Source organism: Pleurodeles waltl, chromosome 3_1 (genome assembly GCF_031143425.1).
Source record: "Pleurodeles waltl isolate 20211129_DDA chromosome 3_1, aPleWal1.hap1.20221129, whole genome shotgun sequence".
Classification (NCBI taxonomy): Eukaryota; Metazoa; Chordata; class Amphibia; order Caudata; family Salamandridae; genus Pleurodeles; species Pleurodeles waltl.
The window spans coordinates 1,357,970,492-1,358,114,670 of NC_090440.1; positions in this window are offsets into that span (position 1 = coordinate 1,357,970,492).

Below are 144,179 nucleotides of genomic sequence, written 5' to 3' on the forward strand. Positions count from 1 at the left end.
TGGCAGTCGGACTGCCATAATCCTGGTGGTCGGACCACCAGAATACGATCCTGGCAGTTGGACCGCGAGGAGACCGCCGCCTCCGGCAGGATCAGGGATCCTGACAGGCTGGCGGCAGTCAAAGTTGTGGACAGCAATGGAAGTGCTGTGTTTGGCACAGCCGTGCTGATCACAAATTCCCTTTCTGCCTGCCTTTCCATGGTGGTTTCCCCGGCATGAAAAGGCTGGCTCAAAGGCAAAGTTATGGACTGCCCAGACAGCATCCTCGAAATGCGCACTGTTTGGTATGGAAGACAGTGCGCATTCCGGGGGTGCTTTGTGCGTGCAATGGAATTGCCAATGCTGCCGCACTATTTCCACTGTGCTGACCGGCGGAAATGTCGTAATTTGACATTTCCGGCGATCAGCCCAGTGGAAACACCGTAATACGATGTTGGTTAGGCTGCTACCTTGATGGCCGCCTCACCACCTCCGCATTGGAGTTGTGGTGGTTCAACCGTCCAACTCGTAATAAGGCCCTTAGCATATCAGCCAGGTGTTCACTTTGCTTTAACATAGCTGGCAAGTTTTGAGATTGTGTGACATTTCACATTTGTTATGATTTTATATGACACTTCAATGACTTTGAGTGACACTTTATCTTATGCAGAGTCATTTTATGAAGTATAAAGAGATTATTTGTAAAAATAACACCCTTTTGTAAAGCATAATGGTCTAGAAGGGCTTTGAAAGAGGTGCAACCTTAGGCACAGATGATGCATAGATCCGCATGTCAGAGCTTCTGGACTCAATGGATTGGATCATCCTATGGGAAATTATCAGGCAGAGGAAAGCTGCAGCAGGGAGCCTGTCACCAGTACTACAGCTGCCCCACTGCTCTTTACTGCTGCATTTGGGTCTGGTAAGAGTCAGACAGTGGTGGGGAAGACAGTGACAGTTTGGAGCAGCAATGCTAAACAGCTGGCTACTGACACTACAGAAAGAGAAAAACGGACAGTGTAAAGTCGAGATTTCAAAAGTGATATTTCCTCCACCATGCTATATCTATGGTGAAAGTAGTTCCATCTGTGAAATTATTCCTGGATTTACCACTTTTGTAATGAGTCAGAAATGTCTCTATTTCCATTTATTCATAAAACAAACCCTGAACTAGTGAATCACAAGAAAAAAGTCCCTGATCATCCTTTTGTTTTTACAGACTAGAACATTCCTGGTACACTCCTCTCCCTTTCTCTCCAGTTGTCATTTACTCCTACCTTTCTACCTCCAGCTTGCTCTTCTCTGCTATTTTCCTTTCTGACCCCTTATCTGACTCGCTTCCCCATCCCTCAAGTTAATTAATTCACATTCTCGTCCTATCTTGCTAGTCCTTTTCATTTTCTTTGTCTTTATGTATTTTCTCATGCCTTCATTTTCTCCCTCTCGTCTTCCACCCTTTATCCCCTGATCTTCACCCCCTTTTGCTTTAATATTTCAACTTCTCTATCTCATCCTTCCAAACTTCACTAGCTCTCCTGTGCTCTCTTGTAAATATTGCTTCTCACTCCTCCGTTAGTTCCTGTATCCTTCCATAGCACCCTTTCCTTCATCCTCCCTATGCACCATTCATTCACATATATTCTTTGTGTTGTTATTTCACATACTGTAAAAAGCTCACTGCTATACATGGGTTGGTTGCAAGTGTCTCCTTACCGTGTGTGACATTACCAGCTAGTGATAGCTTGTAAGCCAATATCACATTGCACTCCAGGATTTGTAGTTTTACGTTTTTTTATTAATAATTTGCATCTGAATGCGCAGTGTGCAAAGTGGTGCTGGGTAGAAGCACATGGCAGCAACCTGATATTGTGATTGGCCCACTGAGCTACTTGCCCTGTCTTGTCATCACTGTGTTCCTGCAGTCGCTGTGCTTATCTCAGATACTGAAAGTCACAGCTCAATCATTTGATGACATAACCATAGTTACACAGGCTGTCATTCAACTTTTTTATAGCAGAGATTTGAGTCTCTGGTGGTGTTAAGCTGAAAATGGTCTCACAGCATTTCATTTAAGCACTGATTTCTTAATCGTGCTTTTATGTTCACTATCTCAGACGTGATTTAGCCTTTCTCTACAAAGAAAAACGGAAGTCACTCCACAGCCACAGACGGGGTGAAGCAGCCAGGTGAGGTTTCTCAGCGAGCTGATGCTGCTAATCATGCAGTCAGATGAGCCTAAGCTCAGACCGAGCAAAGCCCATGGCACGAGTACGACTTGAGTCGAACGCCCATATTTATACTCAGTTTGCGCCGGATTTGCCTAATTTCTTTTTTGCAAATCCAGTGCAAACTTAACTCCATATTTATATTTTGACGCTAGACCGGTATAGCATCAAAAATATGGAGTTTGTGTCATTTCAGGGATGCGTGAAACTGCCTTGCGTCAATGAGATGCAAGGTAGGCATTCCTGTCCAAAAAATGAATCAAACACCTTAGTGCCATATTTATCCAACAGGGCAAAAATGATGCACGGGTGGGAGGCAGACCCGAAAAATTATGCTAAGCCTGATTGGCGTCAAATTTTAACGCCTGGGTCAAGGCAGGCGTTAAAATGAGGCAAACACTCCACTACTTAAGGAAAACACACACAAGCAACATCATAGCTCAACAGGACAATATGGAGGTGCTACTGATGCAGCATGCTAGACGACGAAGAGCACAGGCCCAACAGAAGCAGCTACCACCACCCACAATGTGGCCCTCAAAGGCGATGTAGAAGGCAGGAGAGGGTCTTCAGGACCAGGACAACCCTCCAGGGTCTCAGGGACAAGGACATCATCCGGAGGTATAGACTCAACCGGCAAGCCATCCAGCAGCTGCTGTGCCAAATTGAGCCACATATTACAGCCAGCCTGCAGACACCACATAACATACCACCGGTGACCAAGCTGTCCTGCATATGTTGGCAAGTGGCTCCTTCCAAACAACGGGTGCCATGGTCGCTGGGGTTTCACTGCCCTCATTCTCCACCTTTCTTCCCAAGGTCCTAGATGCCATCATCTCCCTCACACCCGCCACATCAGCTTACCCAACACCCAGCAGAAGCAGCCGGAGATCAAACAGGGATTACAACAAATACATGGCTTCCAGCATGTGCTTGGTGCAGTTGACTGCAACCATGTCTGGATCGTACCACCTGCAGCAACAGAGCATCTATTCTGGAACAGAAAGCACACCCACTCCATAAACGTGCAGGCCATAGTTGACCACCAGGGATTGTTTACCAACATCTTGGCCAAGTATCCTGGGAGTGTACATGATTCCTTCATCTTTCGCCACAGCACAATCAATCAGCACTTTCAGGACGGACGATATGACAATGGCCTTCTTGTCGGCAAGTCCATTAACCTAGTAATATACACACAGCACAGCAACCCTGTAGGACACACAATACATACATCACTACATTGACGTGGTCAGGAAGACACTGAGGTGTGACACAGGTAGTTATGTTGTACACCCTGGCACAATGGGGTACACACCTATGGACAAATGACGGCTGCCAATAACATTAGCTGCCACTCTATAGCTACAAGGAACCAATGTCAAAGCACACAGTGACAAAGACATGACCTGCACTGAAAGTACAACTTGGAAGATGAACCATTTACTATTACATTAGGTCACATAGTCAATCTGACATCCTTCCCAAGCAATATGTAGCATGGAAGGGGTGTGCAATGTGTGTTGCTGCAGGTCTAACACCATGAGACACATAGCATAATGATGCACACTCACATGTAGGTGACATGGAAATGCTGAGGCATTCCCAACATCATACGTCACTCCTGGGGTGTCATTGCCAGGTAGCAATAAGGAAGTGGACTGTGCTATGAACATATAATGATGTGCCACTAATGCAAACTGTACACTGCTGCACACACTGAAAGAGACAGTTGTCCATCAAAATAACAGATGTACAGGGAGATGGCCCTTCCTGCACAGACACATCCACCTCCACAAGGCAGTTAGCCAGGTTACCTGGAGCAAGTTTAGATGTGTAGGTGCATGGTTGCACATGAGCCACTGGCAGAGGGAACTACAAAGGTTTGCCCAGAACCAAGTCACACATGGGACAATTGTGCATTGTCAATTCTGAACACCTCAGTGCTGCCAACGTATGGAGATGTGTTGTGCATTGTCACCAAGCCAAATCAAAGGGCCTCACTGTTGCATTTCATCTGCAATGACATTTTTCAAATTGGATGGGATGTCTATACAATGTAGTGCAACCATGTTACCACCACATCGGAATCTATTGTGTGTGTGGAAGTATCATGTCCCCTCCAGTAAAAGCACACTAAAACATGTTGCTCACTACACATCGCATAGTACATACATACTGACCAGTAGTTCGGAAACAAACTCGTAGATACCAGGTCAATGAGCCAAACACAAGTGGTCAGGTCAAACAACCCACTGCAGTAAAAACATCACAAGAAGCCCAGGATCTCACACAATACCACAATCACATATGAGTCACAGACGACACAAGAAATCAAGTGCCATGCTAGATGACATTCCTGTTGCAAGCCCTAACAAAATACTCACTCCTATTTTTTTTCCAGCTGATTAGGGTTATGTGATCCAGCCATGGATCATGACCCCATTCCCCAACCCAAGCACAGCAGCAGAGCATGCCTATAACGAGGCACATCCGAGGGGACACACCATTGAGGAAAGGACCTTTGGCATCCTGAAGTCCAGATTCAGGTGCCTGGACATCACAGGAGGCAGCCTCCTATATGCCCCACACATTGTGTGTAGAATAATACTTACATGTGCTATCCTGCACAACATTTGTGTAAGGACAAACATCTCCCTATATCGACGTGAGCAAGAACTGCTTGAGGAGGTGGAGGAGGAGGATGGCGCAAGGGAAAATAAGGGGGAACATCAAAACACAGCTGCAGGAATGCACCGCAGACTGTTCAAAACTTTTTTAACCAATAGTTACTCTAAACACCTTATTAGGATATGTAATTAAACACCTTACTTTATCTCACAATCCTGCTCTGGTTACTTATTTCTCCATCACATGTTCTTTAGGAATGTGAGTATTACCTCAGTGAGCATGTCACAAAGACAGATCTGACTACTTCCGATGCAACATCACATGTGATGCGTATGATTGTACAGCAAACATCTCACACACATATAAAAATACTCATCTTTTGAATTTCACATATGAAGGACAAAATCATAGGACCACAGTATATGACACACATCCACGTTGCCAACATGGTCAACTGTAGCACATGACACACAACTATGACATCTCCAACCATGAGGTAAATAAGCGCACCATACATGAGGCAGTGGATGTGAAATATCAGAGGTAACAGGAATGTAAGAACAGACCCCTGACATAAGTAAGTGTGAAATGAGCCATCTCTGCAAGGAGCTTGTGTGACAAGAGGTGCATAATTTCAAAAAAGGCATAGCATGAGTGTCCCAGGTATGACAAGCAATGTTCACAACACATGCCCTGCATGCCCTGCACAGTCCATCCCTGAAAATAAGTCCTGCCACTGCCAAGTGTTAAGTCTCTACCCTCCCATCTCTAGAGGGTGCTATAAATGAACTATCTGTACCCTGGGAATTATCATTAACACTCAGACTCCCTTTCTGACTTCTGTTTGCTTCCCTTTTCCATATTGCATGCTATAGAAGTACTACATTAGTCTGCATGGACTTCAGGTCCCATAATGCACTGCCTGGTAGTTGATAAGACCTGTAATCTTTTGTCCATTGCTTCCTATGGGAAAAGTCTGGTTGTCCCTTTATACTGGATTCTCTCCTCCAGGACTTGTGAGAGACTGAAGCTGCACACACCTGTGACCTCTCTTGTGCAGCCAAGCCATGTGGCTCTGCTCTGGCCTTGCTGATGCCTGGAACTGCTTAGGAGCTGTCATTCCCTGAAGCTCCTCTTCGTGCATTGGAGTATGATTCCATTGCGTTCCATACCCCTTGTTGGATTGTGTTACAGTCCTGATTACGTCTGAACCTGCTCTCTGTTTACCCAGTGATGTTTCTGCTTGTTCCAGTCAGACACTGCTCCCTGTTTCTCAGCCTTGTTCATGTTTGTTTCTGCCAGGGCCTCCTTTCTGTTACTCAGACCTGTTCCAGCCTTTGCGTCAACCAGAGCCTGTTTTCTGTGCCTGGCTTTGCCTCCTCGTTGGTTCCCTTGCTTTCTGTTTCCTCTTGAGCTATCGTGTCTGGTAAGTGTCCTACCAGTCCTCTCCTGGTTTCCAGGAGGCTAATCCAGACCCCATCCTTTGTCTAGTGTTTAATGTAGTCCTTAGTGCCTAACAGTGACAGCGTGCTATGGATGTATTCCAGGAATTGTTGCTGTGTCTCCAGCCCGACCAACAAGGGCTAGTCTTGTGTATGTAAGTACAATCCTTGTATGTGCCCTAAGAGTCCAGGCACAGATTCACTTCCGATGCCACCTTTATATGGGACATGCGTGGTGACTAGCTGTGAGATTAATCTGCACAGAGGCACTGACGTTAATAATGGAACGGGTGTAAATTGAGGAGATGTGGCGCTCAGGATGCCAATCCACCCTATGTATATACCGGGGAACCTCACTAGGGAAACACCCTACCCTTAGAGGTGAAAACAACCTCAAAACTAAGAAATGCACAATGAGGAACCCCTCTAGTAAAAAAAAGAGAATTTAAATACACAATTCACATGGAAAAATAATTACATATATCAGTCCATATTGCACCAAACAGGTCCTAGAGTCAACCAAAATGAACGAGTTGCTGCTGTAGGCTTATATTTATTTATTGGTTACGGGTGTTTTATTGAAGGTCTTCTAGTGGGTGTTAACCTTTGACTTACTTTCCTCTCACTAAGCTTAGTTGGTTTTATTGTCTTAATTTCACCTCCCTTGGGCTTTGACACACACTTATCACGAACTTGACGGTTGAGCATATTGGTCTTAACTCGTTCATTTTGTTTATGATTTCTAGCCCTGAAGAAGTCGTAAGGGATGTAAACATTTCCCAAGACGAAACACGTGTTGGCTGGAAGCACAAATCTCTTTGGATTTCAGACTGTTTAATGTGAAATCATATTCTGAATAAACTTTGGACTCATCGATTATCTCTATTGGTTGACTCTAGGACCTGTTTGGTGCAATATGGACTGATATATGTAATTATTTTTCCATGTGAATTGTGTATTTAAATTCTCTTTTTTTTACTAGAGGGGTTCCTCATTGTGCATTTCAGAGGCACTGACGTTCCCTGTTGCTGTGGAAGTTCTGAGCTCTACCCTGTGTACAATCTTAGTGATAAGCTCTGCGTGTTTGTCCATTACTGACCTTCCCCATATTTGTCCACACTAAGGTCGCTCTGTATTCACTTTTCTGTTTTTTCTGCCTTACCATAGCTGCCCTATCCCCTTGTATGCCTTTAGCTGCTCTTCTGCTTTGGTACACCTCTTTCTTGCAAGATACTCTGTGAACACAAGGGTTGCCCCTAACAGACTCCTGACTAGACCTGCATGAAACCGTAACACCATGAAGCCCAGTCCTGACACAGGGTACACATGCCCACACACTTGAACTGGACACCTCTGTGGAATGCACATCTGAAAATATGTGAACACATGCAGCCAGGGTAATTTTCATGAGTCAAACTGACGTGTACATAACATTTTTATGGGTGGAATTAAGGCACAGTGTCTCAAACAATGTACGTATCAAACATTTACACATAGCCGATGTATGAGTAATTCACACACAAGTCACCATGAACTCATAGCCAACAAATAATGACATATGAGGGGTAACATATCCGACCTAGCACTCATCAGCCATCCTCAATCATCCCTGAGTTTTGTTTGTCGTGTGAAATGTAATGTCCCCAAAGTCAAACAACATCACACATCAAATGAGTCAACACATATTACAAACACATATCATGACCGTAGTATATCACTGATTGCCATCTGATGTAGAAACCCATCTGTAACACATTCATACATGAGCATTACATCGAATGTATTGCATGCCGTTCCTTCAGAAGCACACATATTGTTGTTACAGATCATTCATACACAAAACACACAGGCCATGATTCATACTTTTGCTGCGCCACATTGCCGTCATTTATTGACGCAAAAACGGCGCAAACTTACAAAATACAATTATATTTTGTAAGTTTGCGCCGCTTTTTTGCCAGAAAATGAAGGAAATGCGGCACATAGATAGTATAAATCTGGGCCACAGTTGCATGCTCTACAATCTTATCTCCATCTTGATACAGGGTGCATGCAAGTTAAATATTTGAAAATCACACAAACACAGTTCGAGTTAAAGATTTTGATGCAAATGCATCGAAAAACAATGCAAACACTAACTAAACATACATGGGCCCTTAGCGTTCCTTCCATCAGTACACCACACGCACGCGGATATCCCTTAAAATAGAAGTTTCCCGTTAAAGCGTGGTATTTTGCTGCACGTATAGGTTATGCGTCGAAAATATTCACGCAGACATCGTATACGTAAAAAAAAAATACACGCAAGACGGAAGGGGACAGGAAGTGATGTACTAGGAAATCCTGTTTACATGACATGGTACTGTGGGTGTACTTTCACTTTACAGTCTGTGCTTTTTCTTGACTGTGTGGCTGTGTCTTGCTGGTGTTGTGTCTGGATTGCATTTCTTGTATCTTATGGTGTCTCTCTTGTGTCTTTTTGTGTATTCTATTTGTACATTGTACCAGTTTAAGTGCTTTTGTGTTGTTTACTGTTTTTTGGATTGTATTTGTACTGTCTGGTGTCTGTTTGGGGGTTACATTAGTTGGTTTAGTTGGGGTTCGTAGTTTGGGTTGTAAGTTTCCTTTTTTCACATTTATTTTTCTTCCTTTTTCCCTTTTTCTGTTTAAATTGTTGTGTACTGACATGTGGGGAAGAACGAAGCTGACCCGCATGGGTGAGGAGGAGCTTGGGGCCTTTGTGTGGCTTGTGTGCCACTTTCTGCCGTTAATGCTGGAGATGGGTGGTTGTGTGATACATGGGTATCACACAGAGGCAAGGCGGCTGCGGTGGTGCAAGGTGCTTTACCACCTCAAACGTGTATTCAACACAACAAGGAATGAGCACCAGCTGAAGCATCGCTGAGCTGACCTGGTGGCCCAACAACAGGACCTGCTGGACCACCTGGATGTGGTGATCAGTGGCCCTGTTGGTTAGTATCACATTGACAAATGTGTACAGTTGAATGCTGCTGAGTGACAGTAGCAGATGTCTTGACGTGCTGCATGCAATGTTTGTGGCCATGTTGAATGCAAGTAGAACAAACTGTTAGTTACCTATTTTTAAATCTCACAGACGGCCTAGTGTTCAGATTTATATGTTTACCTCAGGAAAAATGTTCTTTCAAATGCACACCCCCAATTTTGCCATTCTGCTATCACATTGCCCAATCACAAAACAGGGTTTGCTAGTGGCATTTAGGAAGGGGCATTCTTTCCTATTAGCAAGTTGCAGTCCGCTGATTGATTCTTTGTTGACTGCAAATGCTGGCACTAAACAATTGTAGTTACCATCCGTTTCAAGCTGGTGCTAACCCATTTGTAAAAGGGGAGGGGTCCCCATGGGTTCCCTTTCCCTTTGTGAATGCATGTCCAAAAATTGTTTCTGAGCAGGAAGTTGTCCCACGGACCACTGGCTGCTTCAAAAAAATTATTTGAGTCATAATATTGTTTTTTTAAATGCTTTCTGTTTACCCCTGATGAAATAAGGCTGCATTTAAACAAAAATATATATCTCTATTTGAAAGCAGTCACAGACATGGTGGTCTGCTGAGCCCAGCAGGCCAGCATTCCTGTGAGTGCCGCCATTCCCAAGGGGTTTGCAAAATTAGACATACCTCATCAAAATTCATGAGGTAGGTCATTAGCTACCCCATTTGTGATTTTCAAACAGTGTCATTGACAGTGTTGTACCTCAGATCATCCTACTTGCAAATTGCAAGTTGCTAAGTATCGCAATGTGTGACTCACAAAACATGATCTTGGCACACGTGGCCCTGAGTAACACATTTCAGGTGCAATGACAACACCTGTGCCCATGCATACTGTCAATGATGATCAGGTAAGACACTATCAGCATACCACATTTCACTGTATTGGGACAGCAAAGTGGGCTATCCATGTTTAGCCCTACATTGTCATCATTACACACACATGATCCCTGCCATCATATTGGCAAAGGGGGCATATACGGCCTAGGGAACACTGGCAATGGGGCATTTGAAACCTACATACAACTGTGCCACATTTGTTATGGACTACTGAATGCATGATAATTACTGACTGAAAATTGAGCCACATGTCCATCACACAGTAACTCAGTGTCCCTTGATGCACAAACCACAATAGTTGAGTTACTTGTATTGGAGTGCACCAGGGAAGTGCTATTTAAATTGTCACCCAATTACAAATCATGACATGGAGTAGCATCTGACATGGATTAGCCACAAATGTTTGTAGTCAGTTTCAGCAGCACATGATTGTTAGGCCCAGTGCATGTGTGCAGATGTGTGTCTATCATTCACTGGCGTGTCAGTGTCAATGTGAGTTTGCAGTGGTATGTCTTTTGGAGTGTCTACATGCAGGGACAGCAACTCACTCACATAAAATGTTGCACACTGTGATATGTTGTCCACACGTTTGTACAGTAATCTGACATTGAGCATATATTTCCTTTCCCTGTTTTACTGGTGGACTGGCCCCCCATACCATCGGGGAAGTGGCACGATTTCAGGACCCAGACATATCCAGTAAGTGTGATAATGTCTGTCCTGTGTAGTGATTGCAGCTGTTGTGTGAGTGACTCTTGTGTGCTGTACTCATTGCAAGATATGGTGAGCTGGCACGTTATCTGATATTATTTGACTGGATGTTGACGTAGTGTTCCATGCAAGGGTTCAACATTCACAGGCAGCGAGTCATATTTTGGGAGTCTTGTGCTGCGCTATAGGCAGCAGCATGTGAACAAGGTGATTAGTAGCCACATGTAGGCCCACATTTGACTTGGAAGTGCTCCAGTGTCAGAATATTGTCACCGAGTCATACCCTCATTTTCACAAGACAGTGATGCATCAGTTTTCTGCACGAAATTGCGCATCCCTGTATTGTAATGTACATGTAGGACGCTTTGGGTAACTGTCCCCCAGCATCTAGCCCCATTAGTTGTACTCTATTTACGTCACACTTATGTGGTATGTAATAGGCGTGCATGCAGGTCAAGGCCAGACGTGTGCTGGCATCAATGTGGGTGATTTTGGAATTGTTTTGGCAGGTCAGGTATTGATGGTCGTCCACAACTGGACACATGAATGTGGATGTGATTGACCTATGGATACCTCATTCCTAAGTGGCATCCCTTCTCACATCGTTCAACTCACTAAATCGATGTACAAGTGGACATGGCTTTGTGGTTGTCCTCAACAGTTGTGATGATGTATTGCATGCCCATCCTCCCTGAGGCACAGGGGTAGGGGAACAACATATATGTAGGTAGATGTGATAGTCACAGTGTAGATGACAGACATCTCATTCAAGCATGCATGTGTTCCAAACAAAAAAATACAAAAAAATGTATATTTGTTTAGTATTAGTTAGTATCTGTTTAGGTTAGTATATGTTGCCCTACATGTGTCTCGTCATATAAGAGGGTTAGGGGGCAAATGTTTAGAGTGTATTGTTAAATGTGGTAAGTAAGCTTAGCATAGGGCAGTTAGGGCCAGTTGTGGGTAACGTATAGTTAGGATAGATTAGGTCAGTATAGGTGTGTTACATTGTTTTAAGTTCTGTTTTGTACATAGTCATTAAAGATTTAGGTACTCCCTTACTGCATGTGTTATATGCTTGGGGCTCTGGGTCTTTGCATGAGTGTACAGTGCCAATTGTCTGTTGACCTGTGTATTCCATCCTGCATCCACATCCCTCTATTGACATGTTAAATCCCACTTCCTACTGAGCTGTCACATTGGCAGCTACAACAAATCTAAATCTCTGTGCATCTGCCATCCATTGTACCCACCATTCAACATGACTATGGTTCCCATGTATTGGACAGGTAGGTGTGGTTTTAAAGCTGTCACCGTTTGTGTCCTGTGTCAGAATGTTGCGCACTGTGGGATGACTGCCTGCAACCTGATGTTCGAGTGAACACGGCTAAACTGAGTAGTGTCAAATTCAGATGAGGTCAAGAATACAAATTTCACACCTATGTTTTTAATTGTACTCCCAGCTGACATTATTGGCCAAACACTCTTAAACAGCCATTCCTGCTGTATGTTGTGGGTGAGGCATGTATGTTTTAAAGCAAATTTCACATACACAATGACTTTCTTGTAGGGGATGTAGCCAGCATTGAGTTTCATCTTGTAGATACCTTGGGCCAGAAATATACTATTATTGCACTGCGTGTGCCTCATTTTTTGACGCAAAAGCAGCGCAAACCTACAAAATACAACGATATTTTGTAAGTTTGTGCTGCTTTTGCTTCAAAAATGACGCAAATGTAGTGCTGAGGAATTAGAATTCATGGCTCTTGTGCGTAAATATCTTCCCACATTATTTCTGCATTCTGGTATTTACACTCTGTGACCATAGACATGTTACATGCATCACAAAAATCCAGCAAAGTAGATGTGTCACATTATACAGTGTTAGACTTTTCATCATTGGCGTGGTCTCCCTTAACCTTTTGCATCTGTTTCCCAGGTTGTTGATGTGTGCTGGACTCTGCTTTTGCTGTTTTTGTTACTCTGGGCACTTTACCACTGCTAACCAGTGCTAAATTGCAAGTGTTCTTTTACAAAATGTGTATGTAATTGGTTTATCCATGATTGGCATGTTGGAATTATTAGTAAGTCCCTAGTACAGTGCACTAGAGGTGCCCAGGGCCTGTAAATCAAATGCTACTAGTGGGCCTGCAGCACTGGTTGTGCCACCCACATAAGTAGCTCTGTAATCATGTCTCAGACCTGCCACTATAGTGTCTGTGTGTGCAGTTGTTAACTGTAAATTCGACTTGGCAAGTGTACCCACTTGCCAGGCCTAAACCTTCCCTTTTCTTACATGTAGACCCTAGGTAGCCACAAGGGCAGGGTGCAGTGTATGGTTAAGGTAGGACATATAGTAATGTGTTTTATGTGCTGAAGAGCTGAGGAAGAAGAGCTGCCCTGCCTGTGACTGTGCTTTGTGGAGCTATCCTGCAGTTGCTGCTTCTGCTAGAGTAAGAGGGCAAAGGCTGAACTTTGTGTGCCTTCCTTCTTGTGAAGATCTTCAAGGGCTTGATTTAGAGCTTGCCTCCTTTTGTTTGAAGTCTCAGGGACAGCAAAGACTTCTCTCTGCCAGCACCAGGAGTCTCAGGAGAGACTCCTACCCTGCCAAGTGATGCCCAGTTCCTGGGACCATGAAAGGAGAAGCTGGCAGCCTAAGAGGAAGAAATCCACACACAGAAAGCCGTGTGGGTAAAAGATCGACGCAACTCCGATCTGCGGCTGAAAATCGACGCTTACCTGCAACGCGACCCAAGGATTGACGCACGGAGTTGGAGAAATGATGCACAGCATCGCTGATGGAGGCTGGTGAGATTCCAACCCGTGCTGCATGGTTTTCGGATCATCGTGCGGTTGGGTTTCCGATGCAAACACAGCTGGGCTTGTGAAAACGATGCAAGATCTGCCCGGACCCGAGAGTGCTGACCGGATGGACGCTTCGCTCTTCTGTGGAGAGAAGAAACGACGCGCCCGAAGCGACGAAAGGAGAAACGACGCAAGGTCTCACTCGTGTGTGGAATCGACGAATCGCAAGCCCTTTCTGACGCACACTCTCCTGTGCGGGGTTATTTTTAATGCACCCAAGGTACATTTTCACGCTAACAGCGTTAGGGTGTGTTTATAACTACATGAAGACTCCTTTTACTTTTTAATTGATAACTTGACATGTGTATTGTGGATTTTTGTCGTTTTGGCCTTGTTTTGTTTAGATAAATAGCCTCTATTTTTCTAAACCTGTGTTGTGTCATTCTGTAGTGTTTTAATTAAGTTACTGTGTGTGTTGGTACAAATACTTTACACCTAGCACTCTGAAGTTAAACCTACTGCTCATGCCAAGCTACCAAGGGGGTAAGTAGGGGTTATCTGAGGGTGATTCTCGTTTACCCTGACTAGAGTGAGGGTCCTTGCTTGGACAGGTGGTAGCCTGACTGCCAACCAAAGACCCCATTTCTAACACACAGAGACAAAGTGGTTGTGTAAGTGCTGTTTATTTTAAAGTGCTGTAGTGCAATATTTACATAGCACAGGTTTGTGACCCATTAGTGTAAAGCATTCTATTGTGATGCAACACAAGTGCATGGTTGAGGGACATGTAACTGGACATGCTGAGTTGAAGTTCTATTCAGTGCAGAGGAACATGAATTGCCAATTGAGTACTGAGAGACAATTGCAATTCATGGTGGTAAGGTTAACAGTGTGTCGGTGAAGAGTGCATGTCACCAATTGTAGCAACACTGGCATGTTGTCAAGCACAGGACAAAGGAAAATCAATGCCCATGTGGCATCGGCTGGTGTTACCAGGTACTCCTACGGGTGAATATGATCTGTTCCACATCTTCATCCTCTGATATGTGTGTCATCTCCTCTGCTTTTGATGGTGATGGTGGTGGGTTTGGGGAGGCAACACACACTTCAGTGGCTGGAGAAGTGGACTCCAAATTCCCGACAGCTGCCATCTTTGGAACTACATATGGCATAACTGCAGCAAGGAGGAGATGCTGATTATTGAGTATGGCAGCAATATCCCTGTGGTAGGCAGCCATGTCTACCCCGAGGGAGTCCAGCTTGTTGTCATGCATGCAGCTGCACGATTAGGAGGGCAGGTGTTGTGGCAACTCCCTCACAGCAGTGGTGAGGTCCCTCACACACTGTTGGACTCCTTACAGTAGGGATTGCGTGACTTATATGGCTGCTGACTGTTCTGCGGACGTCATCATGCACATGCGCATCCCCTCATGGCTGTCTGCCATAGTTTGCACCCCCACCCGCACCTCCGTGGCCAGCTCCCGCTGTGCTCCCGCTACTGTCCTCTCAAAGGTGGCCCCTGTTTCATCAGAGTCCTCAGCTGTGTTTAAGCTGGCAGGTAATACTATTGGGGTGGTCCTCTGGGATGGCTGCTATATGTGTGCTCCTCCTTGCGACTAGAGGTGGTGTCTGGAGGGTTCCTGTGGGAGGCTGGCCTGGCTTATAGTGGGTACCTGATGGTACTTACACCTTGTGCCAGGTCCAGTTATCCCTTATTAGTAGATTAGTAGTGTTCTAGCAACTTAGGCGGATAGAGGTAGCTATAGCAGAGCAGCTTAGGCTGAACTAGGAGACATGCAAAGCTCCTACTATACCACTTATATAATATAGCACTATATCATAAGAAGCACAATACTCAGAGTTACTAAAAATAAAGGTACTTTATTTTAGTGACAATGTGCCAAAAATATCTCAGAGCATATACTCCCTTAGGAGGTAAGTTAAATACACAAAATATACACACAAACCAAAATCAGGTAAGTAAACAGTTAGAAACGTAGTGCAAACACTGTAGAATACAATAGGATGCAATAAGCCTAGGGGCAACACAAACCATATACTCTGAAAGTGGAATGCAAACCCTGAATGTCCCCCTAGGCTAGTGTAGTGTGTAGAGGGTTGCTGGGAGTGTAAGAAAACACTAAGGGTGTCCAAGATACCCCACCCCAAGACCCTGAAAAGTAGGAGCAAAGTGACACTACTTCCCCAGAAACACTCTAAAGGTGTGATAGGAGATTCTGCAAAGACCACACCAGACTGCAAAGCACTGAAGACGGATTCCTGGGCCTGAGGACCTGTAAAGGAAGGGGACCAACTCCAGGAGTCAAGAAAGTGTCCAGGGGGGGCAGGAGCCCACTAAACCCCAGATGAAGGTACAAAATGGCTGCCTCTGGATGGAAGAAGCTGAAGATTCTGCAACAACGAAAGGTGCCAGGAACTTTTCCTTTGTGCAGAAGATGTCTCACGGAGTGCTGGAGGATGCAGCATTGTTTATTTGGAGAAAGATCTCAAACAAGCCTTGCTAGCTGCAAAAGTGGTGGTTGAAGAAAAAGGGTGCTGCCTGGGCCCGAGAAGGACCAGGAGGTCACCAATTGGAAGAGGAAACAGAGGGACCCTCAACAATACAGAGAACCCATGCACAAGAAGGTAGCACCCGCAGAAGTACTTGAACACGGGTTCAAGAAAACTGAGCACGCTGGTCATCTCAACACTACAAAAGAGGGTCCCACAAAGCCGGTGGTCAACTCAGCGAGTTGAGCAATGCAGGACAGAGTGCTGGGGACCCGGGCAAGGCTGTGCATGAAGGATTCCTTGCAAAAGTGCACAGAAGCTCTAGCTGCTGCAGTTCACGCAGTACACAGGATTACTGTCTGGATAGGAGAGGAAAGGACTGACCTCCTCCAAATTTGGACAGTTGGACCATTGGACAGTCTGGGTCACTTGGGTCCACCACCTGTGTTCCAGGGGCCACGCTCGTCAGGGTGAGAGGGGTCCCAGAGTACTGGTGACTCTGAAGTGTGGTGCTTGCTGGAGCAGGAGGAAGATTCTGTCGACCCACAGGATATTTCTTCTTGGCTTCCAGTGCAGGGTGAAGGCAGACAGCCCCCAGAGCATACACCACCAGGAAACAGTTGAGAAAGCTGACAGGATTAGGCACTACAATGTCACTGGTAGTCTTCTTGCTACTTTGTTGCAGTTTTGCAGGTGTCCTGGAGCAGTCAGCCATCAAACCTTGGCAGAGGTTAAAGAGGGAGATGAAGAGGAACTCTGGTGAATTCTTGCACATCGTTATCTGAGGAAAAGCCAACTGGAGAGATCCTAAATAGCCCTCAGAGGAGGATTGGCCACCTCGTCAGGTAAGCACCTATCAGGAGGGGTCTCTGATGCCACCTGCTGGCACTGGCCACTCAGAGGCCTCCATTGTGCCCTCACACCTCTGGATTCAAGATGGCAGAGGTCTGGGACACACTGGAGGAGCTCTGGGCACCACCTCTGGGGTGGTGATTGACAGGGGAGTGGTCACTCCCCTTTCCTTTGTCCAGTTTTGCAGCAGGGATTGGGGGTTCCCTGAACCGGTGTAGACTGGCTTATGCAAAGAAGGCACCATCTGTGCCCTTCAAAGCATTTCCCAGAGGCTGGGGGAGGCTACTCCTCCCCAGCTCTTAACACCTATTTCCAAAGGGAGAGGGTATAACACCCTCTCTCAGAGGAAATTATTTGTTCTGCCTTCCTGGGACTGGGCTGCCCAGACCACAGGAGGGCAGAAGGCTGTCTGTGGTTTGGCAGCAGCGGGCTTGGCAGTACCCGGGTTGCATGGTGGAGCCCCAGGGATGCATGGGATTTGCACCCCAATACTAGATTTGGCATGGGGGGACAATTCCATGATCTTAGACATGTTACATGGCCATATTCGGAGTTACCATTGTGAAGCTACATATAGGTATTGACCTATATGTAATGCACACGTGTAATGGTGTCCCCGCACTCACAAAGTCTGGGGAAATTGCCCTGAACTATGTGGGGGCACCTTGGCTAGTACCAGGGTGCCCTCACACTTAGTAACTTGGAACCTAACCTTCACTAAGTGAGGGTTAGACATATAGGTGACTAATAAGTTACTTAAGTGCAGTGTAAAATGGCTGTAAAATAACGTGTGCGTTATTTCACTCAGGCTGCAGTGGCAGTCCTGTGTAAGATTTGTCTGAGCTCCCTATGGGTGGCAAAAGAAATGCTACAGCCTATTGGGATCTCCTGGAACCCCAATACCCTGGGTACCTAGGCACCATATACAAGGGAATTATAAGGGTGTTCCAGTGTGCCAATTAGAATTGGTGAAAATGGTCACTAGCATATAGTGACAATTGTAAAGGCAGAAAGAGCATAAGCACTGAGGTTCTGGTTAGCAGAGCCTCAGTGACACAGTTAGTCACTACACAGATACACACATTCAGGCCACAAACTATGAGCACTGGGGTCCTGGCTAGCAGGATCCCAGTGAGACAGGCAAAAACAAACTTCCATACATGTGAAAAATGGGGGTAACATGCCAGGCAAGATGGTACTTTCCTACATTTCCCAGGACATCTTGGAGGGTGTCCTGGCTGATGGTTGTCAGCTGGTCATCCAGGTCATCAGGGTAGTCCAGGAGAGACAGATCCACAGGAGAGCCATCGTCCTCTGCAATGGAATATTGTACAATTAGTGTGTCTGTGTGTCTGTGTTGTGCCAGCTGTGATGTGATGTCATTGACTTCCTATTGGTGGTACATTGTTATATTGGTTCCCATGCATTGTTCCTGTCATCAATGTTTGCGGTCTCTCAGCCCTACGCCCTACACCCCATCTGCATGTCACATGTAGTGTGGGCAGTTTGGGGAATTGTCTGCATCACATCTTCTAGGTGTGGGTTCTGTCCAAAATTGTGGCTTGCCACCTTCTAGTCCTAATCAACCCTCCCTCTGCTTCGATTAGCATGGTGAAGCTGTGCAATGATTGTTGGTGTGCTGCTGCCACATGCACCACACATAACAATATGGCCCTGTCCCAGTCTATCATTTTTCACATACACCTCTGCAGTTCTGAGACCTAGCACCATACCATGTATTGCATGTCCATGAAATGATACAGGGGTCACAATTGGTAGTTGATGTTTGCGTATGTGTGCTACATTGCATTGCACTGATGGGCCTGTCAGAGTTCCACTTCCTCCCCCTCAATGCTGTTTTCTTAGCACTATGACACCAGAGATTTTGGATGGTGGCATTGCAGCTATTGTGGCACAGGCATAGGGGTAAACCCAGTAATGAGCAGCATGGGTATGAGATTACTGCTGTGTACATCACAATGTATGTGACTCTGCCTGATGGTTATTGAGTCTATGTACATGAGTAGTTGACAGGAGTTGCACTTGGATAAGGATTGATGGGGATTGATCACATAGTCATACTGAACCCTCATTTTGAGTGTGTTTGTGCCATGGGCACCTAACTGGCATTTCCCAATTGACCAGCACACACAGCACAGGTAGTAATGGCAAGTGCTGTCAATGGTAAATTCCACTTGAGCCAATGGCCTGAGCATTGTCATCTAGTTTACATTCTGACAATACCAGCTGTTTTGTGACAGCAGACCAGTTTTACATTCTACCCTACCCTCCTGGTGTGCTTCAGCAGTTCCAGCATCCTTGACATGGCGGTGTACCCCCATGCAAAGGTTGTTGGTGTTGTGTTGTGCTGTGCCCCTGGATGCCCCTGCACAGCCCATGTGCCTGGCATGGGCAGTGCAGGGAGTCCCGTGCCGTGCCCCTTTGCCCTTTCCACTGCCTGATTTTCAGGGCTGACATGCATTGTGTAGTAGGTATGTGCCTCCCCCTTCTTGCACTTGACATTTAGGCATTTTGGTCTCCTATGCAACTTACCCTACATATGTCTTGTTTCCTGGTAGTCTGCGCTCTCCTGTCCTGTGATACCAATGATGATTTCCTCCGGGATGACGGCTGCAACCATCACCTCCATCTCGTCCAGGTCCTCTTGCTGTGCTGGACTCCCACCTCCGGTCTGCAGTGTTCCCTTTCTATTCCTTGCCATTTTCTCCTTTGTCCTGCGCTTGCAGTCCTGCCAGTGTTTCTTGCACTCCGTGACAGTTCTCCTGACCTCTGCCACAGTGTTAATCTTGTCCACAATCTATTGCCAAATTACCTCTCTCCTCCCAATTCGCAATTTAGAGGTGATGAAGAGTTGATGCTGGTTCTCAGTCACCTCTCTGACCAGGATTTCATGCTCCTCTGCGCTGAAGCGACACTTCATTTTCTTCTTGTCTCTCCCCTGGGTCTTGTCTGTGTCCTCCTGGCTGGTTCCTGGTTGTGTGGGGTCTCCCTGGTGTCTCTCCTGGCTTCTGGGATCCATTTTGGGGCTCTTTAACACTGTTTGCTGTGTTTAAGTCTCTTTTTGACGCTATTGCGGTGAAAAATCAAGCATATTCATTTTGCAACATTTTTCCATGTCGCAAACCGGATTAGAGTCATTTTTCCTGTGTTAATTTCATTTTGCCTTACGACAAGGCGCAATGGTTAGCGTTAGGAAAAATGACTCTAACCTGTTCTTAGCGCCACCCAGAATCAAAGTATAAATTTGACTCCTGGGTGGCGTTAAGAAATGACTCTAGCCAGCACAAAAATGTTGACGCAAAACTGTGTTAGCGCAGTTTTATGTCAAAAAGTATAAATCTGTCTTAATAAATCGTCTAAATGACGATCTGCACTGCACACAATAGTGTGAAATGTAACTTTCTGCTGACCTCACTTGCTGTCCTCCCCTTCCAAGCAACAAGTCGACAATCCTTAAAAAGTGTAGAGGTCCTGTTTAATACACTCAGTTATCTCTGCAACTCAAATAAATTACTAGTGTTTACAGTATACCCACTTGGCTTTAATAACTGTTGAATAAGGTGAGTGACGACCACATGACGTCTGATACTCACCTGCCCATTATAAATTCTGATTAATCTCCATTGCTGAGCTTTAAAGATGCGGATAACATTGTAAATGCTTCACAGTCTCTCCCATGTTGACACTGATTTTTGCTAAGAAATATTCATATATTCTGAATGTTGAACCTGCATAGAAAATGAATTAATATAGAAAATAATACGCAACTTTGAAAATGTGCCTATTTGAGTGGCCGTCAGCATCACAAAGTTTCCTTATTAACTGCCCATTAATATGAATGTTTATGTATTATGTATTTGCTTTATAAATTGTAGATCTTGAGTTAGCAAGGTCTTGGGCCTAGCTGCACAGCCTCATGTTAAGTTGCACTGCTTAATTAAATCACATAAAATGGCTGCGCAGAGAAATAGATTTGTAGTTTTCCACTGTGTTGACCAAATGCTAGTAAATGATTTTCTTTCCCATCAGAACTGCTTGCTAGAAAATGCTGTATTAGCTATTGATAAATTGTAGAGTTTTGTGTGTGTGAAAGCAATCCTACCTTTAACTTTATTGCTTAGACTTTGATGCTGAAGGCTGATCCTTAGACAATGCCTTACAAATGGTTCGGATAGCTTAGAGTCCCCTGTTCTGAACCATTTCCTTTCATGGTCCGAAGCTGATGCTGACCGAACAGATGTCCAATTGATGAAGACAGTCGCAGCTTGCTGATCCATGACGAGTAGAGGTACTAGCCAAATGTTATTGATGATTGTTGGACTTTTGCTTTTGCAGGGTCATCCCCAGACTTTTTTGCCTCCTGCCTCCTATATTTTTCTGACATGTTGCTGTTGGCTTTTCAACTCTGAGCACTTTACCACTGCTAACCAGTGCTAAAGTGCATATGCTCTCCTGTTTAAATTGTATGTAAGTGGTTTATCCATGATTGGCATATTTGATTTACTAGTAAATCCCTAGTAAGGTGCACTAGAGGTGCCAGGGCCTGTAAATCAAATGCTACTAGTGGGCCTGCAGCACTGGTTGTGCCACCCACATAAGTAGCTCTGTAATCATGTCTCAGACCTGCCACTGCAGTGTCTGTATGTGTATTTTTACACTGTAAATTCGACTTGGCAAGTGTACCCACTTGCCAGGCCTAAACCTTCCCTTTCCTTACATGTAAGGCACCCCTAAGGTAGGCCCTAGGTAGCCCCAAGGGCAGGGTGCAGTGTATGGATAAGGTAGGACATATAGTAATGTGGTTTATATGTCCTGACAGTGAAATACTGCCAATTTCGTTTTCACTGTTGCAAGGTCTGTCTCTCTCTCATAGGATAATATGGGGGCTACCTTTAAATATGATTAAAGTGTAGATTCCCCTAGAGAGTAGATGGACAGGTGGAGTTTGGGATCCCTGAACTCACAATTTAAAAATACATCTTTTAGTAAAGTTGATTTTGAGATTGTGCGTTTGAAAATGCCACTTTTAGAAAGTGAGCATTTTCTTGCTTAAACCATTCTGTGACTCTGCCTTGTTTGTGGATTCCCTGTCTGGGTCAGTTTGACAGTTGGGTTGTTTTTCACCTCACACCAGACAGTGACACAAAGGGAGCTGGGGTGTGATCTGCATTTCCTGATTAGCCATCTCTGCTAGGAGGGAGGGGTGGAGTGGTCACTCTCATCTGAAAGGACTGTGCCTGCCTCTGACAATGCTGTCTCCAGCCCCCTGGTGTGTGTCTGAGGCCTTGCCTGGGCAAGGCAGGATTTCACAAGAAGGTGTGAGTCCCCTTTGAAGGAAGGTGACTTCAAAGACTAAAATGGGTATAAGAAGGGCACCCAAACTTACAAACTTTAGAAACACTTCTGGAATCAAGGGGAACCTCTGCCTGGAGAAGAGCTGATCGCTGAGGAACAAGTGCTGCCCTGCCTGTGACTGTGCTTTGTGGAGCTTTCCTGCAGTGCTGCTTCTGCCAGAGTAAGAGGGCAAAGACTGGACTTTGTGTGCCTTCCATCTTGAAGAAGAAATCTCCAAGGGCTTGATGTAGAGCTTGCCTCCTGTTATTGAAGTCTCAGGGATAGCAAAGACTTCTTCCTGCCAGCACCTGGAGTCTCTGGAGAGACCCCTACTCTGCTCTGTGGTGCCCTTCCAGTTCCTGGGACCCTGAAAGGAGAGGCTGGCAGCCTAAGGACAAAAATACACGCACCGAGCACCGTGCGGAGAAAAGATCGACGCGAATCCGATCGCGGCTGAGAAAACGACGCGACGCCGGCTCCGCAGCTGAGAAACGACGCCGCTGGAAACGCGACCGGAGAATCGACGCCCGGAGCAGGAGAAACGACGCGCAGCATCGCTGACGAAGGCTGAGAGATCGCAACCAGCGCCGCGGGACTTCGGACCGTCGCGTGGCTGGCTTTTTCGACGCGCCTCGCCGAGCCGAGCGGTTTTCGACGCATATACCCGTGCCGGGTTATTTTCGACGCACACCGCCCGTGCGGGGTTATTTTTGCCGCAAACCAGGTACATTTTCACGCTAGCAGCGCTAGTGTGGTGTTACAACTACCTAAAGACTCTTTTTATTTTAAACCTTTAAAAAATCATAACTTGACTTGTGTATGTTGGATTTTTGTCGTTTTGGTCTTGTTTTGTCTAGATAAATATTTCCTATTTTTCTAAACTGGTGTTGTGTCATTTTGTAGTGTTTTCATTAAGTTACTGTGTGTGTTGGTACAAATACTTTACGCCCAGCACTCTGAGGTTAAGCCTACTGCTCTGCCAAGCTACCAAGGGGGTAAGCAGGGGTTAGCTGAGGGTGATTCTCTTTTATCCTAACTAGAGTGAGGGTCCTTGCTTGAACAGGGGGTAACCTGACTGTCAACCAAAGACCCCATTTCTAACATTGGTGACCAGCGGTCGGGATTGGACTTGTATTTGTACTTGACATACAGTAATTAAGTGTACACTACTGTTTTGATCTCAGACCACTACGTGACCACATACTACTTGTCTTGTGATTCTGCTTTTTGTTCTCTGATGTCCTCCTGGAAGTATTGATGATATTTTTGGACTTTGTTTTTTGGTTGTGAAGCCTTTGCAGAAATGGAAGTCAATTTCTGGCACCTATCTATGTATAAAAAGTGGCAGCTTAAAGCATTCTGCATGGAAAGGGGACTGGCTGTGAACAAGGAATCCAGAAGGGAGGATCTTGAGTCAGCCCTGCTTCAGGATGAATTGAAACGTTGTCAGGCAACACCACCAAATGAGTCTGAGGAGGATAACTACTCTGAGGAGGAGGATTACTCCAAAGAGGAGGGCAGTGGCCCTGAGGAGGGAACAGAAAGAGAGGATAGGCTCCTAGCTCGAATCCGGAGTCTGGAAGAGTTTAAGAGGGCCGAGGAGAAGAGAGCCTTAGCCCTGGCAGAAAGGAGGAGGGACTTAGAGATTAAAAAAATGATTTATGCTTACGAGCTTAAATTGAAAGAGCTGGAAGTCATGAGGGCTGAGTCCAGCTGGAATGGTGGCAGCAACAATTGTATATCCAGTGATGCTGCAGAAGTGCACATGCCCAGAGAGGTGGTGCCCTACTTGAAGGAGGGAGTTAACACACGCCAGGAGGTTCAGGGGTATGAGGTAGCTCCAGTGATGCACAGGGTCTCTGAGGTAGATTGGGGAACTGGCATGAGGAGTCATATTCCTACTGGTGGGAGGGACACTCTACTGACTCTAGGTGAGAGTGACAGGGAGAGGGGTTCCCCCCAAGTAGAAGTCCTGGTTATGGAGTGTGAAGACATCCCAGAAGAGTGTGGGTTGAGTGTCAGGGACAGTCAGGTACTGTCTCACCAGTCTCAGGAGGGTGATGTGGGGTGCTTTGTCAAAGCAGAGTCACTGGATGGTTGGGTGAAGGGTACTTTGGTTAATTCATGTGAGGGGCTGAGTGATGTAATTGCTGGAGAGCATATGTCTAGTCCTTATTTTCCAGAGCTATGCCAACACCAGGTGGAGTGTGAGTTCTCTGACCCCAGGGAGCTTACAATGGAGGCAGACTTCTGGGTGAGTACCAGAGAGTCTGAAGAGGCATTTGGGGGTGCTCCTGAGAGGAGTGGTCTAGGTAGTTCCCAACCAGGTGAGGTAGGGAAGGATTGTAGTGTCCCAGGTAGGTCCCAGTGTAGTGGGATGGGTGAGGGACCCCATGTCCAGTCTCAGAGGAGAGGGAATGGGGATGGGTTGAGGCCCAAGGTGCCCGAGATCCGGTCCCAGGTCCTGGAGGGTTCCCTGCGGGAACCCCAGGAGGGGAGCCTAGCCTGTACCATAGGGCCATCTGTTGAGGGAGACCCCACAGTGTCAGGAGAACTTGGGGGGGCGGCTGTAGCCAGCGTCCCACCAGTTCTGGTGTCTGGCAGTACCACTCCTAGTGAGGGGTTGCAGAAGTCCAGACAGAGGGTTGAGAGGGGGTTGCGGACCCCAGTGGAGAACCTGGAGGGTCAGGGGTCAGCTCTGAGTGCAGAGCCCCCCAGGAATGACCTTGGTGAGACCATTTCTGGGCTGGGGGGAATCCAGACTCTGTCAGATGGGCAGAGGTCAGGAGACCTGCGCCAGCCAGACTCTTGTATGGCCCTTGGGGAAAGTGTTTCCCTTGTGGGGGGTAGGTGTGCCCCCCAGGAAGTCCTGGTGCGCCAGGCAATGATTCAACCGCAGGATGGTGACTCTGGGTTGAATGATCAGGTTCAGGGGGTAAACTCTGACCTGATGGGGGGTAAATGTGCTCCCAAGGAAGTCCTGGTGTGCCAGGCAGTGGTTCAACCGCAGGGTGGTGACCCTGGGTTGGATGACCAGGTTCAGAGGGTAAACTCTGACCTGGTAGGGGGTAGGTATGCCCCCCAAGAAGTCCTGGTTTGCCAGGCAGTGATCCAGTCTGTGGGTACAGACCCTGGATTGGGAGGCCAGGTTAAGGGTGTCCCCCCTGACCTGGAGGAAGGGGCTACTGCTAACAGTGCCCCTACCATGTTGTCTTCTGGGGGGGCCGCTCCTAGTTGGGTGGTTCAGGACCCCAGAAGAGAGGGCAGGGGGAGGGAAGCCTCACCCCTGGCCCTGGTCCAACCTGAAGGTACAGACCCCAGGTTGGAGGATCAGTTGCAGGTTAACATCCCTGCACTGATGGAAGCATTGTGCAGGACTGCTTCTACAAGCACCCTGACAGTTTTTGACTCTGGGGGTGCCGCTTCTGCAGGGAGGGTACAGAGCCCCAGAGGGGAGGACCAGGGTCAGGTTAACATCCCTGACCTGGTGGAAGAGAGAGTGGTCAAAGGGTGCCAGGCACCTGGGGCTACCACCCCCCACTCTCCACAGTCACAGTGGTTAGAGAGGCCTGAGGTCGGGCTCTCATCCCTGACAGTTGTCTGGGGCCACTGTGGCTTGCTGTCCTGGTGGACAGAGTTGCCCCTGGGGGGGGAAGGACGAGAGTCACACCCCAGGGGTGGAGTGGGCAACACCATTGTGTTGGCCCTGGTGGTACTATCTGCCCATTGCAATACATCTGTGAGCAAAGTAAAGTTAGGTGTTGCACAGATGGTGTCTGTAGATGTGGAGAAGGGTTCCCCATGGGTTAGCTTAGTGGGCCCTGAGAGTATGGACAGAGGGATCCAACTGGAGTCAGGAAGGCGTAGAACTGGAGCATGCCCCTGCTGTTGTGGGCCTGGGTCCCTGTTCTATCGCCCCAATCAGGGAAGTACATCAAGGTATTGATTGTTCTCCCCTGGCTTTAGGCTGGTAGGGGGTCGTGTTGGACTTTTGCTTTTGCAGGGTCATCCCCAGACTTTTTTGCCTCCTGCCTCCTATATTTTTCTGACATGTTGCTGTTGGCTTTTCAACTCTGAGCACTTTACCACTGCTAACCAGTGCTAAAGTGCATATGCTCTCCTGTTTAAATTGTATGTAAGTGGTTTATCCATGATTGGCATATTTGATTTACTAGTAAATCCCTAGTAAGGTGCACTAGAGGTGCCAGGGCCTGTAAATCAAATGCTACTAGTGGGCCTGCAGCACTGGTTGTGCCACCCACATAAGTAGCTCTGTAATCATGTCTCAGACCTGCCACTGCAGTGTCTGTATGTGTATTTTTACACTGTAAATTCGACTTGGCAAGTGTACCCACTTGCCAGGCCTAAACCTTCCCTTTCCTTACATGTAAGGCACCCCTAAGGTAGGCCCTAGGTAGCCCCAAGGGCAGGGTGCAGTGTATGGATAAGGTAGGACATATAGTAATGTGGTTTATATGTCCTGACAGTGAAATACTGCCAATTTCGTTTTCACTGTTGCAAGGTCTGTCTCTCTCTCATAGGATAATATGGGGGCTACCTTTAAATATGATTAAAGTGTAGATTCCCCTAGAGAGTAGATGGACAGGTGGAGTTTGGGATCCCTGAACTCACAATTTAAAAATACATCTTTTAGTAAAGTTGATTTTGAGATTGTGCGTTTGAAAATGCCACTTTTAGAAAGTGAGCATTTTCTTGCTTAAACCATTCTGTGACTCTGCCTTGTTTGTGGATTCCCTGTCTGGGTCAGTTTGACAGTTGGGTTGTTTTTCACCTCACACCAGACAGTGACACAAAGGGAGCTGGGGTGTGATCTGCATTTCCTGATTAGCCATCTCTGCTAGGAGGGAGGGGTGGAGTGGTCACTCTCATCTGAAAGGACTGTGCCTGCCTCTGACAATGCTGTCTCCAGCCCCCTGGTGTGTGTCTGAGGCCTTGCCTGGGCAAGGCAGGATTTCACAAGAAGGTGTGAGTCCCCTTTGAAGGAAGGTGACTTCAAAGACTAAAATGGGTATAAGAAGGGCACCCAAACTTACAAACTTTAGAAACACTTCTGGAATCAAGGGGAACCTCTGCCTGGAGAAGAGCTGATCGCTGAGGAACAAGTGCTGCCCTGCCTGTGACTGTGCTTTGTGGAGCTTTCCTGCAGTGCTGCTTCTGCCAGAGTAAGAGGGCAAAGACTGGACTTTGTGTGCCTTCCATCTTGAAGAAGAAATCTCCAAGGGCTTGATGTAGAGCTTGCCTCCTGTTATTGAAGTCTCAGGGATAGCAAAGACTTCTTCCTGCCAGCACCTGGAGTCTCTGGAGAGACCCCTACTCTGCTCTGTGGTGCCCTTCCAGTTCCTGGGACCCTGAAAGGAGAGGCTGGCAGCCTAAGGACAAAAATACACGCACCGAGCACCGTGCGGAGAAAAGATCGACGCAAATCCGATCGCGGCTGAGAAAACGACGCGACGCCGGCTCCGCAGCTGAGAAACGACGCCGCTGGAAACGCGACCGGAGAATCGACGCCCGGAGCAGGAGAAACGACGCGCAGCATCGCTGACGAAGGCTGAGAGATCGCAACCAGCGCCGCGGGACTTCGGACCGTCGCGTGGCTGGCTTTTTCGACGCGCCTCGCCGAGCCGAGCTGTTTTCGACGCATATACCCGTGCCGGGTTATTTTCGACGCACACCGCCCGTGCGGGGTTATTTTTGCCGCAAACCAGGTACATTTTCACGCTAGCAGCGCTAGTGTGGTGTTACAACTACCTAAAGACTCTTTTTATTTTAAACCTTTAAAAAATCATAACTTGACTTGTGTATGTTGGATTTTTGTCGTTTTGGTCTTGTTTTGTCTAGATAAATATTTCCTATTTTTCTAAACTGGTGTTGTGTCATTTTGTAGTGTTTTCATTAAGTTACTGTGTGTGTTGGTACAAATACTTTACGCCCAGCACTCTGAGGTTAAGCCTACTGCTCTGCCAAGCTACCAAGGGGGTAAGCAGGGGTTAGCTGAGGGTTATTCTCTTTTATCCTAACTAGAGTGAGGGTCCTTGCTTGAACAGGGGGTAACCTGACTGTCAACCAAAGACCCCATTTCTAACAATGATGAAATTTGTCTTTTGTTTCTTGGTACCAACCTCACATTTTGATACAGCCATAGCTAGATGTTTTTCCAAATTTGTGTTGACTAAATTGTTTTGCATCAAGTCCAAACTTGCTGTTCTAATCAGAAGGTTAGTTAGAAGACTCACAGGAGATGTTTGCTAATTATTAGCAACAGTTGATGTCTGTTCTTTGCTGTATCTAAATGTATGCTATTTCTATTGTACAGTTATTCCTGCTATTGATTTGTACTGCCATTTTAGAGTGTGTAACCATACATGCTTTGATTAAATCGAGATTATTTCGAAGATTTGGTCAAGCAGTATTGTTTCTGTATGTTTATCATTTGATTTTGAGACTAAGGCCTTCATTACAACCTTGGCGGTAAATGCCGCCTACCGCCGTGCTGATGGGCGCCAACATACCGTGACTGCGGTGGTATACCGCTACGGGTATTATGACCCACACAGAGAAATCCTCCACTATACAGACACCCACACAAGTCCGCCAGCCCAAAGATCAGTAATAAAATGGCGGTACCAAAACCCACACCGTTACGCCAACAGAAATAAGCCCACAGTATCAGGACCCACGAATCACCGCGGCGGTCTTTCAACCGCGGTAAACCATTGGAGGTACACACCGCCGCGCTCAACATACACATACACTAAGAAAACTACACCACATTGGACAATTCAAAATACACATACCTGACACACATACACACACCACACCCATACAACCAATCCAATTTAAAACACACACCCACATTACCCACAACCCTTTCAACAAAAAAAAAAGATTGCTAACTGAGAGAGAGACAAGCCAGGAGCACCCACTCAATCTGAGCTACAGAACATCATCACCCATACACCATCCATGCACCTCACAACACACACCCCAACACATCACTCCACACACCCTCACACATACCACTCACAACGCATCCATGGCATCCCAAAGACACCCCAGGTTGGGAGCTAAGGGTCATGGTGGAGGAAATCTTCCTGGTAGAGCCACAGCTATTTGGATCACAGGTGCACCAGACGTCCATTGCTAGGAAGATGGCGCTTTGGCGGAGAGTCGTGTACAGGGTCAACGCTGTGGGACAGCACCCCAGAACAAGGAATGACATCAGGAAGAGGTAGAACGACCTATGGGGGAAAGTGCATTCCGTGGTTGCAAGACACCAGGTAGCCGTACAGAGGACTGGCGGTGGACCCCCACCTCCTTCCCCACAACTAACAACATGGGAGGAGCAAGTCTTGGCAAAAATGCATCCTGAGTGCCTCGCAGGAGTAGCAGGAGGACTGGACTCTGGTAAGTCAAATATTTACTGTTATATCCCCCACCCTACCTGTATGCCATCACAAACTCCCACCCCTACCCTCACCGCTATCACTCCACCACCTCACATATACCCCACTATCACAACCCACCCATCCCAAAACCAAGCCCTGCATGCCACACCAATGCATGGAAACCCTTCAAAGACCTGCATGGACACCCATCACTAAAGCATGCACATTAGAGAGAATCACCTAGCCCACAAAATCACTACTCACACATGGCAAAGCTGACAAGGCAATCACAAACATACAAGGAAACACACCCATGCACAAGATGGCGCATGCAGATGTAATAACACTGCATTTACATCCCCAAAGGACCCCCACTCAACGTCACTGGAGAGGAGGTGCCACCAACATCCAGCCCCCCCAGAAGAGGCCCACAGTGATGACAGCAGCTCTGCAAGCCTGGATCACGATGATCACCCTGGCCATCAGGGACCTCTGGACAGTCGGTTACCCTGCTACAGTCCCATACCACCACAGAGCCTCCACCCTCAGGAAACACCAGCACAGCACCCACCCAGCGGGCCCATACCTCTGTCCCCAGGACATGTCAATCAGCAGTGTGTCCACCACTACAGGGACCCCAGGCAACCCCACAAACACAGGATGATCAGGGACCTGGGGTCAGTGGCAGTGGGCACACGGTTCAGGGGACAGAGGCACAGGAAAACAGGGACACTGGGAGGACTGCTGTGCGACAGGGGGAGGACAGGCCCAGGGAACCCACTCTTCACGAGGCACTTGCAGGGATCCTGGGAGCATACCAACATTCCCAGGAGACCTTGGGCCAGATACTGTACAAGTTGCAGGAAACCCAGCAGATGCAGGAGGTACAGTACCTGGGGATCAGGGAGAACCTCAAACACATCCACACCATCCTGGTCACCATTGCAGGGGTGCTGGCTGACATGGCCTACACCATGAAGGAGGCAGTGGCACACCAACGGGCCCCTGATACCAGCCACACCGTTGAACAGCCCTCCACCTCCGCCGGCGCTAGTAGACAGGAGGCCCTGCCACAGGACCAACAGGCCACCAGCACCCCACCCCCTGAAGAAGGAGAACCACCCTGCAAATGGTCCCTGCAATCCAGCCAGAAGCCAGAGAGCATTGCCAAGACCCCCCCCCCCCCCAGGAAATAAGACTCGCCTGATTGTCACCCTTCTGTCCCACTCTGTTACCCTGTTCACCTTCAACTGCTATTGCTCCCCTTCTTATGCCCCATTGGACAATGCATCTGTGATACCAATAGACTGAACTCTACCCTGGACTTTCCTCCATCTTCAACCCAGCCCATTGCAATACCCCCTCCACTTATTTGCACATAAATAAACACCCTTGGAACTAATACAAGTATGGAGTCTGTCAATTGAATCAAATATGTATTTTTTTAACAAGCTGTAAACATTGCAATTCAACTGTACAGTCATGTATACATAGGTATGACCTGTAGTGGGCGGTAGGGAACACACCAGGCGCCAGAGTGGGGCACAGAGATCTGAAAATAGAGATGCCAAAGGGTACAGTGAGTGGCCATACAATATGGAAAATTAGGCTGACATGTACAATGCCCCACACTAATCAGCAATGGAAAGTGAAGTTACAGTGTCTTACCTGTGTGTCACTGGAAGTACTGTTGTATGAGTGATCTTCTGATGTCCACATCTTCTTCCTCTGCCTCCTCTTCCTCACTGTCCACAGGCTCCACCGCTGCCACAAGACCATCTCCCGTTTCATCTTCCTGCAGAAAAGGCACCTGGTGTCTCAAGGCCAGTTTGTGCAACATGCAACATCAACAATGATCTGGCACACCTTCTTGGGTGAGTAGTACAGGGATCCACCTGTCAGATGGAGGCACCGGAACCTGGCCTTCAGGAGGCCAAAGGTTCTTTCAATGATCCTCCTTGTTCGCCCATGTGCCTCATTGTAACGTTCCTCTGCCCTTGTCCTGGCATTCCTCACTGGGCTCAGGAGCCATGAGAGAATGGGGTAACCAGAGTCACCTGCAAATATTCGAGGGATACCTGTTAGACATACACTCGCCCTTAGGGACAACCCACACCCATATACCTACATCGCTGGGTGGGGACTATGGGCTCACCTATTAGCGACACCCTGTGCCTCTGTAGTTGAGATCACATATGGAATGCTGCTATTCCTCAAGATGAAGGCATCATGAACAGAGCCAGGATACTTGGCCTTCACATGGGAGATGTACTGGTCCGCCAAACACACCATCTGCACATTAAGAGAGTGATAGCTTTTTCTACACCTTTTTTGTTCATTCCTCCGGGAGGGGGACAAATGCTACATGTGTACCATCAATGGCACCTATGATGTTGGGTATATGTCGCAGGGTATAGAAGTCAGCTTTTACTGTTGCCAAATCCTCCACCTGTGGGAATACGATGTAGCTCTGCATGTGTTTCAGCAAGGCAGACAACACTCTGGTCAACATGTTTGAGAACATAGGCTGTGACATCCCTGATGCCACGGCCACTGTTGCTTGGAAGGAACCACTTGCCAGGAAATGGAGCACTGACAGGACCTGCACTAGAGGGGGGATACCTGTGGGGTGGCGGATAGCTGAAATCAGGTCTGGCTCCAATTGGGCATACAGTTCTTAGATTATGGCCCTATCAAGTCTGTAGGTTAGGATAATGTGACTGTCCTCCATTGTCGCCAGATTCACCAGGGGTCTGTACACTGGGGGATGTCTTCCTCTCGTATTCATCCTCAGTGGTTGAAGTCTAGGGAGAAAAACGGTGAGCAGAGGGTCATATTCACACATCTATTGAATTAATGATGCATCTCTTCCTTTTCAGAACCAATATGTGAAGTGAAGAGTCAGTTGATGTGGCAATGTGTGCTGTGACGCAGTTAGGTGCCATGGCCTGTGCCCCCCTGAAATGGTGGCTGCCTGACCTCTCAGGAGAGACAAGTGGAAATGAGGTAATTCCGCGGGCGTTGTGTGCCAAAGCGGTCAGTGGTCGATGACCGCCGTGCAACTTCGCATTGGTTAACATTAGGCCCTATGGGTTCCAGGAGCCAATGGCGATGTACGCCTGTGGTGACGGTACGCACCGCCACAGACGTGACCGCCATTTTCTATCTGCTCACTTACTTGCTACCTACCTTCAACAGGAGAGGACCTTCACTGCAAGTGCTGTTGGGACCTGTGTCTGGAAGCGACAATGGCTCATGTGTCTGGGGAAAGGGCCCCTGCCTTCTCTTCGGAGGAGTTGGAGAGACTGGTGGATGGGGTCCTACTCCAGTACACTTTACTCTATGGTCATTGTAGGAAGTTGGCTCTGTATGTGCTATTTCAAAGTAAGGAATAGCATGCACAGAGTCCAAGGGTTCCCCTTAGAGGTAAAATAGTGGTAAAAATAGATAATACTAATGCTCTATTTTGTGGTAGTGTGGTCGAGCAGTAGGCTTATCCAAGGAGTAGTGTTAAGCATTTGTTGTACATACACAAGACAATAAATGAGGTACACACACTCAGAGACAAATCCAGCCAATAGGTTTTTATATAGAAAAATATCTTTTCTTAGTTTATTTTAAGAACCACAGGTTCAAATTCTACATGTAATATCTCATTCGAAAGGTATTGCAGGTAAGTACTTTAGGAACTTCAAATCATCAAAATTGCATGTATACTTTTCAAGTTATTGACAAATAGCTGTTTTAAAAGTGGACACAGTGCAATTTTCACAGTTCCTAGGGGAGGTAAGTTTTGATTAGTTTTACCAGGTAAGTAAGACACTTACAGGGTTCAGTTCTTGGTCCAAGGTAGCCCACCGTTGGGGGTTCAGAGCAACCCCAAAGTCACCACACCAGCAGCTCAGGGCCGGTCAGGTGCAGAGTCCAAAGTGGTGCCCAAAACACATAGGCTAGAATGGAGAGAAGGGGGTGCCCCGGTTCCGGTCTGCTTGCAGGTAAGTACCCGCGTCTTCGGAGGGCAGACCAGGGGGGTTTTGTAGGGCACCGGGGGGGACACAAGTCCACACAGAAATTTCACCCTCAGCGGCGCGGGGGCGGCCGGGTGCAGTGTAAAAACAAGCGTCGGGTTTGCAATGTTAGTCTATGAGAGATCTCGGGATCTCTTCAGCGCTGCAGGCAGGCAAGGGGGGGGTTCCTCGGGGAAACCTCCACTTGGGCAAGGGAGAGGGACTCCTGGGGGTCACTTCTCCAGTGAAAGTCCGGTCCTTCAGGTCCTGGGGGCTGCGGGTGCAGGGTCTCTCCCAGGTGTCGGGACTTTAGGTTCAAAAGAGTCGCGGTCAGGGGAAGCCTCGGGATTCCCTCTGCAGGCGGCGCTGCGGGGGCTCAGGGGGGACAGGTTTTGGTACTCACAGTATCAGAGTAGTCCTGGGGTCCCTCCTGAGGTGTTGGATCGCCACCAGTCGAGTCGGGGTCGCCGGGTGCAGTGTTGCAAGTCTCACGCTTCTTGCGGGGAGCTTGCAGGGATCTTTAAAGTTGCTGGAAACAAAGTTGCAGCTTTTCTTGGAGCAGGTCCGCTGTCCTCGGGAGTTTCTTGTCTTTTCGAAGCAGGGGCAGTCCTCAGAGGATGTCGAGGTCGCTGGTCCCTTCGGAAGGCGTCGCTGGAGCAGGATCTTTGGAAGGCAGGAGACAGGCCGGTGAGTTTCTGGAGCCAAGGCAGTTGTCGTCTTCTGGTCTTCCGCTGCAGGGGTTTTCAGCTGGGCAGTCCTTCTTCTTGTTGCAGGAATCTCATTTTCTAGGGTTCAGGGTAGCCCTTAAATACTAGATTTAAGGGCGTGTTTAGGTCTGGGGGGTTAGTAGCCAATGGCTACTAGCCCTGAGGGTGGGTACACCCTCTTTGTGCCTCCTCCCAAGGGGAGGGGGTCACAATCCTAACCCTATTGGGGGAATCCTCCATCTGCAAGATGGAGGATTTCTAAAAGTTAGAGTCACCTCAGCTCAGGACACCTTAGGGGCTGTCCTGACTGGCCAGTGACTCCTCCTTGTTGCTTTCTTTGTTCCCTCCAGCCTTGCCGCCAAAAGTGGGGGCCGTGGCCGGAGGGGGCGGGCAACTCCACTAAGCTGGAGTGCCCTGCTGGGCTGTGACAAAGGGGTGAGCCTTTGAGGCTCACCGCCAGGTGTTACAGCTCCTGCCTGGGGGAGGTGTTAGCATCTCCACCCAGTGCAGGCTTTGTTACTGGCCTCAGAGTGACAAAGGCACTCTCCCCATGGGGCCAGCAACATGTCTCTGGTGTGGCAGGCTGCTGGAACTAGTCAGCCTACACAGACAGTCGGTTAAGTTTCAGGGGGCACCTCTAAGGTGCCCTCTGTGGTGTATTTTACAATAAAATGTACACTGGCATCGGTGTGCATTTATTGTGCTGAGAAGTTTGATACCAAACTTCCCAGTTTTCAGTGTAGCCATTATGGTGCTGTGGAGTTCGTGTAAAACAGACTCCCAGACCATATACTCTTATGGCTACCCTGCACTTACAATGTCTAAGGTTTTGCTTAGACACTGTAGGGGCACAGTGCTCATGCACTGGTACCCTCACCTATGGTATAGTGCACCCTGCCTTAGGGCTGTAAGGCCTGCTAGAGGGGTGTCTTATCTATACTGCATAGGCAGTGAGAGGCTGGCATGGCACCCTGAGGGGAGTGCCATGTCGACTTACTCATTTTGTTCTCACTAGCACACACAGGCTTGTAAGCAGTGTGGCTGTGCTGAGTGAGGGGTCTCTAGGGTGGCATAATGCATGCTGCAGCCCTTAGAGACCTTCCCTGGCATCAGGGCCCTTGGTACCAGAGGTACCAGTTACAAGGGACTTATCTGGATGCCAGGGTGTGCCAATTGTGGGATCAATGGTACATTTTAGGTGAAAGAACACTGGTGCTGGGGCCTGGTTAGCAGGGTCCCAGCACACTTCTCAGTCAAGTCAGCATCAGTATCAGGCAAAAAGTGGGGGGTAACTGCAACAGGGAGCCATTTCTTTACACAAGCCCCCCCCAGCCCACAGGCCAGGAGACTCAGCCCAAGCTGGGAGAGTCTTCCTAGTCTGTCAGGCGAGGAAGAGTAGGAGAAATAGGCTGGTTAGTTGCAGGGCCTACTCTGCCTTACATCCTTCTGTTCAGGTCATTCCCTTTGGGGAACTGACCCACTTCCACAGTGATAGGACCTAGTCTGAATTGCCTCTTGTCTGCCTCTTCAATGTCTCCACCCATTCTTTCTATTTTGGTCTTAGAGGTATCCACCTCTGCTAACCTTATCTTGGCCAGGGTTACCCCTAGCTTACCCAAAGAGGTTACCCAGAGCTGGAGTAACCCCACCATGACCAATAGGGTCAGGGGGCCTAACTTGCTATTTGGCATGGGGTCAGACCACCATGCTAAGGATAGTGCAGCCATAAAGGCTAACACCCAGCAGAGGCCACTGACAGCTGTCAGTGCCCAGAACCACACCTTTAGCTCTTCACCTAAAAGGGAAGGGGCTAAGTTACAGGCTTCTTTGGGTTCAGGTTGCCTGTCTGCTGTATTAGAGTGGGGGGTTACCACATCTTGTAGTAAACACCCTTCTTCCACTCTTTCTTCTGTTAGCTGAGGAGCCATCCACTCAGGTTTAACAGTTGCCTGACTAGCCAGGACTTCTTGTGGGTCAGGTTGGACTTTATCAGGGCCATTTTTGGAGTTCTCCCCTACTGGGGCAGAATCTCCTTGGCTTGCTGTAACCTTGGCTAAAGGTTGTCCACCCTTCCTACTCTGTTTTCTTTTCTTCTTCTTCTGGGGCCTGCTTGCATTTACTGCAGAGGCAGGACTTCCAGAATCCTTGGGAGAGGACTGGCACTGGACCAGTTCCTCTCTTGGGCTCTGACTAACCTCTGGGTAGTCATTTCCAAGGAGACAATCAAGGGGGAGGTCTGTACTGACTACTACCCTTCTCCAGCTAAGAGTGCCACCCACTTCTATGGGCACTAAAGCCACAGGCCTCTTAGTGACCCTGTCTAGGCTAACTCTTACCCTGGCAGTCTCACCTGGGATGTACTGGTTTGAGAGCACCAGCCTGTCATGCACAATAGTGTGACTGGCACAAGTGTCTCTCAGGGCAGTGGTTGGGATTCCATTCACCAGTAGGTGGTGGAAGTGTCTACTTCCCTCTGGAATCTCCAACTCACCTGTTGGGCCCTGTTTCCAGTTGAAGGCTATGAAGACCTCCTCATCTGAGGAGTCATCTCCCATGGCTACACTGGTTACCCCTGGAATCTTGTTCTGGGGTTTGTTTTTGGGACAAGAAGTGTCCTTGGTGTGGTGCCCAGACTGTTTACAGTTGTGGCACCATGCCTTAGTGGCATCCCAGTTCTTACCCTGGTACCCACCTTTGTTTTGGGTTGTGTCTTGGGGCCCACCCACCTGTTCTGGTTTTTGGGGGCCTACAGAGGACTCTTTTTCTTTGTTTCTAGTGTCACCCACTTTCTCCTGGGGAGTTTTTGTAACCCCTTTCTTTTGGTCACCCCCAGTGGAAGTTTTGGTTACCCTAGTCTTGACCCAGTGGTCTGCCTTCTTTCCCAATTCTTGGGGAGAAATTGGACCTAGGTCTACCAGATACTGATGCAACTTTTCATTGAAGCAGTTACTTAAAATGTGTTCTTTCATAAACAAATTATAAAGCCCAACATAGTCACACACTTCATTTCCAGTTAACCAACCATCTAGTGTTTTTACTGAGTAGTCTACAAAGTCAACCCAGGTCTGGCTCGAGGATTTTTGAGCCCCCCTGAATCTAATTCTATACTCCTCAGTGGAGAATCCAAAGCCCTCAATCAGGGTACCCTTCATGAGGTCATAAGATTCTGCATCTTTTCCAGAGAGTGTGAGGAGTCTATCCCTACACTTTCCAGTGAACATTTCCCAAAGGAGAGCACCCCAGTAAGATCTGTTCACTTTTCTGGTTACACAAGCCCTCTCAAAAGCTGTGAACCATTTGGTGATGTCATCACCATCTTCATATTTAGTTACAATCCCTTTGGGGATTTTCAACATGTCAGGAGAATCTCTGACCCTATTTATGTTGCTGCCACCATTGATGGGTCCTAGGCCCATCTCTTGTCTTTCCCTCTCTATGGCTAGGATCTGTCTTTCCAAAGCCAATCTTTTGGCCATCCTGGCTAACTGGATGTCCTCTTCACTGGGGCTATCCTCAGTGATTTCAGAGGTGTTGGTCTCTCCTGTGAGGGAACCAGCATCTCTGACTATTATTTTTGGAGTCAGGGTTTGAGGGACCCTGTTCTCCCTAGATAGGACTGGTAGGGGGGAATTTTCCTCCAAGTCACTATCCTCTTCCTCTGAGTTGCCACCCTCAGAGGGGTTGGCCTTTTCAAACTCTGCCAAAAGCTCCTGGAGCTGTACTTTGGTAGGTTTGGGGCCCATTGCTATTTTCTTTAGTTTACAGAGTGACCTTAGCTCTCTCATCTGTAGATGGAGGTAAGGTGTGGTGTCGAGTTCCACCACATTCACATCTGTGCTAGACATTATGCTTCTAAAAGTTGGAATACTTTTTAAGAAACTAAAACTGGTTCTAGAATCTAATTCAAACTTTTACAAACTTTTAAACTCTAAAAGAAATGCTAAACAGGATCTAACACAAGGCCCTAGCAGGTCTTTTAAGAATTTAGAAAACTTTTCAAATTGCAAAAATCAATTTCTAATGACAATTTTGGAATTTGTCGTGTGATCAGGTATTGGCTGAGTAGTCCAGCAAATGCAAAGTCTTGTACCCCACCGCTGATCCACCAATGTAGGAAGTTGGCTCTGTATGTGCTATTTCAAAGTAAGGAATAGCATGCACAGAGTCCAAGGGTTCCCCTTAGAGGTAAAATAGTGGTAAAAATAGATAATACTAATGCTCTATTTTGTGGTAGTGTGGTCGAGCAGTAGGCTTATCCAAGGAGTAGTGTTAAGCATTTGTTGTACATACACAAGACAATAAATGAGGTACACACACTCAGAGACAAATCCAGCCAATAGGTTTTTATATAGAAAAATATCTTTTCTTAGTTTATTTTAAGAACCACAGGTTCAAATTCTACATGTAATATCTCATTCGAAAGGTATTGCAGGTAAGTACTTTAGGAACTTCAAATCATCAAAATTGCATGTATACTTTTCAAGTTATTGACAAATAGCTGTTTTAAAAGTGGACACTTAGTGCAATTTTCACAGTTCCTAGGGGAGGTAAGTTTTGATTAGTTTTACCAGGTAAGTAAGACACTTACAGGGTTCAGTTCTTGGTCCAAGGTAGCCCACCGTTGGGGGTTCAGAGCAACCCCAAAGTCACCACACCAGCAGCTCAGGGCCGGTCAGGTGCAGAGTCCAAAGTGGTGCCCAAAACACATAGGCTAGAATGGAGAGAAGGGGGTGCCCCGGTTCCGGTCTGCTTGCAGGTAAGTACCCGCGTCTTCGGAGGGCAGACCAGGGGGGTTTTGTAGGGCACCGGGGGGGACACAAGTCCACACAGAAATTTCACCCTCAGCGGCGCGGGGGCGGCCGGGTGCAGTGTAAAAACAAGCGTCGGGTTTGCAATGTTAGTCTATGAGAGATCTCGGGATCTCTTCAGCGCTGCAGGCAGGCAAGGGGGGGGTTCCTCGGGGAAACCTCCACTTGGGCAAGGGAGAGGGACTCCTGGGGGTCACTTCTCCAGTGAAAGTCCGGTCCTTCAGGTCCTGGGGGCTGCGGGTGCAGGGTCTCTCCCAGGTGTCGGGACTTTAGGTTCAAAAGAGTCGCGGTCAGGGGAAGCCTCGGGATTCCCTCTGCAGGCGGCGCTGCGGGGGCTCAGGGGGGACAGGTTTTGGTACTCACAGTATCAGAGTAGTCCTGGGGTCCCTCCTGAGGTGTTGGATCGCCACCAGTCGAGTCGGGGTCGCCGGGTGCAGTGTTGCAAGTCTCACGCTTCTTGCGGGGAGCTTGCAGGGATCTTTAAAGTTGCTGGAAACAAAGTTGCAGCTTTTCTTGGAGCAGGTCCGCTGTCCTCGGGAGTTTCTTGTCTTTTCGAAGCAGGGGCAGTCCTCAGAGGATGTCGAGGTCGCTGGTCCCTTCGGAAGGCGTCGCTGGAGCAGGATCTTTGGAAGGCAGGAGACAGGCCGGTGAGTTTCTGGAGCCAAGGCAGTTGTCGTCTTCTGGTCTTCCGCTGCAGGGGTTTTCAGCTGGGCAGTCCTTCTTCTTGTTGCAGGAATCTCATTTTCTAGGGTTCAGGGTAGCCCTTAAATACTAGATTTAAGGGCGTGTTTAGGTCTGGGGGGTTAGTAGCCAATGGCTACTAGCCCTGAGGGTGGGTACACCCTCTTTGTGCCTCCTCCCAAGGGGAGGGGGTCACAATCCTAACCCTATTGGGGGAATCCTCCATCTGCAAGATGGAGGATTTCTAAAAGTTAGAGTCACCTCAGCTCAGGACACCTTAGGGGCTGTCCTGACTGGCCAGTGACTCCTCCTTGTTGCTTTCTTTGTTCCCTCCAGCCTTGCCGCCAAAAGTGGGGGCCGTGGCCGGAGGGGGCGGGCAACTCCACTAAGCTGGAGTGCCCTGCTGGGCTGTGACAAAGGGGTGAGCCTTTGAGGCTCACCGCCAGGTGTTACAGCTCCTGCCTGGGGGAGGTGTTAGCATCTCCACCCAGTGCAGGCTTTGTTACTGGCCTCAGAGTGACAAAGGCACTCTCCCCATGGGGCCAGCAACATGTCTCTGGTGTGGCAGGCTGCTGGAACTAGTCAGCCTACACAGACAGTCGGTTAAGTTTCAGGGGGCACCTCTAAGGTGCCCTCTGTGGTGTATTTTACAATAAAATGTACACTGGCATCGGTGTGCATTTATTGTGCTGAGAAGTTTGATACCAAACTTCCCAGTTTTCAGTGTAGCCATTATGGTGCTGTGGAGTTCGTGTAAAACAGACTCCCAGACCATATACTCTTATGGCTACCCTGCACTTACAATGTCTAAGGTTTTGCTTAGACACTGTAGGGGCACAGTGCTCATGCACTGGTACCCTCACCTATGGTATAGTGCACCCTGCCTTAGGGCTGTAAGGCCTGCTAGAGGGGTGTCTTATCTATACTGCATAGGCAGTGAGAGGCTGGCATGGCACCCTGAGGGGAGTGCCATGTCGACTTACTCATTTTGTTCTCACTAGCACACACAGGCTTGTAAGCAGTGTGGCTGTGCTGAGTGAGGGGTCTCTAGGGTGGCATAATGCATGCTGCAGCCCTTAGAGACCTTCCCTGGCATCAGGGCCCTTGGTACCAGAGGTACCAGTTACAAGGGACTTATCTGGATGCCAGGGTGTGCCAATTGTGGGATCAATGGTACATTTTAGGTGAAAGAACACTGGTGCTGGGGCCTGGTTAGCAGGGTCCCAGCACACTTCTCAGTCAAGTCAGCATCAGTATCAGGCAAAAAGTGGGGGGTAACTGCAACAGGGAGCCATTTCTTTACAGTCATCCAGACAAACAGGTGAGTACACTGTGAGCATAATGCTTTGGCCATGAATGTATGGAATGCTGTGTGTGTCAGCCTCATGTGGGGGGGCCTGAGGGTTCCTGGGCAGAGTGCTGCATGTATGGTGGTCAATGTATGTCCATTATGGGATGGGAGGGATATGGTGAGCCATGAGTATGACAGTCCGGATGGTATGACTAATCCCTTTTCTGCTGTATTTTTCCTGCAGGTCAGTGCCCATCAGAAAAAGGGTATTTGGTGTGCCATCGCCAAGGAGGTGCGGACCCTGGGGTTCTTTGACATGCGGAGCACCCACTGCCGCAAACGGTGGGAGGACCTGTGCCGCTGGGCATGGAAGACGGCGGAGGCCCAGCTGGGGCTGGCCTCCCAACGAGGAAGGGGTGCCTGTCATACCATGACCCCCCTGATGTTCCGCATCCTGACGGTGGCCTTTCTGGAGTTGGATGGGCGATTGAGGGCATCACAGCAGCCACAAGGGGGTGAGTACAAATTCAGAATCATGACTTTGCGTGCGTTAAGGTTTTTACCTGGGTGGGGATGTGGACTGTGGGTGCCCCTAGGCCAGGGCGAACATGGCAGGGTAGGTCCCTTGTTGGTTAGGCTCTGAAGCACTCCAGCCCCAATGGTGTTAGTGGGCATCTACTACTGGGCAGGGCCCTGTTTGTTTCAGGTGTGCAGCTGATGGCGTTATGCTATGTACCCCATGGGCTGGTGACTATCTTTGTAACTGGTAGTGCATAGCCTAGTACATAGGGCTGCTCCCTGTGTGTTGTGTACGCCAACGGTAGTGTTGTTGCTGGCATTGAACAAGTGTATCCTCTGTCTCTCCCCCATTTTTTGTTTTCTCACCCTGTCCTTGTGTGCATTAGCAGCATCTGGCAGACGAACAGAGGCACCGGCGATGGAGGGAGCTGCATCCCACATGGGCCTGGAGGCCGAATCCACCGACGGTGAGGGCACCAGTGGGAAGGAGGGTGATGGTAGTACCACGACGGAGAGAGGAGGGGACACTACAGACAGCGACTCCTCTTCCGATGGAATCTCCCTGGCGGTGGCGGAAACCTCTGTGCCCACCCCAACAACAGGTACAGCTGCCAGCCCCCCTACCAGCACCGCCCTCCCAGAAGCCCCTCAGCGTGTTTCCCATGCCCGCTCATCCAGGAGGGTGGGCATCTCCTTCACCCCAGGCACTTCAGGCCATGCCCCAGTCAGCCCTGCTGCCCTCAGTGAGGAGGCTATTGACCTCCTAAGATCCCTCACTGTTGGGCAGTCAACCATACTGAATGCCATCCAGGGTGTTGAGAGGCATTTGCAAGAAACAAATACCTACCTGAGGGAAATTCACTCTGGCGTGGCGACCCAACAGAGAGCATTTCAGGCTCTGGCCTCCCCACTGATGTCAGCCATTGTCCCTGTCTCCAGCCTCCCCCCTCCAACTTCCTCTACCCAGTCCCAATCCCCTCAACCCAAGCCTATCCCAAACACACCTTCAGACCAGCATTCACCCAAATCAACACACAGAAGTGGCTCAGGCAAACACAAGCACCACACTTAATCTCACAGGCACTCACACAAGCACCATCCCCATGCAGACACACCAACATCCACGGCCTCCACTGTGTCCCCCTCCTTCTCGTTGTCTACCTCCCTCCCAGTAGCATCTCCACTCACACCTGCATGCACTACATCCTCATCCACTACCTCCATCACCAGCACGCCCATCACTACACGCCCCTCACTGGCAGTCACCACACCCACATCTATGCACATATCCCCTGTGTCCTCTTCTACTGTGTCTGGGACCCCTCCTCCCAAAGTACACAAACGCAAGCACACACCCACTCAACAGCCATCCACCTCCCAACAGCATCCAGCTCATGCACCTGCACCCAAACACGGCAGACTGACACCTCCGACACCCACTCCCTCTTCCTCCACTCCCAAACCTTCACCCTCTTCCTGCCCCAATGTCTTTAAGAAGCTTTTCCTAGCCAACACGGACCTCCTCCCTACACCCCCTGTCCTTCACCTCGGGCCAGGCTGGCCAGAAGCCAGCCCAGCACCTCAACCACCAAGTCCACATCCGCTGTGGTTTCTGCAGCTGTCAGAGGCTCTAAGGGGGCACCCATCAGCCCAGCCTGTGTGACACCAACCCCTGCCAAGGCCAAGAAGCTTCCACCACCTGGAAAGGTCAAGAAGGGGACAGCATCCAGGAAGGAGAAGGAGCCACAACCACCCACCAAGGCCACATCAAAGACTCCAGCTGCCAGACCCACGGTGACACCACCATCTGCAAAGGGGAGAAAGGGGCACACAACACCAGCCAAGGCACTTCAGCCATCTGAGCCTGCAGGTGAAGACCTGGTGTCTACCAGCACAACCACCAGCACCGCCACCTGCACCACGGCCAGCATAGCAACCTGCACTGCCACAAGCACCACCACCTGCACTGCCACAAGCACCACTACTGTCAGCAGCAGCAGCCCCAGTGGGCAGCCGTCCGAGGCTGCAGGGGAAGGGCTGGAGCCTCCCTCCACCACTGGCAGCACCCCCACCAGCACCGGCACTACCACCACTGTGCAGCCGTAGCTGGCGACGGATGGACTGTAGCCCTGCCTCTATGTAGTATCATACATCCTGGCCACTGCAAAACTCATGGCTCTGACACCCAAGTGAGGGACTGTAACCTGGCACCCCCAAGTGCTGCATCCCTGGGCACAAGGCCCCCTCCTGAACCAGTGGAAGAATGCATCCACTCACTTTATGCTTGGCAGGATGAAGCACACTGGGTACAAGGCCCTCTGCAGAACCAGTGGAAGAAGGTATCCACTCACCCTCTCCTTGGCAGGATGAAGCACACTGGGCACAAAGCCCTCTCCAGAACCTGTGGAAGAAGGCATACCCCCAGCCCCTCCTTTCCAGGAAGAAGCACACTGGGCACAAGGCCCCCTCCAGAACCAGTGCAAGAAGGCATCCACTCACCCTGTCCTTGGCAGGATAAAGCACACTGGGCACAAGGCCCCCTCCAGAACCAGTGAAAGAATCCACTCACCCTATCATTGGCAGGATTAAGCACACTGGGCACAAGGCTCCCTCCAGAATCAGTGGAAGAATGCATCCACTTACCCTATCCTTGGTGGGATGAAGCACACTGGGTACAAGGCCCTCTGCAGAACCAGTGGAAGAAGGTATCCACTCACCCTCTCCTTGGCAGGGTGAAGCACACTGGGCACAAAGCCCTCTCCAGAACCTGTGGAAGAAGGCATACCCCCAGCCCCTCCTTTCCAGGAAGAAGCACACTGGGCACAAGGCCCCCTCCAGAACCAGTGGAAGAAGGCATCCACTCACCCTGTACTTGGCAGGATGAAGCACACTGGGCACAAAGCCCTCTCCAGAACCTGTGGAAGAAGGCATACCCCCAGCCCCTCCTTTCCAGGAAGAAGCACACTGGGCACAAGGCCCCCTCCAGAACCAGTGAAAGAATCCACTCACCCTATCATTGGCAGGATTAAGCACACTGGGCACAAGGCTCCCTCCAGAATCAGTGGAAGAATGCATCCACTCACCCTATCCTTGGTGGGATGAAGCACACTGGGCACAAGGCCCCCTCCAGAACCAGTGGAAGAAGGCCTCCACTCACCCTCTCCTTGGCAGGATGAAGCACACTGAGAACAAAGCCCCCTCCAGAACCAGTGGAAGAAGGCATCCACTCACCCTATCCTTGGCAGGAGGAAGCACACTGGGCACAAGGCCCCCTCCAGAACTAGTGGAAGAAGGCATCCACTCACCCTATCCTTGGCAGGATGAAGCACACTGGGCACAAAGCCCCCTCCAGAACCAGTGGGCACACCACCCACTTGAGAGACTGTGGCTTTGCACTCCCCAGGACCAAGCAGTGGGAAAACCACCCACTTGAGAGACTGTGACTTTGCATTCCCCAGGACCAAGCAGTGGACAAACCCCCCACTTGAGAGACTGTGGCTTTGCACTCCCCAGGATGAAGCAGTGGGCACACCACCCACTTGAGAGACTGTGGCTTTGCACTCCCCTGGACCAAGCAGTGGGCAAACCACCCACTTGAGAGACTGTGACTTTGCACTCCCCAGGACCAAGCAGTGGGCAAACCACCCACTTGAGAGACTGTGGCTTTGCACTCTCCAGGACCAAGCTGTGGGCAAACCACCAACTTTAGAGACTGTGGCTTTGCACTCCCCAGGACCAAGCAGTGGGCGCACCACCCACTTGAGAGACTGTGGCTTTGCACTCCCCAGGACCAAGCAGTGGGCAAACCACCCTCTTGAAAGACTATGGCTTTGCACTCCTCAGGACCAAGCATTGGGCATGTAGCCCCCTCCAGGAGCAATAGCGTAGTACCATCTTCCAGCTGAGGTGCCCCTCCTTCCCCGTCCCCCTGAGGTGCCTGTGTGTTTTCGACCTGATGCCCCTGCAGTGTTCTCTCCATTTTGAGGCAGGAGTTAAGTGTGGGCTTGGCCTATGTGTTATGCCCAGTGGGCCACGGACTATTTTTGTGTGGACATTGTCCCTCATTTTGTATATATTGTATATATTGTACATACTGTTCTTTTATTTATGTACGTATTTCTAAGTATTTGTAATATTACACTCATTTGACTCCATTGCTTTTGTCCTTGCGTTCCTCCAGAGGGTTACGGGGTGTATATGTAATGTTGTTGCATGTGTTTGTGTGTATGGTGTTGGGGTGTGAGGGTGGGGGTGGGGGTGTTGCGTGTTGCGTGTGTGTGTGTCACTCTCTTTTTCCTCCCACCTCCCCTGTGTCCTAGGTGCAGTACTCACCGTGGTCGTCGTCACCTGCTTTGGTACTCCTGGTTTATAAGCTGATAAACCAGCATGGGAAAGACGTGCAGCTCATGCTCCATGGCGTCCTGGTTCATCCTTGAGTGTCGAGAGGTGAGTCGTTTCCCTTCAGAACACTGTTTCTGCTGTGCTTTTGAAGGCGTTGGTACAGCCCCGGAAAAGGTGGCAGATAGGCCTCTTGTAATACAGTGGGCGGAACCTTGTCTTCCGTCTGACTATTGGCGGTTACCGCCGCAGTGTTTGTTGCTACCGCCGTGGCAGTTGGAGTGTTAAAGTGGCTGTCTGTGTTGGTGGTTTCTGCCGTGGTCATGATTCCACCGCCGGCCTGTTGCCGGTGTTACCGCCGCTTTAACACCGACTGCCAGCGTTGTAATGAGGGCCTAAGTGACATGATATTAGCATTGTTATTATAGGGAAATAAACGTTCTAACTTCTACATAAAGGTGTGGTTATTCATGGCCAAAGGGGTCATGGTGTGTGGGATTACTGACTCCAAAGATTATTGAGTCTATTGATTGACATTGTTGTTGCTTTTATTGAACTGAGTCTCAATGTGGAAATTACTCTAAGCGCAGTCAAAAGATCCATCGAACCTCTAACGCGTTCCCTCATAAATGAAAGATAAGAAACCAAATAAGGTCAGATGCGCTAACAGAGATGGTAGCAGAGTGTAATGGTTAGTCTCCTTAAAAGCCCAACATAAAGGTTCAATACATGGTTTGTCTCCTTAAGAGCCCATCAGAAAGCATTTTGCCCTCTAGGGAAGTTAAGAGTGTAGCATGGTTACTTTCCTTTAAGAAGCCACCACAAAAGTTCCCCCTTTGAAAATAGGTGATACCCAGAGATTGTAATAGGGTAATGGTCAGTCCCCTAGAGAGAAAATAATTCAAAGATTTGGTAAAAGAAATTGGTGAAAGTTTAGATTTTCAGATTCGATGATACGAAGTGGAAAGAAAATGTGCCCATAAGAACTTAGAATGACTTTCCCAGAACCTTGGAACTTGCCAATGATTATCGGAGGATGTTCTCTGAGTTCTAGTGACAGTTTGAATGGAATAGGTTTCACGCTTGCACAGCTTATGCAACTCGCAGGTGAATTGTGATGTTTGTGAGAGGTTTAGGGAGTTTATGTACTCCAAATGAAGTTGTTGAAGGAGTTTGCATACTCAGAAGAGTGGGAGTGGGTAAGTCGTCGAACTTCACAAGTGTGTGGCACTTTGTGCTCAAAAATTGTCCACGTAGTTGTTGGTATATGGGCCCTGCGAGGTCTAAGACTCCGGAGTATATTGAAAAATGTATGAGACACTTGGTTTTTCTTGTAATATGTCTTGTTCAATAGGTCAATTGGGCGTGGTTGACAAACTCGAGAGTATGTGTTAAAGAGAGTGAAAGGTTTTCGACTGAGATCTGGTGAGTTCTATGTTCACCAGGACAGACCCACTGATCAGTTGGGAGTAAAATTTACGGGTTGAAGTTTGCTTGCGAATCAGGGAAACTGAGAAAGAAAGACTAGCTGCTAGAGCGAAAGGCAGTCAGTGAAAAATCCGTAAGGTTTCTGCCGCATTCGTTTTATCCTACCTGTAGTAAACAGACAAATTGGGTTTTGATTTGGTTTAGTGCTCACAACAATTTTGCATTATTTTGTATGAATCTGAGTATATGAGGACAAGCCGAAAGAATTTGTCAGCCACTGTACGTGTGAATGTGACGTCATTGCAGCCACGCTGGGATAGGTCGGTTAGTGAGAAGGGTCACGCACGGTTTGGTGGACAACCATCAAATGCAATTGGTTGAGAAGGTTGGTGAAAAGGATTTTGGGATTGGAAGTCACTTCCTGATTTGATTGAAAGTACTATAAAAGTCACAGAGATGACATTTTTCAAAGCTTTAAAGAGTACCCTAAGGGAAGTTACTCACATTTCGATGAGTATAGGAGAAATTACCCTGCCTGAATGTGCACCAGCCTATATTGTAGAAGAGAAGGGTGCTGTGCCATGGCTTTGGCTGAAACAATGGTGAAAAGTGACAGAGAAAGATGGGAGTTTAGCATTTCCTGCCCACAGAACATTTAATTTGAGGAGCTTAGAAAATTTGAGGAGGGTACTGTATAATCTGAAACCTCCTTCAAGACCAGCACAGTTCGAGGCATTAGCAATTTGGGAACTAGTAGCCAGACAGCAACAGCAACAAAAATTTGAGAGGAGAATGAGAAAAGCTGAGAAAACACTAGCAGATGCTAGATGGGACAGTGATTTGTAGAACCGCGATTTTACAGAGAATTAAGTTGTTTCCTACGAGTACACAGGAAAATGAGAACAAAGCTAGAAAGAGTACTAGAAAGATGGATTTGTATTCTTCTGATGACAAAGAGCAGGAATCCACAAGATCTAGGAAGTCTCTGACATTTGATGAAGAGTCAGATGATGATGAATTCATTTTACAGTTACTGAGAAATCGTCCCCCGTCATGTGCAGCGCATGAGAGAAGTTCAAGCACCAGTGTAGATCCAATAGCCCCAATATCAGTTGAACCAACCCAGAGCCAGATAGAGGTTAGCCATAATTCTCCAGTTACTTCGGCAGTTAAGAGGCCTATGCCACAAATGGATATTCCAAGAATTTACCTTGATGTACCCATTGTACACACTGCAACAAAGTTGACAGTGCCGACAGGACAAGTTTACCAGAAGCCAGCACTGGTCCAGATAGAGTCCACCCTGAATTTGGTGTCCCCAATACAAACACAGACAGTTCTGAGATACACCCCTATAACAGAATCACAGACAGAAATGATCTCCTTGACAAATCAGAATACAGGACTAGTGCATCCACGAGAGCCAAATGTCAGACCAAGTTACCTGTCAGTGTCAGTACTAGTTACCATAGGTCCGGTCATACAGTTTTTTCCCAGGGAAATAATGAGAGCAGTGAGCAGAAATCTCTGAGCCTGAGCATAGAAAGGGAGAGATACAATGTGAATACAATAATGACAACTCCCATTATACCAACATTTGAAGGAACAGGTCAGTTAATTGACCTAAGTCCTTTCAGGACTCCTCCAAATAATGAGGTGAGGTCGTACATAGGTCCAAATCCAAGCGTGGTGACACAAGAAACCCCAAATCTGACAGTGCAGAAAATGCTAGATATTTGTCACAACAACGTTACGTTACAGGATTGACAGCTAAGCAGTTAACTGAATGGTTAGAGAGATTGAGTAGCACTCAAGAAGATTCTAGCGGAGGAAGTGGTCTGAATTTGACCAGGCTTAGACTAAAGGCAGAAGACCTGATTGAGGGAACCATGGGTTTGGACAGGATTGACACGTTCTAGTAAAATGAGTTGCAATACCTATGCAAGCTGATTACTAACAAAGCATGAATAGTACATCAGAAATTAGCAGACCTAGCACAGACATATGATATAGAGGTTCAGAAAACAAAACACCTGAAGAAGAATTGCACATTAGATTTTGATTCAAAAGATTTTGGGAACATGAGAATACCAGAAATGAAAATTTATCTTAGAGAATTAAAACAGAGCATTCAAACATGGGGAGCATTAGACAATTAGGAAGGCAGATGGGTGAAGAAGAGAGACAAGAATAAAAGGGATCCTGCAAATCTTACTGCAAATATGCAGCAGGTTGAGAACCCAGTGAAAATTCTACCAAAGAGAGAGATTCCAGGAGGGAATTTGGTCCATGTCCCTTGGAGCAGAAGTGGCATTCGGTCATTTACAAACTATTATCCCAGGTTGAGAGAGAAGCCAGCAGAATGGTACCAACAGACAGACAGGTTTGTAAAACTCGCAAAATGCCTGTGGGAGGATTTGAGCACCCTGTTAGAGATAGTAGTTCCAGCAGATTTATGGATTAAATGCAAGAGGAGCATAGATTGATGGGCAGAGAATGAAGAGATTGTTGTCATGTCACACTTGCGGAGGGCTCGAACATTGGAAGCGGGAGTGTCTGACGTTAATACAGGATAGTGTTGTTCAGCAAACAAGTGACATAAATTCTTTCTAAAACATAAGAGGACTGAGAATGAGAGGTCATAATCCAAATTTTCAAAACAATGTGAATCCGATGCTAGGTTTTCAGCCCATGCAACAGGTGCAAATGCCACATTTGCAGATGCCCCAGTCGCAGCAAATGCACCCTCAAGTTCAAATGGAACCTAGACAGCAAATTCAAATACCTCAAGCCCCATTGGAGCAGCAGCATGCAATGCTTCCTCAGCAGGTCACCGGTCAAAGTTTTAACCAGAGTAATAATACAGTGCCCCAATTCCTGTTACACAGTGAGAATGGAATAAACAATGATTGGGTGAGTGAGAGTTCAGACGAAGAGGAATGTGTGCTTGCAGCTTCCCCAAAAGTAGATAAGAAAGGTCCATATGTAAGGGGAAAAGTAATGGGTCACAAAGTTTAATTCTTGGTTGACACAGGAGCTACACGCCTTACAGTAAGAACTGCAGAATTTCAGGGAAAACAGTCCAGATTGTAGGAGTCGCGAATCAGTATGTGACCAACCCAATTACAGAACCAGTTCAGGTTAAAATTGGCAACTTTAAAGGATTACACAAATTTGTAGCTTGTGACTCGATTACTTGCTTAAATTATGGAATTGAAATTCAGACAAACAGTGATGATGAGGCTGGCACGGCTCCAGAGACAGGTTGTGGGACAATAAATTAGGAGTACCCTTTGATTAGCTTCTTTCCAGTTTTTAAAGAAAGAGATCTTCCTTCTGACTTGCAGGGAACAGTTAAAATGAAGGTGTGGGATTTCATAGGAAAAGACATTGGTCTAATAAACATAGTTGAGCCAGTTAAGGTCCCAGTCAAACCAAACGTGATTTTTCCTAAGACTCCTTAGTACCACACGACACAGGACACAATAGAAGGGATTGCACCCATAATTGCATAATATGTAAACCGAGGAGATTTGAAAGAAGTGTTGAGCAGTCCATGTAAGTCATTGATAATGGGATGGTGAAAGCCCTGTGGGAAATTTCAAATTGTCCAGGATTTGAGGAAGGTAAATGACACTGTGATTAAATGTTGCCCCGTAGTGCCAAATTCATCAGCAATTCTGTTATAGATCCCATGCGATGCTGAATGGTTCACCGTGGTAGATCTGTCACAAGCATTATTTTCTGTACCTCTTGATGAGGATAGTCAATTTTTTTTCTGTTCCAAATGTTTGGATCGAGTCTATTGTTGGTGTAGAATTCCCCAAGGGTTTTCAGAGTCCCCTTCTATTTTCAACCAAATCTTGAAAAAGAACCCAGAGTCATTGGAAATGCATTTCCAATCAACATTGGTACAAGACATTGATGATTTGTTGATTTCATCCAAAACAAAAGAGGAATGCAAGTATGAAATGATTGCCTTACTGAATCATTTAGGGAAGAATGGCCATAAAATGTCCCCAGCAAAATTAAAAATTACAAAAATTACAGTACTGTCAGCAAAAAGTGAAATATTTGGGCCACCTAATTGAGAAAGGAATTAGGAAGATATATAGAGATCTGGATATGGATCTGCGTGCAGCTTTTGATCTAGTGCCAAGAGACTCCTTATGGGCTGCACTAGGGAAACAGGGTATGCCAGGGTATGCCAGGGAACCTCTTGAGCCAGCTAGAGAGACTACATGAAAATACATTTGCAAAGGTTTGGTGGGGGCCAAAGGGTGAGTTGACAGACCCAATACCTATTAAGAGGGGGGTGAGACAGGGTTGTGTGCTTGCCCCAACCCTCTTCTCACTATACATTAATGATCTGGTTCATTATCTGAAACAAAGCAACCATGACTCACCAAGATTGAACGGTGATCCTGTCCCCGCCCTCCTCTTTGCAGATGATACCATCCTATTATCCCAAACTCCCATGGGCTTGCAAACTCTATTAGATAAATTTAGCGAGTATTGCAGCCTGAAGGGATTAGAAATTAATACAAACAAGACCAAATACCTGACTGTTAACCCTCATAAAGCACTCAAGAGAAACATTCGGATTAGAGGGCAGGCATTGGAACGAGTAACAAATTTCAACTATCTAGGGATACTCCTTGATGCCAAATTGTCATGGGCACCGCATGTTAACAAAGTTGCTATTTACTTAGCGCATAGCTCCATGGCAATTGGCAAAAATTACAAATGCTCAAGGTCTAGTATTGTTTCACCAGTATTTGAGATTTATAGGTGCAAAGCACAAGTTGCTGCCCTATATGGTGCTGAACTCTGGGGATTTATAAATCTAACTCCATTGGTTACCCAGGAAAATAATTTTATGAGGGGGGTACTGGGTCTCCCTCCATCTACTCCACTGATTCCTTTAACCTATGATATTAACATGAAACAAATAGGTAAATTGGCAGCCTTGAGGCCCTTGCTTTACTGGTGTAGACTCTGGTCTACCCCTGAATTAATCCATTATAGGCAAGCGCTAATTGAGATTATAGACTTGGACAAGGCAATTTCCCTCCCGTGGCTCCATTATATAAGACAATGCTTTTACACTCTTGGCCTGAAATTTTACTGGGATGAACCACATACACTAACAAAACAATCTAAGAATCAACTAAAACAAGTATTTTGGGACTTTACCCTAAACAGCCCTCTTTACAGCAAGGATCTAGGTAGACTTACTTTAAGTTTCCTGGATACTAAACCATTACCATATGCTGAGGAATGGATAGATACAATTATGGTCCCTCACTCCATTGAGGTTTTGCTCACATGAACCAAAATGCAATTCCTTACAAGTGCCAGGCTGACTCACTACAAGACAAACATCCTGGGTTCGCCAAATGTGTCATTAAAGATGTATAGTGCTTAACCCAGCAACCTTACTCCTGAAAGAGAATGTTGAAATTGACAAAGTGGAAGATGTTGAACATGATTGTTTCGAAGTAACTGATCTATGCACAAAACTGAGACCTGATACTAGTGATACCCGATTGGAAGAAAATGGCCAAATTATTTTTGATAATGGTTCCTGTTTAAGAGACAACACGGGAACACTGAGAGCAGGAAATGCCATATGCACCATTTTTGGTATACTTGAAGCGTCCTGGCTTTGAGGAGTATATTCTGAACTGGTAGCCCTTACTAGAGCATGCCATGTTTCTACACAGCTTAAAGTTACCATCTATATGGATAGCCAGTATGGATTCGGAATAGTACATGATTTTGGCCAGTTGTGGTCACAGAGAGGTTTCCTGAACTCTTCTGGTTCACCAGTCATAAATTGTGAGAGAATTAATAAGTTGTTGCAACCTATTCAAATGCCTGAGAAGAATGCTGTGGTGAAATGCAGTGCACACCTGAAATCACAAGACCTTTTGTCAATGGGAAATGGACATGCAGATTGTTAGAAATGGGGTCTTTCGTTGGCAGTCAGGTTACCTCCTGTCCAAGCATGGACTCTCACTCTAGTCAGGATAAGTCACACACAATCCAAATTATCCTGTGCCCAGCCTCAGGTAGCTTGGCACTGAGCAGTCAGGCTTAAACTTAGAAGGCAATGTGTAAAGTATTTGTGCAATAAATCATACAATATAGCACCACAAAAAATATGCCACACAGTTTTTAGAAAAATATATAATATTTATCTGGATATTTGCAGGTCAAAACAATCAAAGATGCAATAAGTAAATGTAGAGATATAATTGAAAAGTGATGCAAAGTGTCTTAAGTCATTTTAAAGCAAACAAAGTCTCTTTCAAGCACAAAGAACCTGGTTTGTGTGAAAAATCTCTGCAAAGGGCCACAGAGGAGGAGAAGCGTGGAAACAAAGGGGTGTGGGTTCATTTCTCGGGCCACACATGGCGATGCGTTGTTTAGTTTCCACGCAGGGACGGCTGTGCATCAATTTCCAGCACTCGATCGTGGATCCTCTTCGGGTTGCGGGGTTTTTCAGACGCCCCGGAGTTTGTGCGTGGAATCCTGGGCTTGCGGAGGAAGTCACAAGCGCTGCATCGATCCGGTGGGCGTTGCATGGAATTTTCTTCCGCACAGCAGCTGTGCGTCAATCCGGTGGGCCGTGTGTCAAAGGTCCAGACGCAACGCAGGTGCTGTGTCATTCTTCTCTTAGCAAAGTCACGCTGCGTCGTTCCAGTTCGGCGGGAGGTGAATTTCTCACCGCAGGGTAGGCTGCACGTCGGTTTTAGCAAGCTGTGCGTCGAAATTTCACCGCACAAGGAGTACAGTTGCAAGAGAGATTTTTTTTGGTCCTGAGAATTCAGGGAACCGGAGGCAAGCTCTATCTAAGCCCTTGGAGAGCACTTCTAAACCACAGCTAGAGAGCAGCAAGGCAGCAGGCCAACAGCAAGGCAGAAGTCCTTCACAGAAAGCAGTCAGGTGAGTCCTTTGGGCAACCAGGCAGTTCTTCTTGGCAGGATGCAGGTTCTGGTCCAGTTATCTTCTCCAGGAAGTGTCTGAGTTGGAAGGGGCAGAGGCCCTGTTTATATACCCAAATGTGCCTTTGAAGTGTGCGAGAGTGGCTTAGAAGTGCACCAGATCCCCTTTCAGTTCAATCCTGTCTGCCAGGGTCCCAGTAAGGGGTGTGGCAGTCCTTTGTGTGAGAGCAGGCCCTCCACTTTCCCAGCCCAGGAAGACCCATTCAAAATGCAGATGTATGCAAGTGAGACTGAAAATCCTGTGTTTGGTGTGTGTCTGAGTGAATGCACAAGGAGCTGTCAAGTAAACCCAGACAGACGTGGATTGTAAGGCACAGAAAGATTTAAGTGCAGAGAAATGCTCACTTTCTAAAAGTGGCATTTCTAAAATAGTAATATTAAATCCAACTCCACCAGTCAGCAGGATTTAAATCACCATTCTGGCCATTATAAATATGACCTTCCTACTCCTTTCAGATCAGCAGCTACCACTCAAACAATGTATGAGGGCAGCCCCAATGTTAGCCTATGAAGGGAGCAGGCCTCACAGCAGTGTAAAAATGAACTTAAGGGTTTTACAGTACCAGGGCATGTAAACTACATAGGTATGTGTCCTGCCTTTTGCCTACACAGCACCCTGCCCTATGGGTTACCTAGGGCAGACCTTAAGTACTTTTAAATGCCAAGTCGAATTGGCAGTGAAACTGCAAACACAGGCCTTTCAATGGCAGGCCGGAGACAAGGTTAAGAGGCTACTTAAGTGGGTGGCATAATCAGTGCTGCAGGCCCACTAGTAGCATTTAATCTACAGGCCCTGGGCACATATAGTGCACTCTACTAGGGACTTATAAGTAAATTAAATAGTCTAATTTGGTATGATCCAATATTACCATGTTTAAAGGGAGAGAGCATATGAACTTTAGCACTGGTTAGCAGTGGTAAAGTGTTCAGAGTCTAAAAACCAGCAAAAACAGTGTCCAAAAAGTGGAGGGAGACAGGCAAAAAGTTAGAGGTGACCACCCTAAGGCTGTCGGGTCTAACACGGATCAAGTTGCAAGGGCTTGCGCTTTGAACTGTATATCGTTCAAAGATAAATGGTAATTGTTACCTGAGGAAGACGAGATGTGCCCAAGTTATGCATTACATGTTATAGATACCTTGGAAGAACGGAAAGCATTGCAGGATAAGGTCATGGGTCAAATTGAAATGTATCCAGCGTGAGGATGAACTATGGGTTTCAGAAGAGGGTCAATTGGTGTTGCCAAACAGGTTGTTGACTCAAATGGCTAAATGTTATCATGGTCAAGCACTTGTTGGGAGGGATGCTATGATTCGAGTGTTTAAACAGAATTGGTTCAATACAAAGTTTAGACAGGTTGCCGAAGCAGTTTGCCATTGTTGCATCATTTGTCAACAGATGAACGCAGGTAAAGGGACAGTGGTCAATTTGAGCCACATTAGAAGAGGAGGAGATCCATTCAGCAGAACAGAGATGTATTTTTGTGAGATGCCTGTGTGTAGATGATTGAGATAAGTGCTGGTGATTGTATTTTTACCAATTGGATTGAAGCTTACCCTACACGGAGAAATGACAGCCTCACAGTAGCGAAGTTACTGCTTAGGGAACTGATACCACGGTTTGGGATTTCGGTCTCTTTAGAATCAGATAGAGGTAGACACTTCAACAATGAAGTAATTAAATTGCTATGTTCAGCTTTAAACATTGAGCAGAAGTTGCAATGTAGCTACCGCCGTGAAGCATCAGGACTTGTGGAACAGATGAATGGTACTTTGAAATCAACAAATCTGAAATGGCCCGACACACTACCATTAGTTCTGATGACAATGAGGAACACACCCGAAAGGAAGACAGGACTGTCACCGTATGAGCTCCTCACTGGCAGAGCAATGAGGTTACCAGCGGTTCCTGCAAATGTTCTTGGAAACATGACAGATGATATGGTGTTGGACGGCTGCAAAGGTCTGGCTGATGTGGTTCGCTCTTTCTCTCATCACGTTGAAGCCACCACTCTGCAACCATCTGAAGATCAAGGACACAACCTGAGAGCAGGTGATTGGGTTGTGATCAGAAAGCACGTGAGGAAGATGTGTTTGGAGCCTCGGTGGAAAGGCCCTTACCAGTGCTGATCACTACCACAGCTGTGAAGTGCACTGAAGTTCCAAACTGGATCCATGCAAGCCACACGAGGAAAGTGGCATGTCCGTTGGACAATGAAGAGGAGTTGTTGAGAGTACTAACAACTTCCAGGCCAACTCCAGAACTGGAGAGGGGGGAAGGAGAAACTGAGACGGAGTCTGAGCAAACTGAGAGCGGGTTAGCCACTCCTGTGAGAAACGGAGGAGAAGAAGCACAGGAAAGAGGAAGGGAACCAACCTCTACTGAGGCAGCAGGAGAGTCTAGTCAGAGGAGGGCTCTCCCAGAAGCAGACGCTCTTGAGAGACAAACAGAGCAAACAACAGACCACAGGGGGGAAGGAGTTGAGGCAGATCAAAGCCAATGTGGTCTGACTCCTCCTGAACCAGTTGCAGGTCCGTCAAGAGAAAATCCTGCAGAGTAAAAAAAAAATTACAAGTCCACCACTGAAAAGAGCATTAACAAAAGGCCAGCTGAAAGGGAATAAGTGGCTGAAGTCACAAGCAAAAACAAAAGAAGTAATCACAGTGACAGCAATTGAGGAGGAAGTAAACACGACAAGAAGAGAAGATTTGAGTGATGGAGAATCAAATGGAGATCGAATGTTGAAAAGAAAGAGAATTGCAAGTCGAAGGTATGCTGGTCCTAAATTGGTGTATGCAACAACAAGTGAATTACCAAGATAATTTTTTCTTTTTGTTTTAATCAAGACATTCCTGGTCAATATTTTGGCACTTGAAAGAAATCAATCAACTGAACTGTGGAAAGCTGTAAAGATGAGAGAAGTGCAAGAAAGAGACTATTGAAAGGAATCTGGAAAATACTTTTTTGAGAACCTGATTTGACAAAGCTGCTAAACCGATTTTGACAATTTACAGATTTTTTTGATAAAAAAGTATCCTAGAAGAAAGACTGAAAGCTGTAAATAATTGCTGGCGAAGATTGAAGGTTTTGGTTTTGATTTTTGCTGCTTAGTTATATGTTTTTTCTCTTCTTCTTTCTGATTCTTTATTGTTCATGAGTAACCTTAGCCAGCAGGGTCAAAGAATAGGTGCTGTAAATATATGAGTATTGGTTTGGCAATTCCATGCCTGATATTGTGCCTGGTATTGATTGTTGGAATGGCTGTCCTTGGCATGAGTAAAGCCAACCATACCTTAGCATTAGAGACAACTACTACACTCCCAGAAATAGAGAAGTTTAGGTTAGATGAGAAATATCTGCACATAGATGGCACACAAGGAGAACTTTTTTCTTCTAATGTTTTCTATTGCTTATTGAGTGAGTGTTTTGAGACAATGAATTTGAGAGATTGTTATGTTTGCACGCAGATTACTTTATCAGTTAAGGAAGGAGTTACTTATCATAGTTTGCCCATCAATTATGGGATAAGTTGTAGTCTGTTACTAACTAGATTCTATAACAAGGAGTACGTTCAGTATTTCTATTCCAATTATGATGTTGTGTTTTCATTTGTCCCTATAATAAAGTACCTGAGTAGAGTAGCTAAGGAGAACACTACAGAATTAGTGAAAGGTTTCATTGAGCCTACGTTGACCTTTGGCACCGCATACGCCGCACTGCAGCAATTTGACATGCTTGCTTACACCCATAGAAAAAAGCTTCTTAGATCAGACAGATGCCAGAAGAAAGGCATTAAAGGAGAAGTTAGAAAAGGGTTTAGAGAAAAGGACATTTAGAAATGGTTATGCATTTAGGAACAAAAAGACACAAGGACGGTTAGATTTAGATGTGCAACACATAGGAAAGCTTTGTGTACATAGGCCTAAATCTAGAACTGATATGTTGTTTGTGGGAACGAGTAAATGCAGACATGTTTTTGTTTCAGAGCAAATGGAAGTTCATGTTGAATGGACAGGATCGGGCAATTCCTAGAGTTTATTACATCTGTGGACCAAATGGATATTACTGTCTTCCAAGAGGATGGTATGGCATAGTTTTCCCAAAGATATTTCAGATAGAGAACTTGAGTAAATTACCTAAAATGACTGAATTACATCCTATTAGGCAAAAGCGAAAATCATATTTTGGCATAGTTGGAGACATATTGGGAACAATCATTCCTTCAGTAGAAGTTGTTCTGGATTCATTCAAAATTCGAAAGTTGTCTACTATTGTGGATAACATGCTGAAAATTTTTCAGGAGCCATAATCCTAATGGATGCAGAAATGGCTGCAGTAAGATCTATGCCTCTTCAGAACCGCCTTGTGTTAGACATTCTTTAGCAAAGGATGGCGGAGTTTGCAAAATGTTGAACTTGAAGCATTGTTGTTTGTGTATTCCTGATAATAGCAAATAAATTAGAAGCTTGAGTAATCTGACCAATGATAGTGGTGATTTGAAAGAGCTGAGAGAACCAGAAGTTTGGGAAAAAGTTGGCAAAGGATTTGCTTCCATGGTGAATTGGCTTGGCAACCTAGAAAAAAAGATAATATTGAAAATAATACAAGGGATATTGATTATTGTGATTTGCATAATTGGAGCATGGGAAATATGTAAATTGTATCATGTGATTAAATTAAAAAAAGAAAAATGATCAGAGAAGGGAATAAATTAAATTGAAAAGATTGTTCATGGAAAATTTGAAGGGGGAAAGAGAAAAATTAAAGGAGAAAATATGTGTGGGAAGATGTAAGTGTGATGACATATTTATTCATCAAAGGAGGGATTGTTAATGCTGAACTTTAACTAATAAATATTCATGTAATCTGAATGTTGAATCTGCATTGAAAATGAATTAATATAGAAAATAATACACAACTTTGAAAATGTACCTACTTGAGTGGCCATCAGTAATCACAACATGTCCTTACTAACTGCCCATTAATATGGAATGCCGTGCTCATGTGTAGATTAATGTAGTAGTATGTTATATTAATGAATATGTATTATGTATTTGCTTTATAAATTGTAGGCCTTAAGTTAGCGCGGTCTTGGTCCTAGTTGCGCAGCCTCATGTTAAGTTGCACTGCTTAAATAAATCACATAAAATGGCTGCGTAGAAAAATAGATTTGTAGTTTTCCACCGTGTTGATCAAAGGCTAGTAAACTATTTTCTTTCCCATTAGAACTGCTTGGTAGAATGTGCTGTATTAGATATGGATACATTGTAGAGTTTTGTGTGTGTGAAAGCAATGTTCCCAGGAGCTAACAATGGATGCACCGACTGGAGAACGGAGAGCTACAAAATTGCTACCTGACGAGTCCGATGATGGGAACGGGTGAAGAGGAGCCAATCATCGACATGCGAAAGACAGTTTCGTTATATCTCAGATTTGAAGTTCTGTCTTCATTGGACTAAATGTAAATGTATGATTCTTTGACCAATGGCAATGTGGAAAGTGTTCTGGATGGTTTTAACTTAGCCCGACTGCACTGAGAAGAGAGAGGATTTTCCCACTTAGATGTCCTCCTGAGAGGAGCTTGTTTATTCTGTCTGAGGAGCTGAAGAGTTCCTGAGGACTTTAATCCTACCTTTAACTTTATTACTTAGACTTTGCTGCTGACAGCTGATCCTTAGACTATGCCTTACAAATGGTTCGGATAGCTTAGAGTCCAGTGTTTTGGACCATTTTCTTTCATGGTCCGATGCTGATGCTGACCGAACAGATGTCCAATTTACAAAGACAGTCGCAGCTTGCTGATCCATGCCGAGGAGAGGTACCAGACAAATGTTATTGATGATGTAATTTGTCTTTTGTTCCTTTGTATCAACCGCAAATCTTGATAGAGCCATAGCTAGATGTTTTTCCAAATTTGTGTTGACTAAATTGTTTTGCATAAAGCACAAGCATGCTATTCTAATCAGAAGGTTAACTAGAAGACTCACATGAGATGTTTGCTAATTATTAATAACAGTTGATGTTGGTGATTCTTTGCTCAATCTAAATGTATGCTATTTCTATTGCACAGTTATTCCTGCTATTGATTTGTACTGTAATTTTAGAGTGCGTAACCATACATGCTTTGATTTAATTTAGATGCTTTAGAAGATTTGGTCAACCAGTATTGTTTCTGTATGTTTATCTTTTGATTTTGAGACTAAGTTATGTGATCTTAGCATTGTTAGTATAGGGAAATAAACATTCTAATTTCTACATAAAGGTGTGGTTATTCATGGCCAAAGGGGTCATGGTGCGTGAAATTACTGACGTGAAAGATTATTGATTCTATTGATTGACATTGTTATTGATTGGTATTGAACTGAGTCTTTTGATGGGAATTACTGTAAGTGCAGTCAAAAGGTCCTTCAAACCTCTAATGCGTCCCCATATAAATTAAAGATTAGAAACCAAATAAAGTCAGACGCACTAACACACACGCCGGCTGCCCAACTTAATCCGAGCATCGCTGCCTGGATGCAGGCGGTACTGTGTGTGCAATCACATTGCCGGATTAGAGGATTTCTACGCATCAGCCAATCTTAGTGCACCATAGTTAATTGGTAGTGATGATTGGATATGGGGTCCACATATGCCTTTGTTTTGAGCCACTCTCAATGGCATCACCTTGTTTGGAGCTAACTCCTTTTGGTTAGGGCTCAATAGGAGCTACTAGCTGCCTGTGCAGCCCCGCCACGGGCTAGCTCTACTGCCCTTCACCCTGCCCTACATTGTAACTTCATTCAGCACAGTCTTGGATGCCTGTGCTGTGTTGTGCTGCTTCTTGTAATGCAGTACGAATGCCACTACTTAGTTCACCCAGGCTGAGGCTCCACCACATGTAGGTGCTCAAGGCGCTAAAATGAGTGATGATTCGTTTTAATACAGTGATGTGGACAGCCACATTAAAATGCATTAGTCTAACCTCTGATGCGTGGTACTTGGCAGGGCTGCTTATTATTATTTCTGGTGCCTCTTTAGCATTCCTTATATCTCAGCAAATAATCATCGCTGAGTTCATTAATGAAAGTGGTTCATGAGATACGTACAAAAACAAACAAAGGAAAAAAAAGAAAAAGAAAAAAACACTGCAATTGACAATATCGCACACGTATAGCTCAGTATTGGAACTACTTAGTTGTAATTATTTACTTTGGCCTTCTCGTCACTTCCTTCCCCCCCTCTCCACCCACTAACCATCTGGGTTAGCCATACTCCTTTTGAAGCGTGGAAGGTTTGTGGACTCCTCTGGCAGGGGTCTTAGAGTAATGTTGCCTCGTTTTCTTCCTCCCAGGTCAGTCTCCACAAGTACTACAGGAGTCCTCCTCTCTGCAACTCAGTCGGCATCAGTGTGCTCACTCTCTGCTCCAGTTCCCAGATATGTATTCTCCCTTCTAATATGCCGGATTCCAACTCCTCCACTTTTATGCCTTTTTAACTTCCTGGCCCTTTGTCACTTACTGTACCTCCTTCTTCCTGTAAAAACAATAGTCCTTCTTTTGTTTCTCCCTGATTCTGCTCTGCCCTCACTATTCATTACTTTTGCTTAATTTTGTCTTTTTACAGGGTCCGTTTCAGAAGTAGACCAACATGGAAGCTCCGTCAAGTCCTCTCTTTTTTCTCTCTCTTAAATCTCCTGACAAAGCTTCTCTGTAATTCAGCAGTCTTCCAGCAACTCACTCCCCCTTGTAATAGCCAGTGGTGGCTCCTTTGCAAAAGCGGGAGACATCGCCCCACTGCTCTGACCAGTGTAAAAAAGGAAAAATAAAGTGATAATTACACAATTTTATTGTCATTTTATTTTTCAGTGTAGAGCCAGGTTAGGGCAGAGCTAGGCTGGGCTGTGTCACAGGGAGGAGGAGAGGTATGTGAACAATAAGTGCACATGACAGTTTGTCCAGCCATCTTGGACTGGCCAAACAGAAATCCGCACTTAGCATTTCTCCACCTGGCTGTATCACACAGCCATGTGGTGAACATGCACAGGCTCCCACTCCCTGTCTGAGAGCCGAACCTGGCTGCTCAGACCAATCACGATGCTGAGGTCATGCTGGTGACAGCAATGTTGTGATTGGCTTGTGAAGTCTGGGAGCCTGCGTGCTGCCAGGCAGAGAAGAAGATAGAAAGGCGCCAGCCATTCACAGGTAAGTGAACTTTTATTTCATGTATTTATTTATTTAATCAAGACCCCTCCCTCCCCCACGCCGCCCTACCATTACTTTTCCAAAGCTGCTGTCATTGGTAATAGCATGCTACATGTCTGCTAAAGTGCTTCAGCATCTCGCTGGGGTGTGAAGCACTATATAAGTGAATTTATCCTACTGCATATCACAGAAGATCAGAGAGTATACTTTCAATTTCATGTGGAATTTGTTGTGTAAAATCAATTTTCTCATAACTACTGACAACAACGTATGCTATCAAGTATGCAACCGAAAAAGCAACAACAGTTAATGCACCAACACTCCCATTTTTTAAGGGTTATTCGTAATTGTCGTAGGTAAGTTACAATGGAGAAAAAAAAGGTGCTATTCGGTTGGTGGAAGTGGATAGGAAAGCTAAAACTGCAAGAGGAAATGCGTCCACTGAAACGACCAGTCTCCGATGCAGACAGCTTTGATATTCTCGGTGAAATGAGCTGTCGTTAAAGTAATATTTTCGCATGTCCGTCTGCCAAGTAGTAATTATTAAATCAACGCGTCCTTGCCAGCAGTTATCCTACAGTAGCTGGCACTGCCTAGAATGTTTTGCGTAGCTAATCAATTGAATTTTCCCGCTGTCATCATTATCCTGTATTTCTTATGTTCAGCTCATTGCAGATTACTGCTGAACAGAGATTATGAGCAGATTTTGAAGCAATTGTTAGTGATAGTTTTATTTGTGGAAGGCCATATTCAGCTTGCATTTGAATCATGCCAGTTTCTGGTACTATAATTACATAGCGTGAGGTTTTGGTAAATTGGTGAGAGTTGCCGTTTGACAGTGGAAATAGTCAAACACGTTACAACGAGAGGAGTAAAGGTAGAGGAAAAGATAAAAAGTAGATTTTGAGATGTAAGGGCCTTTCATCTCACCTTCAGACATCGAATCCATCTTCCTTTGATTCACATGAACCTTTTTCCTTCTCCACTGAGCACGTGTAAACTTCTCTCACAACCATCTTGTAACGTTCGAGTACAGACCCTGGCCATATTACTGAGACTTTTCTAAGGTGCCTCATATTAGTGATGTGCCCAATTACTGAATGAATATTCTCTATGCATTGATTAATTGTGTTTTAAATTGCTAATTAGAAGAGTTCTAATGAGGTTTATTGCTATTGAGATTAACAGAGATGACATTAGATTGTAACCAACAGGGAAATAAATATCCTAACACTTAATTAACTTGTTGTGGTTATTCATGGTTGAAAGGTCATGGTGTGTTCAACTATGGATTCTTATTAAATGTTATTGATTAGCTTGTTGATTAGTTACTAAGAATATTGATTGGGTTATTGATCTATTGATTTGTGATGCCAAAAAGACATCTCCTACTGGGAAGTCCCCGAACGTGGTCCAAAGGTTCGTCAACCTAGACGTGTCTCCTTGTAAGATTACTTATCAAGGCTCTGACGCGCTAGCATTTTCAAAATTAAGGAAATGTAAACAATGCTATAGAAGTATGGGAGCTGATCAAAGCTGCCATCTTACCAAAACCCATGAACTGTGCACCTATCTCTAACACTTCTTCACCCATCACACAGCTAGGCACTGTAGCTCATAACACAATAACCTCATCTAGGTGGCCATTACAATGTGGAAACACTGCTCACAAAGGATTAAAACAAAGACAATGCTGCTCTAGCCACCGAACCAACATGATGTGTGTGTGTATATATATATACATATATATAAATATATATATATATGTATACTTGTATATACATACACATATTTATTTTCACGGAAAAAAGGTAACAGGACGTTATAGCTAGGTTCTAAATTTACTTGTACAAAACCAAAGAATTTCAGTAGTTATAGTTAGAGTTATTTCACGTAACTATAACACGCCCTAAGGCAACTATAACTGGTGCGCTCACCATGCAGAGTTTTCTCATCAATACCTTCATTGCAAATGTTGCAGTGATAATATCAATGATGTCATAGAAGATGTCATCAATGATATAATATGTGGAGTAATTAGCTGTGCATGGCGAAGGCACAAGTTATAAGTACCTTAGGGTGCGAGTTATAGTTACTTGAAATAACTCCAAATATAACTGTTGAATGTATATGGATTTGTGCGAATAAATTCAAAACCTAACTATAACATCCCTGTAACCTGTTTTTTTTCAGTGAATTTCTACGTTGTTTTTAACGTAAAGTAATTTTACTTACTATACATTAATCCAACACTGTCGCGCACGGCCTGGGCCTGATTAAGTTGGACACAGGGCCTACAGCCAATCCCTGTAACCATCCAACCCCACGCCACATGGGTTGGCCACAGGGCCTTTTTGTGAGTGGATTTCTGAATGGGTGCTTGAATGTCTGAGTGGGTCTGAAAGTGGGAGTGGGAGTCTATAAGTGGGTCGGAGTGGGTGCATGAGTGTTTGAGTGGGCACATGAGTCTCTGAGAGTATCCATGACAGAATGAATTAGTGTATAAATGAGTCTTTGAATGTTTTTTTAAAAATTTTGTTTTTGTGTATTCGCGAATATCATGCAATGTAAAAAAAAAATATTTTTAATGACATAGTTTCACTCTCACAGACCCCTATATCACATCTCTGGGATCAGGGTACCTTCACCCTGACCCCTCATGCCACTTTTCATTTTATTTCTCATCCACGGGCACCGTCTCCCGGGACCTTAAAATGGCATCTGCAGCTTTCTGGTCAGGCTGCGGACAGCCAATCACAGCATTCCTGGTGGTAAGAGAATTTGCAAATTTGCTGCGATCGTTGCGAAATCGTCGCAAAGGATTCGCAGCCCTAGATATCTAAATTTATTTTCCCTTTGAGATCTCCAAAACTACTGAACAGATTTACACCAAATAAATGAAAGCATAATCTGTGTACTGACAGCTAGCTTTCTGCCAAATTTGGAGTCATTCCATCTAGTGGTTCCGGCTGTAGTGTGTTAAAAGTTCCTATGGGAATTAACATGGAAAATGCACGTTTTCTGACCCCCTTTTTTCTCTGCCCCCACTTGATGGATCACCCCAACATTTCTGTGTGGAACAAGGATCACCTGCACACTTTTTGTGACATTTTTGTGAAGATTCGTCAAACTGTGCCAAATATTTAGGCAAGTCAAAAAACACTTTTTCTATAGAAAGATGTTACTAACAATAACTACCACTGTCATTTCCTAGTTCCTCTCTCCTTTATCAATCACACCATATGCTGGAGAAGTTAGAGAAAGGTACTCAGAAGGGGATGGTTCTCTAGTTCTTGCTGACAGTCCAAATTACAACTGTTGGGAGCATTACAGAAAGGAAATAGTCGGGAGATAAGAGCAGCAAGGTCTTCCTATAAAATAGTGTTTGAAAAATGCCAACAAAGAGTGGGAAATCAAAGAATGGAATGTCCTGGTAGGCGCCCTTCAAGAGGGGGATACAAAACTGTTCTGGAAATTGGTGGTAGGAAAGGAACATCTTCAAAAAGCAGAGAGTTATCCAACAATTTTGCCAGCAATTTTGGTGTCACATTTTGAAAATCTTTATAGGGCGGACTCGAACAACTGTACCAGTGAACACCCACTTACACCTGAAGGGCTCTGTATCCCCCATACTTTATCTCTTGGGAAAGATAACCCGTCAAGTTTTGATCGGGTTTTTTCTCCTTGAAAGAAACTACTTTGGCTCTTCAAACACTACGTAAAGGAAAGGCCTCTGGCCCTGATAGTGTCCCAGGCGACTTGTACTTATCTCGACCTAGAATCTGGTCTTTGTATCTAAACACACTTAGCAATGCGACCCTCTACATGGCGAGGAGCAATAATAGTCCCTACTCACAAAAAGGGAGACAGGGAATCACCAGCTAATTTTAGACCAATAAGTTTAATCGATGTGAGACAAAAGGTATTTTCTAAGCAGTTATTGACCAGACTGCAGACATGGATGGAGGATATCCAGGTCCTCTCTGATTTTCAAACAGGATTCAGGAAAGGAGTTAGTACAATAGATCAGGTATTTAGATTTAATCTCCTTTGTTGGAAATACCTGAACCTAAAAAAAGACCCTCTGTACATAGATTTTATTGATTTAAAGACTGCCTTTGATCTGGTCCCATGTGACTTGCTGTGGAATGTCCTGGAGTCTTACAATATTAACAGCGAATTACTGAGATTTATAAAACACCTTCACGAGGGAACTCATGCCCAGGTCCGATGGTCACAGGGTGGTAACTTGACAGAGGCTATACCCAATGCAAAAGGGGTCAGGCAAGGTTGTGTACTAGCCTCTACCCTGTTCGCTGATGAGATGTAATCACAATGCACCTAAGTTAGCAGGAGCCCCAGTCCCTATTTTAATGTTTGCAGACAACACTCTACTGATCTCAAGAACCCCAATGGGTCTCCAAAACGAATTGGATGCTTTCTCTATGTTCTGTGAGAAGAGGGGCCTTGAAATAAACCCAGATAAGTCCAAATTTATGGTTTTCAACTCGCATAAGAAATTCAGGGGGAAAATGAACGTAGACACCCAACTGATAAAACGAGTCAGCCAGTTCGATTACTTGGGGATCAGATTAGCGGACGACCAACAATGGTCAGCACAAATTGGAAAGAGTGCCTCTGTCCTTCGGCAGAGGTCAGCAGTGATAGAGAAGAAAATTAAAAACTCTTTAGAGGGGGAAATATTGCCGGCTATCACTGTATATAAGGCTGTGGCAGTGGCAGCCTCAACCTATGGTGCGAGCTTTGGGGTCACTGTAACTCCAGGAGCCTGACAATGGTTGAAAACCAATTCATACGTAATTTGTTGCGCTTGCCGATGAGCACACCTCTTATCCCCTTAGATTTGATCTAGCGCTAAATGAGATCCATAACGAAATCGCTTTGAAACCACTTTTGTATTGCAAGTGCAGGTGAACTTTGACAAGTGTGAATACTGGTGCATGTGATCTCTACAGAGAAATATAAACTGTCAACTGGCTAGTAGTACAATTTTGACAGTGCAGAACTCCCATGTTAAATATGCTGTACATTCATCTACAATAAATGACAGTCAACAGTTCAATATGATGATGTTTTGACCCCTTACAAGCACTTTATTGAAGTCTTCATTAGAACAAAAAATGGTAAGAACCCTGAGAAAATGTGCACTATTCCTGCATAAGGTTCCGCACTGTCAAGACTCCAAAACCCCTCAGTATGTAGAAAATGTATATTCTCCTAACCACACACACTGGAATATGATCAATGTAACTACGGTAAGCACTAAACTCCCAAGTTAAGTATTCTTTATATCGATGTACAATTAACAATGTTTTGCAGTTCTATATGCCGGCGCTTCAAGCCCCCCCAAACACTTCATCTGGTTCTTCAACAGGACACAATAATGATGACACTGGTAATGAGTCCTCTTCTCCTGCATTGTCATGACTCCAAAACCCTTCAGTATAAAGAAAATATTTAGGGGCATATATATACTTTTTCACGCAAAACTGCGCCAACGCAGTTTTGCATAAAAAAGTATACCGCCTCGTAGCGCCATTCCAAGATGCCGGACGGGTGTCCTATTTAAGGAATTACAGTAGCCGGCGATAAGGCCCAGCTAGCATCATGAAAAAGGACACTAGCTAGGTCGGGGAAGGTGTAGGGGGAACAGGAGGTTGTGCGTCAAAGGATGACGCTAGTATGGGCAAAGGCATAAAAATGCCTCTAATCAGACTAGCGTCATCCTTTGACGCACAACCCCCATGGGCATGATTCCTGTCTTAGTAAAGACAGGAGTCATGTCCACCGCCCGAATGGCCATGCCCAGGGGACATATGTCCCCTGGGCATGGCCCTTAGTCCCAGTGCCATGTAGAGAGTCCCAAGTTAGGCCCCCCATGGCACTTTTTAATAAAATAAAAAATACTTACCTGTACTTACCTTTCTCGCCAGAGGATGGGGTCTTCCCAACACTGGTGTCCCTTTGATGTGGGTCGGGGTGTCCCTGGGGCTATGGAAGGGCACCTGTGGGCCCATTCCATGGTTTCTGACCATGGAAATAGGCTCACAGGTCATCAAACACCTGCCCTGACCCAGGCATTTAATAATGGAGCTGAGCAAGCCTAGCGCCATTATTTAAGGTCCCCTTCCCCATGCTTGATTTTAGCATGGGTGGGATAGATATGACGCTAAGGCCATATCGTCACTTTTTGCCCGGGAATGCCTACCTTGCATCTCATTGACGCAAGGTAGTTTCGTGCTTGCAAATAATTACTTTAACTCCAAAACTTTGGTGCTAGACAGGTCTAGTGCCAAAGTATAAATTTGGAGGTATGTTGTGCCGAATTTGCTGAAAAAAAAATTACGCAAATTTGGCGCAAAGCAAGTATAAATCTGGGCCCTATTCTCCTAACAATCCACACCGTCATACGATCAGTGTAATGACTTGTAATTAGGCAGCAGTATGCATGGTATCCTGTCATACCAAGCACAATGCTCCCTAAATGGCCGTCACTGCCTACAACATGTAGGCAAGCACTTCAGACCCCCAAAAAGAAATATGAAGCTCTATATAAATGTTACAATCCAGTACAATACAATCATTTTCCATATTACGTCTTGAAACATGGCAGCAGCTAAGCAAAGTTTCAGAGTCGTGGAGGCAGCTCTTCTGAAGGCACAGGGATGTATGCATGGCTGGAGGAGGTCTTTAAATACAGAGGGCACATGTCCGACCAGGATGGCGGTAGTAGTTACCTCCGCCACTCAGACAAACGCTCTCCATACTCTGAATGAGGTCCAATGTATTGTACACAACATTTTGGCCCACATTACAGTAAAGGGATAACACTGCGAAAATAGCCAAATGTTGAAACACTGCTACATCATCAATGAGGATGCAAATACCACAGTAACTCTAGCTCACTGTCTTTCCATGCTCAACTATACAAAAACACGATGTAAAACAGCAGTAAATACTTCCTGTTGTAAATCCATGTGAGTCAAAAGTGCAACTGGTCAGAAATTACTGTGCCATGATAACATGTTACTAATGTCAGTGCCCCATTCCTTACATGCACTGTGAGGAAGAATGTCAAAGGAATTCTAGACTCTCATTTGCTGAATGGTAGCTCGGCACCCTATTACATGAAATAAATAGATATGCGACAAAGTCTGTAACGCAGCAGTTCTAGGGGCATTTGATGCTGCCATCATGTCGGCTTATGTTAAAATGGCTCCAGCTTATGGAGCGTTGGTGATGGGCAAGTGTTTACTGCTTCCTTCTTCGTGGATATATCATAAGGGAGCTACTATTGCTGGCTCTCTAATATGGGACTCCCATTAATAGTTGTAAGCATTGAATATCTTCACCAAGGTTCTGTATCTCAGGACACTTAGAAAAATAAGTGCCAGTAAACTGTGCGTCTTTTATTTATTAACAGCCCCTATTTGGACTTTTTCACATTGCAGCAGCCATCCTAACGATAATCTAACAATACGGTGCAATGCCAGTTAGCCTCAATTCAATTTTCCACTTTTTGAGTAGGAATCCGTGCACACTAGTGAGGTAACTGGTTTGGTGCGTCACGGGGCAATCGGGGTGTACTTGGCTTTGATTGTGTCAATTGGAACTTTATACCTCTGATGTCCTGTGTCCACCTAAATGTTAAACTCAAAATTGAGCAACAAGAACCCTTTATCGATAGACTTTCAAAGGAGGTAGGTAGAGAGAGTGGTCCACACCTTACTCGTGGAGTTTTATGAAGTACATAATAAGATATCAGCACATCCAAAAAAAAACAGTAAATCAAGTTCAGCTTGTACTTTGTTTTAAAAAAGAAAACAAATACTTGATTTTGCATAGAACTAAATCGTGCTCATAGAAATATAACTAAACATGAAGAACAAGTAAGCACTGTAACATCAGATTTTAAGCACTGCCTCACCCTGCCTTTTAACACCAATTTTTGGTCTCTGCAATCAATAATTACTTAACTATTTGCTTTGACACAGGATTTCAAGAAGAGTTAAGACTATAATGCCAAAGAGTCTCTGGGGAAACCCATGCTTGCAGTGTTTTTGTTGATGAATACATCTTCTCCTTCTCTATAGGAGATGCCAGTCAGTTTCAGCTTCAGCTCTTGTGAGGGGCACATATGTGTGCACCCTTGTTCAACAGAGGTGGGCTTTCTGCTGTACAGAATGGCTGCACGTGCCAGTGGCGGGAATTATAGGTGATGCCCCGCTCTGAGTCTCCTCTGTCTAGCTAAGCACCGGTCCACCACTCTCCTCCACTGATCAGGCTCAGCATGCACCCGTCCAATTAGCCTTTGGGCACACCCGGCCTCACATTTGTGATCCTTATGGGTGGAAAGAGGGGTGGTTAAGACACTGTGGATAAGGTAGTCCCCATTGGGGAACTAGAACTGAGTTAAAGGCCGAAACAATAGAATCCCCTTGCCTGGCAGTGTTGCAGGGGTGTGTCCTTGCCCCCACGCTATTCAACCTCTTTCTTGCTGACCTAACAGAAAAACTGGATCACCCAAAGCTGGGCGGTCTAGCCACTCAAATCTCCTCTATGCAGATGATCTGGTGTTAATAAGTCACACACTGGTTGGTCTGCAGCACTTTCTTGGCATCATCCACGCATACTCAATTGAAAATTGCCTAAAAGTCAACTTAGATAAAACACAACCAATGTCTGTGAATTTTTGTATCGCTGCTCAACGTTTAGAGAAAGTGTCTGAATACAAGTATTTAGGAATCATCATTGACTAAAAAAGATTGTTCAAACCGCAGAATGTTGCCCTGAAGAGAAAGGGCATCGCCCTAGCCTTGGCTTGAAAGAATTTAAAGAGGAAAATGGCCGGCCCTAATTTAAGTCCATTGTTTCGAGTAATTCAAGCAAAATTTATTCCATCAATAACTTACGGTAGCGAGCCGCTACGTGGAAGGGATGTTTCAATACTTGATGGTGATAACGCGTCAAACCTTGACAATTTAGCTTGCAAGGAGACACGTTTTAGGCCAATGAAACTTTTGACCACGTTTGGAGACTTCCCAGAACGAGGTGTCTTTGGCATCACAATCAATAGGTCAATAACTCTATCATATACCCAATAACTGATCAAGCGAACCAATCAATAGCATTTAATATAGATCAATACAACGAGCGCATCATGACCTTTCAGCCATGAATAACCACTCAAATCTAGTGAGAGTTAGGATATTTATTCCCTATTAGTTACAATCTAATGGCATATTTAATAGTCTCAATATCAGTAAGCACATCAAAACCACTACAATATGAAAACTTGTGTAAGACGTTAGCAGAGTATAGATCATGAACATTAAAACAAAGCACGACATTAACATGAATCAAAGTTAGCAGAGTATCATTAGCACGTTATTCAACAAAGCATGGATTCAGTCACTTGTCTATTTGCATCTGATATTAGTGAACTCCTTAACTAATCTCAAATTAGCATCAGCATGTTGGGCTTCATGCAAAACAATTTAGCAACACGAATTTAGAAAAACATCTATCTATGGCCTCTATCAAAAGAGCAGTTGGTACCTAGAAAGAAAAGGCAAACAGACAATTACAATATATCATCAGATAGTTACCCATCCAAATGGGTCAGCATATAGCGTCAGTCTTCGTCCTCGGGACATCAGTCAATTCGCCATCAGCCAGGATAGGACAGGCAAGTTCAATAGGGCATAGCTAAGAATAGGACTCTTCCCTCATAAGGAGGATAAGTAAGCATTAGGCAGGGAATAGGATGAGGATGGTATAAAGCATCAAACAGCTAAAGTCACTCAAAGTAGCAAGGCAAGGTAATGGCGAGGAAGAATGCTCGGTAATGGCTTCAAGAGTGGCAAAGTAATGGCAAAGAATGGCTAAGAAGAATGGCTGATTTCTCCTCGGGTCACGTTGTTATATCAAATCTGTCAAACAAGTCTCTAATTTTCCCATTGGGCAATATTTGGTGTATCGTTATCTATGCCCAATGATCCTTCACACACCTTACTAGAATTTTCACCTAACACAGTTCTCACGTAGTTTATTGGCTCCTGTGATTGACATCTTCACCTGGTGGAATGTCAGGTAAGAAAAGTTACACTTGTTACTCCAGTCAGTAGTTCCATTGTCTTCCCCTAGTCCAGGCGACCTTGCACCTGTCGTGAATTACACTGTTGCATTCGGCAAGAATGTCTCCTTGAGCAAGTCGAGTCCCATGAGAAAGAATTTACTACGGCTACACACATATCTCCAGCTTCTGGAAAAGTACATCTCCTTCGTGTCCTTCAGGAAAGCAGCACATTGCACGTTAGAAAAACACAGTTAATATGAGAACAGGCAGCTAGGCCCAGACCTTTGCTAACTAAGGCCTAGTGATTAATTTAGCAAAACCTTAATACATAAATCTTAATGCCAATATAAAGTCATACATTAGTACATTGTTAATTCATCATTAGTCAGTTTAATTAACTATCGTATACATTGGTGGCCACTCCCCGTGGGCCCATTTCAACGCGTTCATTATTTCTACATTAAAACATTTCTATGCAGTTTCATTACACATTATATTGCAAGCATTTCATGTTAATATTAATTTCAAAGATCACGCTCCAACAATGGGATTGTCTCCAGGGCCTTTAGGATGATCTTTGGCTTCCCCAAATACATCTCTCTTTCGCAGATAAGACTGGAGTTTGGCCTTCAGAGACAAACTATCACCAGGAGAGGTGCGTACATTAACTGTTAGCACAAAATAAAGAACACTGATCCAAACACATTAAATTCACACTTATGGACAGAATTAGAAACCTGAAGCAGCTCACCTGCCCAAGCCTACCTTAACAACTCCCTATTGCTGCTTGGTTTACATGATCTCTGGGCAACATCTGCAAACCATGCCAGCTTTAACAAGGCAGTAAATAAAACAACTAAATCTGTCTTGCTGATTCAGGACAAGGCAGCAGTTGTCGGCAGAGCTCACGGCCAGCTCGTACTGTAAAACTAAGACAAAACTGTACCCCAACTCTGCTTTTATGCAGGCTTCTCTAACTTATTAATTGAAAAATTCCTAAGATAATGACTGGGCATTCTACCCTCACTTGTACACCTGCCTCCATGGAAAGGTAATCAGATCGCAACAGACTGTCATCTATGCGGAAATGGCAAAGAAGACTCACTGCACCTGGTATGTGTTATGTTTACGTCATTGGTGCATACCAGGTATGCGAGGGATGGGCTTAGAGCGTGTGGTGTAACACGTGTTAGCCATCACCCCTGTTAGAGGAGGGGAAGTTGGTTTGACCGGGAGTTAGGAGAGAGTTAATAAAAAAGCCGAGAGCTGCGCGCGAAAGCAGACGGAGCGAGGCATGAAAGCCGATGTCAGCGTCTGAGTGTTTTTATTCCAATGCGCGTGGTGCCCGTAATTACCATGCAGAGTAATAGCCACTGATTCAGGCCCTCCAGGGACGTAACAAATTGGCGACGAGCGGGAAAGAACAATGGGGCCGGTCGAGCAGTATTTGTCAGCTGCGTGAACTATTAACGTGCGCTGAAAAGGAAGGAGCGACTGCTCGGAGGAACGATCAACACGGCGCCTGGGGAGAGAACGGGCTCACGGCCGGAGCACAGAAGGTGAGCGCGCTCACACGCCGATAAATCAAGCCAACAGCTGATGCTGACTCAGAGGCAGAACAAACGGTGACATCAGACGAGTAGATCCTTTGGGGCGGTGAGTTGAAAGCAGTGGCCCCGCCCCCCGAAACAAAAACAAAAAAAGAAAAGAAAGGGGGATATCACGAAGGAAAAGAGTGCACTAATCGCACTCATGCACAGGAGAGTTTTGGTCATAAAACACGAACTCTAGTCAAAAAAAAAAAAAAAAAAATGAGGAAAAGATTTATTTTCTCAGTTTCCAAGGAAGACTCACCTAAGTGGAAGAATCAACAATATGGCCACATTCCCAGCATTAGAACCTTTTGTCATGGAGGGGCCTCCATCAGCACAAGCCGCTAAATGGAAACTATGGGTGGAACGCCTAGAAAACTGTTTTGCAGCCACCGCGTTACACCCGGAGAGACAAAGGCCGATGCTTCTTCATATGGGAGGAGTGATGCTGCACAAAATTAGCAAAACAGTGACGGAAGAAGGACCCCCATTCAATTACCAAACTCTAAAAAGAGCGATAACGGCATACTTTGAACCAATGGCGAATCCTGACTATGAGCGTTTCATACTGCGACAAGCCAGACAACAACCAGATGAGTCGGTAGACACCTACTAAGCAAAACTAAGGGAACTGGCCAGCACATGTACACTACCAGATAGCAATGATGAACTAAGGGCGCAATTTATTCAAGGATGTCATTCCACAAAACTCAGAGAGCACATTCTGCAGATCCCAGGCATGACAATGGAGGACATGCTGACCATGGGCAGGTCAAAAGAACTATCCAGAGTTAGAGTGGCACACATGGAGTCGGCGCTTGCACATCACAGTAAAACAGAACCGGTGAATGTCGTGGCCGCAGGAATCACAACAAGAAGACAAGACAAAACCAACCGGAAATCACCGATCATGTTACATGTGCGGAGGACTGTTCCCACATCAAGGCAAATGCCCAGCTCTGGGGAAACAATGCACAAATTGTCAAAAATTAAACCACTTCGCAAAGGTCTGTCGTTCAAAATACAGAGCAAGGGGAGACACGCAAAGGACAAGTCAAGGAGTAAAAGCAATCCAACCCCCAGATCTTATCCCCGACATGGATGATGACGATGAGCCAGAAGGGACGGTGTACATTATTCACGCCGCGGAACCAGGTAGTCAAATCCGGAAGAAAATCCCAAAATGCAAAGTGCAGGTGGCCGGACACCAAGTAACAGCCCTAATTGACACCGGGGCCTCAATCAACATAATAGCGCAATCAGCACTGGACCAAATGCCAAATCCTCCGACTCTCCGCCACACGGCAGTACAGGTGTTCGCGTTCGGATCAACTCAACCGCTCCCAATGGCAGGAGTGTTCAGGACAAGTATCACTCATGACGAGACAACTGTGCAAGCCAAAGTGTACGTCACCAAGATCGGGACAGGAATGTTACTCAGCTGTCGAACGGCTGAAGAACTGAAGTTGGTAGCGTTTGCATTTAGCATACACGCGGAAGAGTTGGAGAATCTGCAAGAAGAATACGCCGGGTTGTTCCAAGGGATAGGCTGTTTCAAGGACCGTCAAATAAAGCTGCACATAGACCACTCCATAGAACCGGTGGCCCTAAAACACAGGCGCATAGCTTTTCACCTCAGGGCACAGGTGGAGGCTGAGTTAAAGAAACTGGAAGAGGCGGACATCATTGAAAAGGTGGAAGGACCAACTCCATGGGTGTCGCCCATTGTCGTCACACGAAAACCAAAGCAACCAGGCGAGGTACGCATATGCGTAGACATGCGCCTTCCCAATGTGGCCATTCGGAGGGAACGTCACCTAACTCCCACGGTTGATGACATCGTGACTGAAGTCAGCGAATCCAAATGGTTCTCAAAAATGGACCTAAGACCAGGATATCATCAGCTCGTGCTAGCCCCTGAGTCTAGAGCAATCACCACGTTCTCCACCCATGTGGGACTGAGGAGATACAGACGCCTAAGTTTTGGCATTGCCAGTGCGGCAGAGGTTTTTCAGGACACAATAAGAGGAGTGCTGGCTGGATTAGAAGGAGTCATCAATGTGAGTGATGATATCTTAGTGCATGCGCCCACGGTGGAGGTCCATCTACATAGGCTGAGAGCAGTATTCCAAAGACTACACACAAATGGACTGACATTACACAAGGAAAAATGTGAATTCTTGAGGCAGGATATTGCCTTCTTTGGGTACCATTTTTCAGAGAAAGGTGTCCAACCCGATCCAGAGAAGGTGGCGGACATTAAGTCCGCGACTGCCCCCACATCGGTCATAGGTGTTCGTAGTTTCCTGGGAATGGTAACTTACTGTGGCAGGTTCATTCAAAATCTGACCTCCCTCACTGCCCCACTGCGTGAATTGACAAAAGCCCACACCCCATGGGAATGGAGCCGGACACACGAAAAGGCATTTCAGGACACAAAAAAGGCATTGTCTGCAGAGACAACCTTAGTCTTCTTTGACCCTACCAAGGATACGGAACTGTCAGTAGATGCCAGCCCCGTAGGGCTCAGAGCCGTGCTGTCACAAAGAGGAAAAGAAGGCGAGTGGGCACCAGTGGCATATGCCAGCAGAGCTTTGATGCCCACGGAACAATGATATTCTCACATAGAGAAAGAGGCACTAGCGGTAAACTGGGCATGTCGCCACTATCATCTGTACATTTACGGTCACCCCTTCGAAATATATACAGATCACAAGCCACTCATTCCGCTGTTCAACAAAACGGGGTCGCAGCCTCCCCCGAGAATCGAGAAATGGGTTCTTCAACTACAGGGATATCAGTTTACAGTCATATATCGCCCAGGTACTCATAACCCTGCTGACTATCTATCGCGACATGCCCGGCCCGTCACAGCAAGCGAAGAAGAGGAAATAGAGCATACCGAGGAGTATGTAAGACTGATAGTGGAGAGATCTCGGCCTTTGCCCATGTCCCTCAACGAAATACAAGAGGCCACAAAGGAGGATGAAGTATTGCAAATGGCTATTTCATGTGTCAGTGATGGAAGGTGGCACCTGCCGAAACAAAACCTATCACTGAGAACCGCAAAGGCCACCAACACATTGCAAGCATTATTTTGAGTCAGACACGAACTGGCAGTGTCGTCAGAACATTGCCTTTTGCGAGGTCACCGTCTTGTCATACCTGAACGGCTGAGACAAAGGACAGTTGACTTGGCCCATGTTGCTCACCAGGGCATCGTGAAAACCAAAGCGAGACTGAGGAGCAAAGTGTGGTTTCCGGATATGGATGCACATGTGGAGCAAACTATACAAAGGTGCCATGTTTGCCAACTGGTGGGGCCGGTGGAGCCGCCACCCCCCCATCATTACTGAGCCCATCCCGACCAATCCCTGGCAGAGAGCCAGTGCAGACTTAGGAAATTTACCAGATGGACGACATATGTTGGTACTGATTGATGATTTCTCAAAATACCCGGAGGTGGAGCTGCTGGAATCCACTGTCACTGAGAGGATCATACCCTGTCTGGAGAAAATATTGGCTACCCATGGGATAATACAAGAGCTCAGAACGGATAATGGTCCCCCGTTTTCAAGTCATGACTTTGCATCATATCTGTGCCATTTTTGAATTCCTCAGAGAGTACCGTCTGACGCCACACAGCACGTCGGGAGTGTCCCCGAGTTCAATCTGTATCCAACGGGAGGTAAGAGATGCTATCCCTCAGGTGGGAAGCACAACAGTGAAACAGAAACAAGTGGAAGCGAATTTGCGACAAAGACACATTCAAAATGAGCGAATGTCAAAAAAAAGGAGGGCTCGGATGAGGTATTTCAAAGTTGGTGATGTGGTCCTGGTGAAAAACAGACATCCGGGTGGAAAATTCAAAACACCGTTTGAACCAGTAGTATGGACAGTCACCCGAGTAAAAGGAACGCTGGTAACAGCCATGCAAAAAAATGAAATAGTAATGAGAAATATCTCATGGTTCAAGTTATATCATGGGAAACCCCGGGAGTCCGAAAGGTTTGAAATAAGCAACGAACCATCTCTGGGTGATGAGGAGTCCGTGATAAATGGTCCCGTCCAAGCCGGTGGAGAATCGGAAGAAAGGTACACCACCTCGTTGAAAGCGCCCGACAAGAGTGAGGAGCCATCAGCGGTCGGTCAGAGAGGAGGTATGGACAGGTACAGCCTACGACCCCGTACTTCGGCTCCTGAAAAACTGAAAGACTATGTGAGGTATTAGTTAGACTTTTGAGGAGGTACGGGGGTCCCTCAGTGCCCGTCAGGAAATTGTAGACTGAACGCACCAGTGCTCAATGTGGGTCGGGAGGTCATATGCCATGATTCTATCGATTGCGTGGGTGTTTTTTTCAGTTCATGTTTGTTTTAAATCCAAGTTGAGAAGGAATGTTATGTTTACGTCATTGGTGCATACCAGGTATGCGAGGGGTGGGCTTAGAGCGTGTGGTGTAACACGTGTTAGCCATCAACCCTGTTAGAGGAGGGGAAGTTGGTTTGACCGGGAGTTAGGAGAGAGTTAATAAAAGAGCCGAGAGCTGCGCGCGAAAGCAGACGGCGCGAGGCATGAAAGCCGATGTCAGCGTCTGAGTGTTTTTATTCCAATGCGCGTGGTGCCCGTAATTACCGTGCAGAGTAATAGCCACTGATTCAGGCCCTCCAGGGACGTAACAGTATGCATGTGTAAGGAACTACTGGAAGAGAGAAAAGCAATGCTATGATCACTCTTCAACCAAAGAGGAATTGGATCATGAAGGCAGTGATTCTGTCCTGCTTCTCCCCTACAGACATTTATTTGAACTGCTGTTTCGCGAGATTTCTGATCAAGGTTGAAAAGAAACTAATAGCATTGCAAGGAAGTGACAAATAAAGCCAACGCAGAAGCCCCTGTACACCCAATATATGTCTGGAAATAGGGAACACTGTGAACACTTGATTCCAGCTCAACAATTAATTACATTGTTAAAAAGCCATCTTACGTACTGAGTCAACTCGCTCTACGCATAAATACATATTCTCTTTTTATTTCATTTTTCTTCTTTTATAAGCCAATCTGCAATCTCAGTGTCGATCACTGTGCGCTTGGACATTTGCACAGAGGATTCGTCTCTACAGTGTATTTAAGAATTTTCTTTTAATTAACTTGTAGTGACACTTCCACATTTTACTTTATAAATATTGTTTTGTGGAACTATTGTATATGTTTGTATGATAATGCGGTTTTACTGATGCAAAGCTTTTAATTAACCATGCAAATAAATACATCTATTTATCTATCCTCTTCCTCTCCTCGCCTGGCAGTGAGAAGTAGGTGACAAGTGGAAACAGTCTAATGTGATTTAATTCTTCCAGTAATAAAACAAGACTGGGGCCTGCACACAGAACACCACTCATCAAAGTGTAGATCTTCTCAAACCAGTAGCACTCAGAGGATAGCTCAGTCTTCTATTGATGTGGTCAACGTTCAGTACGTTTGGGACACCCATAGACTGATGGAGATGAGGTGGCTGCCACCAGGTTCTCAATGGAGCTATCTTTAATGGTCTATGAATAATGGATGGTATTTGTCTGACAGGAAAACGTACCCTACACTGACAACCTCTCCAAATGCTCCCAGGGCACAGACGAGGGTCAATAAGGCTCAAGGTCCTGCTCAGGTATACCTGGAGCCACAGTGATAGATCTAAGGATAGTTAAAAGTCACCACAGTTCCTTGTCGGGCTGCCCACCATCCTGAGTAATGCGGCGTAACTGATGTAGGCTCTAATCCTCCTATGATCAACTCTTCTGTGCTGACCTCTTCCTCTAGGCTTCACCCTACTGAAGGGAGAGCCCCATAAGAACTTTTAATTTTCAGCACCAATATTAGCTCCTCTCCTGAGATTTGTTCACAGCATTTTCATCAGGACCTTTTCAGGGTCTGTTACAAACCTGACAGGGGAGCTGGACTGTCAGTCATGCCAGCATTGAAACTCAGAAAACTTTCTTTCCCTCACAGGCCTTTGGAACCTATCATCAGTCATTGAAAAATCCCTGGAATACCTACGTGGTACTGGTGTGTAGCATTTGTCATTGGCTGGTAGATGTCGATATGAGTCTTTTTCTCTTTTCTGTGATGCCTGGTTTCAGGGTAGTGGGCATCTTTCACACAGGCTGCGTAGACATGTGTCCTTTGAATTGCATGTAATGCAGGAAGAGGGAGTGTGTGTGTTTGGTAAGAGCGTTCCTTGTCAGAGACTGTGAAACAATGACTTAAAGGGAGAGGGGTCTTCCATACCTGTCTGAAAGCAGCACTAGCCTGTGGAATGAAATTACAATGAGGTAAGAAAAGGACAGGGGTGTAAGTATCGGGCTATCTAGGGGACAAATGTGTCCCTCAATTCTCCGTTCACGGGAACTTGGTTCATTTTAAATGGAATGTAGGCAACATGTGAGAGGCCTGCTCCTTCTGCTATAATCATTTGTTGCCACCGCTACCCATTCTTCTTGAGTCGCAAAAGTAGCTGTCACTCTCAGAAAAGAAGAAATACACTTGGTCGTGGTGTGTCCCCGCAGAAAATAGATCTCTTCGCTTTCTCTCAAACAATTTCGAAGGCCCACAGCGGGCAATTAGGGTTGCACGTCCACTGAAGCGAAAATCAAAATTGTTAGCGAGGCATGCTGCAAGGGGAACTATGGGCTAGAGAGCATGCTCACTGATCCATGAAGGGGGACATTTTCATCCCAACAACTAACCTTTGCCCTTTCAGTTATTTTAGCATTAAAATCTGTTTTGGAATAGATTTTGCTTCACCCAACATAGTTTCAGTTTTCTTTCTGTTGAAAGCATTTTATTTTTATCGGATGTAAGTCATTTGAAACCCTTTTTTCCTAATGGTTTTCTTTTTTCCTCTCCTGTTTTCCCAAGGCCAAATCTAAGGGATGTTCCGGCTAATCTCAGACATTATTCCCTTGCTGAGACTCTAGATCAAAGGCATCTTTCTACACCAATGAGACTGTAATTCTCTACAAGAAGCAAATTACTGCAAAGAAGTTAGAGCTTTGTGAGGTCAAAGTGCTCGGTCACAGAGAGAAATAGTTTTATGAGCTTGGACTCTTGAAACTCACCTGATTCCATTCATTCAATGACTGCTCTAACTTGTAACTTAATTTCTTTTAAAGGCTTTAAAATGGTATCTGCTGTTGACTCCATCACCCTCGTCTTCTCCTTGTCATGAAGCATACAGTGTTTTGTAGACCTTGTGTTGGATCTGGCCCTTTTACACGGTCATTCCCCAGACTTTTTGCCTTTTGCCTCCTTATTTTTCTGACCTTTGTTGGCTGACGTTTTGACTCTGAGCAACTCTTCACTGCTAACCAGTGCTAAAGTGCATGTGCTCTCCCTTACAAAATTGGTATGATTGTCTTATACCTAATTGGCATTTTAAATTTACCTATAAGTCCCTTGTAAAGTGGTATCCCTATACCCAGGGCCTGTAAATTAAATGCTACTAGTGGGCCTGCAGCACTGCTTGCGCCAACCACTGAAGTAGCCTGTCAAACCTATCTAAGGCCTGCTAGCGCAGGGCCTGTGTGCGCAGTTTTCTGCCACAGGGACCTGGCATATAAATTTACTTGCCAGGCCCAGAACTCCACTTTTACTACATGTAAGTCACCCCTAAGGTACGCACCAGCTAGCCCTATGCAAAAACAACAGATGATGAACGGAATGCAGAGCAAATCAAACATTCACCCCCAGATCTGGGTTTAATCCATCAGCTTTTTTGCTTGCCATGCCATTCCAGTTGGGCAGGGTGCCATGTATATAAAAGGCAGGACATGTGGCAGGTTGCGTGGCCTGTCCTGGTAGTGACAAACAGCCTAACTTGGTGTCTCACTGCTATGAGTGCTGCCTTCTCATAGTATTGCATTAGAGATGCCCTGCCTTATGTGTAAGGGGTATTGTCTGATTTATGAGGGGTAGGGAAGGCATGTTTTGTATGGTTGTGATAGTGATGAGAAATGCTGCTTACTGGTGTAGGTGCATTTTTTTATTACTATTACAGAAATGCCACTTCTAGAAAGTGCGCATTTATATGTGCTTATGACTCTGGTGTTTTGATGCTTGCCTCCAATCCACGTCTGGGCAGACTGACAGTTGGGCTGAGAGAGCGTAGCTTATATAATTAGTATTAACATGAAATGTTTATGAACTAATGTACAATAATGCTGCATAGAAACTGTATTAATAGGCTTTGCTAAAAACGTGCGTTTGAAATGTGCCCACGGGGAGTGGCCACCAATATATACACGGACTAATAAAACTGACTAATAATGTTGAAATGATATGTTATGATATGATTTTACACTAATAATAATAGGCATATGTAAGAGTTTTGCTAATAAATCATTAGGCTTTAGTTAGCATGAGTTGAGGCCTAGCTGTCTGGCTCTCATATTAAATGTGTTTTTTTAAACGTGCAGTGTGCTGACTTGCTAAAGGACATGAACTCTTGTTTTTTTCCTTCAAACTAGAAGCTGAATGTAACTATAGTAGATCCGTTCTCATGAAGTTCATTGCGGTTGTAGAAATGTATTAAGTGAATGCAACAGTGTAGATTAATGTTAAACACAAGGTCGCCCAAACCGGTAAAGACAATGGAGCTACTGACCGAAGATGCGCAAAGAATTACAAAAGGATGAAATCATACCGGACATTCTACCTCTAAAGACGTCAATCATTTGGACCAATAAAATGCCTGAGAACTGTTATAGGGTGACAAATTCAATGACCTAATGTAAAGTTAATTGGTTAAAGATAATGGGGTGCAACCCCTTGTCCAACCAGATTTTAGGGGAATGTACAACGAAAAGGGGATAAAAACCCTTGACACCAGGAAGTAAATCAGAACAGGAGGGATAGGAGAGAGATTAGGGGAGATGCGGATCGAAGTGCTATGATCCAGACACTTTGTCACTTTGACTAGTGAGTTGATAATTTTAGTTAGAACTGTCCTTGTCCTTAGCTTACCCATTTTACACCTTACCTCCTTATGAGGGAAGTGCCCCTTTTCCTGAGAGCTGAGTTCCTGACTGATGGCGAATCAACTGATGCCCTGAAGACAAAGACCGAACCTGAGTGCTGACCCAAACTTGGAGGGTAACTATATGACAATGAAATTGTGATTGTCAGTTTGGTTTCCTTTTTAGGTACCAACTGCTTTTCTTTTGACAGAGACCATAGCTAGATGTTTTCCAAATTTGTGTTACTAAATTGTTTTGCATGAAGCCCAACATGCCAATGCTAATTAGAGGTTAGTTGAGAGGAGTTCACAAACTGACGCAAATAAGACAAATGACTGAATCTATGCTTTGTTGAATAACGTGCTAATGATACTCTGCTAAGGATAGTCTATGTTCACGTCTTGCTATAATTTGATGTTTGTGATTCTTGCTTTGATGAAATCTTATCAGAATTGCCATATTGTGACTATGCTATTATGTTTCTTGGTTTTGAGACTAATAAACTTGCCAGTAGTATTGTAATCAATAGGGAATAAATACCACAAAATTCATATTAAACTGGTGTGGTTATTCATGACTGAAAGGTCATGGTGGTGTCTTGAGTTTAATTAAATGTCATTGACTAAGGTGAAATGCATTATGGTAATACATATTGATGACATTATTGACGTATTGATTGACATGTTGATTAGCTATCTCGTCCTAAGGGGTCTTCAATCAGAGTCAAAAGATTCATTGGCCTAAAACGAGTCCCAATGTGTAAGAATTAGTCATAAAGGGACGCGTTAGCAGTTCTGGTAGCAGAGCGACGGTTTGGCCCTTTGTGGCCCTAGGACGGAGAACCATTGTTTAATTTTGTTTTTCGAGATGATGCAAATAGGAGGTATGATGTGTTTCTAAATTCCCCATGACTTTCCCGGAATCTCGGAGCCTGCCTAAGTGAGTTGGGAATGTTCTCAGCGTTTTAGCATGTGTGGTATAGAATTTGCGCTTGCTCAGCTGATGCATATTGCAGGTGTTATGTGAAGTTTGTGTGTTCAGATCAGGTAATGTTGTTTTAGTAGGAGTGGGCGTACTCCGCAGTATGAGAGTAGGGAAGTCGGCGCACTTCATGTGAGTGTGGCGCTTTGTGCTAAAAAATTATCCACGTGGTTGGTTGGTAATGTACGGACCCGTCGTGGTCTAAGACTCCGGAGTATATTGACAAGTGTATGAGACACTTGGGTTTATGTTGTAATTTGTGCGGTTTAAATAGGTCAATCGGGCGTGGTTGACAAGTCAAGTTTGAGTCAAATTGTATGAGTAAAACCTTTGATGGAGATTTGGCAAGTTCTAAAGTGCACTAGGACAAACCATTGACAAGTCGAGAGTAGGATTTGCGGGTCGAATTCTGCTTGCGTATGCGGGAGCTGAGAAGGAGAGAGTAGCGGCCGAGGCTTCAAGTGAAATCTCAGTAAAGTTCTGAAGTGATTATGTACCCTTCCTGTAGTAAACCGGCAAATTTGGGGTTTTGTTGTTAAAGGTGCTCGCAGTAATTTTACATTAGTTTGGTGTGAATCCAGTGTAAGGAGGACAAGCCGCAAGACTTTGTCAGCTGCAGTGTGTGAGTGTGACGTCAGTGGTGCAGCACTGGGATAGGTCAGTTGCCGATAGGGGTCGCGCACGGATTGGCAGCCGTCCGTGAGTGGCAATAGGTTGAGAAAGGTGGGTGAAGAGTGTTCTGGGAATTAAAGTCACTTCCTGATTAGATTCAAAACAAAAATAAAACACGCAAAAATGAATTTTTTCAAGGCTTTAAAGAGCGCTCTGAAAGGAGACGCATACATTATGGCGAGTGAGGGGTAGCTTATACCGCCTGAAGGTACTCCAGCTTATATAGTAACAGAGAAAAGGGAGTCGCGCCTTGCCTATGGATGAAGCAGTGGCACAAACTAACTGAGAAAGAGAGATGTTTGGTGTTTCCGGAGCACGGAACATTCAATACGAGAATTTTAGAGAGTTTGAGGTGGATGTTAAGTGCACAAAAGCCGCCTCCGAGACCAGCTCAGGTTGAGGCATTAGCAGTTTGGGATTTAATGGCCATACGACAAAGACAGCAAAAATTTGAAAGGAGAATTAAAAAGGCAGAAAAGACTTTAGCCGAGGCTAGAGGGGATAATGAGAGCAGAATGTGGAGAAGGGAAATAGTTGACGGGCTGTTTTCAGCAATAACACAGGAGGATGAGACACAGGGAAAGAAAGCCACCTGTAAGACAGATTAGGGCTCTAGCAAGCCAAAGGAGACTTAGAGATCTTGGGTGGACGAAGATGACTCAGACGATGAAGAGTTTCTTAATCAGTTGTTACATGACCGCCCACCACCATATGCTATAAACAACACTGCTCTAAGCACTAGTGCGGGTCCTGGGAATCCGACACAAAGTAAGGAAGTTACAAATGCAATGCAGACAAGTGATACAGCTTTGATATAGAATGGTGTCAGTGTACCCACTGCACCAGACGCGCAGATACAGTTGCAACCTCTGCCGATACAGAGGCTCTATTCAGACGTCCCAGTACTAGAGACAAGTACGAGTCTGATGGTGCCGCCTAATCCGATATATCTGAGATCAAAGCTAGTACAGATTGAGCCAACTCCGCAATTGCTGCCCCAGCCGCAGCAACAGCTGATTCCGGGTTATAATCCAGCAGCAGGGCCTCCGTTAGTACCTGCACCAGCCACAGTGAGCCAAGCTTTGGGAGTTACTGCTCCACGGGGTTTGGGACCTGGTCAGACACCAGCTGCCATATCATTGCCAATCACTGTTGTTCCCCCAGTACCATTGTATGCACAGGGTAAGCCTGATGTATGTGATCAAGGGGTGAGAACCCTAGAGGTAGTAAGAGGAGGGTTCACAGAAAATCCTCAGCCAATGACACCAAGAGAACAATCAGCAGAAGGACTCAGGTCCTTGTTAGACCTTAGTCCGATTGGGGCTCCTTTGGAGGCAATGAGGCAAGTAGGGTTAAGCATGCTAGCCCCACAAACAATGAGTACAAATACATCACAGTCACCACTGATGCATTCTGGGAACATTTTGTTGCAAGGTTTTTCTGCGCAACAATTAAATGAGTGGTTAGAAAAGACTTATGCTTCACAAAATACTGCGGTATCCGCAGATAAATCAGAAAAGGAAGAATATCTGATTTTTTTTAGACTGGGTGTAGAAGCTGCGGAACTAGTGGAAGGGACAATGGGGGTAAATAAATTAGAGTCACACACAGAAGCAGAATTGAGGTATCTGTGTCCTAAGATCACTAAAGAAGTGGGCAAGGTACATCAGAGGTTGGCAAACCTGGCAGACAAATACAACATAGACATTGGGAACACTAAACATTTGAAAAGAAGCTACAGATTAGACTTTGATTCTAAAGATTTTGAGCACATGAGATCTACCGGAATGAAAGAGCATCTTAAAGAAATACTGCAAAGTGCGCAGCTCGGGGGAGCTTTAGAGAAATGGGAAGGCAGATGGGCAAAGAAAAGAGATAAAGAGAAAGGTGAAAGTCCAGAACCAAACCAGGCTAAAGCCGCGCCGGACACGGGGACAGTAAAAATGTTACCAATGAGAGAGACAGCCGGAGGGGTACTAGTCCATGTACCGAGGTCTAGGTGTGATATCTTGTCCTTTACAAATGATTATCCCAGGTTGAGGGAGAAGCCGATAGAGTGGTACCAGCAGACAGATAGATTTGTGAAGGTTGCGAAATGTCTTTGGGAGGACTTGAATACCCTATTTGAGATCATTGTTCCACCTGACTTATGGCTTGAGTGCAAGAGAGGTGTGGACTGGCCGACACAGGAACCGGCAAGGGATAAGGTGACTGGAGCACCATCTGAGGAGGTGATGAAGTACTATCATAAAGTGATTGAGTTCTTGAAGCAGAAAATCGATCGGACCTCACAGGAGGCCAAAGAGTCGATTCATGCTTACTATGAGAGACTGTTGAAAGCGTTCAAGCACTACAGTGGCACTGAGGCCATAGAACTAAAAGACATGAATCATCTTGTGTTCAGGTTTGTTGAAGGATTGAGACCAGAGGTTAGCCAGATGATTAAGAATCATTTGATCTGTTGGCAGGCAAAACCGATTGATGAGGTGTTGCAGTATGAGAAATACTGCAGTGACGAGATTGAGTTGAAGCAGAGAAAGTTGAAAGAGAAGGTGATGCAGATTAAGGCAGCGCAGGCAGGGATGCAGGGAAATGGAATCTAACAGATGGTACAGCAGCAACCGCAAGGGAATGGCATGTTACAGGCACAACCGAGAGGTCGAGGTTTTGTTAACCGTGGTCCAGACCTGAATACTGTTGTGGTTCAAAATGATATGCAGGGGATGAAAAAGGTATCACCATGTCACGCGTGCGGGGGCGTGGGGCATTGGAAGCTGGAATGCCCAATGGTGGTGCAGGATGGTGTTGTCCAACAAAGCACTGATATCGGTACATTTCAAAATGTGAGGGGTCCAAAGATGAGGGGCCAAAATCAAAACTTCCAGAATAACATGCTTCAGATGCAGGGGTTACAGCCCGTGCAGCAAATGCAAATGCCGCGTCTCCAACCAGCACAAATGCAGCAGGTTCCCATGGTACCTGGACAGCAAATGCAATTACCATTGGCTCCAAAGGGACAGCAACAGGTGATGCTTCCTCAACAGGTCACAGGCCAAATGATGAGTCAAAATAACACAGTACAACAGTTCCCATTGCATGGTGAGGATGAAATAAACGATGAATGGTCGGATGACAGTTCAGATAGTGCGGAGTGCAGGCTTGCAGCGTCCCTAGAAGTAGACCAGAGGGGACCCTATGTAGACGGAAAGGTAATGGGTCACAAGGTTTCATTTCTGGTTGACACGGGAGCTACACGCTCTACAGTCAGAAGTGCAGAGGTTCCGAAATTGCCACTTTCAGGGCGTACCATAAGAGTGGTAGGAGTAGCAAATCAGTATTTGACAAATCCGAATACAGACCCGGTCCAAGTTGAGATTGGCAACTTTTAGGGATTACATAAATGTGTAGTCTGTGATTCTAGTCCGTTATCCCTACTGGGAAGAGACTTAGGCCCTCATTCTGACCTTGGCGGGCGGCGGAGGCCGCCCGCCAAAGTCCCGCCGTCAAGTTACCGTTCCGCGGTCGAAAGACCGCGGCGGTAATTCTGACTTTCCCGCTGGGCTGGCGGGCGGTCGCCTTCAGACCGCCAGCCAGCCCAGCGGGAAAGAGGCTTCCACGATGAAGCCGGCTCGGAATCGAGCCGGCGGAGTGGAAGCTGTGCGACGGGTGCAGTTGCACCCGTCGCGTATTTCACTGTCTGCGCAGCAGACAGTGAAATACATGTAGGGGCCCTCTTACGGGGGCCCCTGCAATGCCCATGCCAGTGGCATGGGCACTGCAGGGGCCCCCAGGGGCCCCGCGACCCCCCCTACCGCCATCCGGATCTCGGCGGTCCGACCGCCGGGATCTGGATGGCGGTAGGGGGGGTCGGAATCCCCGCGGCGGTGCAGCAAGCTGCGCCGCCGCGGAGGATTCAATGGGGCCGCGGTACACTGGCGGGACCCCGCCAGTGGTGCCGGTCCGACCGCGGCTTTACCGCCGCGGTCGGAATCCCCATTGGAGCACCGCCGGCCTGTCGGCGGTGCTCCCGCGGTCCTCCGCCCTGGCGGTCAAAGACCGCCAGGGTCAGAATGACCACCTTACTGTGCAAAACGAGGTGTTAAATTACCTGTTCCAATGAGGGAATTGAGGTGCAGACAAACAGTGATGATGAGGGAGATGATGGGCAGTCTTCAGAATTGGAGACAGAGACCGCAAATGAAGAATACCCTCTGATAACTTTTTTCCCGATGCTTACAGTATCTGACTTACCAGCCGAGTTACAGGGTACAGTGACAGAGAAAGTGTGGGATCTGATAGGAAAGGAAGTTGGACTGATAAAAGTAGTAGAAACGGTTAAGGTACAGGTAAAGCCTAATGCAGTGTTTCCCCAGGTACCGCAGTACCACATGGCACAAGATGTCCTCATTCAGGTATCACAGATAATCGCGGACTTTGTGAAGCAAGGGGTTCTGAAAGAGGTATTGAGCAGCCCGTGTAATTCACCAATAATGGGTCAGAAAAAGTCTTGTGGGAAGGTTCGAATTGTCAAGACTTGAGGAAAATGAATGAGATTGTGGTAAAATGCTGCCCCATAGTGCCAAATACAGCAGTAATCATGTTTCAGGTTCCGTGTGATGCAGAGTTGTTCACAGTTGTGGACCTGTCTCAAGCATTCTTTTCAGTACCTCTTCATGAGGACAGCCAATTTCTTTTCAGTTTCAAATTCCTGGACAAGGTATACAGTTGGTGCAGAATTCCTCAAGGGTTTTTTGAGACACCTTTCATCTTGAATCAGATATTGAAGAAGGATTTAGAGTCATTGGAACTGCCTTTCAGTTCGACTCTGGTATAGTACATTGATGATTTGTTAATTGCGTCCAGAACAAAAGACGACTGCAGGTATGACACAATTGCCTTACTGAACCATTTGGGAAAGAACGTACATAAAGTGTCCCCCAAAGAAGATGCAGTACTGTCAGAAAGAAGTGAAGTACTTAGGTCACTTGAATGAGAAGGGCTCTAGGAGAATATTCAAAGAAAGGGTGACAGCCATACTGCAGATGAGTCTCCCGACAACTAAGAGAGAAGTCAGAATGTTTTTAGGAATGGTGGGCTATGGTCGTCAGTGGATTCTCAACTTCTCGATTATCTCTAAACCATTAGTGAAACTGACAGGCAAGGAGGTTCATGATGACCCGGGTACCATAATCATGTCAGAGAAAGAGATGGAGGCATTCATGGAGTTGAGAGAGTGTATGTGCAGGGCACAGGCTTTAGGTATGCCTGACTACACAAAGCCTTTCCTACTGTTTTGTCATGAATGTGATGCTTGTTCTTTGTCTGTCTTAACACAGGTCCATGGAGATGCAAACTGCCCAGTAGCATATTTTTCAGCTACTTTGGACCTAGTTGAGGCAGCCTTGCCGGGTTGTTTGCGCGCAGTTGCAGCAGTTGGTCAGAGCCTCACACAATGTGAAGGCATAGTAATGGGACATCCCTTAACAGTAATGGTTCCAAATTCAGTTGAAATTCTGTTAACACGAACTAAGACTCAGCATATGACAAATGCTAGGCTGACGACATATGAGACCATCATACTGGGGTCTCCGAATGTTTCTCTCAAGAGGTGTACTGTATTGAACCCGGCAACTTTACTTCCTGTTGAAAATGCTGAGATTAGTAATACTGAGGAAGTAGAACATGATTGTCTTGAGGTAACAGAACTATGTACCAAACCCAGACCTGACATTCAAAATACACAGTTAGTAGAAAAAGATTACATTGTATTTGTCGATGGTTCATGCTTGAGAGACTCAGTCGGAATACTGAGAGCTGGTTATGCTGTGTGCACAATCACTGGTATCTTAGAAGCTTCCTGGCTCAAAAGAGTGTACTCCGCACAAGTGGCTGAATTAGCTGCCCTTACTAAGGCATGCCACACAGCTAAAAACCTGAAAGTCACTATCTATACTGACAGCAGATATGGATTTGAAATTGTGCATGATTTTGGCCAATTATGGTCTCAGAGGGGTTTCATGACCTCTTCTGGCTCACCAGTGAAAAATGGCGAAAAGATTAAGGATTTGTTGCATGCGATTCAGTTACCTCTTGAAATTGCCATGGTGAAATGCAATGCTCATGTTAAGTCACAAGACTTTGGGGGTCATTCCAACCCCGGCGGGCGGAGACCGCCAGAAGACCGCACCGCCAAAAGGCCGCCCGCCCAGCGGGAAAGCCCCAGCAACGATGAAGCCGGCTCCTAATGGAGCCGGCGGAGTTGCTGGTGTGTGACGGGTGCAGTGGCACCCGTCGCGATTTTCAGTGTCTGCTAGGCAGACACTGAAAATCTTAATGGGGCCCTGTTAGGGGGCCCCTGCAGTGCCCATGCCAGTGGCATGGGCACTGCAGGGGCCCCCAGGGGCCCCACAACACCTGTTCCAGCCAGCCTCTTCCTGGCGGTGTAAACCGCCAGGAACAGGCTGGCGGGAAGGGGGGTCGGAATCCCCATGGCGGCGCTGCATGCAGCGCCGCCATGGAGGATTCCCTGGGGCAGGGGAAAACCGGTGGGAAACCGCTGGTTCCCCTTTTCTGACTGCGGCTTTACCGCCGCGGCCAGAATTGCCCCGGAAGCACCGCCAGCCTGTTGGCGGTGCTTCCTCTGCCCTGGCGGTTACAAACCGCCAGGGTCAGAATGAGGGCCTTTGTGTCAATGGGAAACGGCTATGCAGATCAAGTCGCAAGGTTTTGCGCATTGAACTGTATATCGTTCAAGGATCAGTGGGAGTTGTTCCCTGAAACTGAAAATGAAACATGCTTGAACTTTGCATTAAGAGTGGTTGATACATTAGATGAGCTAAGATCACTGCAGGGCCATGCTAGCAGAGAGGCAAAACGCTCCTGGCAGAGAATGCAATGTGCACTAAGGTCTGACGACTTGTGGGTCTCAGAGGAGGGGAAATTGGTTTTGCCAAACAGTCTTTTGTCACAGTTTGCAAGGCTTTACCGTGGACAAGCACATCTAGGGAGAGACGCAATGATCAGATTATTCAAAATTGATTGGTTCAATCCGAAATTCAGACAAGCTGCAGAGGTTATCTGTCACAGGTGCATCATCTGTCAGCAGATGCATGCAGGAAAAGGGACCGTGGTGACTTTGAGCCACATAGGGAGAGCTGGAGGTCCGTTTAGCAAGATGCAAATGGATTTTATTGAGATGCCTGTGTGTGGAGGTTTGCGGTATGTGTTGGTGGTTGTGTGTGTTTTCAGTCATTGTATTGAAGCATACCCTACACGGAGAAATGACAGCCTCACAGTAGCAAAACTGTTGCTCAGAGAGTTAATATCATGTTTTGGATTCCCGATCTCTTTAGAATCAGATAGGGGCAGACACTTCGACAATGAGGTGATAAAGCTCTTGTATGCTGCATTAGACATTGAACAGAAGCTGCATTGTAGCTACCGCCCTGAAGCATCATGACTAGTGGAACAGATGAATGGTACCTTGAGTCAAGGATGGCAAAAATGTGCGTAGCTACCAATATGAAATGGCCAGATGCATTGCCCTTAGTGCTGATGTCAATGAGAAACACACCTGATAAGAAGACAGGACTATCCCCCCATGAGATTCTCATGGGCAGAGCCATGAGGTTGCCCGCAGTACCTGCAAATGCTCTTGTGAATATCACGGATGATATGGTGTTGGACTACTGCAAGGGTCTGGTTGATGGTGTCCGCTCTTTTTCCCACCAGGTGGAGGCTAACACATTGCCACCGATCAGTGATCCAGGTCACACCCTGAAAGCCGGTAACTGGGTGGTTGTCAAGAAACACGTGAGGAAGTCGTTTTTGTATCCGCGTTGGAAGGGGCCATATCAAGTAATACTGACAACAACCACTGCTGTGAAGTGTGCAGGTGTTCCAAACTGGATACATGCCAGTCACACAAAGAAGGTGACGTGTCCGACTGATGAGGAACTTGAAGTTTCCAAAACAACAACAACAGAAAAGGAAGTCTCAGGGCCGGAGAGTATTCAAAGGGGAACTGAGACTGAAGGAGAGCCCACTGAGGATGGCTTAGTCCCTCAAACAGTAAACGAGTTCGAGAGAGGTGACAGTGAGCCTATTTCAGCTGAGGCAGCAGGAGAACTGAGACAGGGAGAGGTTCTCCCAGTAGTAGACAGATACAGGTTTGAAGTTGAGCCCGTTACAGACCGTGAAGACGAGGGGGAAGAAGCAGAGGGAGGTCAAAGTGAATCAACTCCTCCTGAGCCACTTGCAGGTCCGTCAAGAGAAAACACCTTAGCACTAAAGGAGGGTGCTGTTCAGCGTTCTGAAAGGCCAAGCAGGAAGAAAACGTATAAAGGTGATAACTGGCCAAAGAAACAAGTGCAAGGGAGAAAGTCGTGATACAATAGAGGAAATAGTTGACACAATTAGGAAAGAGGATCTCAGTGAAGGAGAGTTGCAAAATGAATGCAGACTGAAAAGAAAGAGAGTCACAAACAGAAGGTACGCAGGTCCTGAATGGGCGTATGCAACATCAGCTGAATGGCAACAAGAATTCTTAGCATTCTGTTTTGATCGAGAGGTACCAGGTCAATACTACGGCACCTGAATTCAAACAGAGAAAGAGACTGTGTTAAAATTGAAATTGAAAGCTGATAAGCTGAGAAAGGAGACTGATAAATTACCGGATGTGACACTTAAAACCTGAATTGACTTTGAAAAACCGATTATGACAAGCTGCTAAACCTGATTTGACAAAGGGGTGCTGGGGTGAGTGAAACGCTGTAAATACTTGCAGAGAGAGAGAGACTTTTTGCATTAAGAAAAAAAAAAAAGGGCTTTTATATCATCCTCAAGTTGATTGTTTGTTTTGTATTTTTCTGCTATCTGATTTTTACACTAAGAGTAAGAAGGGTAGGATGTGTGGTTGGTTTGGTTTTGTGTTATTCTAGGTATTGTGTGTGCAATAATAGTTATAGGTGTGATTGTGGGAATGCCATGGATTGACAAGAAAGTGACTAACAATGCTTTAAAACCTGAGACTGCTACACTAACACCGTTGGGAAAAGTTTGAGCAGGATACAAAATACTTTCATGAGGAACTAATTCAAAAGGGGAACTTTCTGCTAATGTCTTCTATCGCTTGCTGAATGAGTATGTTGATACTATGGATGCGAGAAACTGTTATGTGTGCACAAAGATTCCTTCATCAGTACAAGAAAGGGTCACCTATCATAGTTTGCCTCTAACTTACGGGATAAGCTGTAGCTTGCTGCTAACAAGATTCTATGACCAGGAACATGTGCAATATTTTTATTCTAATTTAGATGTAGTGTTTTCTTTTGTGCCTGTGATTGAGTTTCTGAACAAGTTAGCTAAAGAGCATAATATAAAATTAGTTAGGGGTTTCTTTGAGCCGACACTGACATTTGGGACAGCTTATGCGCACCGCAACAATCTAACCTGCTTACTAACGCCTGTAGAGAAGAGCTTCTTAGATCACACTGATGATAGACGCAAAGCACTGAAAGAAAGGTTAGAAACGGGATTAGAAAAACGCACAATTGCAAATGATTATGCTTACACCGCAATAAAGACACAAGGCAAATTAGCTAAAGATGCATTACATGTAGGTAGGCTTTGTGTATAAACAGGCCAAAATCTGAGCATGACACTTTATTTGTGGGAACGAGTGAATGGACATTTATGGTAAATGGACAGGATCCAGCGATCCCTGGGATCTATTATATCTGTGGGCTTAATGCTTATTACCGTCTCCCTAAGGGATGGTATAGGACATGTTATTTGGGGATAGTTTTCCCAAAGATCTACCAGATTGATGACTTAAAGCAAATACCTAAAATGTCTGAATTACAACATACTAGACAAAAGAGAGAGACAGCGGCTGCTGTCGTTGGTGACATATTTGGAGCCATAATTCCTTCAGTAGGGGCTATTTTAAACTCCATAAAGATTCGAAAGTTGTCTACTATTGTGGATAGCATGCTGACAAACTTCACAGGAGCTATACTCCTGATGGATACTGAACTTGCTGCGGAAAGAGCTATGACTCTTCAAACCGGCTTGCTTTAGACATTCTTTTAGCGAAGAACGGCGGAGTCTGTAAGATGCATTATGAGCGCCATTGTTGTGCGTTCATTCCTGATAATAGCAAAAAGATTAGAAGTATGCTTACTAACCTAACAAGAGACAATACAGATTTGAAGGATTTGAAGGAACCTGGAGTTTGGGAAAAGGTTGGGAAAGGAATTACCAGAGTAGGGAATTGGTTTAGTAATATTTGGAACGGGGTTCTTGCAAAAATATTAGGGGGTCTATTGATTGTTCTGATTTGCCTATTAGGATTATGGGGATCATGCAAAATTAATGAAAGAATCAAGAGAAATTTGACAAAACAAAGCAAAAGAAATGAAGAAAATGAAAGGGAGAAAATGTTTAATGAAATTTGGGAAAGTTCACACAAAGGTCAAGATGTTGAAATGTGAGTTATGAGGAAAGTGAGAGGTTGAAAGGGAAAGGTTTGTGTGATGACAAAGGTCATCTGAGAAGGGACTGAGAGAGCGTAGCTTACATAATTAGTTTTAACATGAAATGTTTATGAACTAATGTACAATAATGCCGCATAGAAACTGTATTAATATGCTTTGCTAAAAACGTGCGTTTGAAATGTGCCCATGGGGAGTGGCCACCAATATATACGGGGACTAATAAAACTGACTAATAATGTTGAAGTGATATGTTATGATATGATTTTACACTAATAATAATAGGCATATGTAAGAGTTTTGCTAATTCATCATTAGGCTTTAGTTAGCATGAGTTGAGGCCTAGTTGCCTGGCTCTCATATTAAATGTGTTTTTTTAAACATGCAGTGTGCTGACTTGCTATAGGACATGAACTCTTGTTTTTTTCCTTCAAAATAGAAGCTGAATGTAACTATAGTAGATCCGCTCTCATGAAGTTCATCCTGCTTGTAGAAATGTATTAACTGAATGCAATAGTGTAGATTAATGTTAAACACAAGGTCGCCCAAACCGGTACAGACAATGGAGTTACTGACCGAAGATGCGCAAAGAATTACAAAAGGATGAAATCATACCGGACATTCTACCTCTAAAGACGTCAATCATTTGGACCAATAAAATGCCTGAGAACTGTTATAGGGTGACAAATTCAATGACCTAATGTAAAGTTAATTGGTTAAAGATAGTGGGGTGCAACCCCTTGTCCAACCAGATTTTAGGGGAATGTACAACAAAAAGGGAATAAAAACCCTTGACACCAGGAAGTAAATCAGAACAGGAGGGACAGGAGAGAGATTAGGGGAGATGCTGATGCGAATTGCTATGATCCAGACATTTTGTCACTTTGACTAGTGACTTGATAATTTTAGTTAGAACTGTCCTTGTCCTTAGCTTACCCATTTTACACTTTACCTCCTTATGAGGGAAGTGCCCCTTTTCCTGAGAACTGAGTTCCTGACTGATGGCAAATCAACTGATGCCCTGAAGATGAAGACCGAACCTGAGTGCTGACCCAAACTTGGAGGGTAACTACATGACAATGAAATTGTGATTGTCGGTTTGCTTTCCTTTCTAGATACCAACTGCTTTTCTTTTGACAGAGACCATAGCTAGATGTTTTCCAAATTTGTGTTACAAAATTATTTTGCATTAAGCCCAACATGCCAATGCTAATTAGAGGTTAGTTGAGAAGGGTTCACAAACTGATGCAAATAAGACAAATGACTGAATCTATGCTTTGTTGAATAACGTGCTAATGATACTCTGTTAAGGATAATCTATGTTCACGTCTTGTTATATTTTGATGTTTGTGATTCTTGCTTTGATGAAATCTCATCAGAATTGCCATATTGCGACTTTGATATTCTGTTTCTTGGTTTTGAGACTAATAAACTTGCTAGTAGTTGTGTGATCAATAGGGTATAAATATCACAAACTTCATATTAAACTGGTGTGGTTATTCATGACTGAAAGGTCATGGTGGTGTCTTGAGTTTAATTAAATGTCATTGACTAAGGTGAAATGCATTATGGTAATACCTATTGATGACATTATTGACGTATTGATTGACATGTTGATTAGCTATCTCGTCCTAAGGTGTCTTCAATCAGGGTCAAAACAGTCATTGGCCTAAAGCGAGTCCCAATGTGTAATAATTAGTCATAAAGGGACGTGTTAGCAGGGCCTTGTGCATACTTTTCAGACAGCCTGTACACAGGGAGGGCGGAGGTATCACAGAGGTGCATCTACATATTGTTTAGCCATCCTGGGATGAGAGAAGGGAGAGGTGGGGCACTCCTGCATTTGTAAAGGCTGCACCCTGACACTCCCAGAACCAGTTGTAACTGGTTGGAACCCCCTCTCCTCCCTATTGCAAAACACACTGTAAACCTAGTATAAGTACAGGGGAATTTTCCCCACAATTTAGACATCATTTTGGCCATTCTTGGAACTCCAGGAACCTTAGCTTGAGCTGGACGCAGGACGCTGTAGAGAGGACTCACCACGACCACCTTGGGCTGCTGCTGCTGTGCTGAGCTGTGACCTGCTTGGTCATAAGGAGGAACTGACACTGCTTGCACCCCCTTGTGGTGCTCACCTGCGGCTGGGTTCGCCAGCCCTGGGCCCTTTCTTAATTTTTTGTCTCCAGAGGCAGGGTGCTGTGGTCCTGACCTCTGTAACTCCCTCCAGGACTGCTGCTTTTATTGGTTAGCACTTTAGGAGCGCTCTTGCGTGACCTTAATGTGCTTTTCAAAGTGCGTCTTGTCTGCTGGATAAATCACTGCCGCAACTTGGGCTGTAGATCGGGTCTCCGCGCGAGGGAAAAAACGCTCTTTGAGGCCCCAAAATCACTGCCGCTGCCCGGGCATCCTCTGTCCAGAAAGCGCGAGGATCGCACATCCCCTAGTGCCACCGGGGCACGAGAAAACCAAAAGCGGAGCAAGCGTGCTCCTATTGGCGCCCCCCAGGGCATGGTCCGCTCCTTGGAGCGCCCCCGAGGCACTAGCCGCCCTCTACTTCTAATGAATCACAGCGGCAGCCCAGGAACCTTTTTAAACACTCGCGCAGCACATCGGGTGCGGGCGAGTGTCTTCACGGGCCCCAGGAGGGGTCCGATCTCCAAACCTCAAACAGCAGGACACGGGGGAAGGTGAGGGGAAGGCCCCATTCCCCCGGTCTCTGCTGTAGGAGCAGGACACTCCTTTCTCATTGAATCGGTTATATTTTCTTACTGGAATCAGGGAAGGGAGACCTCGACGGAGGCCCCTTCCTCTTGCCCCATAACTGTCAGTTGGGCCTGCCTGGCCCCCACCCCACGTGCAGGGTGTGTGGAGGCCAAGGGAGGCCTCCACTAAAATCGCGGGCCCCAGGAGGGGTCCGTTTATCGCATGGAGAGGGTGCCGACCACCCCTCTCCCCACAGAAGCACTGATTGGCCCCCGTTGTGCGCATAGGAGCATCGGGGGCCCCCATGCTCCTCTTCTAGGCACTTTGAGTGCCCTTCCTTCAGAAAACAGGTATTTTTGAGAAAGTATTGGCTCAGTGAGCCTAGTATGAACCTTGGGGGGGGGTTGTTATATGTTTCTAGCTGCTTTCCTGATATTACATTTATGTGTTGATGTTCCTTTTATGGGCAATACATGCTGATATGTATTTTTTATGACTTGTGATACGTTATCTAATGTTCCTTTTATGGGTATTTTTGAGGTATTCATGACAAGTACATAGAATTCTTACTGTAATTTCTGACTACTGCTTACGTTGCAGAATCCTGAGTACTTACGTGTTCTAATGTGGCAACTGCTTATTCTTGCAGAGTATTAGTAACTTGTGTAACATTCTGACAACTGCTAAGGTAGCAGGGTATTACTTACGTGTAGTGTTGGTCTAATTATGTTTTGTGCAATACAGTTTATTTTTACATAGCTCAGTGTTGTATTTACTTTGTGGTGTACATTTTGAGTCATGTGTGTTATGTGTGTTGTGCAAACACTTTACACTTTGCCTCCGAGTTAAGCCTGACTGCTCGTGCCAAGCTACCAACGGGGTAAGCAGGGGTTATCTTGGACGTGTAACTCTCTTGCCCTGACTAGAGTGGGTGGGTTCTGCCTGGCTTAGGTGCATACCCTAGCCAACCAGAAACCCCATTTCTAACACCTTCCAATCCAGAAAGCCATCTTGGATAATGCTTCAGCTTGCTACTGATCTTCTGGAATCCACAACGGGAACTTACCTGACTCCAGAGTCGGAGCGCTGTCCAAATGGAGCAGCCCACTTCTGAGCTTAGGTTTTAGTTCTATAGGTGTAATGATCATTTCACTCTCTTCTTTCTCCATTAACTCCCAGGCAGGTAAAGCTATTTAATAGATGACATAAGGAAGATGGTTATTATCACTTTACTCATAACCATGAAATAAAAAAATCAGTAATATTAATAGGTGCTGTATCTGGTCTAAAAAGAAATGTACAGGGATAAAGGTGCACATTTCTTGGTAGTAGTAAAAGAGGGAAGTGCAGTTTCCTTTGAGGAAATGTGTTAAAAAGTATGACCTAAAGGATTTACTATGGCATTTCCACAATGAAATCTATGTTATTACGTCATAGAGTATTTAAAATAGGTGTCTACGGCCAATATTGAGCTTTCTATTTTAAGACTGATCTGTATTTGCGTATCTTACTGACAGTTTAGAATTCATAAGGATGAAAACAGATGCTGAAACTTTGAGCTCCTCAGGCCCGGTTAGAGGAAGGGGGAACTTGTGAAAATTTAGTATTTGTATAACCGGGTTGCTAGCGCAGGTGCTTTAATAAAACAAATATTAATGAGTGTTTATGTATTTTGAATAATAAGTTTATGTAGACAAAGAAATGAAGTAGAAAAATAATGCACGCATTTTAAAGAGTGATCACGAAGAATGGTCAGCAATGTTAAAGTGTACTAATCAAAGATTATTACTTATGAAATATTGAATATATGTTAGACTAATGCAGTAATATGTCATATTAAAGTTTATGAACTTAGCTTTAGCTCTATTCATTGTAGGCCTTAACTTAGCGAGTGTCTTGGCCTATTTTGCCAGGCCTCATGTAGAAGCTGTATTTCTTAGCATTTAATAAAAATGCTGACCAAGTGAATTAAACAGTGAAATGTCCATTGTATTGTTTAAATGTGCTCACAATGGAAGCTTTTCATGTGAACCGACTGCTAGGAGATGATGTTCTTGCTAATGCAACATTTTGGGCCTGATTACAACTTTGGAGGACGGTGTTAAACCGTCCCAAAAGTGGCGGATATACCACCTACCATATTACGAGTCCATTATATCCTATGGAACTCGTAATACGGTAGGTGGTATATCCGTCACTTTTGGGACGGTTTAACACCGTCCTCCAAAGTTGTAATCAGGCCCTTTATGTGTAATGTGTGTGAGACTGACTTTCCCAGGACAAGAACAATGAAGATACTGACTAGAGTGGAAGCTGCAACAATATTGTTACCTGACAAGCCGGATGAGGAAGACATCGCAAGACCAACCAATCAACAATATGAGAATGGAGAACTATTAGAATTCACAGATTTGGGAGAGTAGTTTTATTGGACAGAGTGCGAACATATGATTAACTGACCAATAGGGAATTAGGGGATAGTTTAGGTGACTTTAATATAACAATGCTCATTCTGAGAAAAGACGGGTCTTTTGGATATTCCAGTCACTCTTCCCACATTTCCTGACCAAAAGGTTATTACTTTCTTATGAGACTTTACCAGAGACGTGCTTAACTTTAATGCTTAAATGACTTTGCCCTTTTTGAATTCTGCTGCTGAAGCCTGATGCTTTTCTGATCGACTGATGTCCTGAGGACAAAAACGGATTCTGCTTTGCTGATCCATACCGAGGATAGGTATATTTCTGAAATGTGATTATTATGCATATTTGCTTTTCCTTTCTAGGTACCAACTGCACTATTTTAATAGAGCCATAGTTAGATGCTTTCCAAATTTGTGTTACTAAATTGTTTTGCATGAAGCCCAACATGCTGATGCTAATCTGACCTTAGTTAAGGATCCCGACCTATGATAACAGGGACTAATGCTTGAGGAATTTCTCTGCTCAACTTCATGTACTTCATTTCATTAACGCAGTTCACTTTGCTATTGATTTGCACCATAACTTTAGAATGTGTAGTAGTTCAAGCTTTAATTAGAATGCATTTCTTCTGCCGTTTTGAACAACCAGTATTGTTTCTATATGTCTTTCATTTGATTTTGAGATTAATCTACATGACCTTAGCATTGTTAATATAGGGAAACAATCATTCTAAACGTTTACTAAGGGTGTGGTTATTCATGACTGAAAGGTCATGGTGCGTGACAATTACTGACTCCATTGATTATTGCTGTTATTGACTACTAATGATTATTGATTATTGTGTATTGATTATTGATTATGTACTCGGGCTACAGTAAGAACTTCTTAATTGCGAGTCAAAAGGTTAATCGACCTATTTGGGTCCCCTTGTAAGTTTAAGGTCAGGCATGCTAACAGTTATGGTAGCAGACTGATGGTTAGTCTCTTTAAGAGCTTGCCATAGATGTCCGGTACAGAGTGATAACACAGACGGAAAGAGATTGATGGTTCATCTCCTTAGGAGGTTACCATAGACATCCAGTACACAGTAACAGATGTTCCCAGAAATGGTAGCAATTTGATGAGTTGGTCCCTTTTGAGAATACATTTTTATTGAGACTTGGATTTTGTTTTTCAATGATGATAACTGGAGAGAAACTGATGTTACGTTAAGCCCAGATATGACTTTCCCAGATCCTGGATCCTGCTAATGGTTGTTTGAGGATGTTACCGGCATTCTAGTGATAGTGTGAGTGAAATAGTCTACGGTTGCAGAGCTTATGCAAATTGCAGGTGAATTGTGAGGTTTGTGAGGGTTTACGGGAGTTTGCGTACTCCAAATGAAGTTGTAGTAGGAGTGTGCGTACTCCGCAGTGGGAGAGAAGGGAAGTCGTCGAACCTCACATGAGTGTGGCACTTTGTGCTCAAAAATTGTCCACGTGGTTGTTGATGTACGGACCCTGCGTGATCTAAGACACCGGAGTATATTGAAAGGTGTATGAAACATTTGGTTATATGTTGTAATTTATCTAGTTTAGCAGGTTGATCGGGCATGGTCAACAAATCAGTGTGTGAGTTCAAGTGAGTGTAAGAAAATTTCAACTGAGATTTGGGGAGTCCTATTTGCACCAGGACAGATCCATTGATCAGTTGAGAGTAAAATTTGTGGGTCGAATTTTGCTTGCGAATCTGGGATACCGAGAAAGGAGTAGCTGTAAGTGTGGAAAGAGCCATCAGTGAAAAAATCCGTAAGGTTTCTGAAGCGATTGTGTTACATTTCCTGTAGTAAACCAGCAGATTTGTTTTTTGATTAGTGCTCGCAATATTTTGCATTAGTTTTGTGTGAATTGAAGTTTGGAAGGACAGGTTGCAAGACTTTATCAGCTGCAGTACGTGTGAGTGTGACGTCATTGGAGCCGCGCTGGGATAGGTCAGTTAGTGAGAAGGGTTGTGCATGAATTGGAAGCCGTCTGTGAGAAGGAATTTGTTGAGAGCGTAGGCAAAAAGAATCTTGGGATTAAAAGTCACTTCCTGATTTGAACAAATAAAAAGTAGAAAATATGAAGTTTTTCAAAGAGTTGAAAAGTGCCCTAAAGGGAGATACGTATATTACAGCGAGTGCAGGCGAGGCTACACCACCAGAAAATACATCAGCTTACATTGTAATGGAGGAATGAGGTGTCGCACCATGTCTTTGATTAAAGCAATGGTGCAAATTGATGGGAACTTAGCGTTTCCTACAAATGGGACATTCAATTTTAGGGTTTTGGAGCATTTAGGGATGGTTCTGTGTGAATTGAAGCCCCTTCTGAGACAAACACAGTTTGAGGCATTAGCAATTTGGGAGCTGGTAGCCAGACAGACACAGCACTTGAGATTTGAGAGGAGGATGAGAAAGGCAGAAAAGGCTCTAGCGGAGGCTAGATGGAGTTGTGTTCAGAAGGCATGGCGAATGGAGACTTTGTAGGGGATTGAGTTGTTCCTGGCAATAATGCAGGAGAATGAGAAGGAAGGAAAGAAGGCTACTAGGAAAACTAGTAAAAGTCCGTCCGAGACTAAGAAGGCTAGAACGTCTTCAGCAGTGGAGGAGGAATCGGACAATGAAGAGTTTATTACACAGTTATTGAGAGATCGACCACCATCATATACAGTACAAGAGAGTGATCCAAGTACTAGTGTTGATCACAAAGCCTCGACACAGGTTAATGGAACAGTGAGTCCGGTACAGGTTAATGCTAACCTGACAGAGAATGTGGTGCAAAGTGGTCTTAATGTGCCAACTACTCCTATAGTACAGACGCAGATGCTACTGTCACAGGTGCAGAGAATTTATCCTGATGTGCCCATTATGGAAATTACCTTGAACTTAGTGGTGCCCATGGAGCAGGTCTTCCCGAGACCAATACTGGTTCAGACTGAGCTAAGTCCGATTTTGTTGCCCCAAGTGCAGCCGCAGGTAATGCCAAGATTTACACCTGTGACAGGAACACAGTCAGACATGACTCCGATGATGAATCAGAATATGGGAGTTACTCTCCCATGGAGTGTAGGTGCCAGAGCAGCCCCAGGTGCTGTATCGCTACCTATTACTGTTGGTCCAGCTGTACCAATATTTGCACAGATGAAACTGACTGTAAGTGAACAGGAAGCAATGTCCCAGAGCCTAATGGGGGGAGAACATAATGAACATGTTCAGGTAGTCTCTCCTGTGGGTCAGACTTTTGAAGGATCAAGATCATTGCTAGACCTTAGTCCATTTGTTGCACTTCCAGATACAATGACAGGGCCAAACGTTAGTCAGAGCACGAAATTATTGAAACCGCAGAATCCGAACGCAGTTGCACAGCAGGTGCCATCAGTCCAAGCAAGTAACATCTTGTTACAAGGATTGACAGCTCAGCAGTTAACTGAATGATTAGACAAGCTAAATACCCCACAGAGTGCCCCTAAAGGAGAGGAGCATCTGAATTGTGCTAGACTAAGCATGGAAGTGGGTGAACTCATTGAGGGAACTATGGGGGTGAATAGGTTAGAGTCCTACAAAGAGGACAAATTGAGACACCAGCGCCCAAAAATTACGAGAGAAGTGAGCAAGGTGCATCAGAGATTAGCAGACTTAGAGAAATACGGCATAGAAATTGAGAAAACTAAGCATTTGAAAAGGAGTTACGGATTACATTTTGAGGCAAACATTTTGAACACATGAGATCTGCTGGAATGAAGGCACACCTTAAGGAATTGCTTCAGAGTGCTCAGACCTGGGGAGCATTAGATAAATGGGAAGGCAGATGGGTAAAGAAAAGAGACAAGAGAAAAAGGGATTCTTTGGAGCTGACTGAAAATGTGCAGCAGGATAGAGATCCGGTAAAGATTTTACCAATGAGAGAGATTCCATGGGGAAATTTTGTTCACATCCCTTGGAGCAGAAGCAACATTCTATCATTTACAAATGATAATTGAAAACATTACTAAAGATAGTGGTTCCACCTGATCTGTGAATTGAGTGTAAGAGGAGTGTAGACTGGCCAACAAGTGAGCCGGAGAGAGATAAAAATACAGGTGCAGCATCTCCTGAGATAATGAAATGTTACTATAAGGTGATTGAGTTTCTGAAATCGAGAATTTCGCCTAAGAATATTGATTGGCAGAGAATTGACAGGACAGCTCAGGAAGTGAAAGAGTCAAAACATGCATATTATGAGAGATTGTTGCAGGCATTCAAGCATTACAGTGGTACAGAAACCATTGAGGCGAAGGACATGCTATATTTTGTGTTTAGATTTGTGGAATGGTTGAGCCCTGAAATTAGCTAGATGATTAAGTGGCAAGCAAAGCCGATTGATGAGGTGTTGCAGTATGCGAAATACTGTAGTGATAAGATTGAATTGAAGCAGAAAAAGTTGAAAGAGTAAGTGATGGTGATGCAGATTGAAGCGGCTCAAACAGGAGTGCAAGTGAATTTTCTGCAGCAGTTACCCGAGCAGCAGCAGGGAAATATGATGTTTCAGCCTCCGATGAGAGGTAGAGGTCGTGGAGGTAATATGAATTGTGGTCCAGACTTGAATACTGTAGTGGTTCAGAATGATGTGCAGGCAATGAAGAAACTATTGCTGTGTCACATTTGCGGAGCCGTGGGAAATTGGAAACGGGAGTGCCCGATGATGGTGCAGGAAGGTGTTGATCAGCTGAGTAATGACATCAATTCATTCCAGAATGTGGGAGGACCGAGAGTAAGGGGTCCAAATCCAAATTTTCAGAATAATGTGAATCAAGTGCAGAATTTTCAGCCCATGCAGCAGGTGCACATGCCCCATGCACAAATGTCACAGTTGCAGCTGATGCAGTAGCAGGTTCCCATGGTACCTAGACAGCAAATACAAATACCTCAAGCCCCGATGGAGCAGCAACAGTTGAAGCTTTCTCAGCAGGTCATAGGTCAGAGGCATAACAGAAGTAGTAACACAGTGCACCAATTCCCGTTACAAAGTGAGAATAGAATAAATGATGAATGGACCAGTGACAGTTCAGATGAGGAGCCATGTGTGCTTGCGACTTCCCTAGAAGTAGATCAAAGAGGACCACATGTGAATATGTGAAACGTTATGGGTCACAGAGTTCTACTCCTGATTGACATAGGAGCTACGCGCTCTACAGTTAGAACGATTCAGGTTGTGGGAGTAGCAAACCAATATTTGAAAAAACAGATTACAGACCCAGTTCAAATTGAGATTGGCAACTTTCAGGGATTACATAAATTTGTAGTCTTCGATTCGAGTCTGGTATCCCTACTGGGAAAAGACTTGTTGTGTAAAATGAACTGTTTGATTACTTGTTCAAATGATGGAATTGAGATCCAGATTAATAATGATGATGAAGAGGACCAAGCCCCAGAAATGAGTGTGAAACTACAAATGAGGAGTACCCTTTGATTGAGTTTTTCCCGATGTTCACAGTGAAAGAACACCATCCTGATTAGCAGGGAACGGTAGCGGAGAAAGTGTGGGATCTGACAGAAAAAGGAAGTAGGTTTGATTAAGGGAGTGGAGCAAGTCAAAGTTACTATAAAACCGAGTGCAGTTTTCCCTCAACTTCTGCAGTACCATATGCCACAAGATGTTCTGATGAAAGTGTCTCAGATAAATGCAGATTTTTGTGAAGCAAGGGGATCTGAAGGAAGTACTGAGCAGCCCATGTAATTCACCAATAATAGGTTGAAGAAACCCTGTGGGAAGGTTTGGATTGTTCAGGGTTTGAGAAACATAAATAAGAATGTGGTCAAATGTTGTCCCGTGCTGCCAAATCCAGCTCTGATAATGTTCCAGATTCCATGTGATGCCGAGTGGTTCATTGCCATCAATTTGTCACAAGCATTCTTTTCTGTGACTCTTTCTGAGGTTAGCCAATTTCTCTTTTGTTTCAAATTCCTGGATTGAGTCTATTGCTGGTGCAGAATTCCTCAGAGTCACCTTCCACATTCAAACAGATTTTGAAAAATAATTTGTAGTCGTTGGAATTGCCTTTCTAATCGACCTTGGTGCAGTACATTGATGACTTACTGATTTTGTCCAAGACAAGGGCCGAGTGAAAGTATGATACGATTGCCCTGTTGAACCATTTGGGAAAGAATGGTCATAAAGGGCCAGATGTAGCAAAAGAAAATGTTGCGAGTTGCAAATTGGGAGTCAGACCGACTCGCAATTTGCAACTCGCAAAATTGTATGGAGAAAGGTGTCTCAGACTAATAATGAGGTGGGTCGCATTTTGCGACCCCATAGCGAGTCCATGCATTCTCAGGGATGGTGGCCTGCTGAAGACAGCAGACCTCCATGTCTGTGACTGCTTTTTTAATAAAGCAGTTTTTTTTTTTTTTTATTGCAGCCCGTTTTCCTTCAAGGAAAACGAGTTGCAATACAAAAAAATAATGAAACCATTTGGTTTCATCTTTTCAGAGTAGGCAGTGGTCCATTGGACCACTGCCTGCTCTGAAAAATTATTTTTAGCGACATTCACAAAGGGGAAAGGGTCCCATGGGGACCCCTTCCCGTTTGTGAATGAGTTACCACCCACTTCAAGTGGGTGTTAACTGCGAATTGCTTTGCGACCGCTTTCGCGGTCACAAAGCAATTCTGCATCGCGGTACGAGTCGCAAATAGGAAGGGAACACCCCTTCCTATTTGCGAGTCGGATTCACATTTTGCGAGTCGGTACCGACTCGCAAAATGTGAATCAGCATCGCGATGGCCGTTTTGCATGGCGCAAACTGCGTTTTTCGCAGTTTGCGACATGCAAACCGGATCCTACATCTGGCCCAAAGTGTCTCCGCTGGAATTACAAAATTGTCAGAAAGTAGTGAAGTATTGGGTCACCAGATTGAGAAGGGTTCAAGAAAAATATCCAGAGAGAGGATTACAACGATATTGCAGATAAGTCCCCCAACCACACAGAAAGATGTCAGGATGTTTCTGGGAATGGTGGGCTATTGTCACCAATGGATTCCAAGGGCCATATGTACGAACACTTTTTCCCATAGACACAGAATGGGTAAAAACCTTTGCTACATCTGGCCCCAAATGTTTCAGTTATTTCAAGACCATTGCAGAAGCTAACTCATAAGGAAGTCACTGATCTCATAGTGTTAGGCCAGGATGAAATGAGAGCCTTCACTGAATTGAGAGAGAGTTTGTGCAGGGCTCCAGCATTGGGTATGCCTGATTACATGAAACCTTTCACATTGTTTTGTCATGAACATGGTGCATGATCTTTGTCTGTCTTGAAACAGGTCCATGGAGGTGCAAACCGCCCAGTAGCATGTTTTTCAGCCGTTTTGGACCCAGTTGCAGCAGCCTTACTGGGTTGTTTGCATGCAGTTGCAGCAGTTGGCCTTCTTTACTAGAGTGTAGTTAGCCACTCTCACTTTCGGGCCTCATGCCTCTGCCCCTGCTGGAACTAATGAAACGTAAACTGATGGCTGATTAATGGGTGGAAGAAAGGCAGGCTAAGGGTACCCTTGGAGATGAATGCATAATTAGGGGACAGGGGATAAAGTAATTGTCAATGCTTGACTGCAGTTTTGATGAAGAGCTAATCTACCTTCCAGAATATGTTTGAGTTAACCATGAAGAAGCCAAAGGATGCAGATTCGTTGAGAAAGCATTTGGTATATGGCTGAAGCTGTGTTTCACGTAGAGCAATGAAAGTGATGATGGACCAAAGAAAGGGAGTCAACACATCCTGTGAGGGAGGGCTTCTTGTATGTTGATGTACAAACCAAACAACCAGAAACATGTAAGACAATGAAGACAGCTATAGTGCTTTTCTGTAGTGGCATCTCTCAAGGGAGAGGTTCACCTTTCATCAAAGGGAATGGTGCCTGGACGGGAATATGTATGCACCCTCACAGTACTGATGGTCGATTGACAAAGGTGTCAAGAAATAGACAAGCAAGGAATTAATTTGAGTTAAAGACAAGCAATTCCTGTGTGTATGTCCTGTGCAGGGTGCATAATTTAATAATACGGCCCAAAAGGCCAGAGAGCATAAATGCAGGCTACTCTGTCACAAGCAAGGCGTTAAGGCAGTGTTGGATTGGTGTTTTGCTTTATTTATATTCTTATGCTTAACTTGAGCGTTGAACTTAATTAAATATCTCACTTTAAACAGGTTTGTGTGCTTTTAACTGTTGATGAATTAGCGTTCTGTTTCCTGGCTTCTGCTGTTCTATGGTTGAGCATTCCACCCGGTATGTTCGGCTGATCAGCAGTATACGCCAGAGTCTCCTGCCGCTCTTCGTGGGCACTATTCACTTTCCAACATGGAATATACTTTTCTAACAATGGGAAGTGACTTCCTGCTTCGTTTGCTCTTGGATTCAACATATTTTTGCTCACCGAAGATTTCATTTTGTTACTGCGTTCACAACAGGTGTGCGATCTTGAACTAGGGTGAAGTGTTCCTAATCTGCGGTTGATTCCTATTGCTTCACTGCTCACACAGATCCATCTAAGGATTTCCTATCAGAGGTAAAGCGTGCACTCATTCTTTCTGGTACTAATTTAAAAGACGCGACGTTCGCAAGCTCCTTCGCCAAGGATTTTGGGGTGACCATTATTTCAGCAATGTTACTCGCAAAGCATTATGGGGCGACTCTTGTTTACACAGTGACAGACTTCAGACATTGTGCATATGTAAGCACCACAGCAGTGCTGGCACCATGAAAACGAGTAATTTTGGTATCGAGTAATCGTTGTTCTTGTGTCCCATCTTCATGGTTATTGTGGTGAGAATCCTTATTCTTAATATAATGTATATTAACTCAAGAAGCAATTTTATTGATATTAATTCTGCTATATTTATATTTGTACTGCTTATTGTTGACAATATCACCTATTGCAGAAACATGTCTAACAGCTTGCACCCTGTTCAAAATTGTCCCTTTTTGCAAAATCGACAAAAAACACCTAATAAATAGCAACAATTGTACAGAGCTTTTGAAAATGTGATTGATGCTATTGAGGAAAGGAGCTACTCTAACAAAAGATTTGGACTTTTGTGTGATGCTGGGCAGGAAATGTTTGATAATTTACCAGAGAGCGACCCTCCCTCCTTGAGATACTCCTTGGAATGACAGGAGAATATTTTTTGCGAACAACCTAACATCGTGATAGAAAGACATAGGGGCTCATTACGAGTGTGGCAGTCCGAGGAACACCACACTTGTGGTGACGGTTGGACCTCAGCACTCCAGGCTGTACAACCATCACATTACAACCCTGGCGGGCAAACCCGCCAGGGGACCCCTATCACTGCCAGGAACATTGTTCCGGACAGGCTGATGGCGGTCTGAATTACTCAATCACAATCACTCAATCACAGCAGTGCTGAACTCAGCGCCGCCATACTGATTACAACTCAGCTTTCTTCCGGCCTTTCCATGGTGGTCACCACCCCATGGAAAGGCTGGTGAAATGCCAGTGCCAGGGCCCCCCTGCCCAGCACCATCTAAATGTGCACTGTCTGCAGACAGTGCGTATTCAGATGGTGCTGGTGTGCTACGGTATAGGCCTCGGCTCCCTTAAGGGAGCCGAGACCAATAGGATGGCACTGTTCCCACCGGTCAGCCTGGTGGGAACATTGTGATATGTTTGGGGTGAAAGCCAGTGTCATGACCTCCAGGGAGGGTTTGGCAGTCAGCTCGTCCGACTGCCAAACTCATATTAGGCCTATCGTTTTTTTCCATATACTACCTTCTAAATGTGAATTTGGGGAAAACTTGAGCAGTTATGTACATGATCAGTTTATTTTCAACTGCCATGGTAAAAAAATACAAGAACATTTACTTGCTTTCAGGAACCCAACGTTGAGCAAAGTTCTTGATATAGCGAAAGGTATAGAATGTTCAATTCAATATCAGCAATGGCTTTTTCTATGGACAAAATTGAACACTGATGCTGTTTGTGTTGTGGTGGACAAGAGCTGTCTACAGGACAATTATAAAATATAATGCTGGAAATTCTAGAAAACTTGTTTGTTACAGGTGTGGATGTGAACAAAATTTTGGAATTTCTTCTAAGTGCCCTGCAATTAACAGAAAACGTAACAAATGCAAAAAACTTGGACAGTGGAAAGTGTTTGTAAGTCCATGAATAAGTCCAATAGTACGCCAGTTAGAGTCAACATGTGTTAACCTACTACAGATGATTTTCAAGAGAACATGGGTAATACTCTTGTGTTAACAATTGATGGCAATACTATGACTTTTTCTTTCAGGGCTTCCTTAGGCACTGCACATATTGGTAAAGTAATGGTAGAAATAATGGCTCACTCAGGTTCACCTCTACCAATACTGCCGGATACTGACAAAACTGAGTTCCTCCTCCTCGGCTCCTCCCCTTCCACATGGGACGACTCCTGGTGGCCTGCCACTCTGGGAACCGCACCGACACCCACCGACCATGCACGCAACCTGGGATTCATCCTGGACTCACCGCTATCAATGACCCAGCAAGTCAACGCCGTCTCTTCCTCCTGCATTAACATCCTATGCATACTTCGGAAGATCTACAAATGGATCCCCACTGAAACCAGAAGGACGGTCACCCAGTCCCTCGTAAGCAGCAAACTGGACTACGGCAACGCCCTCTACACAGAAACCACGGCCAAGCTCCAGAAAAGGCTACAATGCATACAGAACACCTCTGCATGCCTCATCCTGGACATCCACCACAACAGCCACATTGCAGCCCACCTGAGAGACTTGCATTGGCTCCCCGTCAACAAGAAAATCACCTTCAGAGTCCTCACCCATGCTCACAAGGCACTACACAACACCAGACCAGACAACAGACGGCTGTCCTTCTACACCCCAACCTGACAGCTTCGCTCCGCTGACCTTGCCCTCACCACCGTCCCACGCATTAACAGAATGACCACCAGTGGCAGATCGTTCTCCCACCTCACTGCCAAGACGTGGAACACTTTTAACACCCACCTATATCAGACACAGGACCTACTTACCTTCATGAGACACCTCAAGTCCTGGCTGTTTGATCAGTAGAATCCCCCTCCCCATCAGTGCCTTGAGACCCTCACGGGTGTGTAGTGTGCTTTACAAATGATTTGATTGATTGATTGATTGACTGTTACATTTAACAAGAAACAATTCAATAGGGTATTAAAAGAAACAGATGTTCACATTAAAGCATTTGATGGTCAGGACTTCGAAATGTTAGGTTTAATTTGAGGATGAACTGAATGTTTTAAGATGTAAAATCATAACCAAGATATATGTTGCTAAGAAAGGACGTAACATTATGTGTTTGCATGATTTGGGAAGGATGGTGATGATGCATCATTGAAAAATATTGTAACATTTTTTAAGCTAAAGTTGGCTGTGTAAAAGGAGTTGTACATGATATCAAAATGAAACATAATGCTATGCCTATGAAACATAAATTCAGTCTGGTTTCACTGTGTGTTACAGCCAAAATAAAGAAACTTTTGGATTAAATATGTAAGCTCCCAATGATTTGTCTGAGTGGGTTGAGGCAATAGTTCCAGCTAATAAAAAACCCAGAAAGTTATGTGTATGTACTGACTTATGCTCCCTGAACAATAGTTCCAGCTAATAAAAAAACCAGAAAGTTATGTGTATGTACTGACTTATGCTCCCTGAACTACAAGATTGTGGTTGATTGTCATCTTTTGCCAAAAATTCAAGAAATGCTCATGGCAATTGGAGGGACAACATATTGTTCTAATATTGATTTAAGGCCAGCCCACCATCATGTTTCATTGTCAGCTCGTTCGCAGGAACTTACTACGTTAGTCATGCCCTTTGGCGCCTTAAAATTTCGGAGATTACCATTTGGATTGGCTTCTGCAGCCAGCATTTTCAGAAGCTAATGAACTCATTATTTAAGGTGTCAAGGGTGTGCAGGCGTTTCAGGATGACATTCTCATATATGGTAAACGTGTTGCTGAACATAATGCCATCTTGGAAGGAAGTCTACGCATTCGGAGTGACAAAGGGATGACTACTTCAGAAAAAAAGTGCAAGTTTCTTGTTAAAGAACTAAGGGCCAGATGTAGCAGCATTTTGCATGGTGCAAACTGCGAAAATCACAGTTTGCGCCATGCAAAATGCCGATTGCGATGCTCATTCACAATTTGCGAGACAGTACCGATTCGCAAATTGTGAATGCAACTCGCAAATAGGAAGGGGTGTCCCCTTCCTATTTGCGACTCGCATCGCTATACTAAATTGCTTTGTGATCGCAAATGCGGTCGCAAAGCAATTCGCAGTTACCACCAGTGTCACACTGGTGGTAACCCATTCGCAAAAGGGAAGGGGTCCCCATGGGACCCCTTCCCCTTAGTGAATGTTGCCAAAAAAGGTTTTTCATTGCAGGCAGTGGTCCAATGGACCACTGCCTACTCAGAAAAACCGAAACCAAATGGTTTTGTTATTTTTTTTTATTTTGCAACTCTTTTTCCTTTAAGGAAAACGGGCTGCAAAATAAAAAATAAAAAAACTGCTTTATTTAAAAAGCAGTCACAGACATGGAGGTCTGCTGTCTTCAGCAGGCCACCATCCCTGTGAGTGCAGGGACTCACTATGGGGTCGAAAAATGCGACCCACCTCATTAATAGTAATGAGGTGGGTCTTTGCGACCCCATAGCGACTCACAGACGGTGTCTGAGACACCGTTCTGTATCCGATTTTGCGAATCATAAATTGCGAGTCGCACCGACTCGCAATTTCCGATTTGCAAAATCGGAAAATGCTATATCTGGCCCTAAAATAATTAGGTCACACTATTATTGAGGGAGGCATAGAACCAAAGAAAGACATATGGGATGCCATCAGTGAAGCACCTTCACCGATGGATAAAGATTCATTCAGATCCTTTTTGGGCCTGACTGAGTACTATGCTAGATTTGTGAATGGTGATGCTACACATGTTCAGCTATTACGACGTTTACTTTGAAAAGAAGGAAAAGTTCATTTGGACAGAAGAACAAGAGAAGGATTTTAAAGTTATTAAAGAAATTATTATGACAGCACCTGCATTATAACCATTTAGTAGCTCTGACAAATGTGCTGTAATTGTGGATGCCTGATTCTCTTGGCCTTGGAGCTATTCTAACTCAAATTCATCAAGGACGAGAACACTGTACAGCTTTTAGTCCCAGATCATGAAGTAAATCGAAATAGCATTATAGCACCATTGAGAGAGTGTCTTTGGCCTGTGCATGGGAGGTAGAAAAGTTTAAGTCATATTTATGGGGACAAAACTTTGACCTGATCACCGATCACAAACCGCTCATTTATCTCATGAGTGGAAATGGAACTGGTACAGCTTCAGCTAGGCTCGTAAGATTATTATCCAAATTACAAGAATAAAAAATAATTATTAAATACATACATGGTGGAAGAATTATAGGGCTGACTGTCTATCTTGCATGCTTATCAAGAGTGAAGCTAAGGATTGTCAAAATCTAGAGTGCTTGGTATCTGCCATTGATGCCTCTCAGTTTTCAGGTGGAAATATTAGGAGGAGGAATAAGTAGGTTATACTCAGGAAGATACGGTTTTGTCTCTTGTCAAGCAATACATTTTAATAGGTTGGCCACCAGTAAGAAATTTGGATAAATGTTTGGTTCCTTTTGAGCAATTTTCTTCTGAGTTGTCTTTAGAGAATGGTTTAGTAACCAGAAAAGGGTTATTCGTATCACCAGAGAACAAGTTAATGCAAATTCTCATGAGGGACATCCGCCCATGTCGGGCACAAAAAAACTTCTGAGGAAATACTATTGGTGGCCAGTGATGGATGCCCAGGTTGAACATTTCATAAACAAATGTTCGGATTGCCTTGTTTGTGATATAAATTGGAAACTAACAAAGTGTAAGACAAGTGTGAATCTCTTACCTGAAGGAGCTTGGATTAGCTGGCCATCAATTTTTCCAGACCTTTTCAGAAACTTCCTGCAAACATGAAATATTTAATTGTTCTGACTGAATATTATTTTAAGTGGATCACTAATGATTTCGTGCCTATGCCCACCACTGATATAGTTATTGAATTTTTGGAGAAAGTGTTTACTACTGGCGGAAGCCCTAAAATTTTGGTTTCCGATGATGGCACTCATTTTATTTCTGCTAAAATGACTGCATTTCTGCATGAGTATGGTATGAAGCATGAAAGAACACCATTTTATTTTCCAGCAGTGAATGGTCTAGTAGAAAGGTACAGTACATTTTTCAAGGAGGGGATTCAAACAGCTCTTGCTGTGAATCTTGATGTTCGCACACACATACGTGAAAAGGTCTGGAGTTATTTAAACACTCCTCACTCTATCACTGGATTTTCACCGTTACTTTGTTTAAAGGGAAGAGAACCAAGAACTATTCTTTCCCCATGTTGGAAAGGTGGTGATTTTGCTATGGCATATGAGAGACAACTGAAGGACTAGTCTAGTGTGGATGAATGTGCCAGAGACAACTTTGAATGTAAATTTCAAAGGTTGAAATCTGACTCGGAGGCACCTCAGATTAAAACTTGCAAAACATTTGGGAATGTGTGTTGGTAAAATAAAACAGCGAAAACAGTTAAAGGTTGTTCCAAGTTTCTGACTCTGCACAAATGGTTAAAGTCACATGCTCTGCAGTTTTACTTAAGAACCCTGGATGGTGGAATAAAGGAGCAGTTTTAAGTATCAGACCATTTAAAAAAGACATCATAGAAAAAAAAAAATATAAGGAATGGTAATTCAGAGGAAAGTTGTGTTGGATGGGGGTTGAATTCTATTATTAATGTCCATAATTTCATAAATACTGGCTCTTCTGTTAGTAGTACTAAGAGGAAGATTGTATCACCAGTTAAGTTCAAGGAGTTTCATTTGTATTAATATATATTTTTTTGTTTTTAGTTTGAAAAGAGGGAGATGTCATATTGGTGTTTTCTTTTCTTTATATTTTATGTTTACTTGAGTGTTGTACTTATTTAAATATGTCGCTTTAAACAGGCTCGTGAATTTATGACTGTCAAGGAATTAGCATAATATTTCGTGGGCACTATTAATGGATTTATTTTTCAAAATAGAATAAACTCTTCTAATAGTGGGATGGGGCTTCCTGCTTTATTTGCTCTTGAATTCAACAGGCAGACAGGATATCTACCACCTTTGTGTCGAACTAAACCGTTCCCCAACTTCTAAATCAGGCGCAAAAAGATCAAAATATCCTTATTATTATGCGCAGGATTGATCCATATTTCAGGTATAATACTCATTAGAGGACACCTAATTTTGCTCCTTTTCTTTGACATTCTTTGTAGCTGTTCAAGTTCACAGAACATTTCAAGGTTCATAAATTAGAATATCTACTGAGTTAAATCATTTTTTACAACCATTGCAGTAGAAAATGTAATTATTACAAACTTGCTACTAAGAAATCTCATTAAAATATATTCTAAGCTGGAGGGTGAGAAAGGAGAGGGAGTTTGCAGTGACTTGCAAGGGGCAAGTAAAATGCCCTCTTAATTGTAGGTTGATTATTTCCAGTGATTGAAAGCTGAATTTAATCAGCGCCTCCACCACAGACAGGTTTTCAAAGTTACTAGAAGGGAGAGGACGGGCACGGACTGGAGATATATTGCTTCCTGTGGCACCAGCTTCGGCAGCTTGACTCACTGGCATGGACAAGTTGACAACCAATAGTAGTAGCCCAGTAGGAGAGAGGGCAACACTGTCAAGGACAACTTTAATTACTTTTTTGTGTTAATGTTTTTATATTTAAATATTTAATAATTTATTGAAGTGTAAAGCATTGGTTTTGATACGAAAATCACATTACGCCTACCAAAATTTGAGGTAAGACATTTAGGAGCAGTGTAAAGGTCTCATGGCAGATACATGGCGCATTGAAAATCATTTGCTTATGCAGTAAAGACATAATTTAACTATGCTCCCTGTTTTGGCATCATGTACCAAGCTTTTAGTTTTCTTCCTAGGCTAGAGTATTTGGAGAAATCAAAACAGACAGCATTTCAAAAGTCCAGTATGGATGAGAGTAATGTTGAATAATCAAATTATCACAAAAGACAGGCAGCAAAGGGAGAACACGAGGCGTGAAGATGTTTGGTTGTTGATTTAGGACTTGAATGATATAGTGGGACCAAATACTATTTTAAATTCTGAGCAGTCAGTGCATGAATGCTGAATGTAGTCAAGCACAATGGACATATATCAAGCTCACCCTGCAACATTCACACATATATGTCCTACATGGAAGGAATGACTCAGATAAATGGAAAATAAGGAGAACGTTTACCAGGCGTGGTCAATAGGCATTCACCCATGCAGGGAACAGTCATAAAGGGCCTGTCCATCTGCCATAAACACATGCTGTCACCAATGTCATTATCTCACAGCTTTGAGAAATGAAAGTAGTTGCTCAATACAGGAATGGCAGAACCTCCCCCACCCTACACGACCTTAACTCCTAACTGCAGTTGCAGATTTACCTCCAGATCGGAGCGGATAACAAATCTGAGCAGAACATCTGTGGAATCACAGAGAATCTGCTGAAAAGGATGCTCATTCAACATTCCTGGAACTAAAACGTGGGATGCTCAGAGTGTGGTGAGAGGGATGCGCACATGAACTTGTAATTCCAGCCTCATTACCCCCCTTGTTAACTCTGGGCTACTCATAATGAGGTTCACGATATCTTGCTTTATGTGCATACAGGGCAAATGCGTGCGCTCTCCAAGGAAATGCAGGGGCATTTCAAAGGGAAGAACATGAATAAGAGGATCTATGTCAGTTTTTTAGCACAATTTACAGAATTGCTTTCTATCAGAAAAAAGGAACAGTTGCAGGATGCAAAGGTTGCAGTTTTTCATTGTAGGGGTGCAGTGATGTCTGGGGTGCCTTTTATGAATTTAGAGGGAATTCAGAAGTGAGGAAAATACGCTGCATATACATTTTCAATACAGAAAGTGAGACAGTCAATGTGAATGATTGACAAAGAAGTTAATTGAATGAAGAGTAAATATCTGAAGAGGGCAGGTTAAAAATAGTCCCTAATATGAACAACCTTGGTTAGTAAAAAAGATTAAGGTTCTTCATAAAGCACTAAAGAAGCAAGATATAGAACTTGAATTATGTAGGATTTGCAAGTTCAGAGAAGTAATGAAAAGACTACTGTGGAAGAGAGAGGTGTGGTACAAATACAATGAGAATAAACTTTAGAGCAGGCTTCGTGGAAGCCAGGTTTGTGTAAATTAGGTGCCAAGACATAGTTTTGCCCGGCAAAGACGCAATAGGGTTTGCCAATTCCTTTCCGTTTGTATGCACTTAAACCTACGTTTCTGCTGCTTTGAGTTGTACGATGCTGCAGCAGGACAGATAGGCATGTCTTAGCTGATCTCCCCCTAGGGAGTGGGAGAGCAGCAATGGCATTAACAGCAGTTGTTAGCAATCATGAGTAAATATCTCCGGCAGTCGAAGGGTTACTAATAATGGATGGTGTTGATAAAAATGCCAAAGAAAAACATGCCTGAACAGCCAGTATGAGCCAAATGACATACAGAATTCCACAGACATGTACAGCTTTACAATCAGTAGAAGGGTTTAGAAACACAGAACACCGTGGTATTGTCAGCTTTTGGCCAGAAGAAATTGACCAGAAGAAACCAAAGGAGACAGTGAACACCACTCTGATGCAAAAGCTTTGCAAACAATTAAACATTTGGAGGCCTTTTCTGTGGGGCCTGTCGTTTGTCAGTGACTAGTGAGCATTTGCATTTACGTAATCTGACAAGGTGACAATCATGGTTCACCCCAAAATTGGACAGCCATGAGATAACCTGTAAGCACGCCACTCTTTCTGTATAGTGATAGAAAACAATCACAACATTTCTGAATGATGGGGAAGGCCTAGACACTCACACACAGTATGACACAATAGATAGCACTCAATACCTCCAATGTCCATTCAATGGTTTACTTTACAAAATATAAAGGACTTGTATCAAGAAGTAAATATTAGATTCTAAATAAGTTAAGCTTTAAAATGCAGAGGGCCCCAGCACCTTACAAGCGTCTACCGTACCATGCCTTGCATGGTGGATCAAGACAAGGAAGCTTCAAAGGTGGCAGTCCTGTGGCAGATGGGCTGCCCCCAATGTTAAACCACCAGAGGTTACGCTGAAAATCAGTTAGCTGTTACGCAATTCTGAGTGGGCAGTGTAGTCACAACATTGATGGAGCGAGAGCTTTGCCAATTTACAGTATGGCTTACTCTGCCAAACTCAAAATGACCCACTATGGCCCTGATTTATGCCAAAGTGATACAGCGCTGTGCTGCGCCACTTTTTGAAACGCAGGTGTGTGCCATATTTACAGGAATATGGCACACCCCTGCAGTTCCCCCTGCGCAAAATTAAGTTGCCTGCGCCAACTCAAGCATCCTTGCACCATAGTGCAAGGGTGTCTGCATTGAGGGGATAGATTGTTTATGTGCAGGAAGATGTCCCTTCCTGCACACACACAATCTATAATGGTGATTTGGCACTTCTACCTGTGCCGAAAAATGCAGTACCAAAGTGTCATTTTGGAATGATTGTTTATGTGCAGGAAGGGGCTCCTTCCTGCACATAAACAGTCATCCAAGGCATTTTGCTTCTTTGATGTGTGCTGCAGAACGCAGCACACATAGAAAAAGCAAAAAACGAGGAGAAATAAAAGCATTCCTCCTCGTTTTGCCATGCTAACATCTCCCCTGGGGTGGTGTTTATTTTTGGCGCTGCCACATATTTACAATTACTCGTAAATCTGGGGCAGACTCAAAAGCAAAGGGTTCTGGGGTGAAACGCCACTGCAGTACCCATTGCATGCCCCTCTGATGCGGAAAACTAAATTGGAGGGGCCCATATTTACAAGGAGGCGTATCGCCACAAAAAGTGGTGTTACACCTTCTTGCAAATATGAAGCAGTGGTTAGCGTCACAGGAGAATCACAAAAAGTGACGCTTGGGTGGCGCTAGGGGCTCTGAAATCAGCCCCTATGTTTTTAGTTACCATTAAGCTCTATGGTAACACTATTCTATACGGAATGTTTCAGGTCAACTCAGGTCTCTGAAGAGTGATTGGAATATTTATATAAAAATAATGGATCGATTGATGGGATACAGCAAGGGATAATGGTATGCGGTCTTCAATTTGGAGTACCAACTTGGTACTTAAAGATACTTTGTATAAAATGTGTTACACAAATATTGCACCTCATTACGAGCCTGGCGGTCCAAGGACCAACAGACCCGCAGTGGCAGTCGGACTACTGCGCTCCAGGAAGTCCGACCACCACATTACAACTCTGGTAGTCAGAACGCAAGGAGACCACTGTCACCACGAGAACAATGTTCCTGATGGGCTGACGATGATTGGACTCATGGTCAGCCACGATAGCACTGAACACAGCACTGCCATGCTCATGTTTCCGTCAGCCTTTCCATGGCGGGGACCCTACAATGGAAAGGCTGGCAGAAACACAGTGCTGATGGTCACAGGGAGGTCCCTACACTGCCTATGCCCATGCCCATGGTATGGGCAGTGCAGGGTCCCCCTGCACAGCACCCTTGGAATGCGCACTGTATACGCAGCAAACAGTACACATTCCATGAGTGCTGTAGTGCTATGGTATTGACCTTGGCTCTTTAAAAGGAGCCGAGATTAATACCTTAGCACTGTTCTCGCCGGTCACTCCGGTTAACCCGGTGGGAACATTGTAATAGGACTGGGTGGACTGCTGCCGGCATGATGGCCGTGCCCTCCCCTTTGGCAGTCCTGTGGTGGGATCACCAAAGTCGTAATAACCCCCTCTGTCTCTGTCCAGAAGATACATGCACTTTTTTATTTCTGCTCTCACAAGCCTACCATTCAAACAACAAGATCTCTATCTACCACGAAATGTCTCAGGTGCTCTCACCATTGTCCTTCTGGGAACACAGTCCAGTTTACTTCTGTCCAGAGGTCAGATAATGGTCACTTTATTATATTATATATATTTTGAATTTAAAAGGTGAAACTACACTGCACTGCCATTTTGACTGGCTCAAATGATATGTGTGTTAACCTCCATGTAAAGTCTCTTCCTATTCCCGTCACCATGAGAGAGGGCCAGAGAACAGGGCATTAGAGAGGGATGAGTTGCTAATAGGAAGTGAAAACCAGCATTTGAGATAAAAGGGAATGACTGGAGGCTTCTTGCATCCACCAGGTAAACAGATGTTAGGAAGGGGGGCAGCAAGAGTGTATACACCTGCTAGAATGTCCCACGTGGAAATCACCAGCCCAGGACAAGAAAACTATTTTTCATGCAGTGCATATATGTCGAATCTTAATCCCCACACAGTCCCTAAACATGCCACAGGCATTCTTCATGCATGTACCAGGCACGATGAAGACAAAAGACTAATGTTACTGAACATATCTTTTGCACGGATTATCTCTTAGGCATTACCAGCTGCACAGGTCACCACGAAGCCTAGCATGAGAGGGCAGCATCAAATCTGTTTCAGAATAAGAGTAGACTTTGGGGGTCCTCCTAACATCAGATCTCAGTTCTCATGTTGATTAAAAAAAAAGCGCTGGTCTGATTTGGAAATGCACAAGGGCTTGAAGGTGTTGATGCTATCTTATCAGATAATCATGATAAAGTGCCTACTCAGGATCGGAGAAGGCGTTAACCTCAAGAACATTTGAAAAAATCGTGTCCCAACAGACAAATGTTTTTACAGCAAAAAATGTCAGTATAGTTAGTTAAGAATATCTCAAAACAAGCAAGGTCATGAGCATCTTAAATATTCAAAGCCATGAAAACTTAATAATTAAAGTACTGCACAAAAGGCAAAAAGGTAATAGCCAAAATGCATAATTGATTATTATACTGAATTAGCCTAAGCCTCAATTAGATGCAGCATAGATAATGACAACGTAAAGTCTGAGAGCTAAAATATTATAAGTCCAAATCAAGAGATAGACTGATGCAGTTTGGCACTCAAAAAGAGCAAGCAGACTGGTTCACCACAGTAAAAGAGCCTTTTTTTATTGAAAAATACTTAGCGAAAAATTAACTGTCAGCAAAAGGCGAATATATCGTAACAAGAATTGGGAAACCATAACACAAGATGTAATATGGCATCAATTAGTAGAATACCAATACCATCTCCTAATATAAACATTGAACCCCACCCTCCTTTTGAGCTAATATCATTGGATGTGTGAATACAATTCTGATTGTGCTCAAAACAATGAGAGTCCCATAATGAATAGGCCTACAGTAATACAGCCAGGAAGAGCTTTGAATGTTGCAAAGACCTCCCCCTGAGTACTTCAAGATCAGTACGCCAATGCAGCAACACAGAGCGTTAGACTGGTGCACATTTAGGTATGTGCAATGAGAGGAGAATGAAAACCCATTTTGTGGCTGCCTTGGGATTTAAGATGGTGTTTAGGCCTAGTTCAGGCCTCCTTGTGTCAGGGTCAAGAAATATAGGCCCTCATTACAACCCTGGTGGTCGGTGTTAAAGCGGCGGTAAGACCGCCAACAGGCCGGCGGAAAAAAAAATGGAATCACGACCATGGCGGAAACCGCCAACATAGACAGCCACTTTAACACTCCGACCACCACGGCGGTACAAACAAACACCACGGCGGTAACTGCCAGCAGACAGGCGGAAGACAATGTACCACCCACAGTTTTACTACAGGCCAATCCGCCATCTTTTCCAGGGCGGATTCACCGCGAACAAAAACACAGTGGAAACAGGACTTGGAAGGGAAAACGCTCACCTCAACACACCCCACGAGGAACCAGGACTCCATGGAGCCAGAACTCCATATTCTACCTGCCTTTGTCTTCCTGCTCCTCTACCAGGAGCACGAACACCGGCGGCGAAGACCACAGTGAGTACTGCACCTATGACACAGGGGAGGGGTGAGGGAAAAGAGAGTGACACACACATGTAACACGCAACACCACCACCCCCACCCTCACCCACTACAACACACACACTAATACATGTTGGTACATTACAGTTACACCCCTCCAGCCCCCCTGGAAGAATGCAAAGACAAAAGGAAATGATTGTACCGATTGTAATCAATTAAAGTCCAGTACTCAAAAATATATATACACTATTAACAAATATATACACCAAGAACACAAGTCCAGGTACTGCACCATTGATAGTCCGTGGACCACTGGGCCCAAAATGCATGGGCGAAGCCCACACAAGATTCCCGATCAAAACGGAGAGAACACTGCAGGGGCATCAGATAGAAATACAACAGTTACCTCAGGGGGGAGGGAAGGGGTGGCACCTCAGCCGGATGAGTGCACGACGCCAGATACACGAGGGGGCTCCATGCCCACTGCTGTATCCTGGGGAGTGCAAAGCCACAGTCTCTCAAGTCTCTCCAGTGGGTGGTTTGCCCACTGCTTTATCCTGGGGAGTGCAAAGCCACAGTCTCTCAAGTCTCTCCAGTGGGTGGGTTGCCCACTGCTTTATCCTGGGGAGTGCAAAGCCATAGTCTCTCAAGTCTTTCCAGTGGGTAGTTTGCCCACTGCTTTATCCTGGGGAGTGCAAAGCCACAGTCTCTCAAGTCTCTCCAGTGGGTGGTTTGCCCACTGCTTTATCCTGGGGAGTGCAAAGCCACAGTCTCTCAAGTCTCTCCAGTGGGTGGGTTGCCCACTGCTTTATCCTGGGGAGTGCAAAGCCATAGTCTCACAAGTGGATAACAGTCTCCACTGGTTCTGGAGGGGGCTTTGTGCCCAGAGTGCTTCATCCTGCCAAGGACAGAGGTAGTGGATGCCTTTCTCCACTGGTTCTGGAGGGGGCTTTGTGCCCAGAGTGCTTCATCCTGCCAAGGACAGAGGTAGTGGATGCCTTTCTCCACTGGTTGTGGAGGGGGCTTTGTGCCCAGAGTGCTTCATCCAGCTCGTGGCAGCCTCAGTAGCGGCGGTGCTGGTGGGTGGCTCAGTGAGCGTGCTGCTGGCGGCGGTGTCCTGGGCAGCAGTGCTGGTGGCGGGGTGTCCTTGGCAGCGGTGCTGGTGGCAGCGGTGTCCTGGGCAGCGGTGTCCTGGGCAGCGGTGCTGGTGGCAGTGGTGTTGATGAAGCAGAAAAAGAAAGGCTAACAAACGCTTATATACCATGTAAAAAAAATCGTATAAGGCAGTGTGATTTTAGCAAAAAAAAATAATGTATGTAGAAAATGTGCCCACGGAGTAGTTTGCCATTATTATATCAAGCTTAATTAATCATGAAGAATCGACAATGTAGTAATCCGTCATAATTACAAATGTATTTTATGATTTTCTTGTTGAAACTGTTATATGCTTAGCTTAAACTTAGCAGAGGCTTTGGCCTAGTTGCCTGGTCTCAAATCTAACTGGGTGGTTTTCACTTGTATTAACAAAGACACATTTTAACTTTAAAAGCTGTATTTTTCCAGTAGAAATGACTAATACACTTATCTCAAGGTTTCGTGCTAGGCCAGTTTTATCCCCTTTTGAAGCAAGTTCAGTTTCTGCAGGTGCAGACAATAAAGACACTGATACAGAAATAATTGGCAAACTTTGTTGCTACTTGTGTTCCAAAACTCCAAGGACACCTTATGCATAAATGAGTGCTAAGAGAAAGACACTATTCATTGGTCAAAGAGAAACCACCCTATGGACCCTCCAATGGAAGACCCAGAAGAATTTGGAACGTTTCTTACTTAATCCCACCGGACAAAGAGAAGTCAGCCATTTTCTTTGATGCCATTTTGAAGCAAGATTGAAGAAGCCATTTTGATAACTCTTTGATGCTTTTTCCCTATCCTAGAGAGAGAGAGACTTAAGAATTCTCACCCTAGAGACTTTAACTATAGTTTTTCCCCGTCCTGCCCATGCGATAACTTTTGCCCCATTTTCCTTGCTGCTGCAAGGAAAACTTGCCTTTAACTTTGCCCCCTTGAATTCTGCCCCATGCTGATCGAACCGGTACCTGAAGGACGAAGACTTACCTTGAATGCTGATTGTAATTGGTAATTATAAAAGGATAAATGTATTATGCATTGTATTTTCCTTCTTAGGTACCAACTGCTTATTTTGACAGAGCCCAAGCTAGAAGTTTTCTAAATTTGTGTTGACTAAATTCGTTTTGCATGAAGCCCCACATGCCAATACTAATCAGAGGTTAGTTGAGGTATTCATTTGATGCACCGTGCTGAATTGAAATCTTGTTATGCTGACCGATGTATGAAATTAGTCAAATTCAGTTACTCTTGTTAATGATTTGCATTGCTACAGCCGAGTGCATTATAATCCAAATTCTGCGTAGATTGCGTTTCTTCCGTCGCTATGGACAGCTAGTAATGTTTGTATACGTATATCATTTGATTTTGAGACTTACTTATATTGTATTAGCTTTGTTAATATAGGGAAATAAACAGGTGTGGTTATTCATGACTGAAAGGTCATGGTGTGTCAAATTACTGATTACTATTGATTCTGAAATTGTTGATTGATTACTAATCGAGTATGGATTGTTGATTATAAAGGATTATTAACTATTAATTTGAGGGATCCGACTAGTTTGGATGTGGAGAACCCAACTCGGTCAAAAGGTTCACCGACCTCCGGCGTGTCCAAATATAAGTAATTTATAAGGACTGGACGCGCTATCAGTGTCCTTGGCAGCGGTGCTGGTGGCGGTCTTGTCCGACGTGCAGGTTGGCGGCGACTTCCCTTTCTTTCTGTGCCCCTTCCCCACCTTGGATGGTGGCGCAGCTGTCTTCCCACTCCCAACTCTAGTCCTGGGAGAGCCCTTGGTGGCAGGTGTTTTGCCCTTCTCCCTCCGGGCAGTGGCCAACTTCTTATGCTTCTGAGGTGGGGGACTGTCCGTGGTCTGGCTCCTTGGCACATTGGCTGCCCTGCTGCTTGGCGCACTCCAGAAGCCGGTTACTGCTGGCACCACTGTTCCCGCTGATGTGGTGGCTGAGGTGCTGGGTTGGGACCTGGAAAGGCGTTCCCTAGGGGACTGAAGGGGTGGGAGAGGTGAGGGGAAGAGGTCAGGGTTGGACAGGAAAAGTTTTTTAGACACACTGGGACTGATAGATGGAGGGGATTTGGGAGTGGAGGAAGAGGTAGTGGTTGTAGGAGGTGTACGTTTGCTGACTTTGGATGAAGGTGCATGGGCTGGAGGCTGTCGTGAGGTGGATAGCTGTTGGGTGGGTGTGTGACTGCGTTTGTGTACCTTGGGAGGTGGGCTCACAGACACACTGGGAGAGGACACAGGGGATGGGTGAATGGTAGTGGGGGTGGTGAGTGCACGTGAGCGGTGTGTGGTGATGGGTGTGCTAGTGATGGACGTAGTGGCTGAAGATGTAGTGCATGCAGGTGTTAGTGGAGACGTGACAGGGAGGGAGGAGGGGGACTCAGTAGAGGCAGTGGCTGTTGGTATGTCTGCATGGGTATGATGCTTGTGTGAGTGCCTGTGGGATGTGTGGTGCTTATGTTTGCCAGAGCTTCCCTTGTGTGTTGAGGTGTGTGAATGCTGGTCTGATGGTGTGCTTGGGATAGGCTGAGGTGCAAGGGTTTGGGTCTGGGTGGAGGAGGTTGGAGGGGAGAGGCTGGACACAGGGACAATGGCTGCCATCAGTGCTGAGGGCAGTGTCTGAAAAGCTCGCTGTTGGGCTGCCTGACCAGAATGAATGCCCTCCAGGTATGCATTGGTCTGTTGCAACTGCCTATCTACACCCTGGATGGCATTCAGAATGGTAGACTGCCCAACAGTGAGGGATCTGAGGAGGTCAATGGCCTAATCACTGAGGGCAGCAGGGCTCACTGGGGCAGGGCCTGAGGTGCCTGGGGCGAAGGAGATGCCCACCCTCCTTGGTGAGCGGGCACGGGCCACACGCTGAGGGGCTGCTGGGAGGGCAGTGCTGGTAGGGGGGTGGCGGCTGTACCTGTAGATGCGGGGGGCACAGAGGGTCCCGCCACCGCAAGGGAGCTCCCATCAGAGGAGGAGTCCGTTTCGCTGGTCTCAGCTGCTGTCCCCGCCATGGAGCTCCCCTCTCCCTCCATCCCATTGGCGGCTTCAGACTCTGTTGTTTTGCCCTCCAGGGCCATGTGGAATGCAGCTCCCTCCTGCTCCGGTGCCACTGCTCCTCTGCCTGATGATGCTATTGCACACAAGAACAGGGAGACCAAAAAAAGGGGGGGGAAGACAGAAGAAAGACATGTTCAGTGCATGTAGTACTGCTACTGTTGGCGGACACGACAGACACAGAAGCCCCCTGCACTACGCCGTGCACTTGGAGTCCACTATTCAATCCCTGGGACATGGCTTACAAGGCTATGGCCGATTTCTGCACACATGGATGTCACAGGAGCCTGACTAGGTGTAGTTGGCACTGTACACAGGTGGGGTGGGGTGCCACAGGGCCTGCCTGAAAAAGGGACCTTAACTACTAAACTCGCCCTGGCCTAGAGGAACCCACAGCCCACCTCCCCATCCCAGACACCTTCAATGCGTGCTTGATCAGCAGAATAAGAGTGTACTCACCCCCTTGTTGCTGCTGAGATGCCCTCAAGCGCCCATCCAACTCCGGGTACGCCAACGCCAAGATCCTGAACATCAGGTGGGTCATGGTGCGACGGGCACCCCTCCCACGTTGGGAGGCCATCCCCAGCTGGGCCTCCGCCGTCCTCTTGCTCCAGCGGTGAATGTCCTCCCATCTTTTCCGGCAGTGGGTGCTCTGTCTGTGGTAGACCCCCAGGATCCGGACTTCCTTGGCGATGGCACGCCAAATGTCCTTCTTCTGGTGGGAACTGACCTACAGGAATTGTACAGGAGAAAAAGAGAAGTAATTAGCAACTGCACCATCACAGTCATTGGCCCGCATCCCTACCCTTGCCATGACGCACATGCACTCACCGTCGTTTCATGCACGCCTCATTCTCACCCTCCCTATCTTTCATCCACCCCACCCCACAAAGACATTGCCCATACAGCATGCTCACAGTGTACTTACCTGTTTGTCTGGAGGACCGTAGAGTAGCGTGTACTGGGGGAGGACCCCATCCACTAGTTTCTCCAACTCCTCCATGCTGAAGGCAGGGGCCCTTTCCCCAGACACACAAGCCATTGTCTCTTCCAGACTGAGGTCACAGCAGCACTTGCAGTGTAGGTCCTCTCCTGTCAAAGATCAGGTATCGAGTGATTGAACAGAGAGAAAATGGTGGTCAAGTCCGCGGCGGTGCGTACCGTCACCTCCGGCGTACATCTTCATTGGCTCCTGGGACCCATAGGGTCCAATGTTAACCAATGCAGAATTGCGCCGCGGTCTTCGACCGCCTACCGCAATGGTGTACAACGCCAGCGCAGTTACCTCATAACCCATTGTCCCACCTTCCAGGTCAGGCAGCCGCCATTTCAGGGGGCCACATGGCATTATTTTTGATTGCGTCACACATACCAAGGCCTTGTCTAAACACTCATACAGGAAAGACAGAAGAAAGACATATTGAGTGCATGCAATACCGCTACCGTTAGCGGACACTACAGACACAGAAGACCTCTGCACTACGCGGTGCACTTAGAGTTCCCTAATTAATCACAGGGACATGGGGTACAAGGCCTATGCCCGATTGCTGCACATATGTAAGTCACACGAGCCTGACTAGGTGTGGTTGGCTCTGAACACTGGTGGGGTGGGGTGCCACATGGCCTGCCTTACGAAGGGACCTTGCCTACTAAACTCGCCCTGGCCTAGGGGAACCCACAGCCCACCTCCCCCACCCAGACACCTCGTAATGCACTCTGATTCAGCTGAATGAGATTGTACTCACCCCCTTGTGGCTGCTGTGATGCTCTCAAGCGCCCATCCAACTCCGGATACGCCACCGCCAGGATCCGGAACATCAGGGGGTCATGGTGTGACGGGCACCCCTCCCACGTTGGGAGGCCATCCCCAGCTGGGCCTCCGCCGTCTTCTTGCTCCAGTGGCGAATGTCCTCCCATCTTTTCCAGCAGTGGGTGCTCCGTCTGTGGTAGACCCCCAGGGTCTGGACGTCCTTGGTGATGGCACGCCAAATATCCTTCTTCTGGTGGGCGCTGATCTACAGGAATAGTACAGGGGAAAAGGAGAAGATAGAACCGTCTGGACTGTCACAGTCATTGGCCGCGTTCCTACCCTTGCCATGGCGCACATGCACTCACCGTTGTTTCATGCACGCCTCATTCTCCCCCCCATCTTCCATCCACACCACTCCACACTGGCATTGCCCATACAGCATGCTCACAGTGTACTTACCTGTTTGTCTGGAGGACCGTAGAGTAGCGTGTACTGGAAGAGGTCCCCATCCACTAGTTTCTCAAACTCCTCCGTGGTGAAGGCAGGGGCCCTTTTCCCAGACACAAGAGCCATTGTCTCTTCCAGACTGAGGTCACAGCAGCACTTGCAGTGTAGGTCCTTTCCTGTCAAAGATCAGGTATCAAGAGAGTGAACAGATAGAAAATGGCAGTCACGTCCTCGGCGGTGCGTACTGTCACCACCGGCGTAAATCGCCATTGGCTCCTGGGACCCATAGGGTCCAATGTTAACCAATGCAGGATTGCGCTGCGGTCTTCAACCGCCTACCGCGACGGTGTACAACGCCAGCGCAGTTACCTCATATCCCCTTGTCCCACATTACAGGTCAGGCAGCCGCCATTTCAGGGGGCCACATGGCATTATTTTTAAATGCGTCACACATATCTAGGCCTTGCATACACATTAAGACAGGGACATAGCGGATTGAAAAATGTGTGCAAGAAAGTAGTGTTTTCGTACCTCAGTGTTGGCTGACCCTCTGCTCGCTGTTCTCCTCCATAGAGCACGTCCGCTGGGGCAGGTGAGGAGATGGTGGCATCCTCCGGGGTACAGACCGCTGGTGGACCTGTCGACAATGGAAAAGCGACATGTAATTTTCACCTACAGACTGGACCGTGCCACAATCCAGGAACTGTGTGCCCAGTTGGAGCCGGACCTGATGTCAGCTATCCGCCATCCCACAGGTATCCCCCCCCTAGTGCAGGTGCTGTCAGTACTCCATTTCCTGGCAAGTGGGTCTTTTCAGACGACAGTGGCCATAGCATCAGGGATGTCCCAGCCTATGTTCTCCAACGTGTTGTCCAGAGTGTTGTCTGCCCTGCTGAAACACATGTGCAGCTACATCGTTTTCCCTCAGGTGGAGGATTTGCCTACAGTGAAAGGTGACTTCTATGCCCTGGGACATATCCCCAACATTATTGGTGCCATTGATGGGACACATGTGGCCTTGCCCACACCCCCGCATGAGTAAACAGGTGTACAGAAACCAGAAGAGTTACCATTCTATGAATGTGCAGATGGTGTGTTTGGCCGACCAGTACATCTCCCATGTGAATGCAAAGTTTCCTGGCTCAGTGCATGACGCTTACATTCTGAGGAACAGCAGCATCCCTTATGTGATGGGGCAACTCCAGAGGCACCGTGTGTGGCTATTAGATGAGGACATGGACCCTATACAATGTGACTAGGTGTCTGGGCCTGGGGTTGTCGCTAAGGGTAAGTGTGTGTCTAACAGTTGTCCCTCGACATTTGCAGGTGACTCTGGGTACCCCAACCTGTCATGGCTACTGACCCCAGTGAGAAATCCCAGGACAAGGGCAGAGGAACGTTACAATGAGGCCCATGGGTGAACTAGGAGGGTTATAGAGAGAACCTTCGGCCTCCTGAAGGCCAGGTTCAGATGCCTCCATATGACAGGTGGTTCCCTATTCTACTCACCAAAGAAGGTGTGCCAGATCATTGTGGCCTCCTGTGTGCTTCACAACTTGGCTTTGCGACGACAGGTGCCTTTTCTGCAGCAGGATGGTCCAGATGGAGGTCTTGTGGCAGCTGTGGAGCCTGTGGACAGTGAAGAAGAGGAAGCAGAAGAAGAGATATCGACAACAGAAACACGGTGATTCATCAATACTTCCAGTGAGGCACAGCTAAGAAGACATCACTGCCTGCTACATCTGATACACTTGTTCTACCTCTCATATGTCTGTCACTTTCACCCAGTGTATGGACCCTAAGTTGTCACTTTCCCTTTTGATTTCACAAATGTGGGGCCCACTGTGTGACATCTGCTTTGTTTCCTCATGGACTAGAGCTGTGTGACATAGGTATGTTGACAGTACAATGGATATTGCATTTTGCCTCAGTTATTGCAAATACACATTTTCGAAAGCACAGACTGACTCCAGATAGTTTTGTGATTTAAGGGTGTTTATTTAAGTGCTAAATAGTGGAGGGGGTTGTAAAATGGTCAGGGGTGATGGTGGAGGAATGTCCATGGCAGAGTCCAGTCTATTAGTCTCACAGGTGCATTGTCCAAAGGGGCATAGGAAGTGGAGCTGGGGCAGTTGATGGATGGACAGGGTGACAAAGTGGGACAAAAGCATGAAAATCAGGGTGGTCTAATTTCTGGGCGGGGTCTTGGCATTGTTCTCTGTCTTTGTCCTGGATCTCAGGGACCGGTTGCGGGGTGGTTCTCCATCTGCAGGGGGTGGGGTGCGGGTGTCGTGGTCCTGTTGAGGTGCCTCCTGTCCACTAGCGCCGGCGGAGGTGGTGGGCAGTTCATCGTCCAGGCTAGTGTCAGGGGCCCCTTGTTGTGCCACAGTGTCCCTCCTGGTGGTCACGAGTTCCTTCAGCACCCCTACAATGATACCCAGGGTGGTATTGATGGCTTTGAGTGATGTGGGTATGTGTTTTATATTGTATTGAGTGTGTGGGAGTGGTGTGTGTATGTGTATCAGGTGTGTGTTTTGGAATTGTCCAATGTGGTAGTGTTTTGTAAATGTGTGTGTATTTTGAGCTCGGCCGTGGGTACCGCCAATGGAATACCGCGGTTGAAAGAACACCGCGTGGATTCGTGGGTCGTAATAGTGTGGGCGTATTCCTGTTGGCGTGACGGTGGAGGTTTTGTTATCACCAGTTTATCACTGACCTTTGGTGTGGCGGACTTGTGTAGGTGTTTGGATTTTGGCGGATTCCGAGCTGTGGGTTGTAATAGCTGTGGCGGAATTCCGTGGCGATGTGTTGGCGGACTTCTGCGCGTCAGTAAGCGGCATTTAACGCCAATGTTGTAGTTTGCAAGGGGCAGTGTTTTTGTGCAAATGTTCCTATGTTAGGCACATGATTTTGATGAATCTGAGAGAGCAAAACTTGCTTGTGCTATTGTGTTCTTCTAAAATGTAAACGCGGGAGTAATCAGCTTCATATATGGCGTGTGTAAATGACTTTCATATATTGTGGTGCACTGAAATGCATATTAGTTAGATGCACTTATGATTAAAGCCTATGAATGTTTCCATGTGAACCACATTTATTAATCCTTTTTCAAGTATGTTTGTGTTACAATGCTTAGAAATAATATTTCCATAATCATTTATATTCATTGCATTATGAGATAATATATATTTTTATATATATATATATATATATATATATATATATATATATATATATATTAGTTTAAATCAAGTATGCATTTATGTCTGTATTAATTTGGCTAGAGTGAAGGCCTAAATTTCTGTTAATGGTTTTACTTTCCATGAGAAGCTTGTTTTGCTGCATATTTCTTTGAACTGCAGGTGTGATAGTACCAGCTACTGGCTAATGAATGAGTTATTGTTATTCTGTGATAAGGGACCTACAAAGATGTGTTACCAAGGACAGAAAGAGCAGTATGGGGATGGAAAATGAACTCCCTTCTAAGTCCCCAAAGTGCTGGAGAGACCAAGGAGAAGCACATTGTGGATGAAAATATGAAAGTGGCAATTAAATATGGATTTATAACTTTGTTTTTGCGAAGGAAAGTTTTAGCCCTGAGGTCAGCCTTTTTGGAGATCCAGTGTTTTATGTATTGATTAGTTATCTGAGGCTTCAGATTCCCTTTGCCCCTTGATTTCTATGAGAATTACAGAATTCTCACACTTTGCTAAATTCTGTGGCTTTATGCTGCGCACATCTCTCTTGCCAGGACCTCTACAGAGGATTCTGTAGTGCTGACAATTTTTCTCTAAAATCCTTTTGAAATAGAATGGCTAGGAACATACAATAGATGGTTAGGCAGGAGGACTTAAGCCTGATTTCAAGGTACCATGGCCCAGATTTATGAAAAAATGATAGAGCGTTACTCTGTGCAAAATTTGGCAGCGCCACGCTCCATCATTTTTGAAACGCAGGGATGTGCCATCTTTAACCCCTTTGCTGCCAGGCCTTTTCCCCCTCCTGTGCCAGGCCTTTTTTTGGCTCTTTGGGGCAGTTTGCGCTTAGGTCCTCATAACTTTTTGTCCACATAAGCTAGCCAAGCCATATTTGCGTCCTTTTTTTCCAACATCCTAGGGATTCTAGAGGTACCCAGACTTTGTGTGTTCCCCTGAAGGAGACCAAGAAATTAGCCAAAATACAGTGAAAATGTCGTTTTTTTTTTTTTAAATGGGAAAAAGTGGCTGCAGAAGAAGGCTTGTGGTTTTTTCCCTGAAAATGTCATCAACACAGGGTTTGCGATGCTAAAATCACCAGCTTCCCAGCTTTCAGGAACAGGCAGACTTGAATCAGAAAACCCAATTTTTCAACACAAATTTGGCATTTTACTGGGACATACCCCATTTTTATGATTTTTTGTGCTTTCAGCCTCCTTCCAGTCAGTGACAGAAATGGGCATGAAACCAATGCTGGATCCCAGAAGCCTAAACATTTCTGAAAAGTAGACAGAATTCTGAATTCAGCAAGGGGTAATTTGTGTAGATCCTACAAGGGTTTCCTACAGAAAATAACAACTGAAAAAAGAAAATATTGAAATTGAGGTGAAAAAAAACCAAACTTTTTCTCTACGTTTTACTCTGTAACTTTTTTCTTGAATGTCAGATTTTTTAAAGCAATATACCGTTATGTCTGCTGGACTTTTCTGGTTGCGGGGATAAATAGGGCTTGTCGGTTCATCAAGAACCCTAGGTACCCAGAGCCAATAAATGAGCTGCACCCTGCAGTGGGTTTTCATTCTATACTGGGTATACAGCAATTCATTTGCTGAAATATAAAGAGTGAAAAATAGCTATCAAGAAAACCTTTGTATTTCCAAAATGGGCACAAGATAAGGTGTTGAGGAGCAGTGGTTATATGCACATCTCTGAATTCTGGGGTGCCCATACTAGCATGTGAATTACAGGGCATTTCTCAAATAGACGTCTTTTTTACACACTCTCTTATATTTGGAAGGAAAAAATGTAGAGAAAGACGAGGGGCAATAACACTTGTTTTGCTATTCTATGTTCCCCCAAGTCTCCCAATAAAAATTATACCTCGCTTGTGTGGGTAGGCCTAGCGCCCGCGATAGGAAATGCCTCAAAACACAACGTGGACACATCACAATTTTTGACAGAAAACTGAGGTGTTTTTTGCAAAGTGCCTACCTGTAGATTTTGGCCTCTAGCTCTAACTAGGGAAACCTACCAAACCTGTGCGTGTTTGAAAACTAGTGACCTAGGGGAATCCAAGATGGGGTGACTTGTGGGGCTCTGACCAGGTTCTGCTACCCAGAATCCTTTGCAAACCTCAAAATTTGACTAAAAAAACACGTTTTCCTCACATTTCGGTGACAGAAAGTTCTGGAATCTGAGAGGAGCCACACATTTCCTTCCACCTAGCGTTCCCCCAAGTCTCCCGATAAAAATGATACCTCACTTGTGTGGGTAGGCCTAGCGCCCGCGACAGGAAATGCCCCAAAACACAACGTGGACACATCACAATTTTTGACAGAAAACAGAGGTGTTTTTTGCAAAGTGCCTACCTGTAGATTTTGGCCTCTAGCTCAGCTGGCCCCTAGGGCAACCTACCAAACCTGTGCATTTTTAAAAACTAGAGACCTAGGGGAATCCAAGATGGGGTGACTTGTGGGGCTCTGACCAGGTTCTGGTACCCAGAATCCTTTGCAAACCTCAAAATGTGGCTAAAAAAAACACGTTTTCCTCACATTTCGGTGACAGAAAGTTCTGGAATCTGAGAGGAGCCACACATTTCCTTCCACCCAGCGTTCCCCCAAGTCTCCCGATAAATATGATACCTCACTTGTGTGGGTAGGCCTAACGCCCGCAACAGTAAATGCGCCAAAACACAACGTGGACACATCACAATTTTTGACAGAAAACAGAGGTGTTTTTTGTAAAGTGCCTACCTGTAGATTTTGGTCTCTAGCTCAGCCGACACCTAGGGAAACCTACCAAACATGTGCATTTTTGAAAACTAGAGACCTAGGGGAATCCAAGATGGGGTGACTTGTGGGGCTCTGACCAGGTTCTGTTACCCAGAATCCTTTGCAAACCTCAAAATTTGGCTAGAAAAACACGTTTTCCTCACATTTCGGTGACAGAAAGTTCTGGAATCTGAGAGGAGCCACAAATTTCCTTCCACCCTGCGTTCCCCGAAGTCTCCGGATAAAAATGGTACCTCACTTGTGTGGGTAGGCCTAGCGCCCGCGACAGGAAATGCCCCAAAACACAACGTGGAAACATCACATTTTTTCACAGAAAACAGTGCCTACCTGTGGATTTTGGCCTCTAGCTCAACCGGCACCTAGGGAAACCTACCAAATCAGCGCATTTTTGAAAACTAGAAACCTAGGGGAATCCAAAATGGGGTGACTTGTGGGGTTCTGACCAGGTTCTGTTACCCAGAATCCTTTTCAAACCTCAAAATTTGGCTAAAAAAACACTTTTTCCTCTCATTTCGGTGACAGAAAGTTCTGGAATCTGAGAGGAGCCACAAATTTCCTTCCACCCAGCGTTCCCCCAAGTCTCCAGCTAAAAATGGTAACTCACTTGTGTGGGTAGGCCAAGCGCCCACGAAAGGAAATGCCCCAAAACACTACGTGGACACATCACATTTTTTCACAGAAAACAGAGGTGTTTTTTGCTTAGTGCATACCTGTGGATTTTGGCCTCTAGCTCACCTGGCCCTGAATTTGCCCTGGCGCCTAGAGGATTCTGCCCCGCCTGTGGGCAGATCGGCCTAATAACAATAGGCCGGGGCAGAAATGGCTTAAAATAAATTTGACCCCCCCCCCAGGAGCGACCCTTGCCTACGGGGTCGCTCCCTTTGCGTGACATTGGCGCAAAAAAAAGGGGGTCGCTCCCTTATTGCCAATTTCTAAAATGAAACAAAATCCCTGGTGTCTAGAGGGCGTTTCAAAATTGCTTTGCAATCCGGCTTTTGAAACGCTCAGAGAGACTTCAAAGGGAAGGAAATTCCTTTCCTTCCCTTTGAAGCCTCTCTGGGCTTCCCCCACGTGATCGAAGAGCTTCCAGCGCAATGGGAGGAGGCCCTCTGTGAATGTCAGCGTGCGATGCGTGCTGACATCACATGGGGGGTGTGGGGGTGGGGGGTGGAAGGGGAAGGGCTTCCCCTTCCATCCACCACTGAGGGGGGTGGGTGGGGAGCCCATGGGGGGAACCGGTGCCTTGGGCGAGATCACCTCGTCCAAGGCACCGTAGGGGTTAATAGAATATGGCGCATGCCTGTGTTGCTTCCTCCACCAGTGCTAAATTAGCTGCTGAGTGCCAATGCAGCCACCCTTGTGCCATGGTGTAAGGATGGTTATGCTGCTGGGGAGATTGTTTTTGTGCAGGAAGGGACATCTTCCTGCACAAAAACAATCTACAATGGCCTTTTGCTCTTTCTTATGTGTGGGGCAGAATGCAACACACATAGAAAAAGCAAAAAATGAGGAGCAATGAAAGCATTTCTCCTCATTTCTCCATGCTAATGCCAACTTGTGGATAGCATTAGATTTTGGGGCTGCCTCCAGTTTATGAAAACTCGAAAATCTGGGGCAGCGTCAAAATGCACTGGGTGTTCCAGCAGCACTCATTGTACTCCCATTCCACGCAAAGTGCTGCGTGTGAAGGGGCCTTATTTACAAGGTGGCGTTAAGCCACAAAATGTGGTTTAACGCCACCTTGTAAATACGGCGCAGTGCATAGGGCCACCAGAGCATCACTAAAAGTGACGCTCCGGTGGCGATAGGGCCTTGTAAATCTGGCCCCATATGCTTTTCCTCATTGTCTGTATTGTTGCTATTGAAATATTGTTCTTCTACATCCTAATCAAGTTTTATGTTCTGCACCGCTTTGATTCAACCTTTGGTAATACTTCACATTTATAGGATGCTTTCGAGATTCATGTATCTAGGTCTGACTTCAAGTCTGTCATAAAATACTTTAAAACTTTACATTTGTCTCTAATGTTGAATGTGTGACCAAATGGGTTACACTGAAATTAATGCTTGAAATTTTATGTTGATCTCTTCACCCCTCGAAACAGAGAGAAAAAGGTTCATTGGCCTAAGAATTGGCAATAGTGTAAATCACCTAACAGATGGTAGCAGATACAGATGGTTATCTTTCCGAAGTGAGGAGAACTAGAAGCAAGTTCTAGAGTAGTTAGTCCCAGAATCAATCTCTATTGCCTGTGTCTAGAGTTGGAGGATCAGTAAAATTGCAGAAACGTGGAGGAGAGTCATGTTGGCGGCAGAGGTGTGAGTACTATAAGGTTTGTGAATTGTGGCAGTTCATGTTTAGGATGTGGTGTATGTGAGTCTGGATGGAGTCTTGCAGAGATGTTTTATATGTTGTTTGAGTGTGGTGATTAATAAAGATGTTGTAGAGGTAATCGGGTCCTACATGACCTAAGATCATGGGAAAGTATTAAAAGGTGTACAAGACACCATATTAAAATGTCTGCTAAGTGGTTGTGTTCATTGTGAGGGGTTGTCTAAGCCACAGTTAAGATAGGGATTTCTTTTGTGTGAATGTGAGGTGATTAGTTTAGTGGATCTAAATGCACAGAGAGAAGCTGTACTGATCTAAATGATACCCAACACGTTGAGGTTTCATTTGAAGTTTTGGAAACTTCTTGTGTGTTAAAAAAAAAACTATTAATTTCCTCAGTGGATCAGACAAAAAGTTATTGTATTATATTTTTGTACATGTGACATATGGTGGAGAGAGTGTGCTTGCAGATTGTCCAAGGGAGGGAACTGCCATGAGGAGTGAGGTCTATGTCATAGTGTGCTGCACTGGTATAGGTTGGTTGGTGAAGTGCTGTGTTGTTAGCGGCTGACCACATCATAAGTAGTCCTCCTGCAATTGGTGGTTGCCTCAGAGCAGGGAATTGTGTATTCAGCATTGTTTTGAACCAAATGGAATTTCTGAAAATTGTTGACACTGATTAAGAAAATGAAATGTTAAAAAATGATGCACGATTTGTTTAGAGGAGTTGTTCATATTCCTAGTAAGGAGGACAAAGAGGTGCCTCCTGAAGATACCCAGGTCACTATATGGTGAATGGCACAAGATCACCGAAAAAGGAGGGCACATTGAGATTCCCCGATATGGCACATTTAATTTGAGAATTATTGAAAATGTAAGTAGGGTGCTGCCTGAAATGAAGCCGCCTTTTAGACCTGCAGAATATGCAACACTTACTGCTTGAGAGATGTCAGAGAGAAAGCGAAATACGAGGATAGAGCACAGAAGATATAGGCACCTATTCAGATGCTAGGTGGAATGCTGAACTGAAAAGATGGAGGATAGATATGATCGAGAGAGTTAGGCTGTATCCTACCATAACCATTGAGAATGAGAAGCAGAGGGTGATAAGGGAAAGACCAGGATAATGAAGAAAATAAGATAAAAGGGACTGGGTGATTTGAACGAAGCTAGTGATACTGAGTCTGGAGATAGTCTCTTGGACGCACTACTTTCCGACGGCCCACCTACATATAATGAAGACAGAGGTGAGGGTGAAAGCAATGGTGCTGATGGTGATGGACCAATTACTTTTGCAATACACATGGAGAGAGTATGTGGGAGAAAGGGATTTAAAGGCAACACAACCGTACTCAACTCCCAATATAACTGAAAACACACAAAAAGGAGTACGGGTTCTTTTATTGTGACAAGGGGCAGACCTCTGGTGCACCAGTTGTGCCCCAGGTTCCTCGTGGTCCTCTAATGGAGGAGGGGTATCAGTGTGAGGTGGGACAGCAGTGGGTCTGGAGAACAGGGGGGAATTTCCTTTACGGACTAGGTGGTCTCACACACTATATAGTGTCATGCTTCATCATATGACCACCTAGCCCCACCCAGGTAGGACAGTGCCACCTGGGCGGACTCAACCTCACTGTTAAAAGAACAGGAGGGAATGCGTAAATCAGTTCTAGGTCTAGGCATCAAAGAGGGCGCTCGCTGTGCGCCGCTGGGTCCAGGGAGAGGACGGTATAGGCGCACAGCGAGCGCCCTCTTTGATGCATGTCTGACTATTAGGGGACACTCCCTCTCCTGGATACCAGAGGCCATTATCCTCTAGGGATAGGGCCCACTCCCGGTAGTTCCTTGGTAAGGTAGACCCCCCTCCTTTGTTTCCTTTTCTTAAACTGTTAACTACCGGACAGTGTTTTCTTATACTCCTAGCATGAGTCTTAGGGATTCTTTGCCCTGAGGAATGCCCCGAGACCTCTCTAGGCTCACCCCTTCAAAGACTGCTGGGGTAACTCCCAAAATCGAGTAAATGATACAGAAGGGAATTTTAAAAGAAATAATGGGCAGTCCTTTATTCATCAATCATGGGTCTTCAGAAACCAAGTGCAAATATAGGATTGTGCAGGACCTTAGAAAAACCTAGCTGTGATCTTGTTTCAGATTCCATGTGAGGCTGTGCGATTCACTGTAATTGATTTGTGTCAGGCGTCTTTTCAATTCTGTTGCATGAGGATAGCCAATTTCTCTTCGCATTCCGGTTCAGAAATAGGGCCTTGGTATTGTGCCAAGTTCCACAAGGGTATACAAAGAGTCCTTACATTTTTAATCAGATTCTAAAGAAAAATCTGGAATCCTTGGTTATGCCCTGCATCTCAGCCTTGATCTAGTATATCGACGACCTAATGGTGGCTTCAAATACACAGGAAGCTTGTTGACAGGATACTATTGCATTACTGAACCACCTGGCTGAGAATGAAAAAGGTATCCCCAGGAAAGTTGCAATATTGCCAAAAAAAGGTCCAATATCTTGGACACCAGATTGATAAAGGATCGAGAAAAGCATCACAGGAGAGAACCCCAGCCATCTTGAAAATGTCTCTGCCAACCACACAGAGAGAAAACAGAATGTTTTTGGGAAGGATGGTCTACTGTAGACAGTGGATACCTAACTTTTCCGTGGTGGACAAGCCTTTACAGAGAGTAATGTACAAGGATGTGTTCAATCTGGTATGGGATAACGACTGCTTCATTGTATTTCTAGAGCAGAGAGAATGTCTCTATCATGTCCTGGTTCTAGGGATGCTTGATTATAACAAATCTTTTGCATTTTTCTGCAGTGAGAAGGAGGGCTGTGCTCTCTCAGTGCTGATACAAATGCATGGAAATGCCAAGAGACTTATAGCTTATTTTTCTGCCATGCTGGACCATGTAGATTCTGCACTGCCTGACTGCCTTAAAGCAGTGGCTACAGTCAGCACTAGCATAGAGAGATGCAAAAATAGTGTTATGGGTCAACCATTGACTGTGTATGTTCCCCACTCCGTTGAATTGTTGTTGACCAGAACTCAACACCTTACAAGCAGCTGGCTCACTAAATACGAGCTGGTTATCTTGACTACAAAGATCGTGACTGTCAAACGTTGTGGTATTCTGAATCCTTCAACTTTTTTGCTGATACTGGGACAGGAAAGCAATAATGATTGTAAAAGGGACTATGATTGTCTCGGTGTCATTGAATTGTGCACCATACTGAAGACCAGACTTGTATGATGAACAACTGTCTGAATATGATTTTGTGCTCCATGTAGATGGTTCATTTTTATGAGACAGTGGTGAAAGCCTAAGAGCAGCTTATGCTGTCTGCACACTTTCAGGAGTTGTGGAAGCTTCTTGGCTACAAGGAGTATTCTCTGCACAAGAGGCTGAGTTGATTGCTCTTACTAGAGCATGCTATGTTTCTGATTAATTGAAAATGACAATCTTTACCAATAGTCGGTATGCCTTTAGTGTCTTTCATGACTTCAGACAACTATGGTCCCAGCAGGGGTTTATGATGTCCTCCAGATCTCCAATTCAGAATGGCGAAGAAGTGAGAAACTTCCTCGACACTTTACGATTACCTAAGCAGGTTTCAGTGGTCAAGTGCCCTGCACACCATTCTGGAGATGATCATGTGACTTTGGGTAATAGGTACGCTGATAAGGTGGCAAAGTATTACACCCATAATGTGTGTACATTTAATGGTGAATTTACAAATGAGGGTGTGGATGAGACTAACTTAAACCTCTTTTTGAAACAGCTGATACCTGGGAAGAAGTGAAGCGGTTGCAGAAGGAAGTGTCTGAGGACGAACAGAAGAGTTGGGTAGAGCAGGTTGTGACAAAAGAGATGGTGACATGTGGGTTTCAATGGATAGAAGACCAGTCTGTTACCTCCGATGAGTAGCCATTGCCATGGTCCAATTCACATTGGCAGGGACACAATGGTGAGGTTGTTCAGACAAACTTGGTTTCATCCTAAATTTAGGTTGATAGCTGAGGTGTTGTGTCATGTGTGTCAACAGAACAGTGTCGGTAAAAGAACTACAGTTACTCTGAGACACATAGGAAGGTCAGGTGGGCCTTTTATGTTTAACAGGCTGCAGTTAGGTATTAGAGATGCCTGTATGTAATAGATTATGATAGGTTTTGGTCGTGGTGTGCATCCTTTCCCATTGGGTAGAGGCATATCCAGTAAGGCAAAATGATAGTCTCACAGTGGCTAAATTGGTATTAAGGGAACTTTTTCCCGATTTGATTTTCCAACCTTTTTGAAATCAGATCAAGGAGCTTATCTCAACACTGAGGTCCTGAGATTCTAGTGTGCAGCTTTGCAAATGGAACAGAGGTTGCATTGCAGCTATCGACCTGAGGCTTTGGGTCTAGTGGAGCAAGTTAATGGCACGCTGAAATCCAAGCTGATGAAAGTATATGCTTCAACATTTTTAAAATGGCCAGATGCTCTGCCTCTTGTGTTGAGTCTTCGAAGTGTACCTGATCAAGAGACTGCACTGCCCCCCCACTAGATAATTATGGGGAGGACGATGAGACTGCCAGCGATTGATACAAATGCACCTGTGAACATTACTGATGACATGGTCCTGGACTATTGCAATGGACTAACTGATGTTGTGTGCTCTGTGCCCCACCATGTTGCAGCAGCTACAGCCTCTCCACATGAAGAACAGTGACATGATCTCAGTCCCAAGTGACAAGAATTAGCAGCACCTGTTCCAGGAGAACCTGTGGTGAGACAGAATTGCAGGAGCAGGTTAGTCAAGCTGTCAGGGACGAACACGAGCCAGAAACAGCACCTGACCAGTCTGAATGGGGCCGTGAGCAAGCTATAGTCCAAGCTGAAACAGAAGTGACCTAGCCTTGTCTGGTAGTGAACAAGCTGAACTCAGAATTAGACCCTGATGAAGGACCCAGTGCTGGAGGCCGATGGCCCAGAAGGCATGAGAGAACAAAAGTGAGTTTGTTAAAAGAAGGCATGCCTCAGACAATCGCTGAAAAGGACTCTAATCTAAGTGAAAGGTGCTGTTTTGAGAAGGTCAAAGAGAACAAAAGTGCATAGTTGTAGGTATTCTTTACCTGAGTGGACCTAATTGGCAAATGAAACAGATAGGAGTTCTGTGAATAGTGAAGTCAATATACAATTTCAGCTGAACCTCTTTAAACTAAACTTTGTGGTTGAACAGTACATAACATTTTCTTTGCCATTTCTAAACTTGGTCTGTGTGAACATTATAGACATTTGTATTGACTGGGACAGAGAATTGAGAAAAATATCTAGGCCTGAGTAGAAGAAGAAAAAGGATTGTTATTTTGAAGAACACGGAGTAGGGCTAGGGATGTCTCTTGAAGATTTGTATGCGTTAATGAACTTTTGAACATTTGAACTCTGTTGCTGTTTGCATTACTGAATCAATGAATACATATTTTGCTGCTGCTGAATTTAGTTGATAATAGATCTGATTCTGTAGATGTAATGGAGCAAATCAGAAGAGTATACCCAGATACAAAAAGGTGCTTTAGTGCTTATTTTCTTTGTGATATTAGTTGTGTTGTAATAGATGTGTTTTCCCCTACATTTTCCACAATGAAAGAGTTAACTCCTAGTTTTTCTCCACAGACTTTAAATTCTGAACACATAAACATTTACGAGTTAGATGAGAATGTATTAGATTTAGATGAGTCTAGAGGAGATTGTTCAGCAAATGCGTATTTTAGGTTGTTGTATAAATATATTAACAAGATAAATGCTCCAGACTGCTATATTTGCACACAGTTTGCTGTTTCTGTGTCAGAGAGTATTACCTATCATCACATTCTGTAGACCTATGGCATCTCTTGTTGTCTCTTTTTGAGCATATCATACAATGAGGGACTTTTTAAATCCTATTTTTCAAAATATGAAGTAGTGTTGTCAGAGGTTTTATTATTTAACCATGTAAATAAAAATCCTTATTTCAAAGGTGCAAAAATAGCAGGGAAATATTTAATTTCATTGAAACCTTTAGACACTGCATATGCCCACAGACAAAATCTGACCTGTTCTATGACTGAGATAGTAAAGAAGTTTTTGAATTTAGCAGCAGACCGAAAGGAGGGAATTAGAATTGTGATCCAAGACAGATAATTATCCCGGAGCATAACACAAGTTGAATAAGGAACAAATAGAACATCAAGTGTAAGGGGATTTACACATATTAACTTTAGGTTGGCAACACAAAGGGAACTTGTGCATTGACATTGTTAAACGTTGCATAGGCCCATTGTTCATAGGGAAAAGTGATTGTGAACATGTTTTGGATATTAGAGGCAGGATTGATTTTTTTCTGTATGTAAAGGATTCTGTGATTCCTGAAGTATATTTAATTTGTGGACAGTATGCATATTGTAAGTTACCAAAGGGATGGCATGGTATGTGGTAAATGGTGATATAATTTCCAAAGATCTATCATGTGGAGCATCTTGAGGATCCTGTGTAGAAGATGAAACCTAGAGCTATAAGAGGAGCTAGTGCTTCAGAAATAGTTGGAGATATCTTTGGTGTGTTGATTCTATCAGAAGGGTGATCTTGAATGATCCGAAAATTAGAAAGCTGTTTACTATAGTGGATAAGTTAGGTACTAGCACAGCAAACTCTTTGTTGCCTGTAATCACAGAGATGGTGGCTATAAAATCAATGGTTTTACAAACTTGAC